This window comes from Narcine bancroftii, chromosome 5 (genome assembly GCF_036971445.1).
Source record: "Narcine bancroftii isolate sNarBan1 chromosome 5, sNarBan1.hap1, whole genome shotgun sequence".
NCBI classification, from domain to species: domain Eukaryota; kingdom Metazoa; phylum Chordata; class Chondrichthyes; order Torpediniformes; family Narcinidae; genus Narcine; species Narcine bancroftii.
The window spans coordinates 73497582-73641760 of record NC_091473.1 but is presented as its reverse complement, the minus strand read 5'-3'; the positions used below and the strand labels follow the sequence as shown (position 1 = coordinate 73641760).

Below are 144179 nucleotides of genomic sequence, written 5' to 3'. Positions count from 1 at the left end.
CCATGATACACTTCCTGGCTGCCACCATCGAAAAGTACACAAAATAAAATTGGAATTTAGTCAGTCTAAACTGCACTTCTGCAATAACCCCCCCCCCCCCCTCCAAGAGGAACAGCTCTGGGTCCTGTGGAAAATCCACTCTTGTAATTTTTTTAATATATAATATCCCCGAGGTCTTCCCAATAAGGTCTCACCTTTGAGCACAGCCAGGTAGAGTGGATGAAAGTTTTCACCTCTACACCACATTCCTAACCCTAAAACACATTTCTGAAATCTCAGGCTTTGATCTGAGTAGTTTCTGAGGTGAAAGGTACAACTGGTGCAGGAAGTTATACTGCACCATCCTGTATCTGGCGATGACGACCCCCATCACACTGTCTAGACACAGGACCTGCCACCATTCTTCAGTGATTGTTGTACCCAAGTCCAACTCCTATCATTCGTTTGACCTTTGTAGGCCGAGTTTCGGACACTCACTTTGGAATATGTAATATATCTTGGAAATAAATTTACACACATTCGCCTTTTTAATTAGAATCTCCATGTCACTACATTCAGGTAGGGTCATTGCTGGTCTCAATTTTTCCCTCAAAAATATCTTATTTGCAGATAGCAGAAGAATGTTCTGTTGGACAAATTATTCTTGTTTCTCAATTGCTCAAATTACATAAGCTGCCCACCTTCGTAACAATCCTCAATACACCTGAATCCCCTCTGACACCAGGTGTCCCAAATCTTATTACCCAGAGTCAAGGGTATTAAATTATTCTGAGTCAGGGACATTTAGGGTGATATCCGTATCCAATACCTTGTTTTACCCTTTTCCACATCTGAAGTACATGTTTTAGGATGGGGTTATTCATTTTCTTTAAGAGTAGATTTACACCTAATTTATAAATAAATTCTTTGGCTATCTCTTCACCTAACGAATGCACCCCAATCCCTATGGGGTCCCCTCTCCCTCAAATAGCAAGGTGATAAATCTAGCTTGGAATGCCAAATAATACTTTTTAAAGTCAGGTAATTTAAAACCCCACAATTTATCATCTCTGCCGCCTAATCCATGATCTTCATAAGAAGAAGCAATGAGGTCCTTGAACTCCTTGTAAAATTTGGCAGGGAAGCCATTTTCCCCTTGGGACTTGCCTGCCTGTAAAATCCCCAGAGTCCATTCCTTTTCATCCTTAGTAAATGGAACACTCAGCTCCTCTTGCTCCTCCTGTCCTAAATTTGGCGAGTCCAATGGGTGCAAGAACTCATCTATTTTGGTGGGGTCTCCCCCTAACTCAGATTTATAAAGTTCTTCATAGAATTCTTTAAATACGTCATTTATTTCTTTTGGCTTGTATGAGATTTGCCTTCCTCTGTCTAAATCATGTTGATTGTTCTGGAAGCCTCCTCTGCCCTTTCCTTCTCCCCCAGCTCATAGTACTGATGTCTAGATCTTAGAATCAACTTTTCCATCCTATATGTTTTCAGTGTATTGTACTCGAGCTTCTTATTCACCAAGTTTCTATACTTCTCTTATGTGCCCACTTTTCCATTTGTGCTATCTCCTTTCTCATATACTTTTTTTTACATTCTTGCTGTACCCAATTATCAAACCTTTTATTGTTTATCACAAGTAGTGTAGTGCTGTAATAATGGCATGAGATTGGCATCTTATTTTTAACCAGTTTCGAAGCTTGTATAGATATTTGCCATGTGTATTAAACAAATATCCACCAACACTCACTGGAGTTTAGAAGAACAAACATGATCTCATTGAGTCAAGAAGGATTCCAGGAAGGATTCACCAGATAGTGACTGAGAAATTATTTTCTCTGAATGGAGAATTAAAAGCCTTGCAAATAAATAAAACATCCTTTCCAAACTTTACCTGGAAAATAAATTGGCCTCAGCAGACTTGGTTTCAATTTTGTCTTCATGCCTCAGTCTACTAATTCCAAAATTGCATTCTAATTTTTCCTTTTTAATATTTTTATTGATTTTACATAAACATGTATAAAACATTCACGGAATGCACAATAATAATGACAAGTTACATAACTCGATAAAATATAAAAGCACATACAGTGCATCCATAAAACAACAGAACATTTTATCACGTATAGGCATGATTCTAAACCCTATCCCCAAGCCAGCATTGTATGATTAATTGTACTTTGTTCCTGAAATAAGACAGCTAAGTACTGAAATTTGAGATTACTATTATGCCGAGAGATTATGGAAATAATTCAGAAATGGTCCCCACAACATTTGAATCCTTATATTTCAATTATTAATTGAGTAACAGGTTTTTTCTAAATTTAATCAGGACATAATGTCCCTCAGCCACTGAGCATGAGTGGACGGGGCAGCATCCTTCCATCTAAACAGTATCACACATCTGGCTAAAAGAGAAGCAAAAGACAAGAGTACAACATTTGATTGGAGTTAAAATCCTCTCCAGTTGACAAAGGATTGGGCTCTAGATTGACGTTAAGGATTAAAGATAAAGTTTGAAACACATCCCTCCAGTATTTTTCAAGGCTAAGACATGTCCAGAACATATGAATTAAAAAAGCCATTCCACTCTTACATTTATCGCAACAGTTTACATCTGAATAAATATGAGATCATTTGACTTTAGATAAATGTACAAATTTAAATTGTAATGAACAATGACAGGCACAAAAGGATATAATATATCCTAATTCTTGACAAGCTGTCAGTCAATAGAATTAAGACAAGGAGAAATTTCTTGCTTTGACAGATGTAAATCTTTGGAATTCTCCATCCTTGAAGCCTGTAGCTGCTCTGTTACGAAATAAATATAAGACTGTCAGTTTTTTTGGAAAACATGGCAAGCAAATGATGTGTGGGATGAGCACATGTAGATTTAGATGCAGGTCTGCCCATGACCTTACTGAAATAAGCAAGAAAGACAGCAGATGCTGGTGAACTGGAGCAACAAAATGCTGGAGAAACTCTGTGGGAAGACAAATGACAATCAACATTTCAGGCTGAAGCCCTTCGGAACTTTGTGTGTTTCTTTATAACCTGATGGTGGAAAAAGCTCCAGGAGCTCTATGACTGACTCCTGCTTCTATTTTATTTGTTCTGAAAGACTAACGTATGATCAGAAGGAGCAGAGGCATCTGGAAATGAAAGACACTGTAAGATTCATAACAAATAAAAGCAAGAATAAGTCATTCCTCCTATTACGACTGTTCTATCTGTTCTATATCAAGGAGTGATCTTTCAAACCAATCCCTCTTTCCTGCACTAACTCCAAATCCCTTGATTCTCAAGTAAATAAAAAGCACCAATTTCTGTCTTGAAGGTACTCAGTATTAAAGGTTACAGAGAGAAGGCGGGGACGGGGTACTGAACTTTAAGATCAGCCATGATCTCGTTGAATGGCGGAGCAGGCTCGAAGGGTCGAATGACCTACTCCTGCTCCTATCTTCTATGTTTCTATGTTTCTATGACTGAACTTCCACAGACCCCATGAGTAGAGAATCCCAAAGATTTGGTACCTCTGGGTGATGCTCAAATTCAGCAATGTAAAAACACAAAAAAATGCTGGAGGACATCTCACAACATCTAGAGGAGGCAAAAATATATAACCAACAGTTTGGGCCTGAGCCCTGCATGAAAAAAAAATCTTTTTTTGATAAAAAATTAAATTCAAAAAGAAATGTTTGTGAATGTGTGTGTATGTATATATAGATAACTTTTACCTCACTGACAAAAGGCAAAGGAGGAAAAACCCAACACCTAACCCCAACCAACCAATTTTCCCCTGCAGCCGCTGCAACCGTGTCTGCCTGTCCCGCATCGGACTTGTCAGCCACAAACGAGCCTGCAGCTGACGTGGACTTTTTACCCCCTCCATAAATCTTCGTCCGCGAAGCCAAGCCAAAGAAGACCTCCAATGGACAATGCAAGATCTGCTGAGTTGCTAGAGCATTTTTATGTTTTTACGACTTCACAGTGTCTGCAGACTTTTGTATTTCATTTCTACCGTAATGTGTTTGAAATCTGTAGCTATAGTAAGCAGTTTGTAGTGTCTTCTAATTGTAGCTCTATGGCATGCTTGCAAATAGATTTGGATAAAGGAGATAGGCATATCCACACTTTCCTTTTCTCAAATAGCCTGGTTAAATTATGAAAGGGCCCAAGAGGTATACTTCCATCAAGACAATGGAATGTGTATATTTGAGGAATATCCAGCATCATATCTATACTATTAATGGCAAGTGGTGCAGAGACATCTCTGCAGTGACAAACCATGGTACTACTGCATAATTACATATTACTGATATCAGCATTTGCATAATGCTGTATAATATTTCCACAAAATATATGACTGGAATCAGCCTCAGCATATTAGTATAGCATGGTGTCAGGAATAATTAATGAATTCCATAGCTGTTCATACATTAAATAATATGCATTGGCCTGAAGGTATAGTGCTAGAGTGGACACATTCTTGAAGGTTCAGTAAGTCATGTTCCTTATGCAAATGAAGAGCTCACTCCCACCCACTCCACCAGCTCTCATGCCAACTATCTCAGTCTACCCTTCACCATCTCTCCTTTCCCTTCTCTTCACCCAGTCTTCTGAAGAGACGGTGAAAGATTTGCTGTACAGAAGTTCCCTTCTGATAATTGTTGGGTCAAAGTCCAGACAATGTGTCAGCGAGGTGTTGGCAGAAGTGCCTTTATTAACAGTACAGGCCAGTGGTCTGGAGAAATTTTAATGACTTTGCCTGTTGTGCAAAGTTGCTACTGTGACTGAATTGCTGTTTGGTGTTTTATGAGAACAAGAAGCTCCATTTCATTCATGGATATCTATATATTAACATCAGTATTTCAATTTTGCCCAGAGCTTGCAATGATCAGTCAAACATAATTACATTTAACATATCCATTTGTTTGTTGTGGTTTCAATTTTGACTGGTCATTTATTCACACAATATCCCTAAGCAAACACTTAAGAGAGGAAGGCTAGCTCTAGAACTGAAGAAACATTTTAGAAAAATATAAGAAGGAAAAGTTTGACAAAGACATAAAATATCAACATGACAGCAAAATACCAAAGAAACTGCAAGATTGTTTCAATGTTTTTCAGCCATGGAGAGAGGATCATATAACCAATTGTCCAAATCCAATTTAATAGAGTCTAGTGTTTAATATAATTCACCCTGGAGAGAAGGGAAATGCTCTGATATAAAACATCTGGGCAGATAAATCAATTTTGAGGCCATAAAAATGAAATAGAAAAGATAAACAAAGATATTACAAACATCATGAGAGTGATAATAATAAAAAAAATACTGCACAAGGAAGAAATCAAAAGAATACTGCGAGAATGGACAATTTTCTATCAATTATCTGAGCAATAATTAAAGATTTTGAAGTTATTTTCATGATTTTAGATAGCAATGCCAAACTGATATTGTGGAGATGACAGGAAACCATGTAGACCCAACAGTTTGACAATGTTTTAGGACCAATAACCTAAATTAGTCAAATGTAATATTCATTAAAAAATCATAGCTCTTGCTTTTCCTGTAAATTGTCAGTTAGTTCCATTTCTAATCAATCAAGCAAAGTCTGAAATTCTTTAGGATGAAGGACTTCATTTCATGATTGTGTAAACCCTCTATAGATATACTTGTGTTGTTCATTGATCAAACATAAACCTAACTGGTAGGAGTATCTTGTTTACTGTTAACATTATTGAATGGCATAACCGATTCCATTTAATTCCAAGGAGAGTGCAATACACTGTATCAGGTTCATATGTCAGAAGACTTCTTCACGGTTCATAACTGGATCCTGAATAAAAAGATCAATACCAACTTGTTCAATTCTATTTAATTTTTTTACGGTTATCCAACTGGCTTGCTGTTAATTTGTATAGACAATAAAGAACCTCTGAGGAAGAGATTCCAAGGTCATGACAAATGCGATTTGCTAATGCATTTAATTAAAAATAATTTACACATTCCAATTTGGAGTAAATTTTATTTTTATTCTTTGGTTTGAGAGGAAAACAGCAAACGTGAAGAAATAATTTCCCAGAAAGGATATATTAGCACAGGGTTATGATGTGTCAGGTCAGTGAATTCTAAATTTGGTGACAAGTCCATAAAATTATAAGACAGAAGAGCAGAAATAGGCTATTCAGTCTATTGAGCCTGCCCCACTTTTCTTTAGAAAGTGCCAACAAAAATGAAGCTGATCATTAAATAAGACTGTTGAGTTCTTAACCTAAGAATTCAAGAGTATCTGCAGTTTTCTTTCTTTGTCTTAGACTCTCCTTCAGGGTCAATTGTGATGTGCTTATCTCTCCAGTCTGTGGGCCCTAAGGAGATTAGTCAGGATACCATTATAAACTCAGAGAATTTGCCCAAGATGGAGCAGGAGGTATTGCAGGTCAGTGGGTAATTCAGAAGATGGATCACATCTTGTCCCAGGGTTTCCATGATCTTCCAAATAATGGACTTGAAATTCTCAGTACCGTCCTAAGTCCCATTGTTCTATTTTGACTGGGTTCGGGAGGGGCCGGCTCAGGATTATATCCCAGGCGGTTGATTGACAGCCGGCTGGGTGGAGTTAGGTCTACTCAGGTTGGCTGATTGACAGCCAGCCAGGTGTGGTCTGTCCTCCGGTGATCTTCCTGCAGATATAGAGATTGCCCCCTGCAGTAGGGTAGTGGTGTATGACCACACCTACAAATTTTCAAGGAGGCTTAAGAACATTTTTGAATTGTTTTCCATCTTTGTTTGGTATTCTTTTCCTGTCTCAGAGGTGAGAGGGGAAGGGTGGCCCTAGGCATGTGCTCACACAAATGAGTGCAATGTGGGCTTCAGTGATTTTTAGAAAGGGTCAAGAATGAAAAATTTAAGATGTACAGGTAGGGGTGGCATGTTAGTGTAGTGGTTAGTGCAAAGCTATTACAGCACCAATTACCTGGGTTTGAAACTGGCGTACTCTGTAATGTGTTTATACATTCTTTCTGTGTCCATGTGGGTTTCCTCTAGGAGATCTGATTTTCTCCCACCCTCCTAAGATTTAAAGGGTTAATAGGTTAATTGATCATATTGGTGTTATCAAGCATCATGGTCTCATGATGGAAGGCTATTACTGTGTTGTATCTCTAAATTGAAAAAATAAACTAGATGGAATTAAAATGCAGATTAACCTAAACAAACTGAACAGGGTTAAAAAAAGAGTCAAATACAGGACATGCAGAAAAAGTAAGGAGGGTGGCAGGTAGGAGATGTGTGGGTAAGAATCTTTTATACATGGAAAATGGTCATTGCCTCGAACAGGCTGCTGGGACCAGTTGTGGAAGTAGATAACACAGCAGCATGGAAGCGGCTTCTAGATAGACACCCGGAGAGTTAAGGAATAGAGGGATTGTATCAGGTGCAAGCACCAGAGTTTTAGTTTCAATTGGGCATTGTGTTTAGTGTTGATACATGGGCTGAAGTGCCTGCTCCTGTACTCAACTGTCTTGCTCTATGTTCTGTGAATGGCTGTTTAAGATCAAGTGGTTGAAGGGACTACCTCAGGTTGCAGACCTAATCCTTGTATTTTTTTTTCTTTCAACTCAGGAACAATATTCCACATTGTAGTGTGGATAGTGGAGGATCATGTGGCCTCTCCTTATGAAATTTAGTCAGAAGTCACCTCACTTGCCAATCAAGGTGGGACTTTACCCACCCATTAGTGCACACCTGATTAGTGGTCCCTTTAAATCACTCACTGATGACCATTGGCCCATCTAAATTACATACTGATTTACTGAGCCAGACTCCCCAGTTTACTGCACTTTAAAAGCACACCATGTGCTATGGGGTGCTCGCGCTGCTCCTTGGTCTTGACTGTGAATGCTGTCTATGCCAGGGTGCAAACTGTGGACATTGCTCATTGAGTCATTGGGAAGGTGTGTGATAGACTCTATCAATAACTCCAAAGCCAGAGTGAGGAACAATAGGCTTTATTATACCTTAGACTTGTAGTTGGCCTGATACAAATTGCTCAAATGTGGATAGGGAGAAGATCGACCCTTATTCCAGGGTCACAAGGGGAGGAGTTACCAGGGAGTGAGTCAGCAATGGGGGACAGGCCATCTACCCATTGGCAGTTACACATTCATCACATTCATCCCTGCTTTTAAAACAAAAACCCCTCTGCGTTAAAAGTCCTAGAGGCTCAACCGGTCGGGTGTTCTCTGTGACCGGCGCAGTTCCACCAGTGGTATAAGGGTCGGCTCCATTATCCTGAGGCTGGGGAGCCAGGGTTGGCTCCATAGGAGGTGGGGAAATTGTGGTGGTCAGAGCAGCTGGAGCAGGGTCTGGGGTATATGGCATAGTGGATAAGGGTGGGTTGCTGACCTCCATTGAGTCCCTGAGGTGGGTGGTATGGGTGTAGGTAGGACCTGGGTTGAAGGGGGTGGGGAGTGGGCAGGGGTCTCCAGCATGTCAGGACCCGGACAGGGAATGTGTTGGCCATCTGGGTACTCCACATAGGCATACTGAGGGTTGCCAAGCAGGAGTTGCACCTCTTTGACCACTGGATCGGACTTACGACCCCTCGCATGTTTCTGCAGCAGGATAAGACCCCGGGGATGAGAGCCTGTGTGGCAGTGTGGTTCCAGTCATTGACTTCCTGGAAAAGGAAAACATGTGTTCGTTTAGGGTTGCATTAGTAGCGGTGCATAGCAGAGATCAGATGGCATGGAGTGCTTCTGGCCGAACTTCCAGCCAATGGGACACTTCCAGGCCTTTTAATGTAAGAGCCAGGAGGACAGCTTTCCAAACTGTTGAGTTTTCTCTCTCTACCTGGCTGTTCCCCGGGGGTTGTAACTGGTTGTCCGACTAGTTGCAATGCCTCTAGACAACAGGTATTGCCACATTTCGTCACTCATAAGAGGACCCCCAGTCACTGGATGCAATTCGAGTACCCGAAGAAGGTAAATCTGCTGCGGAGCACCTTTATGAGAGTGGCTGAGGTCACATTGGGACAAGGGACAAAAAGGAACCTGGAGTACTCATCAATGACATTCAGAAAGTATATGTTTCTGTTGGATGAGGAGAGGGGCCCCTTGAAATCAATGTTAAGTAATTCAAAGGAGTGCGTGGGCCTTTATGAGGTGTAACTTGTCAGGCTGGAAGAACTGTGGTTTGCATTCCGCACTGACCCGACAGTTTCTGGTCAATGACCTGACATCCTCAATGGAATAGGGAAGGTACCAGGCTTCCTTGAAGTGGAACAATTTTGTGACTCCAGGGTGGCAGAAGTCATTGTGGAGGGACTGGATATGACCGATGAAAAGCACGCTGATGCACGTCCCCTGGGATAGGGCATCTGGGGGGGTCGTTGAACTTGCCTGGCCACTATAGGTTATTGTATTTGTAGGTGGAGAGCTCGATTCTCCACCTCAGGATAATGTCATTTTTGATCTTACCCCACAATTTGGTATCGAACGTGAATGAAATGACTTGTTGGTCCATTAGCAGGGTAAATCTCTTCCCGGTCAGATAATGATGCTAGTGGCCTACTGCATCAGCAATAGCCTGCACCTCCTCCTTGACAGAGGAGTATCATGTCTCAGGACTGTACAGGGGTATGGGAAATAAAGGCTACTGGCCTGCCTGCCTGGTTGAGACTGGTGACCATTGCGAAGTTGAAGGCATCACTTTCCTCCTGGAACAGGATGGATTCATCCACAGCATGCATCATGGCTTTGGTGATGTCTCCCTTGTTCTGGGTGAAGGCTGCCTGAGCTTCTGCCAATAAAGGGAAGTTTATGCATCTTACCAGGGGTAGGCTTTTTCAGCATACTTGGGCATCCTTTGGGCATAATAAGAAAAGAACCCCAGGCATCTTTTTAGTGCCTTGAGGTTGTCCAGGATCAGGAGTTCCATAAAGGGATGCATATGGTCGGGGTTGAGGGCAATGACACAGTGTGCCATGACACATCCAAGGGGGGTCAGATGAGTTGTGCTGAATGCACTCTTGTCCTCGCTGTAGGTCAGATCGAGGGATTTAGCAGTGTGGAGGAATTTGACAAGGTCTGCATAGTGGTCCTGCTGGTCATGACCACAGATGGTGACATTATCTTGGTAGGGGAACCTGGCCATCAGTTTGTGCTAGTCCACCATCTGATCCATTTCCCTCTGAAATTTGGAGACACCATTTGTGACTCTGAAGAGTACCAGGAAGAAGTGGCAGAGCCTGACATCGGCTTCGAACGTGGTATAATGGTAGTCCCCTGGGCATAGGAGGAGTTGTTGTTACGCTGACTTTAGGTCAATGGTGGAGAACACCCTGAACTGCATGATCTTGTTGACCATGTCAGCTGTCTAGGGAAGGGGTTATGCATCCAGCTGGGTGAAGTGGTTGATTGTTTGCCTATAGTTGATCTCAATATGGGGTTTACATTCGCCCCTGACAACCACAACTTGGGGTCCACACAGGCTGGAGCTGGGTGCTATGATCCCCTCCACCAGGAGTTGCTGCACCTTGGACTTTATGAATGCCCTGTCCTCAGTGCTGTAGTGTCTGCTCTTAGTCTCTATGGATTTCAGTCCTGGGTCAGATTCTCAAACAATGATGGTGGGGGTATGCGAAGGATGGAGATCACACGTGTGGGCTGGCTGTGGGGGGTCCCCTGAATGCCATCGTGACATGCTTGAACTGGCTTTGGAAGTCCAGCCGCAGAAGGATCAGTGCACAGAGCTGAGGCATTAACAGTAAATGGAAATTGTCATAACATTTACCACACACTGTTGACGACTCAATACAATACCCGTGGATCTCAGCAGATCGGTCCTTTGATATCGTGCTGTTCATTGGTCTGACGTGAAGACGGTTTGTGAGCAGTGTCCGGGTGGATGAAGCTTTTAGTGTTGAACAGGCAGTTAGTTCGTTTCCCATTTACCTCAATCTCCGTCATCAAGTGGGTGAGCGGGTGAGGGCTGTCCTGATCCAAGATGATGGACTCTAGTACTGGGTCACCATTGCTGTCAGAGGTGGAACCGGTTTGGTAAGAAGGCAGCCTCCATGTTGACCACACGGTGGCACCAGGAGAGGAGGATGAAGAAGGCAGAAGTGAAGTTGTTCACAATGGCGGTAGTGCAGTTGGGTAAGATGACAACCCCTGAGTCGCGCATACAATCGAGCTGTTCAAGGCAGAAAGAGGCGTCATCACTGTAGGAGGAAGGGAAGTCAGGTTCAATGGCTGACCCACGGAGGTTCATGCAGCACTGCTCGGTAGGGAAAGCTTCGACTTACACATTCGCTTGTAGTGTCCTTTCTTCCCATATCCCGCTTCTTTTGCTGGGCAACTTCGCCAGGGGTGCTTCTGCTGGCTGCAGAAGAAGCCCTTCAGGTACTCAGCTGTGGTGGCGGTGGGTTCAGGATCTCCCTGTCAGGAAGTGGTCTGTGACACCATGTCCCTGTAGCGTGAATAAAATCTCACACGAATGGAGGAGAACACATGCTTTTATTAATGTAACAAAGAGTAGGGTCTTCAGTAGGGCTCTGGGTTTAGGTGGGAAACCTGGCTTATATATGGATAGATGGGGACAGAGTCTGGGGGAGGAGCCAGCCATCTGCACAACCCATCACCAGTGAATCTAAAGTCTTAGCGAGCTGGAGGGCTCTCTGCAATGGTAGCCTGTCTTCCTCCAGCAGTCACTAGCGGATGTAATCTGACCTGGATCAGCTCTTCCACATACTGGTCTGCCAATACCAGGGCAGGGATATTCCCCCTGTATTCTTGCCCCAGATCGTGCCGGACATGAAAGAAATTGTCCAGAGTTTCACCGGGTTGCTGTTTTCTCGAGACCAGGAGGTACTGTGAATAGACTTCGTTTACCTGTGGTCTTTAGACGTCGTGGAGCTCGGTCGTGGCTGCGGAGTAAGTTGTGCAGTCACTGATCGCCAAGTACACACAGCATCCGACCCTCACTCACAATAACTAGAGTTTCTTCTCGTCAGAGTCCACTTGGTCCTCAGAAGCTTCCAGGAAGTCTGTGAAGCACTCGATCTACTGGTCGTACAGCTCTGGGCATCTGTGAGTTGAGGTCTAGTCTGTCGAGATGCAGCAGTTTGTCCATCCCACGTGGGAAATTTATTTAAAGTATAATAACTTGATAGACTGTATCAATAACTCCAAAGCCGTAGAGTGAGGGACAATAAACTTTATTATACTTAAATTTTTAGCTAGCCTGATTCCATGTGCTTGACTGAGAACAGGGAGAGGGAGGTCAACCTTTATTCCATGGTCACAAGGGGAGGAGTTACCAGGGAGCGAGTCACCTGTGAGGGATGGGCCAGCTACCCATCGGCAGTTACACATTCGTATCACCACAGTGTGCCCTTCACTTAGAGTGGGTCCATAGTATTGTTTGGCAGTACAGTACTTAGCATTGAGCCGCCCCTCCCCCCATCCCCCACTTAATACAAGGAACCGGGAGAGTGTGTTTAAATCAATTTCTTGTAATAGTGTATTAGTAGCCATATATTACTTAACGTTGAGCTGCATCCCATTGGTACAGAGATGGAGAGTGCCTACTGAAGTTTCTGTTTTGTAAGAGTGTGTTAATAATTATATATTACTGCATGGGTGCAACAGAGAAGACAGAGAGAGAGAGAGAGAGAGAGAGAGAGAGAGAGAGAGAGAGAGGGAGAGAGAGAGAGAGAGAGAGAGAGAGAGAGAGAGAGAGAGAGAGTATAGGCTGCCACTAGTATCAGAGATTGCTGTATCTGATGTGAATTCCTATGCGTTTTTAGTATCATGTTTTATATCTTCCCCTGTTACAATTTCCCTGGGTGTACAATAGAGTACTCCTTGCTTGTCAGCTTGTGTCTGGACTTGCTTTTCTGTGACTCCACTGAACTTGACTTAAATCTCATATAACACACCCCTGAGCATGAAGTGCTGCATTTGTCTCAGTTGTTCCAGTTATCAAAAAGAAAAGGAAAAGTGCTCAGATCCCATTATAGATTGAATCAAATTGGAAGTGTAAAGGGGCACACCTAGGTCTTCTGAAATTTGTTTGTCTTCCACTGTAAGGAGATGTCCGTGAATAAATGTTATTGATTGGCATTTTACACAGTCTGAAGAGTACATGCTTAGTGATGTGATGAAGCACAGTGCAGGTGCTGTGAAGAATCTGTGCAGTCAGACCAGAGTCTTGGGTCCTGCCACTATTGCACACAATGGGGCTGGACCATGGGAATAGCCTCTCAGAAACTTCATAGATTTATTGTTTTAGGAGGAAATATCAATGGTGTAGATGTATTGTAAGAGAATGCATTGAATTAACAGTACTTTAAATGTAGAGAAAGGCATGTTTGGATTGAATTTTCTGTACATATCACAAATAAATACATTTTTGAAATAAAATAAAATCCATTTGAAAATGCTGCTTAAAGGCAAGATTGACAATAACTGGAATGACACCATACCCAAAGTGCCTACTGATATTTATTGATATAGCTTCTACGGAGAAAGTATTCTCCTGGGTAACATTTGCCTGTACCTATGGAGCTGAATTGAACAAGACTAAACCACCAAACAAGGTATTCAAATAAAAGCAACATGAAGAACATGAAGAAATCTCGCACAGTGCAGAGAAACAAAGTACAGTGCAGCAGAAATGAATATTACTATTTAAATATCCTTCAACTTGTATGATTCTAACTTTGATTCCTCAATTCTCAGTAAAATCTTCTGAGTTGGCCAATAAATGGTTGTTTCTGCCTTTATTAATTAAACAGGAAACCTGGAGTTTCATCCCTAATAGCCATCCCTGTCTCATTGGCCCAGTCAAAATGTTACCAATTAAATTATATTTTTGATGCAAGTCATATGGAAAAAATGATCTGACCTGCCTAATTGAATTCCATCATTAAAATTGTAGTTCAGTAGAGTTCGACTTCACCTTATACTTTGCTTAGGAAACATTTCAATATGATCCAGTCTGGTGTTAAAGGCTGCAGGGTATTTGCAACTCAAATTCTCTTGTTATTAAAATACAGATGAGCAGGAGTAAGTGGATAACAGTGAAGTCTTTTAAGTATGTGTTGTTTAATTAAAGTTAATTTGCTGTTATATTTATTTCATGCATGAATGCTTCTTTCTGTCTGTAGAACACTGAATGGCACTACCACGGTTAAGAGCAAAAAGAAAATTTGGATGAAACAGAGGTAAATCAAGAGGTAATAGGATCTGTGAAACTTGAGTTTAAATGTTTATGTTTTCAGAGAAGATAGGATTTGCAGGAAGAGCATGTTCAGTCTCTGCAGATGATATAATAGAGCCATAGTGGTTTTTTCCCTCTCTCTCTTTCTCATGTTTGTTACCTGTCGTTTCTGTTTTTAAAAGAGGGGTGAATGTAATGATATGGTTGTATGTACAGGCTGGCCCACCCTCCTGATGACATCCTCTCCTAGGCTCCTCCCATGTGACCCAGGCCATAAAGGTCGAGTCCCCTCTTCCGCTCCTCATTTTCCCTAGCCATAACCTGGGCCAGCAATCTCTTGTGTAATAAAGCCTATCATTCCTCTCAGTCTTTGTCTGTGTATTATTTATTGGGGCAACTGGTAGCACCCAACATACTGCACACCAAATCTTTCTACTACACACTTTTTATACTACACACAAAATTTTTAAACAGCAAATTTTTAAATTGCACTTAAAACTGAGGAGAGAATGAGCCACTGTCAGCCTTACCTCAGGACTCCTGTAGACTGCCTCACCCAAATTGTGCATAATTTTTATCCCGGGATAAAACTTGTCCTGCTTTCACTGGGTTAATTGGGCCGTCGGCATCAGCTGATGTGGCAGGAATGTGAGTAGGGGTTGAGACCATCAATTCCCAACATGATTTATCATCCTTTGACTCTGGAGTGATGATTGATTCGCTTTTCCACTGGATCCTTAACCATAAATTGGCCATCAGTTCCTGAGACAATGTGTCAGTGGAAAAGGGGCTAATGGTTCCCAACTGTTTTGAATCGTCTCCACTTATTCGCACTTGGTAAATTCATCCCCCAACCCTCATTAATGCTTGATGACATCACAGGCTGTTTCCTTGTGGGTTTGGAGTTCTGGGGATTGCTGGAGACTTATAGCAGCCCTGTAACACGCGCAGCTAATATGCTGAGTATCATTGCATTTGTATTTAATTTCTTTGGAAACATCATCTTAATATTATTAAGTCACCATAAACATCCTGTGGTAGTTACCAAACCCTTCCTCCCAAAGGATCAATAAGCAAGTTGGAATCTTTGTGTGAGATCATGATGGCACAGGACATAGAGGAAAATGATCAGGCATTTCACACTCAGGAAAGGAGTGTGCTGATAGAAGTATACGTATATATAAATGTCAATGGGTCGCTGGCACATCCCCCTCTGGTGACTCGCTCCCTGGTAACTCCTCCCCTTGTGACCCTGGAATAAAGGTCAACCTCCCTCTCCCTGTCCTCAGACAAGCAGTTTGAATTGGGCCAGCTACATCTAAAGTGTTCCTCACTCTCTTGCTTTGGAGCCATTAATATAGCCTATCAAGGAGCCCAGCTGATATTTCTTAATTGAAACAGTGAGGCTCCCATATGAACCTCCATTATTTTTGCCATGTGTCCTCCGTATTGCGGGTGATCCAATATATTGCGGGCGAACCCAAACACTTTAGGGGCTATGAGAAGCCTTGGATTTGGCAAACAAACATGGTATTGAGCCCAATTTTTAACAAAGTAAGAATGAAAGTCAAAGATAAAAGGCAAAGAATTATTTTTCCTTGAAGCTTTGTCACACTTCTAAATGCATAATATGCTTGCTAATATTTCCTTTAAATGGGTTGGTATTGTCAGAAAAGTGCATGAGAATATATCACACATGTATTAGCAGTGTACTAAAAAAATCACACCCTTTAGAATTACCAGAAGAGCTAATAATCCCTCAGAGATGGCGATGAAAAGAAAACTTTGTTGTATTGTGAAGCATAAAGTTTTTATCATCAATTTGGTTTGCTGACAGAGAAATTGTCCTTTTCGTTCCTTCAAAATAGCTGAAAGAACTAACAATAACAACATACTTGCTCATAAATCTTTTTTCAATGAAGAATTGAAGAATTCCCTTGATGCAGATTTAAATATTAATGGTAAAGCACAGATAATGTGAGCTCAGAGTATGCGGTGGATAATAGGAAGGAAAAGATGATGGAGTGAAATGTTGGGCAAAGCCAGTAAGTGAAAGTGTTGAGAGCTAACATTAATGCATCAGCTCAGATGAAGTTAAATCACCAGGTGCCCTCATGGAGGGAAAGAAGGAATAGGCCAAATAAGTACTTTCGAAATGCACTCACTGTTATAATGTAGAGATGTTGGAAGTTTAAAAAGGTTTAGAGACACACCTGCCAGTTCTCAAACAATGAAATCCCACCAACAGCAATCAGATGACAACCAGAGGAAGCAGAGCTAAATAGAAAGCTGCATAGTCTGAAGGCACAATGGGAGTTTTCAAGTTTCTTTCAGTAAATCTAAGATTGTTGGATCACATTCAAAAATAAAGTATATTGATGAATATAAATTAATGAAAATTCATATTTTTTTCAAGAAAAGGTTGCAATTATTTTGTATCTTTTTGCAGTTTTATTTCAAAATAAAATGAACTTTAATTTATATGATCTCGGGACATCCATAGCAGCATTTTCATGTTAATGAAATATTTTAAAATTGTAGTGTTACAAGCCCAAAGAACCCCAAAACCCAGCAGCAATAGACATTCACAAAGACAAGTAGTTTTTAATACAAAAGTTGTTTTTAATCAACTTAAAATTCTGAAAGGATAATAAGATTAATAAGCAATGTCATATTGAAGTTTAATTTTATGGAGATCAAAATTATATAAATCATTTTTTGTATAAATATTATGTGATGCTTTAATGTCTCAACATGTTAACGATCAGTCTTAATTGTGCATGCAGAAACTTGGTAGAATTCATGAATAAGGCAATTGTTTAGCTGGGCATTCTAGAACATTCTGAAGGAAATGTCATTATTAACTTTTGTTTTATTGAGTACATTTCTTCATGTAGGAATACTGTAGCATTATTTTCTGTTTAACTTATCCCTTGCACAATAATTCTTTAAATCTCTCTCCAAATAGCATTATTGTCATTGAGATGTCGACTTAATAAATCCCAGCAAGTTCACATTGTAATACCAAGATCCTGCAGTTGTCTGTATAATGAAGTTTTGTCATTAATCATGCAGGGCTCTATTAAAAAAGAAAAGGTTGCAATTATTTTGTATCTTTTTGCAGTTTTATTTCAAAATAAAATGAACTTTAATTTATATGATCTCGGGACATCCATAGCAGCATTTTCATGTTAATGAAATATTTTAAAATTGTAGTGTTACAAGCCCAAAGAACCCCAAAACCCAGCAGCAATAGACATTCACAAAGACAAGTAGTTTTTAATACAAAAGTTGTTTTTAATCAACTTTAAACATGAAAATAGAATCAAACTTTAACTTATCTCTTTACTTAACTAACCCAAATTAACCCTCTTCTAATTCTAAGCGCACGTGTATATAATGTTTGTGAAAATTTCAGCATCGGACTTGTCAGCCACAAACGAGCCTGCAGCTGACGTGGACTTTTTACCCCCTCCATAAATCTTCGTCCGCGAAGCCAAGCCAAAGAAGAAAGAAGAAATTTCAGAGCCAGCTCTTCAGCGCTTGACGTCCTGCTTTGCGGAAACTGCCAAAATGTTTGGCCTGGAAGTCAGCCTGAAGAAAACTGAGGTCCTCCATCAGCCAGCTCCCCACCATGATTACCAGCCCCCCCACATCTCCATCGGGCACACAAAACTCAAAACGGTCAACCAGTTTACCTATCTCGGCTGCACCATTTCATCAGATGCAAGGATCGACAATGATATAGACAACAGACTCGCCAAGGCAAATAGCGCCTTTGGAAGACTACACAAAAGAGTCTGGAAAAACAACCAACTGAAAAACCTCACAAAGATAAGCGTATACAGAGCCGTTGTCATACCCACACTCCTGTTCGGCTCCGAATCATGGGTCCTCTACCGGCACCACCTACGGCTCCTAGAACGCTTCCACCAGCGTTGTCTCCGCTCCATCCTCAACATCCATTGGAGCGCTTACATCCCTAACGTCGAAGTATTCGAGATGGCAGAGGTCGACAGCATCGAGTCCACGCTGCTGAAGATCCAGCTGCGCTGGATGGGTCACGTCTCCAGAATGGAGGACCATCGCCTTCCCAAGATCGTGTTATATGGCGAGCTCTCCACTGGCCACCGTGACAGAGGTGCACCAAAGAAAAGGTACAAGGACTGCCTAAAGAAATCTCTTGGTGCCTGCCACATTGACCACCGCCAGTGGGCTGATAACGCCTCAAACCGTGCATCTTGGCGCCTCACAGTTTGGCGGGCAGCAACCTCCTTTGAAGAAGACCGCAGAGCCCACCTCACTGACAAAAGGCAAAGGAGGAAAAATCCAACACCCAACCCCAACCAACCAATTTTCCCCTGCAACCGCTGCAATCGTGTCTGCCTGTCCCGCATCGGACTTGTCAGCCACAAACGAGCCTGCAGCTGACGTGGACTTTTTACCCCCTCCATAAATCTTCGTCCGCGAAGCCAAGCCAAAGAGAAGAGAAAATTTAAGAAAAGTTCACTGGTCACAGTTCAATCTTACTTCTCCTTCTTCCAAGTTCTCTGGATGCAGGCAATTCTTATATTGTGTACAGAATTTAACATATATAAAGTTCACCAGGCTTTTGTGCTCGAAAAGTAAATGTTTACCGCTCAGGAAGGTTCTTGCAGGGTTTGCAGAGAGAGATTTGTTGTTTCAGGATTTCCACAACTGAGATACCACCATTAGTCACCTCAAGGCCTCGCTGATGAAACTTGACCCATCAGGGTTCTCCAGATGGTAACCTCTTTCTTTCAAGCTAACACAGAGTTCCTTTCTGTTCCGCTTATTCCAATAGAAACATCAGACAGATAGGATTTCCAGCCATCCACTGCTCTGGAGCTTTTCTTCAGGTCCATCCAGGTTCCTGGCTTGCACTGCACTGTTTAGCTGCTTTCAGTGTTTTACACACACTAGCTGAGAGAGCTTGTTTCACCTCTCTCTCTCTCTCTCTCTCTCTCTCTCTCTCTCTCCAACTGCCAACTGCGAGAAAGCCCATGTGACTCTCTCACTTGCAAAAACCCCACCTTCTTCAGAAAACCACAGAAGTTATCAGTTGAGTGGTGAAAAGGGTAAGAGGCTAGTTGTAGGTCGAGATCTCCATTGCATTGCATTCAGGATTACAGTCCCTCAAACCTTGTAATTCTTTGAAAAAAGTAATGGGATTAAGCAGAGCCAGCACAGATTTATGGAAGGAAAGGCATGTCTGACAACAAAAATACGAGAGTGCCTTGAGGAAATGACGTGGAATATATAAGGGCAAATCAGTGATGAAGTTCATTTGGATTTTCAGAAGGCATTTGAAAAGATTTTCCACAGTAAATTGATCAACAAGTTTAGAGCACATAGAATTAGGATGAGAAACTGACTTGGATTGAGAATTAGTCATAAACAAACCAGAGTAGGAATAAATGGATCATTCTCAGGTTGGTAAACAGTGACTGGTGGAGTACCCCAGGGATTGGTGGCTCCAACTTTATACAATCCTTTGCAAACAAATTGGCCAACAGTAAGGTGGGATTGTGGGTCAGGAATAAGCTTCAAAAATATCTGCACCCTCATTGTTTGCTACTATCTTTTTCCCAGCATTTTTGTCCTTCCAAGTTAGTCCATGACTTTCAAAGCTCACAATGTGGTCTATATTGGAGAAACCAAACACAGATTGCTAGAATCCTTTACACCCACCATTCTCAATAGGAGCCCTACGGCCACCTGGGGGGGCCACAGATCGTGTAAGTAAAAGCCCTGTTTTCTTTTCACTTTTTAAAAATGTTTTTTTTTAAGCATTTGGTAGGAGAGACATACAGAAGAAACCAAAACTTGACTGCTTCACAGGGATGGTGGGCTATAAACTTTGAGCAGAGTCCTAATGGAGCAATAGCGAAAAGAAAGGTTGAGAATGGGTGCTTTACAGAACACTTCCATTCAAGTTGTAATGATGATCCCAAGCTTCCATTTAACCATTAGTTTAATGATCATGCTTCTTCCCACTCTGGCCATTTGTATTTGAAATCTTACATTGTTCCAATGAAACCCAAGACAAGATCAAGGAACAATGCCCCATCTTCTGGAAAGGCATGCAGACTTTCAACCCGTATATTCACCTAAACAACCTTAGTCTTTACCCTATTGCAGATATTCCCTAAATTCGCTTGTAATTTAAAACATGATTGTTTTCTCACTTTTCCTGTTCTGAAACATTAATTCTGTTTCTCCCTCCACAGATTCTGACTAATCTGCTGAGTGTTCCCAGCAATTTCTGCTTTTAGTTCAGACTTAGATAATTTTTAACTTTGTCTACCATAAGGAAGACAGAGAGGCACCACTTTGTCCAGCACCCCTCACAAAAATGAGGCCCCAGCAAGAAAGACCTCACAACTTCTGAACTATCAGAGCCTTGCATCATTTTACAGTACCCTACCTGTGATTTATAGATTTTGAAATATATCTGCCAAACTGTGAGTGGAGAACCAGAAAATTATTAGATAAAAGTCCTGTTTTCCATAGAACCCCTTCAAGGATGATTGAAGAAATATTAAGAGAAGGATTTTTTTTACTGATTCAAGGTTACCAATTTCAAACAGATTGCAAATCAATGTTTATTGAAAACCTTCATTCCATCATCTCTGTCTATGTCTCCTGCTGTCTTGGGATAACTACCAATATATCAAAGGACCTATCCCACCCCGATCACACTCTCTTCTTCCCCCTCCATCAGAAAACAAATGACTTGAAAACACAAATGTCCAGCTTCAGTGATTTCTTTCCTGTTTCAGCTATTAAATGGACCTTATTGGTAAAAGATAATACCTTTCCACTGTTTTAAATGTAGTTTTCTCTACACTCTACATTTTGTCTTTGTAACATTGTATCCTACCCTCTTTGACTTACTATAACACAGCACTCTGTATTTTTGTTTTATTATTTCATTCCTTGCTGGGGCTTCATTTCTGTGAGGGGTGCTGGACGAAGTGGTGACTCTCTGTCTTCCTTATGGTAGACAAGGTTAAAGAATTTCATGTATGTTACATTTTAAATGAAAATAATGGCTGGAGAAACTCAGCAGGCCAAACAGTGTTGTTTATATAGTAAAGATTTCATCCTGTATTCATATCTGTGAGTTCTTAGGCACACATGGATGAAGGAAAAGGTTCTTTACAGCACCATGAGGCTGCAAGTCTCCATTACAGATCTTGCATATTGTGTCTTGCTCTGTGTCAGCCCCCTGCTGGCAGCCAAGTCTAATCAAGCAGGAACTATAATCAAGGCCTTGCTAGTGGCCATGCAAATATGATCACTATCATTACATCTTCCTTTCTTAAAACAAAAGTAGCTTAATTTTAACTACCTTTAATTTTAAATTGTATAACTTGGCAATTTTAACTTTAACATCAGGAACTTACATTTTCATTATTATTAACATTTTTTAAACTTGTTTTGTGTGTTCACATTTATATATACTAAAACTTGAAGAGCAATTAAGATAGCACTACTTCATTCAATAACAGGAGTCTTTAAATTTGCTCATTGAGTCCCTTAGGAGGATTCATGTATCTTGACAATCTCCTGATTGATTGTCGTTGAATCTGAGTTGTTGCCTCAGATGATGTCTTCTCAGATGTGCACTCAGGTTGTTCAACAGTATCTGTCTTTCCATCTACTGTGGCTGGTCCCATTTGAAGATCTCTAAGATTTCTTCACAGAACAGCACATTCATCTGTCTGAATGGTATATGAGCTTGGCTGGACTTCACTGAGGACATTTCTCTTCTGAGTCAATAAGTTTATTTTGTCTTTTAACCTTGGTCACCAGTGTAGAGTTCCAATAGGTTTTTTGTTCCTCTGTCAAAGTAATACATTTGCTTTTCTTTCTGTTGTTCTTTGAATTTCCTCACCTTCTCCCCCTCTTTTGTTTTTAGGAGTTTCTCCTGAATGGGTAAGTTTGATCTTTGCCTACATCCCATAAGGAGTTGTGCTGGTGAAAGACCACACTCGAGTGGCATTGTGCGGTATACTAACATGCTCTGGTAGAAGTCTGTTCCACTGTCTTTTACCTTGTATATCAGTCTTTTCACTGTCTGAACTTATTTTTCCACTAGACCATTGGACTGTGGAAAATGAGGACTTGATGTGGTGTATACAAAGTCCCACTCTTTGGCAAACTGTCAGAAGTTTGAATTGCAAAACTGGGGTCCATTGTCTGTGAAGATCTTGCTTGCCACTCCACGTCTGGAGAATTTGACTTTCATACCTGTTATTACAGCATCTGCAGTGGTGGCATTCAATCTACATACCTCAGGATACAGGGAGTAATAGTCTGTGTCTACAAGATATTCCTTGCCTTGACATTAGAACAGGTCAGTGCCTACCTTCTGGTAAGGTCTGTATGGTGCTGGGTGTGGCTTTAGCGGTTCTGCAGGATCACTTGCTTGATATTTCCGGCATATTGTACAGTTTGACACTTCATTTGTTATATCATTGTTGATTCTTAGCCAGTACATCACCCCTCGTGCTCTTTTCTTACACTTTTTGATTCTGAGATGTCCTCCATGGATCCTTTTTAACATCTCTTTTCTCAGACTCTTTGGGATAAGGATTTTACTTCCTTTGTAGATTATGTCTTCAACCACTGATAATTCTGCCCTGCAGTTCCAGTACTCTTTAATGTCAGGTGAGCAGTCCTGCTTCATGTTGGGCCCTCCATCGAAGATATTTTTTCTTAGTTATCTCAGTGTTTCATCTTTGTCTCTGACTTTATGAGGTCCATTATTGAATCAGATATGGGCAGTGCACTTGTGATCATGTCCACAAAGGCATTCACGCCTTCATCCATTTTAGTGTTTTTGGGCTCTCTCATGTCAAAAGCTCTAGACAACGTGTCTGCCCGGAGTATATGCCACATTCAGTGTACAGCGTTACAGCCTAATCATCGTTCTTTGTATTGTCGATGGACATTAATTTAATGGCTTTTGGAACAATGAAATCAAGGGCTTATGGTCAGTCTCTACACTGATTGCTTGTCCTGACACAAACTGATGAAATCTTTCACAGGCGTATGTGATGCTGAGCAGCTCCATTTCAATTTGAGTGTATCATGTCTCCGTGTCTGTCAGTGAGCAGGTTGCCAATCATCATATTTTTGCAGAACTGCACCGAGCCCACTATGTGATGCATCTGATGATATCTTGACAGGTCTCGCTGGGTCGTAAAACCTCAGAACTGGTTTCTCTGTGAGCAGTTTCTTTAGTTCCCTCATGACTTTTCATGCCCATGATCCCACTCCCATTCAATGTTCTTTTCTGTTAGTCTTGTCAATGGAGCCATCTTTTCTGAGAGGTTGGATGTGAATTTACCCATATAGTTGACCATTCCATTAAACCTCTGTACGACATTTTTGCATTCTGGCCTTGGCATGTTCCCAGTGGTGGACACCTTTCTGGGATCTGGTCTGAACCCCTAACTGCCAATATTATCTCCTACAAATGTTAGTTCTGTCACCTTGAGCTGGCATTTCTCTCTATTCAGCTTCAGGTTTGCTTTCCTTGTTGTTTCCATGACTTTCCTTAGTCTCCCATCATGCTCCATTATTGTGGTTCCTCATACTATGATGTCATCCATTGAGGTATCAACTCCATCCAGGTGCTCATAGACAATATTGATAGTTTTGTGATACACTTCAGGAGCTGAGATAATTCTGAATGGTAACATTAGGAATCTGTATCTGTCAAATGGACTATTGAACGTGCAGTTTTGAATTAGCTTCATCCAATTTTAACCGCCGAAATCCTGATGATGCATATAACTTGCTGAAAAACTTTGCATTTGCAAATTGTGACATGATTTCTTCACATGCCAGAAGCTTAAAATGTTCTCTCTTTATTGCTCTGTTTAGATCTCTTGGATCCAGGCAAATTCTAAGCTTTCCATTCTTTGTGTCCACAACAACACTTCATTGGCTCATTTATCTTCTGAATCATGTACAGGCTTTCCATTATGTTCAAGTCTGCCTTTAGTTACTTTTGAAGCGCAAATGGAACTTTTCTGCATGGATGTTTTATCAGTGGCACACGTTATTCCACTCTGATCGTGTTTTCTCTTGGAAGGCAGCCGAGAACCTGAAATAGGTAATTGTATTCCTTCGCTTTCCACCACGAGGACTCTTTTACCAAGTTCAGTTTCTCACAGGCTGTTAAGCCTGTACATCCTTTGGTACCACAATGAATGCTAGCATGTGCTCGCTGTCCTTGTGTTTCACTTTGACCATGCATTCTCCTTGCACTAGTATATCATTACCTAAATATCCAGTCACCTTCACTTTTGTTCCATACATCTTTGGTCTGGGTCTAATCTTCTTAAAATCAGTCTCTAATGTTACATTAATTTGTGCTCCAGTTTCCAATTTAACTGAAATGTTTATGTCATTCACTTTTAATCTGAATATCTTGTCTGTTTTCTTTCTTGTTTTCCGTCACAACCTTTTTCTTAATATTTTATTTAAAATATAGCAGCCATGATTACACCAATAATACAAATACATCCTTAAATTTAACATGGTTATATATATATATATATATATATATATATATATATAGATATATATATATATGTATACAAATTTATTTATATAAATTTAACATGGTTTATAGATATATATAGATATATATATCTATAAACCTTCTAAACACCCCCTCCTCCCATCTCTACCCCACATACCTCAATTACCCCTTAAATAAAAGAAAAATAAAAAAAGAGGAGAATACCAAAATAAAAGTAATACATAATGGAATGAAAAAACCTCACTACATCCAGATAAATATCTTCAAATTTTTCAATTTAAATAATCCAAATATGAGCTACAAATCTTTCTAAAATTATAATATTTATTCATCACATTATATTCCAATGGAATACAGGACGTTAACTCTGAATACCATCTCTGTAAACTAAGTTCTTTCTGATCTTTCAATGTACTTGCTATATATTTCCTCGCCACTGCTAATGCCAGTCTCAGAAAAGCTATTTGAAATTTATCCAATTTATATACCAAAGTCCACTTATATCACCAATTAAAAAAATGTTTGACTCTAAGTAAAGAAAATTTTCTTTTTAAAATATTCTGTAAACAATCCTTAACACAAAACCAAAAAGGTTTAACCTTATCGCAAGACCATGCTGAATGTAAAAATGTACCTTTCTGACTATTACATCGAAAACACAAATCAGAAAGAATCAAATTATATATTTTTAAATGCTCTGGAGTTAAATATAATTGATGTATAAAATTATAAATTACAAGTCTTTACTGGACATTTATAATTTTTGTTATAATATCATTACAAATAGTCCTCCAATGATCTCTTTCCAACTCAGCTCCCAAATCTTTCTTCCAACTGAATCTTGATTTATGAAATCAATTTTAGACTTTTTTCTGTTGTGGTAATTTATAAATTTCAGAAAAAAATCCTTTCTTCCCTCCACCACAAACTACCATTTCAAATTTTGACTCTTTTGGAAGAAACAAATTCTCCCCAAAGGAATCACACAACATCAATTTAATTTGGTAATAACAAAAAAAGTCTGAATTGGTATTTTATATCTTTCTTTTGTTCTTTCAAATGAAAGAAATTGACCTAATTCATAGAAGTTATTTAATATTTTAACCCCTTTCTAATCCCAAATCTTAAGAAGGTAATTATTAACCATAAAAGGAATGTGTATCTAGATATTTTACCTTGAGTACCAATTTCTTTATTTATCCCATCACAAATATCTATCAAATGAGATAAAATTAATGACATAAGAATTTAACAATTTAACATTCCATTTATAAACAAATTTAACCCTTCTATCCTCACTAATTCTATTTAATTCTATATCCACCCAAGTCAAAGGATTATTAAGATCAAACATTCTATGAATAAATTTTAACTGAGCAGCCTTATAGTAATTAAAAAAAAAAAAAGTAGTAATCCCCCTAATTCATATGTCCATGTTAACTTAGGAATAGAAAGTCTTGCCAAATTACTCTTCCATAACAATTTATTAACTACTGCATTCAAGTCTTTAAAATGTTTTAGGAATATTACAAGAAATAGTTTGAAAAAAATACTGAAGACTAGGAAATACATTCATTTTTATGCAATTCACTCTACTAACTAAAGTTAATGGCAAATCTTTCTATTTAATTAAATCCTCTTTAATTACAAAAAATAATGGCAAATAATTTGAAGCATATAAATTATTTATGTCTATCAATTTAATACCTAAATATTTAATTTGATCAATCAGTCCATTTAAAATCTGATACTCCTTTAAAAACATAATAATTTTTTTCAAACATAATAATTGGCTTCAGACAATGGTATAAGTTCACTTTTATTCCAATTCAATTTATACCCTGATAATTCTCCATATTGTATTAACTTCTCCTGTAAAACTTTCAATGACTCTTTGTGGTTGCATTAAATAAATCAACACATCTTCCACAAACAAACTAATCTTAAATTCATCCAAACTTGTTTTTAATACCTTTTATATCCCTTTCCTGCCTTATTAATTGTGCTAAAGATTTAATCACCAATGTAAATAATGCTGGTGACAGAGGGCAACCCTGTCTAATAGATCTCTCTAAATTAAAAGATTCAGATAAAAGCCCATTTGTCATAACTCTAGCTTTTGGTTGTTTATATACTGCCTTAATCCAACGTATAAACATTGGTCCAAACCAAAAATTTTCCGACACTTTAAATAAAAAACACCATTCCACCCTATCAAATGCCTTTTTGGCATCTCATGATAAGACCATTGGTAAGTTGGATGTCTCCCATGAAATATTAATTAAACTAATTAATTTAGTTACATTATCAGCAGAATATCTTCCCTTAATAAAACCCGCTTGATCAATATAAATCAACATTGGTAATAATTGCACTAGTCTATCAGCCAAAATCTTAGTCAAAAGCTTATAATCAACATTTAATAATGAAATTGGCTTATAAGACCCAGGATTCAAAAGTTATTTTGAATTTTTTTTTAAGAATTACTGTTATAATAGCTTGTGAAAAGATTCTGGTAAAGATTATGTATCTCCAGTCTGCTGTAAAACTTCAACAGACAATAGAAGTAATGATTTTTGAAATTTATTTTTAAATTCCACAGTAAAACCATCCTCTCCTGGAGATTTACCATTTGGCATTGAATTAAGAACTAACATAATCTCCTTAGAATCTGTTGGCTTCTCCAATTGTTCCTTAATGCAATCATTCAAAATAGGGAGATGAAACATTTAAAAATCCATCTATTTTACTTTGATCTTGCTGAACTTCTGAAGTATATAATTATTTTAATAAAATTCCTTAAACTGTGCATTAATATCCTGGGGTTTATAAGAAATTTTCAATTTTTTCTAATTACCTTTATTGTTCTAGATACTTGCTCAGATTTCAATTGTCATGCCAAAACTTTATGTGCCTTTTCCCCAAATTCATAATATTTTTGTTTGGATCTTTGCAATAAATGTTCAACTCTATAAGTTTTTAATGTATTATGTTTCAATTTTTTAGAATCTAATTGTACTTTTTTTCTCTTTATCAAATGGATTCCTCTGTAACTCTTTTTCTGAAATATTTATATCTTTCTCTAAAACATCAACCTCAACTAAATATTGCTTCTTAAGTTTAACTGTAAAACTAATAACATGATCTCTTAAATACACTTTTAATGCATCCCATAATACAAACTTACTATTCATAGGATTTCTATTTATACCTAAAAACTGTTGTATTTGTTCATTAATATATTTACAAAATTCTTCATTTTTTAATAATAAAGAATTAAACCTCAAATGATATGTAGAAACCATTTTTTTTCTGTTACAGTTCAAGTGAATAATCTGACAAAATTCTAGACTTGAATTCAATCAGTACTACATTATCCAATAACTGAAACAATAATTTAAAAAAAAATCAATTGTAGATTAAGTATCGTACTGAACTGAATAAAAATAAAACTCCCTCTCTTTCAGGTTTAATTTCCTCCATATATCAATCAAATTAAGTTCCTTCATCAAAAAGAATAATTTTTTAGCCATCTTTGTTCTAGGCATCACCTTACCAGATTTATCCACTAAAGGGCCCAAACAACAATTAAAATCACCCCCTATCAGAATTTGATCATGAGAATATGATAAATTAAGTAAAAAATCCTGAAAAATATCTCGTCATCCACATTTGGTGCATAAATATTAGCCAAAGTCCAAGATTCAGAATAAATTTTACAATTTACTAACAAAACTCTCCCTATTGACTCATATAATGATACCAAAATAAATGGAAAATTTTAATAAACTAAAACTGCCACCCATCTAGCTTTAGAATTAAAAGAATAGAAAACCTGACCCATCCAGTCTCTTTTTAACTTCTGATGTTCAATTACAGTTAAATGAGTTTCTTGCAAAAATGCAATATCAACTTTTAATTTCTTAATACAAGTTAACACTCTCTTAGGTTTAATAGGATTATTGAGCCCATTCACATTAAATGTAACAAATTTTAAATCAGCCATCTAATTTCATAAAGATCTCAATCTGCGCAGCACGGTCTCCAACCACATAGAAATTATAAAATTAATTGAAATCTCCTCAAAAGAAAAAAAAACATACCTAAAATTATTACTCCCCTTTGCCACTAAGTGAGTGATGGTGATGGTTGAGCTACAATGAGATTTTGCATCTCTCCCAAACAGAAATAACAAGAATATATAAACAAAACATTTCGGTACGATAAGCTTCTTCAAAGTCTCTATTCACTTGTTCATTATCAATCAAGATCTCTTCAGAATCACTAGAGTCCTCTTCCAATTGATCCTTCTGTATTTTCTTCTTTTTCTCCTTCTGAACACTTTACCATTCTTCTTAACTCCATTCGAATTTTGCACTTGAGAGGACGAAGACTGACCTTTTTAAAGATCAGAGAAAGAATTAGCAAAAATCAATGGATCACCATCATCTTGAAAAAACTGAGATTCATATTCCCCATTAAAAAAACTTTCAAAACAGCAGGAAATCTAAAAGCCAATTTGTACCCCTTCTGCCAGAGGACTGTTTTTGCTGAGTTGAATTCTTTATGTTTTTTAATAATATTTTGAGTATGATCTGCATAAAAAAGACTCTTCTGTTCTGAACCATCAACGGGCCTCCATGTTGCTGTGCATTATGAACTGCCAATCTTAAAATCAGTTCTCTATTCTGACCAGGCAGTGGTTTCCTTCTGAGTGGTCTATCCAATTCCAATCCATTCAGAAACATAGCTGAACCTACGACATCAGGTATCCATTTTTGAAAGAACTTACTAGTTCAGAGCCTTCAAAATCTTCTAGCAAACCCACTATCTTCACATTATTCCTCTGACTCTGATTCTCCAATGAATCAATTTTCTTCAATAAATCACTTTCTCCATCTTCCATCCAGTAAAAGAATCATCAAAAGTATTCAACTTTTGTTGACACTGATCAATATCACAAACACAATCCTCCAGCTTATCTTCCACCTTAACTTTCTCTTGTACTTTATCCACAACCTTTGCATATTTTACAACATCAGCTTTAACAGTTGCAATGTCCTCCATAACATTTGAAAGCTTATTATTAACAGATGTAAAACCCAAATAAATCTGCTGAGACGTTGCTTGAAATTGTTGCTCAAAATAGTGTTTACATTTAGGTAAATGCCCACCCTAAGCTGAAACAGGTTTTTCTTGCATTTCTTCTTGTTCACTGAATTGAAGTTCTTCTTATGAATTTGGTTCTTTAAATTCTTCTATTGCTTCTGCTCTCAGTTCTTCTTCCACCACCATTTCATTTTTACTTTCCCCCGCCCCCCCTTGGGTCGTAGACTGATTCTCCGCCAATCCAGACTCGCTGGGTCAGCAAGCACCAATGACCCTCCAGGGAGAAAAATGCTAGGAATAGTGCGCATGTGCACTGAAGTGCGCAAGTGCAAAGACTCTTCAACTTCTGTGGAATGTCGCTTCGAGTGGTGCCATCTTGCCTGGGACTCCGCAATGCAGGCGTCGGCGTTATCCTCAGAATAGCCGGCTGTCGTCGCTGGGACAAAGGAGGAATATTACCTGAGTCACCTGGATCCAGCTCTGAGGTAGGTCTCACCTCTTCCAAACTCAACGATTGCTTTAAAATTGTTTTTTTTTCACTGTTTGAGTCTAGTTTTTTCCATAATTATTTCAGATTGTTCCAATAATACTCTATTAAAATTTATATATTTAAAAGGGGTTTTCAAAATGGGTTTTCACAAATCCATTGGGAGAAATGATTACCCACGTTTCTCTCCCACGCCATCATGCCATGCCCCCCCCCCCCCCAGTCACAACATCTACATGGAATTCCTCTATCTCCCTTTCATCTACTGCATGAACCTTGCTTTGTTGCACTTGACTTCTACAGCAATGGGCATAATGGTTGCTTTTGTTGCACATATAGCATGTTTAAACACATGCTGGATGCTTTTTTGGTAGGCGTTGCGTACCGCATCGACGACATGGCTTTCAATCGTCCCTTTCATTTTCGTTCGCTGGCCATGTCTCACTTTCACTTTTGGAGCACTTTTTGTTAAATGGTTTATATCCGTTCTTGCTCACTGCATCTGGTTTTACTGAACAGCTCTTTTGTCTGCAATTTTACAATTTCTGTAGACCTACAGAGTGCTATGGCTTTTTCTTTTTTTAATTTTTAAAAATTTTTCACACAATAAACCATACTGACCAAAATACATACAGACATTTTTCTCTTGAATATATACAGTGTCATTTTCTCCCCTTTTTCCCCCCTCCCTTCCCTCCCTCCCTCTCCCCCATTCCCATTTATTCAAAGTTCAATCTATAAGATATCAAGGTCCAGATTTTGCTTTCTTAGAAGTTCTTTTACTTAGACTATTATCTGGAATATCAGCAAGTCAGTCAGTCCACCAAATTCACACATTTTGCTTCTGTTTCTCAATTCAATCACATATTGATCAATATTTTCTTCTGTTTTCTGTATACATGTGAAAAATCTGTGCCTCCCAAGCATCACTTTACGTTTAGGTGTGCAGTATGCCTCAAACTGTTCCATTATTTTTTCCAGTTTCATTTTGGCTCCTTCAGCAGTAAATGTGAAGTTATTATACACCTCCATGGCTTCATCACCTACAACATGTAAGAAAATTGACACTATCACTTTATCAATCTTCTCATCAGCTTCCATTGCCACTAAATAAAATCCAAAATGCTGTTTAAATCTGTTCCAATTTTCAATTACCTGTCAGTTGAAGTTTTGCCGGTGGGTGTAATCCTTCCATTTTTTCACTGTGTTAGCTTCTCTTCACTGATCAGTTGCTGACTTTAGATTTTACCTTTTAAATTATTTCCTTTTAATTTCATTCATCCCATTTCTGATACTATGTTTCATCTTGTATTCATATGTGTGAGTTCCTAGACAACACATGGATGAATGAAAAGGATCTTTACATTAAAATTGCTGTTAACAGCACCATGAGGCATGCCATGAGGCTGCAAGTCTCCATTATAGATCTAATATACTGTCCCTTGTGTCAGCCGTCTGCAGGCAGCCAAGTCTAGTCAAAGAGGAACTATAATCAAGGCCTTGCCAGTACCCATGGAAACATGATCACTATCATTACCCATAACAAATGTTTCAGGTTTGAGCCATTCATTAACATGTAAGTAAAGTATAGGCATGGCACCTGAATAAAATGGTGGGGGAAGGGGCAGGGGGCGGAGCACAGGCCCATAGGCAAGAAGTAATGGGTGGATAAGGGAGGGAGGCTGGGCACAAGAGCAAACAGGGGATGGGGGAATGGCTTTGTGAATGGAAAGGGAAGTGGGTGGTGCTGGAAGAAAGGGGATAGAGGGATTGGGAAAGGAGGGAGAAAAAGGAGTAAGCAACCAGAAGCCAATGTTAATGTCATTTGGTTGGAGAGTACCCAGATGGAATATTAGATGTTGCACCTCCAAACCAAGTCCCCACATAAATTGGAGATGCAGCACCTAATATTCCGTCTGGGCACTCTCCAACTGGATGGCATTAACATTGACTTCTCTGGGTTTCTATTAGCTTGGAAAGGTGGCACGGTAGGCGTAGCAGTTAGTACAATGCTTTTACTGCACCAGCGATCAGGACCTGAACTGGATGCAAACTCTGTTCGCAAGGAGTTGTATGTTCTCCCCAAGTCTGCATGGGTTTCCTTGGGGGGAAGGGGGCTCTGGTTTCCACCAACCCTTCAAAAACATACTGGGGTGTATGTTAATGGGGTGTAAATTGGGCAGCACAGATGTATAAGGCTGAATAGGGCTATTACAGAGATATATGTCAAATTTAAATTTAAAATTCAAAATTCTTGGGTTTCTGCAAGAGCACTCCTCATACTCCCACCCTCAATTTTTTTCCACTCAGTATTTTGTAGGATTTATTGTTTGCTAACATAAATTTCTGATATTTAGTTGTGTGTATTTAATTCTTGCACAATATTTCAAAATGTGCCCTTTCACAGATAGACCTCAGGCTAAATTTATGCCCTTAAGAACACATCTTATTCATAAAGCATAAACAAAAAAATGTATTTTTTTGGTTCAATGTTAGAGAGAAGTGCAACAGCTTGAATAAGAATGAAAAGAAAATATTTCATGGGATCATGGACTTTATGCTGACATTTATCAATCGATATCATGGATCTCTCACTCAATATTAATCTGCAAAATACAAAGATAAACTCTACTGCTGTCAATGAAGGAGCAAAGCGAAATGTCATATATTACTTAACAGATTTCAATGGCAGATCTGGATATACCCTCACAAAAGAGGAAATAAATTGAAACAAAAAGGTAAATGCAGTTTATTGACCTTTTATAAATGTCACTTTAACAAACATTCACTGCCAAAGAATTTTTAGTTTGCACTTTGGAAAAACAAAGATCAGTCTACACCATAGCCATGTAATATCTAGAATCTTGCGACTCGAAAAGCTGAAGCTGCCATTTTCTGACTCCAGTGCCATCTTCCTTGATTCCCAGGGAGGTGGCACAAGAGTTACCTGAATCTTTGTCGGGACTTGACGAATCAATCTTGGAGGAAGAGGAAGAGGAAGTAGTATCCAGGATCCATTTCCAAGTCCCAATTCCTCTGTACTTGTTTCTTTTGGAGTCGTTTTCTTCAGTGTCTGTGCCGTTTTTTTCATAATTTCTATTATAACCCATTTTAAAAAGTTTTAGCACTGTTGTTTTATAAAAAATGATAAAGATTTTAATTCTGTTCTCTTTCAGTCGCTAATGCAGAATAAATTTTAATATCTTGCTTTTAAGGTAAAGCAGATTATGACGAAGTTCTGGTATTCATGATAACTGATCCATTTAAAGAAAACAAAGTATCTTGTAATTGAATATTGTGGACTAGAATTTCAGCTGTGTCAAAATACACCTCAGGGAGAGTTAAACAGGAAAGTCTGCAGATGCCACGATTAAGTGCTGGGAAACCTCAGCAGGTCACAGGGCTCTCTGGATAAGTGTGAGAGGGTGCATTTTGGAAGGACAATCCAGAAGGCTTAGTACAGGGTTTTTTTAAATAAAAATACTTTTCTGGGCTGTGAGGGTTAAGCCCTCTCTGCAGGCAATGTCGCAACCTGTGTCCCATGCATGCACGGAGATCCGTGCTTGCACGGTTGATCTTACGACTCTAAAAGCTTAAGCTGCCATTTTCTGACTCCAGTGCCATCTTCCTTGATTCCCAGGAAGGTGGCACAGGAGTTACCTGAATCTTTGTCGGGACTTGATGAATCAATCTTGGAGGAAGAGGAAGAGGAAGTAGTTTCCAGGATCCATTTCCAAGTCCCAATTCCTCTGTACTTGTTTCTTTTGGAGTCGTTTTCTTCAGCGTCTGTGCCGTTTTTTTCATAATTTCTATTATAACCCATTTTAAAAAGTTTTAGCACTGTTGTTTTATTAAAAAAATGTAAAAAGTTGGGTTTTAAATGATTCTGTCAGAAGAGGTGTCTTTCTCGCATCTCCCACCTACACCATCATTCCATGTTCTCTGAGTACAGGGTTAATGGTCAGTTACTTAACAGTGTAGATAAACAGAGGGACCTCAGGGTCCAAATCTATACATCCCTCAAAGTTACCGCACAGATGATTGGATAATTAAGAAGGCATGTGAGATGCTGGGATTCCTTAATAGGTGGATTGAGTTAAAGAGTAGAGAGGTCATTTAACAACTCTACAAATCTCTGGTGAGACCTCACTTGGAGTATTGTGTTCAATTCTGTTCAACTCATTATAGGAAAGATGTGGAAAATGTGGAGAGGTGCAGAGGAGACTTACCAGGATGTTACCTGGTTTGGAAATTAATTCTTATGAGGTAAGGTTAGTGATAGGCTCTATCAATAACCACAGAGTCATAGGCTGCAGGAACAATAGGCTTTAATGCACACAAGACTGTGGCTGGCACTGCTGGAAAGGGGGCGGTAATGCAATCTTTATGGTAGGGCAAAAGGTGAGAAGACTTAAGGGAGGGGTGTCAAACTCAAATTCACGGAGGGCCAAAATTAAAAACTTGGACTAAGTCGTGGGCCAATCTAAATATTTATTGAAAATTTTCAACAACATCTGCATGTTTTCTCTTCTTTCAACATATGTAATGTTAAACTTTTTCTTATTAAAATAAATATTTAATAATAGTTTTGGTTAAACTCTTTCCAGAAGAAGCATTAACAAATGAGAAATAAAATATAAAATAAAGTTTGCTGTAAAACCAGACTTCTTTTCATCTCCTCCACCTTCTGGAGCTTTTGCTTCTCGTTCAGATCCTTATACCTGTCCTGGTGTTCCGTTTCATAGTGTCGTCGTATGTTATATTCTTTAACTACAGACACGCTGGCTCCACACACAAGACAAACAGGTTTGTCTTTTAAAATGATGAACATATAGTTTGCCTCCCCCCTGTCTTGAAAGGTCCTGTTTTCTGTCTTTCGTTTGGCCATTTTTCGAAAGAGGTTTATTACATGTGAGTTGGGCGACAGGTTGCAGATGCTAATGAAAGTAAAGAGAGGAGGTGGGGGCGATTAGCGGGCTGACGGGCCGGCGCCAACACACTTGCAAAGCATTCTGGGATTTGTAGTATTAGCTGTGCATGCGCTATACTGGCGTGGCAGCCAGCGGGCCAATTCTAATACATATTTGATATGATCTTGCAGGCTAAATATAATTATATCACAGGCCAAATTTGGCCCGCGGGCCTGAGTTTGACATGAGTGACTTAAGGGATGAGTCATTAGTGGGCAGGCCAGCCTCATATATACAGTAACTGGTAGGGGCTACACAATGGAGGAAAACATATCAGTACATTCAGCCTTCCTTTTAAAACAGAACCCCCCCCATAAGCACTCAATGCTAGAGGTCCAGCTATGCCGGCTTCCTCCTCCACCTGTGGGACCGGCGAAGAGCAGGGGTAGAGATGGTCTGTTGTGCTGTCAGTCATGTCCAGAGGTGGGCAGCCGTCTATATGTGTGGGGAAGGGACTGTCTATGCCGGGGTGCAGACTGAAAAAGTATGGGAAGGGGAAGGATTCAGTACCTTGACGGCAGTCGGCACAGTTGGAGTGTGTTCTAGGTAGGGTGTACTGGGCAACTCGGTCTCTAACAACAAATCCCAATGGGGTGAGATGTGAAAAATAGAGTGGTCCAGGATAGATGAGGTAGTTTATGGATCTCCGGCACATGCCAGGTCCCAGATGGGTACTGTGTCCTCATGGCCGCACGAAAGCGTATTGTAAGTTTGAATGTATGAGATGCACCTCTTCAAGCAGTGGGTCTGTTTTATAGTCCCTCACATGTTTCCGGAGCAGGACCAGTCCTGGGGTTGCCAACCAGGGGAGCATCGAGGACCCATTCACCAACTTCCTATGGAAGACAAACATACATTCATGTGGGGTGGTATTCATGGTGGTGGATAGGAGCGATTGGATGGCATGCAGAGCTTATGGCAAAACATCTTGCCAGCAGGATATTTGCAGGTTTCTGGATCTGAGGGCTAGGTCCTCAACCTTCCAAATGGTGGCATTCTCTCTCTCTCTACCTGGCCATTACCTCTGGGGTTGTAGCTGGTGGTCCTGCTGGTGGCTATGCCTCTGACCAGGACGTACTGCCACAGTTCCTCACTCATGAATGAGGACCCCCCCATCACAGAAAATGTAATTGGGGTACCCGAAAAGAGTGAAGATGCTGTGCAGCGCTTTAATAATGATCCCCGAGGTCATATCTGTGCAGGGATGGCAAAAGGGAACCTGGAGTACTCATTTATAATGTACGGAAATAGATATTCCTGTTAGACAAGGGTAGCAGGCCCTTGAAATCGACACTGAGTTGTTCGAAAGGGCGTGTGGCCTTTATGAGGTATGCCTCGCCAGGTTGGAAGGTGCAGACCCAGCAACATCTGGACATGGATCTGACATCCTCGATGGAGTATGGAAAGTTCCGAGATTTAATGAAATGGAACAATCTCGTAACTTCAGAGTGATAGAGGTCATTATGGAGGCTTGGAGGTGGTCAAGATGCACACTGGTGCACATCCCCTGGGAAAGGGCATCTGGAGGGTATTGCGCTTACCTGGCCGGTACAAGATGTCATAGTTATAGGTGGAAAGCTCAATTCTCCACCTAAGGATCTTTTCATTCTTTACTTTACCCCTCAGTGTTGTGTTGATCATGAAGGCAACGGCACATTGGTCCATCAGCAGGGTAAACCTTTTACTGGCTAGGTAGTGGTGCCTATGGTGCACTGCCTCGGCGATTGCCTGTGCCTCCTTCTCGACAGAGGAGTGTCGCTTCTCAGGGCCGTGAAGGGTGCGGAGAAAAATTGCTGCTGGCCTGCCTGCCTGGTTGAGTGCAAAGACGGAGACATCACTCTCCACCTGGAAGTGGATGGATTCATCCATGGTATTTCTCATGGCTTTTGCGATGTCTCCTCTGATGTGGTGAAAACCAGCCTGTTCTTCTGCCAATAATGGGAAGGTTGTGGACTTTATCAATGGGTGGGCTTTTCCGGCATAATTGGGCACCCATTGTGCATAATACAAAAATGGCCCCAGGCACCTCTTCAGCGTCTTCAGGGTGTTTGGGACCGGGAGCTCCATCAGGGGCCACATGCGATCTGGGTCCAGGGCAATGACACCATACACCACAATCCAAGTAGGGCCAGGTGTTACAGAGTCCAGAGGACCCCAAAAACCAGCAGCAATAGATATGCCCTACAACACAGGGTTACTTAAACAAAAGTAGTTTTTAATTATAATTGAACTAGAAAACAGTATTTAACTTTAACTTATTACTTAACCTACCTACTTAAGCTAACTACTTAATCCCCCTCAACTAATAAATGCAGGTGAATGTACTGTATATTTAAGATTAGAAAAGTTCTTTGGATCACAGTCCAATCTCACTGGTTGCAGGAAATTCTTGTATACTGCACAGAAGTTAGCATTAACAAAGTTCACCAGTCTTTGGTGCTTAACAGGCAAATAGTTACCACTCAGGAGGGTGCTTGCTGGTTTTCAGAGAGAGATTGCTTTTCCAGGACATCCGCAACTGATTCCTTCTCAATCCGTCTTGCTGATGAAACTTGCCCCCTTCAGGGTTCTCCAGATGATCCTCTTTCTTTCAGGTCACCTTTCACACCGCCAGTCTTCTCCTTCGACCAGGCAGTCTACCAAAGTTTGCCAACTTGTCCTTCTGGAACTGATTTCATTTTCCTCTCTCTCTGTTTCACACCCTCCCTCTCTGGGAACAAAACAATTCTCCCCTGCCTGCAAAGATCACATGCTCTCCCAGGAAAGTTGTTGTCGATACTTTGTTGCCTTCTGAAAAAAGCATATTCCAAAAGTCCTACAAATATTCTGTGTTTTAAAATGTGTGCATGTAAGCTGCTCAAACAATTCCTCCCCAACCACCTCTAAATACTCTTGTCACACAGGCGATTCATGTTAAAGGTACATTTGTCCTTATGATAAGTCAGATTCAGGGACTTTGCGGTATGCAAACATTTTGCGAGATTTTCATCGTGATCCTGCTGGTTATGACCGCAGATGGCGACATTATCTAAATAAGGGAATGTTGCTGCCAGGTTGTGCTATCTACCATCCGATCCATCGCTCGTTGGAATGTGGAGGCACCGTTTGTGACACCAAATGGGACCCTAAGGAAGTGGAAGAGTTTGTCTCAGCCTCGTATATATATATAATATATATATATATATATATATATATATATATGGTCTCCCGGGTGGAGGGGGAGATGGTGATATGCCAACTTGAGGTCAATGGTTGAAAAAAAAACAGTATTGTGCAATCTTATTTACCATGTCAGCTATCCTGGGGATACACATCCAACTGTGTGAATCAATTGATGGTGTGACTGTAATCTATAACCATCCAGGGCTTGTTCCCACCCCTGACCACCAAGACTGGAGCTAGGAGCGATGATCCCCTCCGACAGGAGTTGCTGAACCTCAGCCTGGATGAACACCATATCCTTGGCACTGTAGTGCCTACTTTTGGTGGCTAAGGGTCTGCAGTCCAGGGTTAGATTAATGAATAATAACGGCGGGGACGCCCAAAGGGTGGAAAGGCCACAGCCTGGTGCTGGGAAGCTGTGAGAGGAAGGGAGGTCAGTGAGTTGTGGGTTGTGGGCCCCCAAATGCCATCGTCACACTCCTGAACTGACTTTAGAAGTCGAGGCCCAGGAGGCTTGGCATGCACAGCTGGGGCATGACTAACAGGGAAAAGTTGTTATAATGTTCCTTCTCCACTGTCAGAAATGCAGCACAGTACCCACAGATGTTAATTTGATTGTCCTTAGCAGCCATTGATATGGATCCGCTTGTCGGCCAGACAGGGTGGATAAAGCTCTCGTTTCTGCCCCTGTCAAAGAGGCAGTTAATTTTGAGCCTATTTGCATCTATCTCCATCATGGAGTGTGCTATCGGATAAGGGTTGGCAGTGTTCAGCATAATCGAGGCCAGGAGTGGAGCATCGTCATTGTCATCATTGATAGAAAGGCCCGGTGTACGATATGGCAGCCTCAGTGTTTACCACATGGTAATCACTGCCAAGGCCGAAGGAAAAGATGGAAGCAGTGCCTTCCATGGTTGTGGAGTCACAGAGCCAGACGGAAGTGACGTCAGCGAGGTGGGCAGTAGCAGTGCTGTCCACACGGAGGGCAGGGTCGGCGGCAGGAAAGATGGCGCTCCTCTCGCTGAGCACGCAATCGGCACCGGAAGTGAGGGTGGGACCCACTCGTCGGTCATGCACTCTGTGCAGCTTCGTGGGGAGGTCTTGGCTTTACCAAGCCGCTGATAGTGCCCCCTCTTACCACAGCACCTTTCACGGAGTAGAGTCGTTGTGGGTGCTTCGCTTGCCCGCAGAAGTAGCACTTAGAGTGCTCGGCCGCCATGGCCACAGCGGTCAGGTTGGCAGTTCCAGGTGCCATCGCCCAAGATGGTGGTGGACCCGGTTTTTCCGGCTATCGATTCCGCGTGGCGCTGGGCCGAGTCTAGGGTTCTGGTCAACTGCACCACCCATTTCAGCGGTAGTTGTTCCTCTTTGAGGTGATGCTGCCTGATGTAATCGGACTTCACCCCGACACACAGGTGTCCCAGACCAGGTTTTTGCCACACTGGGCCATTGGCACAGGAACCACAGGGCTACCTGTAATGGAAGATTTAAACCGTTTTTTACTTTTGAAGCCTTTGCTTCTGCAAGGCTGAGAACCTGCTTGTTTTTTTTAGAATCAGCAGACATAAGCTAATTTACACTATGGGGCCCAGGGATGGATATGAATTAGTAGATATACCTAAATTCCACCATGGGGCCCAGAGATGCATATGACACATCTAAATTCCACCATGAGGCCCAGAGATGTAGTTTTCTTTTGTTGGTCGCAGACTGTCAGGAGACCCTGAAGATAATTAAATCATTTGTTCAAAGAGATAAGATATGAAGTAAACAACTTTTGGGTAATATAAGCCATGGTCCCACTGCTGAAGTTCGAGACTCTCCGAGAGGTGGCAAAATCTCTCAGCAAGAACAAGAACTTCTAGAGTCCAGCTAACGTCCCGGTCAAGGAAGGTGGAGAAGCTGCTACCAGCGCCCTGACAACCTACTATAAGTGTGCAGTCATTGCCTCGCTTCGGCAGTTGGGACCAGACCAGGCATTGATAAGTATAGTTGGGAACAGCTAGCATATTGTAGTTTGAAATCAGCTTTTGAATTTGTAATAAACATTTGTATAAACTGAACTGCTCTCGGTGTGTGTGTCTATTTTCTTTCGGTAGCTCAAACACTGTGATCAATCTAAAACGAACAAAATGAGAAGTACAAGTTTACCCAGGACACTACCCCATCAGTCTTTCCCAGCACGAACAGGGCATGAAGGGAATCTTCTACCGGCTCACTAGGGTGCTGTTTTTGGGATGCCAGGAGGTAGCGCAAGTACACCTTGTTGAGCTTCGGTTTGAAGAGGGTCTGGAGTTCGGCCATTGCTTCCATGTAAGTAGCACAGCTCTTTATGGCCTGGAAAGCTCTCTGGCCGACTCTTACTTGTAGGACCTTTAGCTTCTTCTTGTCAGAGTCCACCGATTTGGCCGCGGCCTCGAGAAAATTATCGAAGCAGCTGATCCACTGCTCTGATACTCCTCGGAGTTGGGGGTCCTCTTCCAACTGATTGGGGTCAGCAATTTCTCCATTACCAGAGAGGCGTTGTTGTGTGCATTAAATTGATAGATTCTATCAAATAACCATAGAGTCAATCAGGAACAATAGGCTTTCATGCACACAAGACTTTGGCTGGCCCGGATCCAGATACAGGACTGCCGGAAAGGGAGAGGTAACGCAACCTTTATGGTGAGGGCAAAAGGGGAGGAGACTTAAGGGATGAGTCATTGGTGGGCGGGCCAGCCTCATAACAGTAACAGTATATACAATGGAGGAAAACATTTCAGTACCGTTAGCAGAGCTGAGACTTTTTTCTTTGTAGCGTAGAAGGATGAGTAGAGACTTAACAGGAGTCTACAAGATTATGAGAGGCGTAGATATGGTGGACAACCAGCACCTGTTTCCCAGGGCAAGAATGGAAAACACCAGAGGACATATGTGCAAAATGAAAGGAGGGATGTTTAGGGAAAACATTAGGGGTAAGTTAGTTTTTATGCAGAGAGTTGTGGGTGTCTGGAATACCTTGCCAGGGACGATGGTGGAGGCTGAAACATTAGGGGCATTTAAGAAACTCTTAGGCACATGGATGGAAGAGAAATACAGGGTTACGGGGTTGGGAGGATTTAGTACTTTTTTTTATGGTATATGGGTTGGCACATATTGAGGGCTGAAGGGCCTGTACTGTGCTGTAGAGTTCTATGTTCTATCGATAGGAAGGAAAGGGATAAAACCCAAGTTTCAGGCCTGACCCTTCCACTGGCAGTAAACTAGCACCCCCTTGCTTATCATTCCTTTGTAAACAATGGCAGGTTTCAGTGGAACTGGCTGTGCCCAGGTCCTATCATATGATTTAAAAAAAAGGCCAATTGCCAATGTCATGACTGACAGAAAGTCCCAATATTTCAATTAATAAAAGACCAGCTTCACCTCAGAATTCAAGCAGTTGTTGATCTCTTTAAATGGTACACATGTAAGTCTTATCTTGACAATTTACACTTGTTTTCTTGTATACAGGTCACATTAAATATTCATTGCATAAACATAAACACACTGTGCAAATGGGTGGTTGTTGGGCATTACCTCGGCATATTCTACTCATGAACTACAAAACGAAACGTTGCACTGTCTACTATATGTATCTGTTTGGAACAAATCAAGAATAATGATTGATGTTCTGCTGCATGCAATCATGTCGCACATAAAATACATGCACTATGTAATTGAATTGGTAGGCTCATGCACTTTTAACGTTCAGTCCCAGGCCTAAAGACAATCTACAGATCAGGAAAGGTCTTTTTCCTCAAGCTATAAAGAATCATAATTAAAATCAGTTTGAGGAATTTTAGTGTAAGAGCAAATAGCTCTCTAAAATTTGTGATAACTGTAATTAATTCAGCATTATATCAACCAATGCTGCATCCCCTTTACTCGGCCGCGGCAGGAGTAAATGCATGCAGGCCGATTCCAGGGTGCACCACTCCATAACTGTGGACAGCGGTCGTAGATCTCCAGAAATGGTTCGACCTAAAAGGGAAGGCAGGCCTCTTCAGCCCAGTTAAGCAACCTGTATAGGAGAAGGTCACTCTGATATAAAACCTACAACCCAAGGACCTCGCTGCCACGTCCCAGCTTGCTTGGCCACGGCACACGAACCATGGGTGTAAAGGGTGGGGCCAGTACTGCGCACACTGCAATCCAAATGGGAGAATTGTGGGGACCATCAAAATGTTATTGGTGGATTTGAACAAAGTAGGTTGCAATGCGGCACTGATGTTTTGAGATTGCTGAACCAACAAAGAGTCTGGAGAGTATTTCTCAAAGCTTAGAATTTTTTTTATTCTCAATCAGTTGAATTAGCCTGTGAAATTGCCCATGTGGTGGTTGTCATTTTAATCCAGTGGTTGTTGATTTGCTTCCAATTTCTTAGATTAAAAATTAATTTTGTTCAAAATTCATGCAACTTTGCCATCCCTCATATTGGCTTAATGATGTACTTGGTGAGCCATTGACAGATATAAAAAAACCCCAGCCATTCTCATGGGGGCCATAGGGGGGACCACAGACTGAAATCCTTAATAAGGGGAACCAAAGGTGTATAGGAGCAGAGAATCTGAATGGATTAAATATTTTCTGCCTTTGCTGCTTGGCTTTGTTGGAGGCATTTGGAGACAGTCTAGAATGACCTAGATAAATATGGAAAATTAATAATGTTTTCAGAACATTCCTTGCTTTGACATGATTGTGCTTGACTGACATGGAACCAGCTTTAGCTATGAATTGCCTTCCAAGTAGTTTTCCTCTATCACTTTCAATTCCAGGAAATAAGCGTGCAGGCCGAAAAGTTTGCTCTATATTTATTGCGTGAGGAAGCGCCCTCATTTTTCTTCGAGTTTTTCTAACAAGTAGTGAATGTATGCCTCCTGCAAGCTTTTATTGAAGAAGGTATTATTCATTATTTTCCATAAAATTTAAGATAGCTTTTGAGCTAACCCTTATACGAAGTGCTTTAGTTTTGTGATACTGTAATTACTTTTGTTACTTTCAGAAATAATTTTACCCATGAGTTCTGCAGCAAACAAGAACTTTCATTATTATTCAGTGGAAGATTTATCATATTGGTTCATTACATCTCTGTAAGATTCTTCTCTGCCCATGTGTTTGGCTTGTTTGTATATATTCATAACATAACAATTACAGCACGGAAACAGGCCATTAGGCCCTTCTAGTCCGCACCGAACCAAACACCCCTTTCTAGTCCCACCTCCCTGCACAATGCCCATAACCCTCCATCTTCTTCTCATCCATATACCTGTCCAACCTTTTCTTAAATAATACAATTGACTCCGCCGCCACTATTTCTCCCGGAAGATCATTCCACACGGCTACCACTCTCTGAGTAAAGAAGTTCCCCCTCATGTTACCTCTAAACCACTGCCCCTTAATTCTTAACTCATGTCCTCTTGTTTTAATCTTTCCTCCTCTTAACGGAAATAGTCTATCCACATCCACTCTGTCTATCCCTTTCATAATCTTAAATACTTCTATCAAATCCCCTCTCAACCTTCTACGCTCCAAAGAATAAAGACTTAATCTGTCCAATCTCTCCCTATACTCTAGATGCTTAAACCCAGGTAACATTCTGGTAAACCTTCTCTGCACTCTCTCCACTCTGTTTATATCCTTCCTATAATTAGACGACCAGAACTGCACACAGAACTCCAAATTAGACCGCACCAACGTCTTATACAATCTCAACATCACCTCCCAACTCCTATATTCCATGCAATGATTGATAAAGGCCAGCATACTAAAAGACTTCTTCACCATCCTATTCACGTGAGTTTCTACCTTCAGGGAACGATGTACCGTTACTCCTAAATCTTTCTGCTCTTCTGTATTCATCAATGCTCTCCCATTTACCACGTATGTCCTATTCTGATTCTTCTTACCAAAATGAAGCATCTCACACTTATCAGCATTAAATTCCATCTGCCATTTTTCATCCCACTTTTCTAAGCAGCCCAAATCCCTCTGCAATCCTTGAAAACCTTCTTCATTATCCACTATTCCACCTATCTTAGTATCGTCTGCATATTTACTAATCCAATTTACCACCCCATCATCTAGATCATTAATGTATATAACGAACAACAATGGGCCCAATACAGATCCTTGAGGCACACCACTGGTCACCGGCCTCCAACCTGACAGACAATTATCCACTACCACTCTCTGGCCTCTACCTTTCAGCCAATGTTCAATCCATTTGACTATCTCAAAATTTGTACCTAAAGACTGCACCTTCCTAACTATCCTTCCATGTGGTACCTTATCGAAGGCCTTACTGAAGTCCATATAGACAACATCCACTGCGCTACCCACATCCACATTCCTAGTCACCTCTTCAAAAAATTCAATCAGATTGGTCAAACATGTTTTCCTCCCACAAATCCATGTTGAGTGCTTCTGATCAGACCCTGTCTATCCAAATGTTTATAAGTACTATCTCTAAGAATTTTCTCCATTAATTTACCTACCACAGACGTCAAACTTACAGGCTGATAGTTGCCAGGCTTCCTCCTTGAACCCTTTTTAAATAACGGAACCACATGCGCAATGCGCCAATCCTCCAGCACTATCCCCATATCTAATGACATTTTTAAATGAAAGCATGGGGCCAAATTTTTAAAACAACATTTGGAGAAAGAGAAGAAAGATAAAAAGCCCCTTTCACAATGGCACCTTGTCCTAGTAATTGATGGCAAATCTACTAGATAAAGGTCCAGTGTGAATGCTCCAGAATCAGCACACAGGCATCAGATGACGTAGGGGATGATATAGCCTACCAGGTTGTAACATCCCCGGCATCACTGAGCCGATTAACCCAGTGTGAAAGGGACATGGACTATACAGGGAAAAAGTAGTGATGCATTGATGACGTTTTTGCATGACTGCAGCAACGTGAAGGAAACAAAAGATTAAAAAGAAGGTATAAACTTTGCTGACCTATATAGATGTTTATAAATCTCTAAAGGACCATGGAAAAGTCACAGCAGGAGAGAGAGAGAGAGAGAGAGAGAGAGAGAGAGAGAGAGAGAGAGAGAGAGAGAGAGAGAGAGAGAGAGAGAGAGAACACAATGGTGGACCTCCCCTCCCAGAATTCCGAGAAAACCCTCCATGAGTGCTCTGCACAGACAGCCCTTTCTCTGCCCCATGGAATTCTGGGAGGGCAGGTTCACCATCACTCTTTCCCATGGTCTGTATAAATTGTGCACTATTGCCACTACAACTTTCCCACAGTCTTTATAAATTGTCTGCTATTGCCACTATCACTTTCCCACAATCCTTTATACATTAATAAAGGTTTATATAGGTCAGCACAACAACAGGGGCTGAAGGGCATATACTGTGCTGTTCATAACGCTTAATTATGTTATTAGTAGGCATGATTAATTTTCTTTAAATACAAGATCGTAATGCATTGATCAGGATTTAGGGCGATGTTTCACTCAGACGTCGCCAGAGACTCTCCAAATCCCAGGGATGCCTTGTGATAAATGTGAAAGGCCATAGAGAACCAGTTAGTGGTCCAGTGTGAACAGGAAAAATGGCTTCTTTAACCAATTCACTGAACAGCCAATTCACTGGTTAGTCAGTGTGAATGGACCTTAGATTACTTAAAAACCTTTGAGACAATTTCTTTTTATTTTTGAATATTTTATTTTAAAATTTTAGACCATATAGGTAGTCAAATACAAAATTAAAAATACGAATATATAAGATAAATTTATGCTGCATAATGGTTGTAACCCAAATCCTACAACCCTCTACCCACCAAAAAGACCCTGAAAAAAAGTGTGTGAGAAGAGAAAAAGAAGAAAGAAAGGTAGAGTGGAAAAATAAGAAAGGTTGCTGGAAAGTGTCATTCACTCCACAGATTTCAATTAAATTTTTAACTAATCTTCTCTTTGGACTCAAGGACTGAAAGAAACTCAACCTGGGATTTATACCTGAAATCTGTAAACATGGTCTCCATATTTTCAGAAATATGTCATACTTATTTCTTAGGTTGTAAATAATATTTTCAAGGGAAACAGAGCTATGCATTTCTGCATTCCAGCATGCCATACTTAGATGAAGGTTAGACTTCCAAGTAACTGCAATATAATTTCTAGCCACTGCCAAAGCAATTTTTACAAATTCAACTTGATATTTAGATAACTCCAATTTTGGTCTTATCCCCATTATATTTCCCAGGAAAAAGCAATTCTGGGTTTTGTGGAAATGGAATTCCAATAATCTGTTCTAAATACACCCAAAAAGGTCTCACATTGAAACATGATCAAGTCGAGTAGAAGAAAGTTCCCATCTCCTCGCCACATTTATCTGAGAAGTCTGACTTTAACTTATTTAATTTCTGTGGCATGAGATATAACTGATGCAAAAAATTATATTGTACTAATCTATACCTTACATTTGTTGTATTTTTCATACAGACCTTACATTAATCAGACCTGATTTGCTAATTAATACTTATTTAAGTCTGATTCCCATCTCTGTCTCGACATGAACCACCTGTTTAGTGGCTCCCATCTGAAGTAAGAAATACATTGCCGAAGTGAATTTCTGTTTCCCTTTTGAATCAGAGTCTCCACATCACTGCACTGTGATTAAAAACATTGTTGGCCCTAACTTTTTCCTTATATATGCTCTTAATTGAAAATAGCAGAAGATTGTGTTGTTAAGGATTCCATATTTATTTTTTAATTGATCAAGTGACATAACTTTCCACTGCTCATAGCAATCCTCAATATATCCGATCCCTTTATGAGACCAAGTCTCTAAAATGTTATTAGCCATTGTAAAAGGGATAAGCTTGTTTTGAATCAGAGGTGTTTTAGGAGATAGAGCCCATTTTGTTCCAATCTCAATTTATTTTGTGCCAAATATTAATTATATGTTTTAACAAGGGGGATTCTTTCTCACCACATATTAATTTTGCTTCCCATTTATATATAAAATTTTCTGCTATTCTCTCTCCTACTTTAGTTCTATTTTGAACCATGGAGGTTTGTCTCCTTCCTCAAAAAAAAGGAAGTAAGAAATCTTATTTGGGCTGCTCAGTAATATTTTTTTTTTAAATTTGGGAGCTGTAAATCTCCCAAGACATATTTCCATGTTAAATTTTCTTGGAGAGTATCAACATCTTATGCTTCCAAAGGAATTTTCTATATTTATTTAACTCTTGAAAAATCCTATTAGTTAATGGAATGGGTAATGTTTGAAATAGGTAATGAACTCTTGGAAATACAGTAAAACCTCATTAGAATGTGGTAGTTGGGGGTCCAAGATTTCATACCGCATTACAGCCAAGTCACAGAACTGATGCAGGGGCAGCTGCCACAGATGTCAGGACAGGGGCATCCACCATGGGATGTTGGGGTAGCGGCGGATGCCCCTGTCCCAATGTCCCACGGTGGCTGCCCCTGCCCTGACATCCCGCACCAGGGAGCACGAGGAGAGGGGAGGGGGGCTGTCAGGCACGGGGACTTGGGTCACCAGCTGATTGTCATCAGCCTGCCACTTATCAGACACCTTCGCTATTAGCAATTCTGTGGATTAACGAATTGTGACACAATTAACTATTCCAACTAATGTTATTGGTAAAGCTATCCAAGTCTTCTTCAACCTTTTTAAGCAAAGGTGAGTAATTTAATTTCTATAAATTCTTTAAATTGTTATCTGTACATATTCATAAATATTTTATCCCATTTAACGGCCACTTAAATTTTGTGTCTTTTTGGTGCTGAATATAATCTCCTTCTTTAAGTGGCATCATTTCACTCTTATCCAAATTTATTTTGTAACCTGATACTTTCCCATAATCTTCTAGCTTCAAGTACAGTTTCTGTAAAAAAAAAAGATACTGGCTCTGTCAAATACATCAATATGTCATCAGCAAATAAATTTATCATATATTCCTCCTGGTTAACCCTGAACACTTTTATGTTTGGATCTTGCCAAATTGCTTCTGCAAGTGATTCTATAGCTAGAATAAAAAGAGTCGGAGATAGTGGGCATCCTTGACTACAAGATCTTGTCAAATGGAATGATACAGAGGATTGTCCATTTGTCACTACTTTCACTTTAGGATCATCATACAGTGCCTTAATCCAATTTATAAAAATTTGCCCTGACCCAAATCTTTCCAGTACTTTAAACAGAAAGTCCCACTCCAGTCTATCCAACACTTTTTCTGCATCCAAGGCCACAGCTACACTCTTTTGTGCCAGATAAATTATACTAAGCAATCTACTTACATTAGCAGCAGGTTGCCTGTTTAGTCCATATTTATTAATTTTGGCAAAAGAATTTGCTGATCTATTTTCCAAGGCTTTGGCAATGGTCTTATAATTTGAATTTAACAGTGAAATAAGTCTATCGATGACGGTTTTAATGGATGTCTATTTTTTTGGTATTACTGTAATTATTGCCATTGAGAATGATTCTGGGAAGGTATGATCTAACACTTTCATGAAAAGAGGAATCAGCAAATCTTTAAATTATTTACAAAATTCAGAAGGGAAACTATCCTCTCCCGGAGATTTATTGATTTGCAAATAACCAGTGCCTATTTCACCTCTATATGGATAAAGGGACATTAAGTTCTACCTGTTCTTCCAGGTCTTAACTTGTAACCCTAATTTGTGAGAAAAACATCTCCTTTAGATTCTTATTGGTAGAACTTGGAGTAAAATTACCTAAAAGCCTCATTAATTTTTTGAAATTTGTAAGTGGTCATATTCACATCTGTTTTAATCACATTTTGATAATTCTCAAGACCTGTTCTGCTTTCAATTGCCGAGAAAGTACTTTATGGGCTCGTTCACCTAGTTCATAATACTTCTGTTTAGTTCTTGTTATTGCTTTTTCTATTCTATATGTTTGCAATGTGTTATATTGATTTTTTTTCTTAATAAGCTATCTACACTTCTCTTCAGAATCCCTCATTTGAAGGTCCTTTTCCAAATAAAGTATTTTTCATTCCAGTTGCTCCACCACTCTTGAATATTCCTTCTTGATCTTAGAAGTATAGCTTATAATTTGTCATCTTAAATATGCTTTCAAAGTATCCCATAAAAGAAATGTATCAGTATTTGAATTGCAGTTGGTCACACAAAACATCTGAATTTGTATCCTAATAAAATCACAAATGTCTGATCTTCTCAACAGCAAAGAATTAATCGCTATATAGAGACCGATTTTTCTTTATCTGACATCATGATAGTCAATATAAGAGGTGAGTAGTCTGATAAAATTCTTGCTTTATATTCAGTATCCATGATCCTACCCTGTAATTGGGCTGATATCAAAAATAATCTATCCTAGAATAGGAATTGTATCTATTTGAATAAAAAAGAATAATCTCTTTCTCTTGGCTGAATCCTTCTCCAGGCTTCCACTAAGTTCAACTCTATCATTATTCTCAAAGTTGCTTTAGCCACTTTTCCCCTTATCACTGCCCTTGTTGATCTATCTAGAATTGGATCCAGACAAAAGTTGAAATTTTCTCCCACTAAAATATCTTTATAGGTATCTGCCAAATTAAGAAATGTTTCATGTTTCATGGATGAATTTCTCATCATCAATATTTGTCACATATAGATTCATAAATGTCCAGGATTCAGAATATATTTTACAGTGCCCTACTGGATCTATTACTATATTCAATATGCTAAATGGAAGGTTTTTCCTCATCAAGTTCACCACTCATTTTGCTTTTGAATTGAATGAGGAGCCAAATACATGGCCAACCCTGTCCATTTTGAATTGTTAATGCTCTTTTTCAACTAATTGAGTTTCTTATCAGAATTCTAGATTAACACCCTTTTTTTTTAAATGTGCTAACATAATATGTGTTAAAACTCCCTTTCTCTTCACTGACCCATTCAAACCATCAATATTAAAACTTATAATCTTGACTGCATTATTATCTCTACAAAAGATCATTATACTCTCTTTATATTCCCCCATCCCCTCTCCCCAAGTACCTTCTCCAAAAAGTTGCTTATTCTTTTGCTTCTGTGGTGAGATGCACACCCTCCAGCAAACCAAGAAAAGAAAGAATATAGTTAAAATAAACTTAGCATAACGTATACTGTGTCCATAATAATTAAGCAAATAACACTACCCTCTCCATTTTATGGATTGCCACGCAAATATAAATGATATGACAGGGATCAGGTTCCCGTCACCCCCGACCCCCTGGAGAAAATCTCCATATGATAATTAATCTTTTTATACAAGATTAATATCTAAATAAAACAGAAAAATACAAAGTTGTCATGAATTAATCACTCAACTGGTCTAACATTCTACAATGTTTCCACAAGCTCTGCTGCAAGCCTAAAGTCTGAAAAACATTATTTCTACCACCCAGCAGAATTATTTTCAAAGTTGCTGGATGTCTTAGCATAAACTTGTAGCCTTTCTGCCAGAGAGAATTTTTTAAAAACTGGATTGAATTCTCATCTTCACTTTAACAGTGCTGTACTTATATCTTAAAGTAGAATATTCTATTTCCTTCATATTCTAACAGACAACCTCTGTCTATGCTCCTTTCATCACTACAGCCTGTATCCTTTCCCTGCCTTGATGCTTTAAGCATTTAATCAATATAGAATGTGGTTTTTCATCTGTTGCTGATTGGGGTATAAGGGATCTATGTGCCTTTCAATTTCAATATTTTGTTCTCAACATTTTGGGTCTCCATTCTTGGAAGAAATGAATAGAATCTGGACCTTCCATACTTTCTTTAAATCCAAATATTTTGATATTATTCATTCTACTAAAATGTTATGGTGTGTCCAATTTTTTCCACATTTGGTTCCTTTCAGAGACCCACACATCTGTTTCATACGCTACTTTTTCCACTTTTTTCTTTAAATCTTCCATTCCATCTTTTACAGACTTAACTCTTGCATTCAAGTTACCCATGGTAATTTGCATATTGTTCACAACCTTAAGATGCTTGTTCTTTTTTTATATTTTAAAATCTCAGTTCTCTCAATTCTCTCATTACATCTTCAAGGGTACTCTTAGTGCTCTATGAGCTTTTAGGCTGTTTGCCTTTATCAAATAGTAGGGCTTTCTTCTGTATAGCTTGTTCTCCTTCTTCCTCTGCACTGTTATCACTGACAAGTGAGTCTGTTATGACTTGCTCCTCTTCCATGTCCTGTTGCAGCAATTGGAATCTGCTTGTACTAGCAAAAGCACTAGCTGTGCCAGCAGGCTGTGGAGATGTAGCTCCAGTTGCCCCAACAGGTGAGCTACTCGCATGAGGGCCAGATTGAACTCCAGTCCCAGGCTTCTTCTGATCAGCAGGGCTCTGGTCCCAATCTCCTTCGACTGCCTCTTGGACTCCAGAAGACCCTGAAACAGGTTTTTCTTCTTTGGTGATATAATTGGTGTTTAGGTAGATTTTTTAAAAAAAATTCACTTATTCAGGACGGTTGCATTCTTGGTTTCTAACCCTGCCTCATCACGTGACCTCCCACAATTTTGAGAGTCCCGGGACGGTGGCGGTCTTGGTTTCTAACTCTGCTGCATCACGTGACCTCCCACACTTTTGAGAGAACACCAATACTCAAACAGATTATTACTGAAACATCACAGAAAGTTGAAAAGGGTCTTCTTGCATCACAAAAGATAAATGCATTGAGTGGAAATGTTCAATATCACTCTGTCATTTAATTTGCCTCCAGTGTCCATAAATAATATCTGACATCATGTACTTAGCTCCCAAATAAACTATTCAGGCAATTCCTTTGAGTAATTCCATTTTTTCTGGAAGAATTGATGAAAATCAATTAGTCATTTCATTACTACTCAAGAAATTCTCATTGCAATTAGATGAATCCATTAGATGAATCCATTCTGCAAGAGAAAAACGTTCTTCTCATGGCTTATGCCGGATTCTGGAATGATTTCCTATTTGTCTACTTGTTCTGGAATCAGAAGCCACAGTTGTCATACTCAGGATAAAAGCCTTGTGTTTTTTCCATTATGTAACAATAAATATTTTTGTTTTTATGTACCAGTAGTTGGTAGGAGAGATGCGAGGAAGAAATCATCTTAAACTTGATTGCTTCACAGGCATGTGGGGGGGGGGGGCACGATAAACGTTGAGCAGAATCCTATGGAGCCATTGCCATTGAAAATAAAAGGTAATTATTGTTTTGGGCATGAGCCCTTCATCAGGAATAAAGAAAAAACAGGTAAAAATAAATGAATAAAAATGTGGGGGGAGGGGGAAAAGGTGAGGGGAGAAGGGAGGAAGGGGAAGGGGAAGGAGCATAGGCCAAAAGGTAGGTGGGAATATGTGGATACAGATGGGAGGGTAAAAGGGAAAGGAGCTGAGACATGATGAGGGAGAGGGTTAATGCCCACCTCAGCAGTGGACCATAGCCTAGCCTACAGTTGATAAAGGTTAAAAATACCAGAGAACAGAAACAAGCCATTTTCAAGGTAACTGTTTGCTGTTGTCATTGTTTCCAGTTGTGCGTCAAACCATAGATAGATTCTTTTGAGTAAGGGATATCCAACAGTTTACAGGTTCTTGGTTCTATCAGTTCCACTTTCACCAAAGACATTCAAATTCTCTGCATCTCCATCTTCTACAGGGAGAGGCTTCTTCCCTTCTTCTTTGAAGCAGTTTGCCTTCGCAATCACCTTCCTTTGTCTGACTGGACTAATTATTATATTTCTATTTTGATGTACTTCTCTTCCTACAGTTTCTAGGTAGACTTCCTTCACTTCATTTCCTCCATGTAAAAGGTATTGATTTTGGAACTTCTGTGGAATAAGTTTAAACCTGTATCTTTATGCAACGTCCTCATATGGTATCCAACAGGAGGGCATATATCTATATCTAATCACTTTAATTCTCAATTCCACTCCCATTTTGGCCTTAGTCTCTTACATTATTGCAATAAAGCTCAGCATAATTAGAGAAATTATCTTCCAACTGGGCACATTATAACCTTTGAAACTAATTATAATCATTGAAGTCCATGAGCATTTCCAGCAGTTCAGGTCTGCCTGGGCCTCCTCTCTCATCACTTTGTTTTCTATCAGTCAATGGTTGTATCTATGTTCCTTCCTGCTTACACTTCTAGCTTTACTAAACAAAAGACATCACTACCGAGCTGCTGCAATGGGTGCACTGCTGCTGGTGTGGACCGACGGTGTGTGGGGTGCAAAGTCTCAGCGCTCCCCTGTGAGGTCCAACCACCCAGTCCAACTGTCGTTGACTCTTTACAGGCTTTAAATGGCCTGTTAAAGGAGCTGACAGTGGTTTATTTTAAAATCCCATGACCAAAGGTGGTGATGCTTAGATCGGCAGTGGCCATGAAGGGTTCCAGACCTTGGAAAAGTGGAGGACTAGTGCAAGGTACCAGAAACCAGGACTACTATGTTATTATACATGTATAATAAAGAACTACAATTCCCAGTAGACAACAAGCAGTTTGCGCTGGAACAAAATGTAGACTACAACAGAAGTCGAGTGCATTGTTGGTTCAAGCAGCTCGAAAAAAAAAGTTATTTCAGTGTTAAAACCATGCAAGGTTATTCTTCTTCAAGGAACAAACATAACATGGTGCCAGAAGTGTGTAAGTAAGTAAGAAAAAAGCAATAGTTCCCATCATGGATAAGTTAAGTCCTCCCTCACCGATGCAGTTTACCAGCAATCTACCCGATAATTGGAAATGCTTCAAACAGCAATTCAACATTTATTTAGAGGCTGGGAGAGACCAATGAAAAACAGAAAGTGTCTATATTTCTACACATGGTAGGTGAAGATGTCTTGGACATTTATAACAATTTTAAAATTGATGAGACAGCTTTCACGTTGGATACTCTGATGACCAAATTTGAGAAGGATTTTGTTCCAAGTAAAAAAAACATCACGTTTGAGAGATTCAAGTTTTTCAAGGTATGAACTTTGACCAATATTTAGCTGAGTAAGTCCTGTGAATTTGGAGATTTGAAAAACTCACTCACTAGCGACAGAATAGTTTGTGGAATCCCAAATAATGGGCTTAGGGAAAGATTGGAACATGAAAAAGATTTGACACTGGAAAAGGGTGTGAATATGTGTAGGGTAGCAGAGACCACATGAGCACCAGCTAAGAAGCTTCACAGGATCGACAGAACAGTGCAGATGGTGAAAACAGAGAAGCAGAGAGTCAGGAGTTTCCTAAAGCTACAGCCAAGCAAAGTGGTAGGCTCAAACAGCAAATACAGAAGGTGCAGAGGTAGATATATTCCAAAGATGTGTCCTGCCTATGGATAGTCCTCCAATAAATGAGGAAGAAGAATCATTTTGAAAAGCAGGGGCTACCAAGAGAAGGTGCACACAGTGGATGTAGAAATTGAGGAATTATTTGCAGATTCACTACAGACTGTACCTACTGGTAAAATGGAATGGTTCATTCCAGTGACTATGAATGCGACAGTAATTACATTTAAGCTTGACACCGGAGCCAAGGTGAATCTGTTATCTATGGATGATTATATACTCTCACTGTAAAGAGCCAGATTTATTCAGTGAAATTAAAAGTGGCAGGCTACACTGGAGAGAACATTCCAGTAAAAAGGAACTGTATGGTGGCCTTCAAACACAAAGGTATTTACAGTCACAGCTACTGATTGTAGAAAGGAGAGTACAACCAGTATTAGATCTGAGTGCATGTGAAGAGCTTGATCTGGTGAAAATAATTTTTATAGTGGCTTCACTATGAAAGATAAGCATATAACACTCATGGAAGAGTACACAAATGTCTTGGTTGTTTATGTGGCAAACACAAGATCCACGTAGATGAAACAGTGGCATGCAGGAAAATTACATTTCCACTCACAGACAAACTTAAAAGATAATTAGCACGCATGGAATGGATGAAAGTCATACAGAAAATTAAAAACCTACAGATTGGTCAGCTCACTGGTAATCGTTCAAAAGTAAAATGGAGCTGTAAGGATTAAAATGGATTTCAAGCTCGCAAGCAGTTCTGTTTATGGCTTTCTGACTGTTGTTTAACATTTTTATGGTGTCTCTAAGCAACATCTTTCAGCCATGTGAGAAAGATAAGATGCTCAGTTTCCTTCTTTTGTTCTGCAAAATGGAGGGATCAGAGAAGTTTTGACCATTTCTATTGACCATCTAATAATGTTTTAACAGTTTGTAACAATGTACAGCAACTGATAATAATGTTAATAATGTTAACAATGTTTAATATCATTTAATAAACTTTGGAAAATATGATCTAACTTTCATATGAATTTGTTTGAATGAGTCATAGACAACAACAACTTTTCTGATATCCTCCAAGCGACTATAAAGGAAAAAAGTCGCCACAATTAGATCATTAGAAAAGTTGGAAATTGTATTTGGAATTTGGATTGGATCGATTGAGCTCTGTTTAGAACATTTTGAATTGAAGGAGGCACAATCATGAACTGCATCATTAAGGCCATTGAAGAAGAGGTAAACCTTACTTAAGGATTATTTCTATATGTTTATTGCAAGTTTGAACAATGTTTGGAGAAACTACCACTTGTCCTTTGAGGACTGCTTTAGTTTTGGAGTTATTGTGGTGCAAGTTTGATGCTCGAGTATGACAGTCGATTGGATGGATAATATGGCAGCTTCCGCTGAAGCTGCTGCCCCTGAGGAGCTGTGTGTCTAGGAGATGAAAGTCAAGGAACTTGAATAAGAATTACTACATCAGGGATTAGATTCAAGTGAGGCCAAAACTGCTCTTCAAGCAAGACTGAAAGAGGCAATAGAAAGAGAGAAGGTTATGGCTGCTGGGAATACCAATCCCTCAGAATTACTGCAAAAAAACATCAATAGAATTTAAGAGCAGCCACTTGGAATTGTTTGAAAGTGTGCCACAAGATGGTGGTGTGGAGGATGGGCAATCCAGAGTGGAGACAAAGTCAGATTTTAAAGCAACATCAGAAGTAGATTATGAAATATGACCAGGTGATGGTGCATCAAATGCTGAAAGCAGCAGAAGCAAGAGGAGTTCTAGAGCAGGCACATTTAAAGGTTCAGGCTGATGCAACAATTCTTGAATGGAAAAAGGAATACTTCAAAATAAATGGGCCTTAGAGGAGCAGGAGGTAAGGATAAGAAGAAGCCGGGATCACCTACAGATGGATAAGGAACTGCGGGAGGAGCAGCTAAAATGGCAAAACGATCAACTGCAAATGGATACAAAAATTGTTGTTAATCAGGCCAAAGCAAGGATACTAGAAGCCTCAGAGGTAACTGGTGTTCAAAGTAAATTATCTAAAGCACCTAACATTTTGGAATCATGTTTTGAAGTAGGACAATAGAAAAATAAAATATTTAATACCCAAGTAGAACCAGTATTACAGTTATTAAATGTTAATGGATCCAAACAAAGCAGGTTAAGGCATGGTAGTGCCAGATCTCAAATCCCAATAATGACCCCACTGGACAGAGATGTGAGCCAAATACCATCTTATGATGCAGGATTCTCGGTCCGGCAGCAGGGATCTGGGTGAACAAACTTAGGTTTGCTCAGACATGAGCTGCATTTTTGATCCAGTTACAGTCTCTCTCTTCAGAGAGATTCAAGTTTTTAATGGTGACCCAATTCAGTTCCCGGTGTTCAAGAGAAACTTTGGATGCAGTATTGAAAGTAAAAGCCAAAACTTGGAGGATTGTCTATATTATTTGGAACAGTTCATGAGCGGACAACCACAAGAACTTCCAAGGTGTTCCCATCATATAGCCCCGAACGAAAGATTCAAAAGGGCTAAGTTTTTACTAAAGAAGCATTTTGGCAATAAGCATAATATTGCTACAGCTTATGTACAGGACATACATGACCATCAATAAAACTGGATGACACTGAAGTTCTACAAACTTATGCCCTCTTTCTAAGAGGATATTGCAATGTCATGGTAAAGATCAGCCAACTACAAGAGCTTGACATGTCTACGAATATATATCTACTAATATGCTAATAATTTTAAATAAATTACCATACCAGTTTATCACACATATACTTCAGAGGTCAGGTGAGCGAAGGTGAGCGGCCCGATGAGGTGAGGTGAGGTGAGCGGCCCGGCGAGCGGAGGTGAGTGGCCCGGCGAGGTGAGGTGAGGTGAGCGGCACAGCGAGCGGAGGTGAGCGGCTCGGCGAGCGAATGATGCAGCGAAGGAGTGGGACTTCCAGGCTTTGGCTCAACAGGCTTAGGCAAAAGCAGGCGAGGAGAAAGGTAAGTGGCATTATTTTAACTCAGTCATGCCTAGGGGGTTAGTGCTTTGTACTGGGTGTCAAATGTGAAAACTATAGATGAGTTCCACCCTCCCAAATAAACACATCTGCGTCAGGTGCACCGAGATGCAGTTCCTTAAGGACCGAGTTGGGGATCTGGAGCTGCAGCTTGAGGACCTACGGCTGGTAAGGGAGAGTGAGGAGTTAATAGATTCAACTTTTAGGGAGATAGTTACCCCGAGACCAGATGTGTCAGGTAAGTGGGTAACTGTCAGGGGAGGGAAGAAAAATGCCTGGAAAATAGAGAGCACACCTGTGACTACCCCTCTCAGCAACAGGTATATTGTGTTGGATGCTGCTGAGGGAGATGACCTGACAGAAGCTGGCCGCAATGACCAGGTCACTAGCACTGAGCCTGGCACAGTGGTACAAAAGGTAAGGAGGAATGCAGTGGTCATTGGGGACTCCATTGTAGAGGTACAGACAAGAGATTCTGTGAGCCAGATAGGTATACCCGCATGGTGTGCTGCCTCCCTGGTGCAAGGGTACGGGATATCTCAAATCGGGTCCAGAGTATTCTAAAAGGAGAGGGCAAGCAGCCTGATGTCTTGGTACATGTGGGTACCAATGACATAGATAAAAAGAGGGAGGAGGTACTGAAAGAAGATTACAGCGAGCTAGGACATAAGCTAAGAAACAGGACTGCCAGGGTGGTGATCTCTGGATTGCTACCTGTACCAAGTGCAACTGAGGACAAAAATGGAAGGTTAAGACAAATGAATGTGTGGCTGAGGGGCTGGTGTAAAAGACAGGATTTTGGCTTCTTGGACCATTGGCAGCTAGGTTTGGTACAGCCGTCGGATGTGGTTTAAACTAATTTGGCAGGGGGATGGGAACCTGTATGATAGGGCAAAGGACAGGAAAGATACAATAGGAAAAGTTAGGTTAGGCAGCGAAAGTAAAAAATCAGAAAGAGCAAGGAGGGTGAAAAAAGCAAATCTGAAGTCTTTATATCTTAATGCAAGAAGCATTCGGAACAAGGTAGATGAATTGGCTGTGGAAATTGAGACAAACAAATATGATTTGATTGGGATTACAGAAACATGGCTGCAAGGTGGGCAAGCCTGGAAACTTAACATCCCGGGGTATACAATATTTAGGAGGGATTGGCAAGAAAGAAAAGGGGGTGGGATAGTATTGATGGTGAGAGAAGGGACCGACACGATTGACAGGAAGGATATTAACTTGGAAGATGCAGAATCTATATGGGTAGAACTGAGGAATAGCAAGGAGCGGAAAATGTTAGTGGGGGTGGTATATAGGCCTCCAAATAGTAATGTAGAGATGAGAGAAGGCATAAAGAGAGAAATTAGAGAAGCGTGCAATAAGGGAACAGCTATCATCAAGGGAGACTTTAATTTACATACAGATTGGACTAGCCAAATTAGTAAAAATACTGAGGAGGAGGAATTCCTTGAATATTTACGGGACAGTTATCTAGACCAATATGTCAAGGAACCAACTCAGGAGCAGGCCATTTTAGATTGGGTATTATGCAATGAAAAGGGGCTAATCAGCAATCTTGTTGTACGAGGCCCTTTGGGTAGGAGCGATCACAATATGATCGAATTCTCACTCGACATGGAGAATGAAGAAATTGAAATCGAGGCTAAGGTCCTGAATTTAAATAAAGGGAATTATGATGGTATGAGATGGGAGTTGAGTAAGATTGATTGGGTGGTGTTTATGTGGGGGTTGACAGTGGATAGACAATGGAAAGCATTCACAGATCTAATGGAAGAATTGCAGAAATCGTTTATACCGGTTTGGCATAAAAATAAACCAAAAAAGATGACTCAACCGTGGATAACAAGGGAAATTAGAGACAGCATTAGGTCCAAAGAGAGAGCATATCAATTGGCCATAAAAAGTACCAAATCCGAAGATGGGGAACAGTTCAAGATGCAGCAAAGGAGGAGAAAGGGATTAATCAAGAGAGCAAAAATAAATTACGAAAGTAAGCTTGCGGCAAATATAAAAACTGACTGCAAAAGCTTTTATAAATATGTCAAGAGGAAAAGATTGGTGAAATCCAGAGTAGGTCCCTTACAGTCAGAATCAGCGGAATATGTAATGGGGAATAAGGAAATGGCAGACCAATTAAATTCTTACTTTAGTTCTGTTTTCACAAGAGAGGATTCAAATAACCTCCCAAGGATGTTGGGAAACATAGCGGCTAATGCAAGGGAGGAGCTCAAAGAAATCAGTATCTTTAAGGACATGGTCTTGGAGAAATTGAAGGAATTGAAGGCTGATAAATCCCAAGGGCCTGATAATCTACATCCTACGGTACTTAAGGAAACGGACATTCAGATAGCAGATGCTTTAAGAATTATTTTCCAGAACTCGATAGACTCAAGATCAGTACCCATGGATTGGAGGGTAGCTAATGTTACCCCACTATTTAAAAAGGGTGGTAGAGAAAAAGCGGGGAATGATAGGCCAGTGACCCTTACATCAGTAGTGGGAAAATGATGGAATCCATTATTAAGGATGTAATAGCACAGCATATGACTAGCAGAGAAGGGATCGGACAGAGTCAACATGGATTTACAAAAGGTAAATCATGCTTGACAAATCTATTGGAATTCTTTGAGATGGTGACAGGTAAAATAGATGGGGGAGAACCAGTGGATGTGGTGTACCTGGACTTCCAAAAGGCCTTCGATAAGGTCCCACATAAACGACTGGCATGCAAAATCAAGGCTCATGGAATTGGGGGTAAGGTATTGATGTGGATTGAGAACTGGCTGGCAGATAGAAGACAGAGAGTTGGGATAAACGGCTCGTTTTCTGAGTGGCAGGCGGTGACCAGTGGGGTGCCACAGGGATCTGTACTGGGACCCCAGCTGTTCACAATTTACATTAATGATCTAGATGAGGGGATTGGATGTAATATCTCCAAATTTGCAGACGACCCTAAGCTAGGAGGGGTTGTGTGCACTGAAGAGGGGGTCAGGAAGCTCCAGTGTGATTTGGATAAATTGGAGGACTGGGCAGATACATGGCAAATGCACTACAGTGTGGATAAATGTGAGGTTATCCACTTTGGTAATACAAACCGGAGGGCAGATTACTATTTGAATGGCAATAGATTGGGAGATGGGGAAGTGGAGAGAGACCTAGGGGTTCTTGAGCACCAGTCACTGAAGGCGAGCATGCAGGTACAGCAGGTGGTTAAAAAGGCAAAAGGTATGTTGGCCTTCATATCAAGAGGGTTTGAATAAGGGAATAAGGATACCTTACTGCAGCTGTACAGAGCCTTGGTGAGACCACACCTGGAGTATTGTGTGCAGTTTTGGTCACCTTATCTAAGGAAGGATGTTCTTGCAATGGAGGGAGTGCAGAGGCGATTCACCAGGCTGATACCTGGAATGGCAGGAATGACTTATGAGGAAAGATTGAACAATTTGGGATTGTACTCGCTGGAGTTTAGAAGATTGAGAGGGGATCTCATAGGGACATATAAAATTCTGGCAGGACTGGACAGAATGGATGCGGAAGGGATGTTTCCAATGGTGGGGGAGTCCAGAACCCGGCGCCATGGTTCGAGGATAATAGGCAAACCATTTAGAACTGAGATGAGGAGGAATTTCTTTTCCCAGAGGGTGGTGAATCTGTGGAATTCATTGCCACAGAGGGCAGTAGAGGCAGGTTCATTTAATATATTTAAGAGGGAATTAGATATATTTCTTCAGTATAAGGGAATTAGGGGTTACGGAGAGAAGGCGGGGACGGGGTACTGAACTTTAAGATCAGCCATGATCTCATTGAATGGCGGAGCAGGCTCAAAGGGTTGAATGACCTACTCCTGCTCCTATCTTCTATGTTTCTATGAGAGAACTATAGAGAAGTTCAGTTGTTGAATACCAGAAAAGATGTGATAAAATGGCTATTTTTATGGATATGGTGGAGCTCATTGATGAGCAAGAGGACATTGTCACAGATCCAGTGTATGGAAATATCAAAGGTACTCAGACAGTAAGCAAAAAAGTTGAGGTACAAATCATACCCTCAACCAAAATTGAAAAAAAAGTACATTTTCACCTCCCTGGCAGTTGCGGTTAAAGAAATTAAGCAAAAGGAAAGTTTGGCTGCTGTGAAGAAATTTTGTTCAGTAAAGAGGAGGATGTTTTGGAAAAGTGTGAATAATTGGAAAAGAAGACATAGTGAGAAAATCATTTTTCTGCAGGAAAATGGAGTATATTTTGGCTGTCTGTGTAAAGAACACAGCAGCAAAAAGTGCAAAAAGCAACTTAACTGCGACATATGCAGTCAAAAGCATCCCAAAATGCTACATATCTTCTAGGAAAAGGAGAATACGGAAAAGGAACAATCAGCAAAAAAAATGCAGATGGAAAGAGTGCTGAAGCCTCGGTAAAGACAAATGCTCTTAATGGGGCCAGTGAGAACAACTGCAAACTTTTAATAGTACCTGTGCAAGTCAAAGCCAAGAAAAGAAGTGGAATATTTCATAGTTATGCATTTCTTTTTTTTTTCTTTTTTTAAATTTTTCACACTATGAACCATACTGACCAAAATATACACAAACATTTCCCTCTTGAATATACACAGTGTCATTTTCACCCCTTTTCCACCCTCCCTTCCCTCCCTCCTTCACCTCCCCTCCCCACCCACTCAACATTCAACAATAGTTATGCATTTCTTGACCCAGGTAGCACTGCATCATTTTGCCCTTCAAGAATAAAGATCAAAAATTTTATTGAGAAGTATAGGTCAAGTTAAACACATTGATACCAATGTTGTTTTGGGCATAGAGATCACTAGACTGGATAGTAATAATTTTAATGAAATCCCAGGCATATACACTCAGAAAACTATACCCTATGCATAAAAGAAACATCCCATATCATAACAACATATATATTTATTTACACAAAAACAACTCTGAGATGGCGTTGCTGATTGGTTCAGATGTACCAAGAGCTCTGGAACCATTAGATATGAAAAGAAGTGTGGGAGATGGACCTTGGTGCTTGGTTGGATGAGTAATGGACCATTAGGAGGGAGAAATGAAGTTAAAGACCAGTAGGCTATAAGTGCCAACAAGATATCAATTAATTAACTTGATGAATTGTGGAAGCAGCATTTCAAGACTAACATTCCTGAGTGCCTCAGGGATGACCAAGAATCTTCAAGGGAAGAACAACAGTTCTTGGAATTGGTGTCAAAATCTGCCAAGCTGGTTAATGATTGCATTGTATTACCTTAAAAGAAAAGGGAAATATGCATGCCTGATAATAGAAGTATTGGCAAACAATGTACTATACACTGAATTTAAAGAGAAAGTACCAGATGAGACCATAGAATGTAGTGATGGTTAAAAAAAAGGGTACTTACCAGATCAAGGGTGTTTTGCATCTACAAAAGAAAAAGCTTTGGGTGTTGTTTGATTGTGGAGCAACCTTTCGGGGGAATTTCTCTAAATTTTGAACTCTTGCAGGATCCAGATTTGACTAGCACATTGATAGGAGTCTTAGCTAGATTCTGTAAAGAACTTGTTGTCATCACTGCAGTCAGGAGTTCAGTGCTCAATTTTTAGGTGCTGGAGCTGACAAAATGTCTGCCATTTCCTATATCCTCTCTCTATAAACATCCTAGTGCAAGGAAGTTACCCATTACATAAAATGAGGAGGTATACAAATTGGGTGTCTCACACACACACACACACACACACACACACACACACACACACACACACACACACACACACACACACACACACACACACACACACACACACACACACACGTACAGAAGTAAAATTAAGTCATTGTATTTGCTGTGTTTACTCTCTGGCAAATATGACTGTCTGTGTGGCAGGAGAAAAAATAATAATAAAGTGCTGCACATTTGTTTGCCAAGATGCCAAAGCTGTTCTCCACAATAAGCCTGAACCTGGGCAGCCTGTAGTTGAAGATTCTCGCTGCATGGGTAATCTGGTGCTTGGAGTAGGGCTTCATCATCCATGTCCTCAGGGCGAATGCATCATCACCAACCAAGAAGTAGGGGTCATCTTAATCTTCACCAGGAAAGGGTTCAAGAGGTGGCAGGTTGGCTTGACCTTCATCCAGTACCTTGAACAAACTGCAGTCCCTGAAGATGCCAGCAGGAGTCCCCATGTTGAGGTACATGAACTTATAGTCAGCATCTACCAATGCCAGCATGATGATGGAAAAGTAGCCTTTGTAGTTGTGGTAGACACTGCCTGATCCTGCAGGTTCAAGAATTCTGACATGCTTTCCATTCAGTGCACCACAGACATGATGGAAGTTCCACTTCTCAGAAAAACCCTTGGCCACTTCCTTCCACTCCTCTGGTGTAGATGGATTCTTGATGACCTCTTCATGAAACTCATCATAGATAGCTTGGCATACCTTTGGGATAATACTGACAATGGTGTTTGGAGCCACACAAAAGCCATAGGACAGGTTCTTGTAGGAGGTTCCTGTAGCAAGGAACCTCAGAGTGATGGCAACCTTCAAACCAGGGGTCAGGGCCTTCCTGAAGTTAGTGTCTTGCTTCTGGATCCTGGGAGTAAGGTGAGCTTCCTGAACTTCCTGGATCCACTCTCAGGAAATTATTGAAGGACCTCACATCCCCTTCTTCCAGATGTTTCATCAGCTTCTCGTACCAACCATGGTGTTGCCGTTGTAGAAGCCACTCACGTACCCACACTGTCTTTGCCTTCCTGACACCCTTTCTGGCCCTATCCCTAGCCCTGGCCTTTGCCTTGTTCACAGCCAGAGCTATCAGCACTCGGGCCAAGGCCTCCTTCTGCTCGTCCTCCAGGTAGGGATCCTGCTCCAACAGCATAACAGCCTCATTGCAGATGAGAGTTCTTGACTGTCTAATGTCTGAAAAGTGAATTATAGATCTAGTTATAGATCTAGGTATGTATAGAAAGGGAGAAGTCACGGCAGCATCTCCGCAACCTTGCAGAGACCCATAGCAACCTATCGGTGACTGCCGAGACGTCATGGAGACATCGCAGCAACTGCCGGAGACATCGCGGCAACATCCCCGCGACTTCCGGGCAAATTGATTGTCACCTTGTCTGCAGACATCTCGGACGTTGCCCTGGCGCAAGCCATTTTTTGGTGAGAGCGCAAGCCATTTTTTGGTCTCCCGAGTCGTGGCAACGTCTCCACCAATGAGATAGGCCCTTTACACTATTCAAGGTCTGTTGATCTATCTCCCCAGTTTCCCTTTATCCCAGCATTCTCCCTTTCTATCTCATATTTCTTTCTCCTCGGGTTCCTCACTCTGTCCTGCATCTTTCTATTCCAAGCCTCCTCTCTCACTGTTACCAATCTCCTTGATTTTTTAAATTATTTTTATTTCTTGCACTATAAGTCATATCAATAACAACATCTATAAATGATCATCATCAATATATACATAGTGATATTTTTTCTTTCCCCCTTCCTCTCTCTCCCCTACCCCACCCCTCATCAAAAATCAATAAATGATAAAGCACATAAAACAAAGAAATAACAAAAAGAAATTAAAAAAGAGAAAAGTCGTATCGTCTACTTTCACCTATTTAAATTTTATTGTGCTCATAATTATATTGTTTTAAGATATGGAGGTTTGTGGTCGGCATTCTCTGACATATTTTATGTATCATTCCCAAATTTGCTCAAATGATATACACTTGTCTTTCAAATTGTATGTAATTTTTTCAAATGGAATGCACTTGTTTTTTTCTGGATACCACTGTTGTATTTTAAGGTTTGTTTCCAGTTTCCAGGTTGTCATAATACATTTTTTTGGCTACTTCTAGTGCTAACATAATAAATCTTATTTGGGCTTTGTCTAATTTTAGTCCTAATTTTTTGTCTCTTACATTATTTAACATAATTTTTTTAGGATTTTTTGATATTTTTTTGTGATTAGGTTTAAATCTTCCCAGAAAGTTTTTACTTTAGAGCATGTCCAAATTCATGTAATGCTGTTCAAATCTCTTGTTTGCAACGAAAACATCTATATGATGCTGTTGGGTACCACTCTTTTAATTTTTGAGGAGTAATATATAGTCTGTGTAGCCAGTTATATTGAATCATACATAATCTACTATTTATCGTGTTCCTCATTGTTTCTATACATAACTTCTCTCATGTTTTGTTCTTTATCTGTGTTTAAATCTTGTTCCCAATTTTGTTTAATCTTCTTCTTTATATTTCAATTTGATGTACATGTTGGCAATAATTTTTTTAATTATCATTGTGTCTGTGATTAAATATTCATAGTTGCTACTTTCTGATAATCTCAAACTATTTCCCAAGATATCTTTTAAATAAGTTTTCAATTGGTAATATGTAAACATTGTACTTTGTGTTATTCCATATTTATCTTGTAATTGCTCAAATGTTAATAAATTATTTCCCAGAAAGCAATCTTCTATTTTCTTGATTCCTTTTCTATCCCATTCCTTGAAAAAATAAATTGTCTGTTGTAAAGAGGATGAATGGGTTTTGTGTTAATATCAATTTTGGTATTTAATAATTTATCTTTTTTTCTTCCAGATGTATTCTTTTCCATAATTTAAGTATGTGATGTAGTACTGGTGAATTTTTATATTGCACCAATTTTTCATCCCATTTGTAAAGTATGTGTTCCGGGATGTTTTCTCCCAATTTGTCTAGTTCTATCTTAGTCCAGTCCAGTTTTTCTCCTCTCTGATAAAAAATCTGGTAAGTACCTTAACTGTGCTGCCCTGTAGTAATTTTTGAAGTTTGGTAGCTGTAACCCTCCTTGTTTGTAACTCCATGTTAATTTTTCTAGTGCTATTCTTGATTTTTTAACTTAATTTTTTTTTTAATTTCCTTACTATTTTCTTAAGTTTTGCAAACAAATTCTATGTCAGGGGAATTGGTAATGTTTGGAATAGATATTGCACTCGTGGGAACACATTCATCTTAATACAGTTTACTCTTCCTATTAAAGTTAATGGTAGTTCTTTCCAATTCTCTAAATCTTGCTTTATTTTTTTAAATTAATAGTTCATAATTTAATTTGTGTAAATGTTTTAGGTTGTTATCTATTTTTATACCAAGGTAATTTATCACCTGTGATTGCCATTTATAAAGGGGTTTTTTCAAAATTCTGAATAATCAATTTTGTTCATTGGCATCACTTCGCTTTTATTGGTGTTAATCTTGTACCCTGTATCTCTCCATTTTCTTTCCATTTCATATGTAGTTTTTTTTATTGACTTATCTTGTTCTGTTAAATACACTATGATATCATCTGCAAATAGGCTGATTTTATATTTTTTCTCTTTTATTTTTATTCCTTTTATCATAGTTTCCTTCCTTATCAACTCCGCTAGTGTTTCAATAACCAAAGCAAGCAGTGAAGGGGATAATGGGCATCCCTGTCTTGTTGACCTGCTTAATTTAAAGTGATCTGATATATATCCATTTATTACTACCTTTGCTAACAGTCCATTATATAATGCTCTAATGCAGTTAATAAATTTTTCCGGCAGTTAAAATTTCTGTAAAATTTTAAACAAATAGTTCCACTCTACCCTATCGAACGCTTTCTCTGCATCTAACATAACAGCTACCATTGATGTTTTATTTATTTGTGCTGCATGAATTAAATTAATAAGTTTACAAACATTTTCAACTGCCCATCTTTTTTTAACAATCCATTTTGGTCTTGCCTTACTAGTTTTGGTACACAGTCATTCAGTCTGTTTGCTAATAATTTTGCTATTAATTTATAATCTGTATTCAATAATGATATTGATCTGTATGAAGATGGCAATAGCGGGTCTTTTCCCTCTTTTTGGATTACTGTAATTATTGCTGTTTTACATGATTCTGGTAAGTTTTGGGTCTCTTCTACTTGATTTATTACTTCTAGGAGGGGAGGGATTAATAGATCCTTAAAAACTTTATAAAACTCTATAGGGAATCCATCTTCACCCGGTGTTTTATTGTTTGGTAGTGCAACAATATTAATATTTGGGGAGAATTTATAAGATTTAGAGTAGGTCACATACATTCACACATTTTAAAACAGATCTTATTTGAAAGACTGAAGAATTCACATTGCAAGATCTCTAGAGAATGTAAGCACCTTTCACAAGTAGGTGTTAATTGAACTGATGTCATAAAATGCTTGAACATTGTCTTGCTGGAGTCATATCAGTACTCTTTCTGCAAAGTGCTCATAGAAAGGTAACTCCTGGATTTTGTTTATCTAACAACAGATGGGAGCAGAAGAAAGAACTCTTGTTGCTTTGCTGGAGAAGGTGGGGGTTTTGCAAGACATGACTCACATGCTTTCTTTGGAGTTGCAGTTGGAAAAGAGAGAGAGTTGAGCTAACAGCTCAGTCAGTCAGTCAGTTTGTCAGTGTGTGGGAGGGACACTGACAAGTAACTGAAAAGTGCAATCCAGGGAAAACTGTTTGAAACTGATGAAAGCAAGTTCCAGAGCAGTAGATGGCTGGAAGTACTATCTGTCTGATGTTTCTCTTGAAATAGAGGAAGGAATGGAACTCTATGGTAGCTTGAAGAAAGAGGTTACCATCTAGAAGACTCTGATGGGGCAAGTTTCATCAGGTGACTAGCGGTGGTACCTCAGTTGTGGAAATCCTGGAACAACAAATATCTCTCTCAGCAAACCTTACAAGAACCTTCCTGAGTGGTAAACATTTACCTTTTAAGCACCAAGCTTGATGAATTTTATACATGTTAAATTCTGTGCACAGTATGGTGATTGCCTGCAACCAGAGAACTTGGAAGAAAGAGAAGTGAGATTGAACTGTGAACCAAAGAACTTTTCTTGAATTTACACACACATTACATACACGTGTGCTTAGAATTAGAAGAGGTTTAATTTGGGTTAGTTAAGTAGAGAGTTAAGTTAATGTTTGATTCTATTTTCATGTTTAAAGTTGATTAAAAATAACTTTTGTTTTAAAAACCACTCGTCTTGGTGAATGTCTGTTGCTGCTGGGTTTTGGGGTCCTTTGGGCTCGTAACAATAGTTTTATTAATATATCGTGTATTTTTTCAGTCTTAAAAGGCTCTGTCAATTTATTTTGTTCTTCTATTTGTAGATGTGGTAGTTCAATATTAGATAAAAATTCATCAATTTTGTAATTTTTTCCTTTATTTTCAGTTTGACGTAATTATTTATAGAATCTTTTTAAATTTTCATTAATCTCCAATGGATTATATGTGATCTGGTTATCATCTTCTCTTGTCGCTAGAATGGTTCTTTTAGCTTATTCTGTTGATTGATCTTTCTCACCATCCCGGGTCTCTCTTTCTCTCCTGGGTCTCTTTATCACTCAGTTCTTTCTCTCTCAGATCTTTTTCTATCTTTCCCTCTCATTCCTGGGTCTCTCTCCCAAGTTTCTAACACCCACCCACCCACACACACACCCACCCCAAAGGGCTCTCTCAATTTCAATTCTGAATCTCTATCTCTCTATCCTGTGCTTCTATCTATCCTTTGCTTCCCTCTCTCCCCCTCTCTATCCAGTGCCTTTCTTCCCCCACCCCCTCCCCATTCCATGTCTCTCCCTTTTTCCTTGGTCTTTTCTCTCTAAACTCACTAGTACAACTTTGACTCCAGCCAAAGGCCCCTCCTCTTGGTCAACTGCTGAGAAATAGAAACTACTTGAGGGCTCATTTTGAATGGAATACTGTTACCGATTTGATCTGAATTGATAGAGGCGAATGAAATGTGGGTGAGATATCAGAGCGTCCACTGCCAGGAACTTACCAGGTGGCCCCAACCAAATGGTGTCTTCCCTTTCTGTGTAAGTATTATGTGATTTAACGGCACTGCTATGTCCTCACTCACGCACGTTGGAGTACAGGGGCAGAAGAGAGTATCTGCCAATCATTCCTTCAACTTGTTGGGAGAGGAATGTTCTTTCAAATCTACAATCACATCTCCCTCAGTCATGGAGAAGTTGATTTTTTTTCTACAGAGGTGCCAGAGCGGAGCTCATCTGACTGCAAACCAAGTGAAAAGACCAAAAGAAAACCCTGACTTGTTATGATTCCTTTGGTGGCTTGATGGAACATGGTGGAATACAGAATGATAGGGCATCTATGTGAAATAACTTCATCACAAAATTAGGGAGTGTGCTGAGGACAATTTGAAACAGCTTAGCTCTCAAGCTATAAGCACCGTCAGCAATAACTTCCATGTTAATGATTGTCTTATTTCTGTAGCTACAGAAGAAGAAGTAAGGGCTCTTTATCATGAGTTGCGAGAGATCTGTTTCAAGGGAGGCTTTCGACTTACCAAATGGATAAGTAACAGTCGTCATATGTTGGCTGCCATAAGGGCAAAAGAAATGAAAAATCTGGACTTAGACCATGACAACCTTCCTGTTGAGAGGGTATTAGGTGTTCAATGGTATGTTCAGTGTGACGTTCAAAATTATTTTGAGTGACTGACCTCTCACAAGAAGGGAGATTCTGTCAATAGTCAGTTCAATATTTGAAAATCTAGGAATATTGGTACTAGTAGTCCTGACTGCCAAGAAGATCCTTTATTTGAACAAATTTGGAAACCATACATCGAGTATACTAGAAACCATCAATTTCAGACCTTCATCTCTTAAAATGATAAGCTACAAGAACGAAAATACTTAAATATGAAATTTAGGATGACACAATTTCTTTTTTTTCTTTCTCTTTTGTATTCTTTTATTGTTTATTTTCTTCTTGCTTTATGTAATAGGGGTGGGGAGGGTGGGGGTAAAGGGGAAAAACTCACTGTATATTTTAATGATGAATGTTTGTAAATATTGTTATTGAAATGGTACACAGTGAAGTATTAAATAAAAAATATATAAAAAAGAAACCATCAGAATTATGATTATAATTAGCAAATTCTCTATGGTATTGCTTTGCAAGTATGCTGGGCATTCTTGTGAGCTGATAGCTCACAACGCTAACATATTAACATATGCCTCTTGTTTATTTTCATGACTAAGAATACCAGAGATATTGATAAGATAGATTTGCTTTCACAGATTTATTTTGGAGAGGAATATGTTAGATATAACTGATACTCTTTGCTTCTCTTTCTCTGACTGTAAGGGGAGCTGAGCAATTTCTGCTGATGGCAAATTTTTGACTCTCTCACAGCAGACTAAATGTGATTTTTTATATTACATCTGTTTTATTACATGACATTAAAAGGATCTTGAACAAGTAAAAACAAAAGAAGATCCTGCAAGATTTGTGCAGAAAAAGGATTGGTTGGGATGATGAGATACCAGAATCCACTGTATTGGAATGGACTTGTTGGATTCAGGATCTTTATAAACTGGAAGACTTCAAGATTTTCAGATGCTTCAAACCCACATTTTGGAACTGTGACATCTGTTTAATTGCACCATTTCACTGATGCTTGTGAAAACAGTAACGGAACTGTTAGTTACCTGTTACTGTTTGATAACCATTGTGGGTTTGCAATGGGAAAAGCGAGAGAGGGTGCATTAAAACCAGCCAATTTCCTTCAAATGGAGTTGATGGCTGACAACCATGGTGAGCAGAATGGACATAAAGTTGAAAAGAAAGTTGCAGATGGAACTAACAGGCTCCATATTTTAGACCGATAGCACTTCAAATACATCAACAATAAAACCACAAGGTTTCGAACACAGAATCACTGAAATTGATAAAGTCTCAGTTCCAATATAGTGGAGATATGTTAACGCAGTTACCAATCCTGGTGATCTGCCATTCCAATGTATGAAAATCAAATATTTTTTAAAGAAAAAATGTGGGTGCCGTTCCTTAATTTATTCTACAGTCTCAGAAGGAGTGGCCTCAAAATCCTGATAAATACAAAAAGATTTTTTACCAGAAGACCCTTAAATCATGAGAAAGACTGCAAATATTGTTCAGATGATGTCCGAACAAATGGATTCAGTTATCTGCTTAATCCATTACTTCTCATCCTGGAATCATTTGAAAAAAGCAACGGCATGGATGCTCAGACGTAAAAGGTTGCTTCTGAATTGTAGCAGAAGGGAAAAACAAACAAGCGATGTTCCTGCTCAATTTCAATTGGACAATATCCATCAAAGAGATCTACCACAAAAAGAGAAAGGAGATCTCAAGAAAATGGTGGTCTTACAGTTGGTTAATGCTGAGAAGGAGATATCTTGCTTTTGCCAGAGGAAGAAATTTGGGAAAGATAAGCCACATTCATAAGCTCAACTCAACCCCTTTCGATAGAATGGTGCATTAATATTTGGGGGTGGGGCGGCGTGACTTAGCAGAGCAGCAATGCCAGAAGAGATGAAACATTCTGTCATACTGGACAAGCCTCGTTACATCTCTGATTTGATTCTTCAGCATATTCATGAAGAGGTAGGCCAATGTGGGTGCAACCACATGTTATCCAATCTACACCAAAAATATTAGATTCCTGGTGCCACTGGGTCAATCAGAAAAATTATGTCACAATGTGTTGTTTGTCAGTGTTCAAATGCTACTCCTGGACAACAGCAGATGGCAGATTTTCCCCAGACAGAGTCTCTCCTGATGAACCTCCATTTACATATGTTGGGGTTGATTATTTTGAACCCAATGAAGTGTGGAAGGAGTGTGGTGAAATGCTATGGTGTTACTTTTACATGTTTAGCCATAAGAGCAACTCATATCAAAGTGGCATTATCACTTGACACAGACTCCTTCATTAATGCCCTCGGCATTTTATTGCTAGGCATGGACAGGTAGAAGTGCTATAATCTGACAATGATACTAACTTTGTGGGGGCACAACACAAATTGAAGAAAGCACTTCTGGACTGGAAACAGGATCAGATTCATGCTGAACTACTCCAGAAAGGAATCAAATGGATCTTCCATACCCTTCTGGCTCACACCATGGAGGTATATGGGAAAGATTGATTAGATCAGTGTGAATAGTTCTCAATTCCATTCTAGATGGATAAAATCTTAACAAGGGTCTTCGCATAGTTCTATGTGAAGTGGAATTTATCCTCAACAGTTGTTCAATCACTAAGACCTCTACAGATCCAAATGATCTTGTAGCACTTACCCCAAACTACCTTCTGCTTCTTTTTTGAATAATTTATTTATTAAAAAGCATGATACATAAATTAAGAAAAACAATTAATACTTATAATCCAAAAAGACATGGTGTATATAATATATATGTATATATATATATATATATATATATATATACACACACACACCCTATTCCCACCCTCCTCCCATGTAACCCCTTTCACCCACCCCCTCCCTCAATCCCAACTAACCTATCCATAATGTAATTGTTATATGGTTATATAAAAAGAAAACGAAAAGGAAAAAATAAGAGGAGATGAAGGGATCAAGTCCGAAACGTTGGTGATGTATCTTTACCTTTGCTACATAAAGGCACTGTTTGACCTGCTAAGTTCTCCAGCATTTGTGTGTTTTTTTTCACAACCATGATGTCAACAGAATCCTGTATTTTACCTACAACCCCTGGTACATTTTAGATGGTGGGAGGAAACTGGGGCCCCCAGGGGAAACCCACATGGACATGGAGAGAACATACAAACTCCTTACAGATAGCGCGAGATTCTAACCCCAGTCCCAATTGCTGGCTAAGTAACAATGTTGCACTAACCACTACTCTAACTGTGCCACCCAGTTAGCACAATGTCTTTACAGTGCCAGCAATCTGGAGCAGATCACAGTTTGAATCCAGTGCTGTCTGTAAGGAGTTTGTACATTTTCCCTGTGTCTGCGTAAGTTTCCCCCAGGGGCTCCTGTTTCCTCCCACTGTTCAAAACATACCAAGAGTGTATATTTAATTGGGTGTAAATTGGGCAGCATAGAGTTGTGGGCCGAAAGGGCCTGTTACCATGCTGTATGTTTAAAATATAAATTATAAAGCATTTTTATCTGCAGGAGGATAGAAAGTTGAATAAGAATAATGTTTGCTCACTGTCCGCCCTTCCCAACATTTGGTTGAATCCCAACATTTGGCTGAATACAATTCTTGCAAATGAATTAAGAATAGAAATTCCAGATAAAGGTGATAAGAGTATAACCTGGGGCAAAGAAATGTTCTTTAACACAGGGAAATAAATCTTTTCTATTTGCTATTATAAATCTTTAGAATATATTTTCTGTGTACTAAAATGTTTGATAAGCTCTTACCTCTCTGAGATAATTTTTTCTGGCAAATGCTCAAAAGAATCAAGTTTGATCTAATTGCCTTTTGTGACAGATAATCTGAACTATTGAGAAAGGATTGATTATGCTTAACTGTTGCAGACCTGAAAGGTAAGTCTAAATTCATTGTAAATTCTTAAAATTATACATTTAGAAATACAGCACTGTACAGGCCATCTCAGCCCATGAGTCCATGCTGTCCAATTTACACCCCATTAACTATGTTTCAAATTTGTTTTTGGGGAATCCGATCTTCCTGAATTTGGATATTAAAGGCTGTCTGTATCTCATCAAGGCCCAATACAATTGTATTAAGATTTCTTTACTCTTGAATTCAAGATCTCTTGCAATAAAGACTAACATGCCACCTGTTCTCTTAATTCCTTGGTATGTCTAGATGGTTAAATTTGCTTATTTGTCATATTTACCTCGTACAATGAGATGACTTCTTCTGTGAGCAGACTAATTAGTAATGTCCAATAATCATATAGCTGTGTAAAGAGAACAATTTACAGCATATTGGATTGCAATAAAAAGAAAGATCAACTAATACCAATCAAGGACTGCATGATAGCTCTATTGTGGGGATCATTCAGCAGTTTGACGATTATGGGGGAGAAGTGACTTTAAGCCTGTTGGCGTGTGATTTCACACTCATAGGCCTATTCTCCAAAGAGACAATGGAGAAGAGAGGATATCCGGAGTGCAGTGGGTCTTTCAGTATGTTGGCCGCCTTTCTGAGGCAGAAGGAGATGTCAAAGAAGCTCATGAAGGGGGAGAAAAGTTTGCCTTGTATTTGGAGCTGTATTCACCACCTTCTATAGCTTCTTCTGCTTTTGCATGCTATGATGCAAGTAGTCATTTGATGGTGCATCTGTAGATATTATTGAGGGATCTGGGGACATGCTGAACTTCCTTCATCTTCTAAGAAAGAAGAGGTGTTGGTGTGGTTTGATGACATTCATGTCAATGTTGTTGGCCCAAGTCAGGTCACTGGAGATATTTATTCTTAAGAACCTAAAGCTACCCACTTTTTTGACTTCAGTGCTAAATATATGGATAATAACGTTGGCCTTCTGCAATATAAGTTCATGTTCACCTAAGTCTCTCTGAACATTAATAATACCCAATTTTGCACCACTTAACAAACACTCCACTCTTCCATTACGTACACCAAGGTGAATTACCTCAGTGTTTTTCATATTATATTCTATTTGCATTGTTCTTCCCCATTTACTAAGCTTTTGAAGATCTCTTTGAAGCCTCTTTTACATTCCTTTCCTTATTCACAATCTCACCTGATATATTTTTATCCAACTCAGCATCATGACATCAGGTCCTCTCAGCAAATTATTGCTGTGGATTACATAGAAATAGAACTACCAAATCCTTCTGGTACTCCACTCATCGCAGCTTGCCAGCCTGAGGATGATCTATTTGTTCCAACTTTTTTGATTTCTGTCTATGACCAAATCTCAATCTGTGACACTATATTCTCCACAATTCAATCTACTCAAACTTTCACTCCCATATAACTTGGTGCCGGCTCTGCTTAATTCCATTATTACTTACGAGGTAAAAACACAAGAAATTCCCCTCCACCAACTGTCTAAACTTGTCCTCACCTTCAATAACTTCTACTTTGGCTCATCCCACTTTTTTCAAGTCAAAGAGGTAATCATGGGGACCTACACGGCCAAACTATGCCCAGCTTTTTGTTGGTTATGTGGAGCAACACATGCTACAAGCCTAGAGAGGTAAGATCCTCAACTGTTCCTCCATTTCATTGACGATTACATTGGTGATACCTCATGTACCCATGATGACCTCATCAACTTTATCCATTTTGCTGCTAACTTTTACTATGTGCTATAGCCTTGTCCATCCACTCCATCATGAGCCACCTCGAGAAGGCTGCTTCATATGCCAGGTTGCTGTTCATTGACTTCAGCTCGGCATTTAATACATTCATACCTCAGAGGTGGGTCCCCTTGCTAGAACTCAACATCGCTCTATGTAACAAGATTCTGGACTTCTTAATGGAAACACCACAGTTTGTCTGTGTTGGCAGCAGAACATTTGAGCACCATCACGCTGAGTACTGGCACACCTCAGGTCTGTGTGCTCAGCCCCCTCCTGTTCACACTACTGATCCACGACTGCAATTCCAGATCCAGCTGCAACAGAATCATCAAATTTGCTGATGACATGACAGCAGTTGGCCTCATTAGCATCAATGAGGAACTGGAATAAAGAGAAGAGATGGAATATCTCATGAAATGGTGCAAAAATAACAACCTAAGTCTCAACAAGATAAAGGAGATGATTGTGAACTTCAGGAGGACTAGGGATGACCATCCTTCACTACACATTAATAGCTCAGTGATGGAGAGAATAGAGAGTACTACGTTCACTTAAGTCGTGATCTAACCTGGATTCGTAGCATAACCTCACTTGTCAGGAAGGCACAACAGCGATTGCACTTCTTTTGAAGGATAAAGCAGGCAATACCACCAACCACCATTCTGTCAGATTTCTACAGGAGCTCGACTGAGAGTGTCCTGGCTGGCTACATCACATTCAGTTGCTGTAGAACAACAGATTAGAGGTTAATGCACATGACCAAGGATCACTGGGTTCTCTCTCCCACCCCTCCCATCAATGTGATTTATCAGGATCATTGTTGAAAAAGAACTTGCAAAATCAGGGAAAACACCTACCACCCCGCCCGCAGCATCCATCTTCCAGCTACTCCTGTCGGGTAAAAAATACAGAAGCATTAGAGCCAGAACCACCAGGCTAAGGAATAGTTTCTTCTCATGGACAGTGAGACTGCTGAATGACTGCGAAAACATCTCTCCATGACTACTATTAATTAATATAAATATTTTTTCTCCATCTGTGTTATGTCTGTACATGTGTTTGTACAGAGAACTGGAGAATGTTGGATCTAATGGGACAATAAGATGATAAATGATCTTGAACAACACCCTCTATTTACACCATTGCTACTAAAGTGGCACCTTGTCGTCACTCCCCACTCTGTTGTTTGAGGGCTTTCCCTCAGTTTCAGCCCCTCAATGCACAATGACAGAAGGATTACAGACTGTGGTCTTTCCCCACAGAACCCCCACATGAGCTGTGCCAAAGCTCAGTGCATCCCTCAGCATGTACTCCGACATGCCAGTCAGCAGGATTCCCTCACCAACATCTCTGTGTGCTGAAAGACCAGCAAATTTAGGGTAGACTAAAAGGGCAGTTCCAGATGTATGTCTCTGAGTGTATCCTCTGGAACAGCATGTAAATCAGAGAACCCTCTGCAGCCCCTTACACTCAAAGAGCTGACACTAAAATAAGGAGAAGCCTTTTAATATGTACTTCATTTTGACAATTCACACTGGTGAATGTTCACAAAGTCTCTTTGCTTGAAATCAACTTAATTACAGCAGCGCGGTTAATACAGCAGTTAGTGCGACACTCCTACAGTTCAAATCCATCACTGTCTTTAAGGAGTTTGTATGTTTTTGTCCTGTCTGCGTGGGTTTCCTCCAGGAGATCCAATTTCCTCCCAACCTTCAAGATGTGCGGTTAATTGGGGTATTTGGGGGGCACAGGCTTGTGGGCCAGAAGGGCCTGTTACAGTGCTGTATGTATAAATTAAATTAAACTCAAGCACATTGTTGCCAGATATCCTTAGCCTAATTGGTCAGGAGATACTCAAAATGCATAGTAACCCAATGACAGTGGGTTTAAAGACCATAGACAGATGTGTAGAACCTGGTAACCCTAATGCTAATGCAACAACCTATCTCTGCCCTCTCTATCACCACCCCCCTCCACCTAATCTGCTACAACAATCTTCACCTCCACCTTTTCCCCAAAACAACATGAATTTAAAACACAGGCTAATGATTCTGGAAAACTACAAAAAAATTACGTTTTGTTTTGCTGAGAGAAGGGAAACAAAACAAGGTCAGAATAAAATGATGAAGGATGTCTGCTTGCGTCACAGTTGGGCATGATCAATATTATTCTAAATATCAAAATAAGATAAATCGCGAACCTTCACCTGGATTGGATGCCATATAATTTCTAATTTATGCAGTCAAAATCAACAGAATTGAATCAAAGCAGAATTCCACTCTTGGTTTATGAAAGGTGAACGGATTTTCTGAGCAATGTTGAGAGCATTCTAAATTGCTTTCGACTTTTGCAATATCTAAACTTAGAACACTTGATGTTGTTCTATTTCTCCTGAAAAAAAACATGTTTGGTTCCCTAATAATATCATCAATCACTTTGATAAATATAAAAATACACTGAGAGCAACAGTGCCATTTCCAAATACCGGACATGCGCGTAAACAAAGCTAGTCAAAGAAATCCTTTTGGTAATAATTAGGTTTTAAACTTCATGGTCCAGTAAATGTAAAGATCTTTGATTCTTGTTAAAGAATTGATTGCATCTTAAAGGGAAACAAGAGAGACTGCAGATGTTGGATTGCCTCCTTGCTAGTTTATGAATTTGGAATTCTGGAGTTCTTCCAGGTGTAGAAACTGATTCCCTGACCAGGATTAGTCAACATTTTCCTCTAACCATTATCACATTGCTGTTCCTAGGGCCATGCTGTGTGGAAATAAACCTGTTGCTTTTCTTTTCACTATATCTGTGTCCTTAAACACATTTAATTTGTTGTGTTACAAAACAGACTTGCTGACTAACTTCTTTTCTCTTTACATTTTTTTATTTTACTTTCTGTTGTTTCTTTTATTCAGATTTCCTTTTTACATCGAAGGAAGCCATTCATCCCACCAAATGTAAAATGTCTCACAAAACAATCCCATTCCCCCAATAATCCTGAATCAAAACTTATTGTCATGAACATCATGAAATTCAGTGTTTTACAACAGCATCACAGGGCAAACATTCATATCGTAACCATCTTGCAACATTACTATAAAAAAATTTAAATACTAGTGCACGAAAAGTAATGCAGTGTCTTTGGTTTATTAATTATTCAGGAATCTGATAGCAGCAGGGAAGAAGCTCTGCTTGTGACAGTGAGGGCTCATCTTTAGGCTCCTGCACCTTTTCCCCAATGGTAGCAGAGTGCAAAGGGCATGGCCTGGGTGGTGGAGATCTTTGAGGATAGAGGCTGCCTTTTTTAAGACATTGCCTCATATAGGTGTCCTCGTTGGAATGAAGTCTGGTGCCTGTGATGGTGCAGGCTGAATTAACAACCCTCTGGAGTTTATTCTTGTCCTGAAAGTTGGCGCCTCCATTCCAGGCAAAGATGCAACCAGCCAGAATGCTCTCCACGGTACATGTGTAGAAGTTTACAAGAGTCTTCAGTGACATACTGAATCACCTTCTTTGTGATCGCATCAACAAGGAGGCTCTGGTACCTATCATCTGAGATGTTGACACCCAGGAATTTGAAGTTCTTGACTCTCTCCACTACTGAGCCCTTGATGAGGACTGAGTCATGTTCCCGGACTTCCTCCTGAAGTCCACAATTTCACTGTAACCTATTCTTCTTGCATTTCCATTAATATTTCCACCCACTTACACCAGGGACTATTCACAGTGGTACAGCAACCTCCTTTGAAGAAGACCGCAGAGCCCACCTCACTGACAAAAGGCAAAGGAGGAAAAACCCAACACCCAACCCCAACCAACCAATTTTCCCCTGCAGCCGCTGCAACCGTGTCTGCCTGTCCCGCATCGGACTTGTCAGCCACAAACGAGCCTGCAGCTGACGTGGACTTTTACCCCCTCCATAAATCTTCGTCCGCGAAGCCAAGCCAAAGAAAGAACATTAACTTACCAATCAGCATATCTTTTGGATATGGGAGGAAACTTGAGAACCAGAGGAAACTTATCCAGTCACAGAAAGTGACCAAACTTTGCACAGACAGCCCCGGAGATCAGGACTGAATCTGGGATACTGGAGCTAAGAAACAGTGTCTGCTTCTATGTTTTGATGCTCTTTCTCTTAATCCTTTCTTTCATTTCTTTTTTTCTTCCTTTACCATGTCATTTCTGGCATGAGAGTCAGCAATCAGAGGACATAAATTTAAAATAAATCACAAATGTATTCACTGTGTTACTGTGATATATGTCATGTATCAGATATATAACATTATATAATAATGACATTCAAAAGATTAGATAAGTGAGGATTGTAACACATTAGATCCTAAGGTAGCATGACAGTGTAAATGTTGAGGTGTTTCCATTGCTGGGCAAATCTTGAATGAGGTACAATAAATCTCAAATATAAAAAACAAGGGGGCAGTCACTTGAAATTGAGGTGCGTGCAGAAGGAGGTGATTTTCTGGAATTTTCTACTCCAATGGGTGGTGTGGGGGTATTTAAAGAAGATGTCGATTTTTTTTTTGAAAGATCAGGAAATGGAACATAACAGAAAAATGCTCAGAAGATGAGTTGGGATCTGAGATTGATCAGACATAATCATATTGAATGGTAGGGTGGGCTTGTGGAGAGGCAGATAAATAACCTAACCCTTTTCCTATGACCATCAGTTAATTTGGAAAGGAAAGCATTGGTAAGCCTCTTGAGATAGAATGTGAGGTGAATAATTCTTCGAGAGACTGAGCATAGCACCATGGACCAAAGAGCATCTTTTCCATGGCAAAATCTTGTGAGTAGGCCATCCTTCCCCTTGGTGATAATGATCCTAACCTCGCCTTCTGTGCTCACTTGGGAAAACCTGGAATTCATTGTACACTTTGTAGCAAACAATGATAAGTTTCACCACAACCAAGTGATTGATGAACAAATCTTTTCTATTTTAGCACATGAGAATTTATCAAACAAAGCCCATGGGCAGATGAAACATTGTTATGCAGTGTACCATTCCATTCTGGAACAGTTTTGCATGACAATGTTAATATCAGAAGTGTAAAATCCAAAGTGTTCCTTTTATCAGACATGCCACAGATAATAGGTATTTGGATAGATAATGTGGACATTTTCATTTGCTCTGTGAACAGCTCAAAAAATAGTCATACATTAATGTTTGAAAAGGAAAAAGTGTGTATCATGGTTAATGTGGTTTATGGTGTGAAAAAAAAACAAAAAAAAACAAATTGTTGGTAAATGGCTAATCTCTGCAGGCTTAGATTAAACAATGGTAAAACAAATTCGAGCCATCCTCAGCATTTCAATTATTATCTATGGCCAAAGTGGGTTGCTGGACCCCTATTTATGTATTCATCTATTTTTTTTTTCTTCACGAGACTCAATAACCTTGCAACGATAACATCCTGTTGAAATGCCACTGAACAGAAAGATGTCACAGCTTACTAAACAATAATTAATGTTGTTAAGAGTGATCTGCTAATAAAAGACAACCGGCTGAGCAAGATTGGCATTTGTGGTGGGGATGTTGAGGGAGGGAAGAGTTGTCAACATTTTGTGTCCAAACTCTCGTTATCAGCCGTGAAAGATTTGTGTGTGTTAAGTGAATAATTTTCCATGACTAGTCAATCTTTTACACTGAGCTGGACAAAATTTAGATTATTTCTCCTTTCCAGAAGTTTTCAAATTCAGTTCTGTAATCTGATTGTCAAGATTTCATGCTAACTGCAAAATCTTGTATTTGTTCATGTTGTTTGTTTTTGGAATATTTTATTTATATTTTTTAAAAACTCAAATACAGGACATCTACAACATGGGTAAGGGAATTAGCACTGGAATAGTCCATGACTCTTATTCCTTTCAAGTAGCTTCTTAGCTCCAGGACTCTTTCTACACATACTAATCCGTTTAGGGGCAGACGCACATCAAGGCACTATTGAACATTCGAACACCACACCCAAATGAACAGGAACAAAGAAGAAAATGGAAAAGAAATTAACTAATAAATAAGGTTGGCGGATTCACCACATCTCAGCATGGCGCCCAGGCTGTCACTTTTCCTTGGCTGTTCTCGATTATGGCATGATGGAACAACTCCCTAGTTCCCCCCAATGGAAGGGTAGATAGGTGGTGTATGGGGTAGAGACACCGTATAACTGTGCTTCAATGTAATTTAAATATGGTCGCCAAATTTTAAGGAATGCACTATAGTTTTTTTTCTCAGATTATAGGTAATTTTCTCAGGGGAACACAGGTCTGCATTTCCGTTTTCCAACAAGCAATGTCTAGATGGGAGTTGGATTTTAAGGTAACTGCTATGCATTTCCTCGCCTCTGCCAATGCAATCGTTATGAATTGTATTTGAAATTGGGTCAGCTTCATCGTGAGTCTTATATCCAGTATATTCCCCAGCAGGAACAATTCTGGGTCCTCTGGGAACTCTTTACCTATAATTCTTCCCAGGACTTGTACCAAGGGCCTCACCTTGGTACATGTCCAGTCAAATGTATAAGGATTCCCATTATTATACCGCACCTAAAACATTGGTCAGAAATTTCTGGCTTGGCTTTGTTCATTTTCTGCAACATCAAATATATCTGGTGATGGAAATTGCACTGTACCAGCCTAAATCTTGCATTTATAAGTGCTGTCATGCTGATCCAACAAAGGTTTGACCAGCACTGCTCATTAACTGTTATTCTTAAATCAGACTCCCATCTTTGCCTGAATTTATAGAGGCCTGGTTTTGAACTTTCTGTTTGGAACAGGAAATGCATTGTCAAAATAAATTTTTAAGTATTCCACTTTTGAATCAGGGCCTCTATGTCACTGAATATCGGTAAGATCATCAATGGACCTAATTTGTCCCACATGAAATATCTTATTTGAAGGTAGCAGAGGAATGTCTTATTTGATAATGTCCAATAGTGCATTTATTCCTAAATTGTTCAAATGACGTTAGTTGCACCTACTCATAACAGTCCTTGATACACCTGATCCCCTTCCAGCACCAGCTGTCCAGGATCTTGTTATCTACTGTCAATATGATTAACCTATTCGGAGTTAGGGACATTTTTGGCGACAGTCCCATTTTTATTCCTATACACTGGATAATTTTACTCCAAATAATAATGACATGTTTTAATATGGCGCTGTCTTTTTATTTTGCCAGATAACAATTTAGTAATCCATTTATAAATAAAATCCCTGCTACCTTCTCACCCACCATGTGCAGACCAATTTGAGCCCAGGAAGGTACACCTTTCTCCTCAAATAGAGAGGCAAAATACCTCGACTCTGCTGCCCAATAGTATTTTTTAAAGTCTGGTCATTTTAAACAAGTCTGACTGTAGTCCCATGTTAACTTCTCCATGGAAACCCTGGCTACCTTACCATTCCTAAGACATCTTCTTATATGTGAATGTACATTTTGAAATAATCCTTGTGACAATGCCATAGGCAGAGTCCAGAAGAAGTATTGACGTCTTGGCTACACATTCATTTTACACAATCGATCATGTCTACCAGTGTGATAGGCAAGGCCATCCATCTATTCAAGTCTTTCTCAATCTTTCTAAGCAAGGGGGTGCAATTCAACTTATATAAAATATCCAAGTTGTTTTATACTCTAACTCCTAGGTATTTTGATCCTATCTTGTTGCCACTTCAGTTGACTATTTTGTTGGTACTGTCTGTAATCCCCTTTCATTCATGGCATTATGTCAGTTTTATCCCAATTGATCTTGTGTCCAGAAACCTCCCCATAATCTTCCAGAATAGAGTATAGTTTAGACAGCAAGTTGGGTGGGTCTATCAGATATACCAACATGTAATTTGCATATAAATTGATTTTATGCTCTTCCTGATCCACCCTAAATCCCTTAATGTCTGGATCCTGCTGAATAGCCTCAGCCAATGGTTCAATAGCTAAAATGAATAGACCTGATTAAAAAGGACACCCCTGCCTACTAGATCTAAATATGGGAAAGCTGGAGAAATTTGTCCATCGGTCACAACTTTAGCCTTGCGTCCTTATCCAACTTATAAAAGTTGGACCCAGGTTCAATTTTTCTAGCATTTTGAATAAAAAGTCCCATTCTAACTTGTCAAATGTTTTCTCTGCATCTAGGGATATTGCTATACATTTGTCATCCCTTGACTGTGCCAGATGTATTATACTCAGTAGCCTACTGATTTTGTCTGAGGCTTGCCTCTTTTGGTCCATAGTCATTAGTTTCAGCAAATATTTTGTCAATCTATTTGCCAGGGCTTTGGCAAGTATCTTATAGTCTATGTTCAATAGTGAAATTGGTGGGGGGTGTGGCGTGATGCCATAGGGAGAAGACATGGAAAATACCTCCCCTTGAAAGAACTTTTTAAAACCCATATAAAAGTTTGAAAGTTACCTTAAAAACTGTTGATTGTATTGCTGAAGTATCCTACTAGCAACTATGAGAAAAATTAAGACTCAAACCGTGAAAAAAAAACAGCCATTAAACAATTGACTACAATGGAGGAATCTTGGCCTACCTTACCAATACAGCCTGCCGACTCAATTTCTCTTCAACCTCGATTGCAACACCAATCCAGCGGTAAGGTGTATACAACACCAGCGGTGACTTTGCATGCGGTCACGCAAGAGGATGCCGGTGCCAACGTCGATCAACTCCTGAGCAGGAAAATCAATTGCGCATTTGCAAAACTTTGTCCATGCGTACGTCACCCTATCTCCCTCGGCCGAGTGATTCTGGGCTGGTAGGGGAAGATATCTGAACCCGTAGTTGTGCTGAAGTGGCCTTTTTACCAACAGAGGAAGAAGAGGACATCATTGGAGTGGAGGAGGAAGAAGAACAATATCAAATGGAAGAAGAAGCAGTAATATTTCAGGGTAAGCCTATGGTGAGGCAGACTTCGAAGTTTAAGCCTAGCCCTCACCAGTCAGATTCGTCTTCAACTGCTGATCTGGCTTTGCAAATAAGTCGAGGATTTTCAATTATGAAAGATCAATTTTGCTGAAATGAAAGGGGAAATAGCTTCAATTAAAATGGATGTGGCAAAATGTTTGAAAGCTGTGGATAATGTTCAGGACAAATTTAAGAAGATTGAAGTATTTATTGACTGTAAAGATGATGTTGATCATTTCAAAGAGAAAGTGGGACAGATGGAATTTTCATTTACAGGTTGGGAAATTCAGAAGACTGATTTGTTGAAGAAAACTGATGCTCTGGAGAACCAGTCGGAGGAATAATGTTAAGATAGTTTGTCTTCCTGAAGATGTTGAAGGTCCGGACCTAGTCCAATTTTTTCAAACGTGGATTCCCGAGGTTTTGGGAATAATGCATTTTCTGAATGGTCTGGAGTTCGACAGGGCTCATCGAGCAATATGAAGGAAGCCGCTTCTTGGTCAAGCGCCACGTTCTATTTTGATCCATTGTTTGCGTTATCAGGACAGAGAATTGATTTTGAGACTTGCGGTAAAGAATGCAAGAAATAATCAGGGTCAATTGCTTGTTAAGAATAACAGGGTAATTTTAATGCTGATTTAAGTCAACCGGTAATTAAACATTGTAAAGAATTTAATTCAGCTAAAGATGTCCCATGGAAGAAGAGCTATAAATTTGCCTCTCGTTTCCCTGCTGTACTTAATTTTTTTATGGAGACTATCAGTCTCAAATTTTTGCTGATGATGCTGAAGCTCTTGTTTTTGTTCATTCTCTACTCGGGGGTCAAAATTCAGACAAGTTTCCTTAGCAGCTTTTTGTTATTCAGAAAGGGAAGAATGGTAAACAAGAGGTGGAATCTCAGCAGTTCATTGATATTGGCATTGATGATGATCAAGTTAACTGAGATTTGGAAGAGGCATTTGATACTAGAGATGATTTTCAGTGTTAATTTTGATTGTTCTGTTCGGTGGTGGGGGGGGGGTGGTTTCAACTGCTGACCCTTCCAAAGTTGTCAGCCACCTTATGGCATTTGTCACTCCCATGTAATTGAGGGAGGAACATAGGAACATAGAAAGTAGGAACAGGGGTAGGCCAAAAATGGCCCATCGAGCCTGCTCCGCCATTCAATACGATCATGGTTGATCTAATTTATGACCTAACTCCACCTACCTGCCTTCTCCCCATATCCCCTAATTCCTCTATCATGGAAAAATGTATCTAACCGAATTTTAAATATCTTTAATGAAGCAGCCTCAACCACTTCCCTGGTTAGAGAATTACAAACATTCACTACTCTCTGGGAAAAACTATTTTTCCTCATCTCTGTCCTAAATCTACTCCCCCGAATCTTGAGACTGTGTTCTCTCATTTTAGTTTCCCCGGCCAGCTCAAAAAATTTTCCTACATCTATCCTATCCATACCCTTCATAATCCTATATGTTTCTATAAGATCTCCATTGGAGATCGGATTTGGATTACTTATGATGGATACGGCCTCCAATTTAAAAATGGAGAAAATTAGGGTTAGGGTTAGGGTTAAGGGTTAAGGGTTAGGGTTAGGGTAATACTATTGAGTATTTTTTTTATGTTGGAATTTCTTATGGGGATTCCTTTTGACTTCTTTTTTTACTTGGAGGAGATCTTTAGCTTTTTTTTAATTGATGCCATGGGGAGGTGCTTCACCATTTCTGGTAGGACAGTTATAGAGATATTTTAAGGCTAATTTAAATTTTGCTACTTTTAATGTTAATAGGCTAAATAACCCGATCAAGATAAAGAGAGTATTGGCGTATTTTAAAAATTTGAAGATTGATGGGCCTTTTTGCAGGAGACCCATTTGACCGACAAAAGCATTAAAAATTAAAAAGAGATTGGGTTGGACAGGTTATAGCATCTTCTTATAACTCTAAAGCAAGGGAGTTGCTACTTTGATTAACAAGAAGATATCTTTTAAATTGGAGTCAGTTTTTGAAGTGGATAGTAGACTTTTGATTGTTAATTGAACAATTTTTTTCTGAATGTTTGACCTTAATGAATGTTTATGTCCTGAATATTGATGTTGAACAATTTATAGTGGACTCTTTTTTTTCAAATTTAAGTCAAGTTCATAAGAAAATTATGGTAGAAGGTGATTTTAATTGTTGTTGAGACAAATCTCCTAAATCGGTAATTAGAACTAAATTGGCTAAGCAGCTGATGGTGTTAATGAAAGACATGAATTTAGTAGATATATGGAGGAAATTAAATACAAAGGAAAAATATTTTTCATTTTATTCATTTCACCACAATTCTTATTCTAGAATAGATTTGTTTTTAGTATCAGCACAATTACAAGGTCAAGTTTTTAAGGCTGAATATAAGTCTAGGATTTTGTCTGATCATTCCTTGTTATTAATTACCTGTACTGCTTCAGAGAGAGTAGAGAATGTCTATCATTGGTGATTTAATTCTTTTTGTTGAAATATCTTGAATTTTGTAAATTCATAAGAGACCAAATCCAAATTTTTTTAAAAACAAATATAGGATCAGTTGATATTCATTTGTTTTGTGGGATGCTTTGAAGGCTTATTTACGAGGACAAATTATCAGTTATACTGTTAAAGTTAAAAAACAACAAATGTCTAAACTTAACAAATTGGAAAAAGAGATAGAGAGTTTGGAAAAAGATATACAACAAACATATACGGAAGATAAGAAAATACGGTTAGTTAATTTGAAATTACAGTATAACTCATTACAAACATGTAAATTTGATAAATTATTACAGAGAACCAAGCAGCAGTATTATGAATTGGGGGAAGAGAGCTCATAAAGTGTTAGCATGGCAGTTAAGAATAGAACAGGTTTCTAGAACAATAATTCTATTAGGCATCATTCGATGATTATGTATAAACCTCAAGAGATTAATGATGAGTTTTGTATGTTTTATGAGAAATTGTATACTTCTGACGTATCGCAAGATCAAGTTAAAATTGAAAATTTTCTATCCGATTTAACTTTACCTTCTTTGAAGGATAAAGAATTGATTGATGCACTTCGGTCTATACCGAGTGCTAAGTCTCCAGGAGATTATGGGTTTACTTCTGAATTTTATAAAGAATTTAAAGATTTATTAGTTCCCTTATTGATGGAGGTTTTAGATCAAGTGGAAAAGATTTGGTCCTTCCCTTTTGTTCCCTGAAAAAAATGTTAAGACAGTCCCTTCATTATTTCCTGTGGAAATTAACTCAATTCAGTGCATCTCACAACTTGAATTCAGAGTATGTCATGAAGCAGACTGAGGCTAGATTGGAGAAGGGAACAGCTCCCAAATTCATTTAGATGAATAAGCAAATCACAGTTAGCTAAGAAAATGTGAGGAGGAAAGTTCCAGAGACCTGGCAGGACCTGACATGAATCAGTATAGTTATCTCCTCTTAGAATCAAAATTCCCACACAGTGTAATGAAGTGGAAGGAAGCTATGATCTCTCAAGATATGATGGTGTGAACTGTACACCACTGTTTACATCCAGAAAGGAGATCATCTGAATTTTATACAAGGTCTGTGTTTCTAAACTGAGGTGTCGGACTTCAGGAAAAAAAAACAATGGTGCAGCAAGTTGTTAACATAATTGGAGGTTCATTCATTCATAACTTATATTCATTGCATGTGGACCTGTTAAGGGGCTTGTCTCTTTAGGTGTGTTGTTATTGATGTACGATGTTGGTTTAAATGAAACTATGTGAAGAGGATCAGTTAATTGACACTGAGAAATTTAATTTGTAAAATCCTCTTAACTTTTTTCTCTCTGTAAAGGAATTCCTGATATCCCAGACAGTCATGTCTGCCGACGCTACTCACCTGGAAGATGGGATATTGGATCCTGAGCACAGGCATCCTTTGATGACTTTTCTCCTGCTCCTCTGGCTCCTGGTGTTTTTGAGGCTCTGACTCGTTACTTGTTTGTCCACTTCTGGTGCCAGAAGCCAGTTTGCAACATGCAGCCACTGATGAAGAAGGATCCACCTCCATCCAACATACACTGTAGGCAACATGTGCTCACCTTTAACCTCTTCCACTGTCCTTCTTCTTTCATGATTCTCATTGTATCTCTGTTGATAGTAGTGAGAGGATGCTCTGGTTCAAGAACCTGAGAAAGAGAGGATAATTCTAGACTCCTAGAATCCATCTTACCAAGTAGTAATGTCTGTTGGAGATGAAGGAGGCATGGGCGCTTTTTTGGAAATATAGCATTCACTGTGAAGAAATCCAAAATGACCCTCTTGTTGAGGGAAATTGTAGCACGTCGAATGACCCAAAGGCTTTTATTAGCAAAAGGCTGGAGCGTATTACATCGAGGTTGACCAGTTCAGACTGACCTGGGTCTGGTTAAGAGCAGCCCTTTATGACCTGCCAGTAGGCGTGGCTACAACTCTCAGCCAATCACGACTACTATATGTAAATATATACAAATATATACATTGGTTATAGTATCCTGTACTATCACAGAGATTAAATCCTTCCTGCCCATGGAAAGGTTCAGGCTACTCTGGGGAATCTTTATCAGCATGCAATTCAGTCATTGGTTGCATGGTCTTGCTGACAAGCCCACAATGGCACTTACTCCTCAGCAAGATCATTGTCGACAAAGAAATGTCTTCACAAATACCAGGTCAGGTGACATCTCTGATGCAGCAATGAGCAGCAAATGCTGAGACATGGCTGTGGGTATCTGGAAAGTTCCTGTAGTAAGGAAGTTGATGGTCAATGTGATCCTGAAGACAACTGTCCAGGCACAAGAGCACAACTGAAGGAGTTCCTGCAACATCTCTCATATCTCCATGAGAGGCTTTGTCAAAAAGGTTTATATAGGAATTAGTAACTCTGAATGGACATGTCTTTACTACATGCTCTGATTTCCCTTGCCCACCCTGAGTGACCAGCAATACAGAGCTGCCAGTTGTGTTACTGCTGAAGTTTCTACAGCTAAATTCTGAATAATGCTTAGTCTGGCCTTTGGAAGGTGCTTGAATGGGTGGTAGTCATTTCTGAAGAACCCCACTCAGGCCTCCCAATGTTAGCAAAGTATCCCTTTAAGTAGCAAAATGAGCTACAAAATGTGACCTTAGTTTTGGTGTGATTATTCCAGAATGACATAGTGAAGAGCTAACTTAGGATGATGTGGTAGAAATAACAATTAATGGTCGAGAGTGCTAACATTTCATGGTAGTGCCTGATATGATTTTTATTTGATGTGGTGTCACCCGTTGTGTGTTACAATAGTAGCAGAGCCGTTGTCATACCCACACTCCTGTTCGGCTCCGAATCATGGGTCCTCTACCGGCACCACCTACGGCTCCTAGAACGCTTCCACCAGCGTTGTCTCCGCTCCATCCTCAACATCCATTGGAGCGCTTACATCCCTAACGTCGAAGTACTCGAGATGGCAGAGGTCGACAGCATCGAGTCCACGCTGCTGAGGATCCAGCTGCGCTGGATGGGTCACGTCTCCAGAATGGAGGACCATCGCCTTCCCAAGATCGTGTTATATGGCGAGCTCTCCACTGGCCACCGTGACAGAGGTGCACCAAAGAAAAGGTACAAGGACTGCCTAAAGAAATCTCTTGGTGCCTGCCACATTGACCACCGCCAGTGGGCTGATATCGCCTCAAACCGTGCATCTTGGCGCCTCACAGTTTGGCGGGCAGCAACCTCCTTTGAAGAAGACCGCAGAGCCTACCTCACTGACAAAAGGCAAAGGAGGAAAAACCCAACACCCATCCCCAACCCACCAATTTTCCCCTGCAACCGCTGCAATCGTGTCTGCCTGTCCCGCATCGGACTTGTCAGCCACAAACGAGTCTGCAGCTGACGTGGACTTTTTACCCCCTCCATAAATCTTCGTCCGCGAAGCCAAGCCAAAGAAAGAAAGAAAGAATGCAGGGGTATGTTAAATAAGGTAAATATGATGCAATAGAGTCATTATGCTCAATACACAGGCAAAAGTAGTAACATGAACGTGAAGGGTTTACAAGTAACACTACAAGATGTAGTTGGTAGTATGACAAATGATGCAGTGCAATTTATTCTGGATAAAATTGAAATTAGACTGAGTGTCCCAAAGCCAGGAGATAGGTGATACATTTTCCCAACTTCATGTACTTACTGAAACATTCATATTCTTTATAGACAATTCAATTTTTGCTTTGAAAGGTTACATTTGTTTATCTTTAAAAGGGTATAGATTATAAATTACAAAGAAAATAGAATAAACAAAATAATTAGGAATGCCTGTCAATACACATTTCCAACAGAAGAGTGTTTTGTGATCAGCCATTGAGGATGTCATTTGGCCCACCAAATTCAGGAAATATTAATCAAATGCATCAGGTGCATCGCCTTCCCAAGATCGTGTTATATGGCGAGCTCTCCACTGGCCACTGAGACAGAGGTGCACCAAAGAAAAGGTACAAGGACTGCTTAAAGAAATCTCTTGGTGCCTGCTACATTGACCACCACCAGTGGGCTGATATCGCCTCCAACCGTGCATCATGGCGCCTCACAGTTTGGCGGGCAGCAACCTCCTTTGAAGAAGACTGCAGAGCTCATCTCACTGACAAAAGACAAAGGAGGAAAAACCCAACACCCAACCCCAACCAACCAATTTTCCCTTGCAACCGTGCCTGCCTGTCCCGCATTGGATTTGTCAGTCACCAACGAGCCTGCAGCAGACGTGGACATACCCCTCCATAAATCTTCGTCCGCGAAGCCAAGCCAAAGAAAGAAGAAGAATGTAATTGAGGCATTGTATTCAGTGCAGACATGTGAGTCAAATAGCCTGTTACTGTGCTGGCATGATTCTACATTCAATTTCTATGCTGAATCTCAGAACAATCTATTCAGTCCCCTTAACGTATTCTGTCTCACTCATCCATAATCTCCGTCCATCTTTCCTGCTATTCTCCTAGAGCAGTGCTTCTCAACCTTTTTCTTTCCACTCATGTACCACTTTAAGTATTCCCTATGCCCTTGGTGCTCAGTGATTACTCAGGGATTGCTTAAGGTGGTACGTGAGAGGAAAGAACAAGTTTGAAAACCACTGATTTAATCATACCTAATTGACTCATTATGTCAATGACAATTTTTATCAAGCAAAATAAAACATTAGGTCCAGACCAGTGATTCTCAACTTTCCCTTTCCACTCACATACCAACTTAAACAATCCCTTATTAATCTCAGAGCACCAATGGCATAGGGATTGCTTAAAGTGATATGTGTGGAAAGAAAAAGGTTAAGAACCATGGTTCTAGGAAAAGGGTAATTTACTGTTGACAATTAATCTACTAATCCGCAAGTCTTTCGAGAGTGAGAGGAAATGGGAGCATCTGGCAGAAACCCCATGGTCACAGAGGAAAACTTGAAATATCCACCTGTGGCTAGGATTGAAATCAGGTTGCAGAATGTAAAGGCAGTATCATTAACTGCTGTGAAAGTGTGCTGCTTTTGAATGCATACTTTTAAAATTATTTTCCATTGTACATTTCAAATTATTCTAGAATATTCAGTCAGATTTGGTGATATTGTACATTAATGACTGATGTATGAGGCAAGGTTTTGAATCTAGTCTGCTCAACTTGAGTTTAAATTGGAATAAATGGTTGCTTGTCAGTATTCAAAGTAAAGCAAATCATTTGCTAGATATTCCATCCATTATCTTTCAGATGATATCATGGGAAAAAGGTTGATTTTTATTTACAATTACTCTGATCTTATTGTGGTCGTGACCTGTTGCTAATTTGAAAATATATGATGATCCTCTCATTGAGCATTGTGAAAGAATGAGATAAAGCATGCAATTCACAGGAATGATGGAGAAACTCAACAGTTCACAATGCATCCATAGGAAGAAAAAGGCAATCAATGTTTTGGACCTGCACCCTTTGTCAGGAATGTGGTAAAACAGGTAGGAACCTAAAAGAAGGTGGGAGAGGGTGAAGGAGGAGTGGAGAGAGGAAGGTAAAGGGGGAGGAAAATAGGCTGATAGATAAGAAATAATAGGTGGATACAGGTGGGAGGGTAGAAGAGAAAAAATACTGAGAAGTGAAAGAGGGAGAGGGCAAAGGGCTAAGAAGGGTAGTTTTCTGATTAGAGAAGGAAAGGAAGGCAGTGGGGAGCTGGAGGAAAGGAGATAGAGGGGTAGGGAAAGAGAAGGGGGGTCTGTTAACAGAAATTGGAGGTCAATATTCATGCTGCCTGCTTGGAGATTGCTAAGAAGGGACAGAACATGTTGTTGTTTCTCCAATTTGAGGGTGGCCTCGCTTTAGCTGAACATGAAGCCATGGACAGACATGTCAATGTGGAAATGGTGTGTGGAATTCAGATGGTTGGCCACTGGGTGATCCTTTCTGTAGTAATGAATAGATCAATACTGCTCAATGAAGTGATCTCCCAGTTTCTGTTGAGTCTCCCTGATATAGAAGACGCCACATCAGGAGCATTGAATGCAGTAGGTGATCCCTGTAGATTCACAAATGAAGTGTTACTTCACTTGGAAGAACTGCTTGGGTCCTCGAGTAGTGGTGAGGAAGGAGGTGTGAGTGGAAGTGTGAGGGGTAGGTCTCAAGGTGTAGCGGTGCTACGGCGGCACTACAACTCCCAGAAGGCATTGAACTAGCTATGTGACGTCAGTACGTGATGACAACAGCACATGTCGGGTGCGTGATTCGGACTTTTAAAAGGTTGCGCGATTCTCTTAAAAAACACCTTGCATGGTTGTTTCATCATGTCTACTGTGATTCCAGTGGCTACAACTGGTGACCCTGCCAAGTCCAAAAACATATTTTTGGACAAACATTGACTCTGCAGCCATTGCTGTGAAGCTGCCAACTTTCTGGACAGCACAGTTTCACCTTCGCAAAGTTGAGTTGGAAACCACTCGTTGTTGCCATCTTGTCAATGCCCTGGACCAGGCCGTCGCTAAGAGGGTCAGCGACTTCCTACTGGATCCACCACGTACCAGCAAGTATGATGCTTTAAAAGCACTTTTATTACAGGAATATGGTATGTCCCATAGGGAAAGGGCAGCCAAACCAATACATCTCGATGGTTTGGGAGACTGTGCCACTTCAGAACTAATGGATGAAATGCTGTTCCTGGCATTTGGCGAAAGTCTCAATATACTATTCGAACAGCTCTTTTTAGAGCGAATGCCAGATGATATTAGGCTCTTGTTATCCAAGTGTTCATTTGAAGACCCAAAGGATGTAGCGGCAGAGGCAGACATTTTGTGGCTGGCTATAAAGCACAGCAAGGAAAGACAAATCTGCGTAACTAATCCCTCCACTCTTGACCCCATGTCACACTCAAGTGCTCTTAGCACATCACTCCCTACAAACAAACAATGCCCCAAGACAAGCAAGAAGCCTATAGACACCTTGTCTTGCAGTTATTATCACAGGCATTGGTAAGTAAATGCCCACAAGTGCCTTCCATTCTGCTTATTTGCAGGAAATACCCAGGCCGGCCACCAGTCAGGTCTGCAGCATTTGGCAAGAAACCTGCAAGCCTGCTGTATGTATGGGACCTGTTGTCCCAGCAAAAATTGCTGGTGGAAATGGGTTCCGAAGTTAGTCTATTTCCACCCACTGGCTTTGACACATGCCATCCTATCCTGGACCTGCAACTATGAGCAGTTAACAGTTCCAACATTCCACCTTTGGCATCAGGAAGATGAATGTGAAGTTTGAGAATCATCTTTACACTTGGCCATTCGTTATTGTAGCAGTATCCCAACCTTTGCTTGGTGCAGATTTTCTTTGGGCTCATTGATTCCTCGTTGACTTAAAAGGGTGTCAGCTAAAAGATAGAACTGCTTTTCAGACCATTCCTTTGGCAACTGCCTATATCCCTGCTCTGTGCCTCCAAACATTAAGTAAACCAGTAAATGAGTTCTCCAAGCTGTTGGAAGATATTCCTGAGATTACTACTATACAATTTTCTGCCTCCACTGCAAGGCACAGAGTAACTCACCACATTTGTACTAAAGGCCCTCTAAAGCATGTTGCTTACCTCCAGAGAAGCTGTGATTAGCTAAGGAAGAGTTTGCCAAGATGGAGGAACTAGGAATAATTCGTAGGTCCAACAGTCCCTGGGCATCTCAATTACAAATTGTTCTGAAGCACAATGGAGATTGGCGACCATGTGGAGATTACAGGCGGCTTAACAATGCCAGCATCCCGGATCGTTATCCGATACATCATACTCAGGATTTATTGGCTAATTTACATGGAGCGAAGATCTTCTCCAAAATAGACTTGCTGCATGTCTATCACCAGGTACTGGTAGAGCCAGGAGACATTCCAAAAACAGCAATAATTACCCCATTTAGGTTATTCAAATTTTTACAATTGCCATTCATATTAAACAATGCTGCTGAATCATTTTAACAGGTGATGATGCTTTAGAATGTAGTATGACCAATGTCTTAGTTTACCTCAATTACATTTTAGTGGCCAGCGGGACTAAGGAAGAACATTTGGAACATTTTCATATACTTTTTATTAGTCTTCAAGAATTTGGTCTGACCATCAATCCAGATAAATGTGTTTTTGGATAAAAAGCAATTGATTTCTTGGGGCATAGGGTTACTCTGGAAGGCGTGACCCCGCTGCCATCCAAAGTTGAGGCCATTACCAAATACTCAAAACCTGCTATGGTTAAAAGCCTATAAAAATTCTTGTAAATGGTAAATTCATATCATGAAGCCTCTTTTCGATTTACTGTCCGGAAACACAAGAACCATCCATTGGCCTGAAGGGAAAACAACGCCTTCTTAAAGATGAAAGATTTGCTGACTCATGCCACGATGCTCAGCTACCCAGTTTTAAAAGCAGCCACCACCCTTTCTACAGATAGTTCCAGTATGGCCGTTGGAGGTGCACTTCATCAATATGTCAATGGGCAATGGAAACCATTAGCACTCTTCACCCGCCATCTTCATGAAGCAGAGAAGAAATACAGTGCTTTTGATAAGGAGCTTTTTGGCCATTTACTTGTCTATTTGACATTTCCATTATTTTTTGTAGGGCAGAGATTTTACTACATACACTGGCCACAAGCCCTTAACATTTGCATTTTCCAAGATCTCAGAGCCCTGGTCAGTGCAACAATAATGGTAATTATCATTCATTTCAGAATTTTCCACAAAAAATACTACATATTTCCAGAAAAGGCAATGTAGTAGCTAATGCACTATCCCATTCTGCCTGTAGATCAAGGTATTGACTATGTAACTTTGGCCGCAGCCCAAGAACATGACTTATCGGACTGCAATCACGAACCTGCAATTAAAAGATGTCTAGTTTGAAGTTGATGGCAAACTACTCCTCTGTGATATATCAATGGGACACCCACGGCCAGTAGTTCCGGCATCGTTGAAACATCGAGTATTTGCCTCTGTGCATGGTCTCTCACATCCATCGACTAGATCGACTGCTCATATGGTTTTGGAGAGGTTTGTGTGGCACGGTCTTAAAAAAAAGACTTCACACAAATGGTGAGGTACTGTATTGTCTGCTAGAAAGCAAAGGTTCAGCAGCATACTAAGGCACCCCTGCAGTCCTTCCCTGCAGTTACTCGGTGTTTTGCTCATGTCCATGTGGACATTGTCAGTCCGCTTCTTGTTTCAAGAGGATACCGCTATCTTTTTACAGTAATAGACAGGTTTATGCAATGGCCCGAGGCTGTACCTACGGTAAATGCTACTACAGACACTTGTGCTCGGGCATTCCTCAGATCATGGGTGTCTTGTTTTGGTTTACCGGCGCATCTTACTTTAGAAAGAGGACCACAAATTACTTGCTCACTGTGGATGGTCTTGTCTCGCTTTCTCGGTACAACAATTCATCATATGAATGCCTATCATCCCTAGGCTACTGGAATGGAGGAAAATCTTCATTGACATTTCAAGTTAGCCTTGATGGCTTGGTTAGAGGGCCCAAAATGGGGTGATGAGCTGTCCTGGGTATTGCTGGGCATTAGAATAACTCCAAAGGAAGACCTCCATAGTTCATCTGCAGAGCTCGTGTATGGCGCACTGTTGGTGGTCCCAGGGGAGTTTGTCCCCTACTATTCCAACTCCACTGTTGACCAGGCTAAGGGAGACTGTAGGAAAATTGACCCCTTTACCACCATCTTTGCATGGAGAACATTCTTCGTTTGTACCCGAAGACCTCAAAAACTGTGAAAATGTCTTCGTCCGTAGGAGAACACTTGGTCAACCTTTGCAGACGTCTTACAAAGGACCTTATAGGATACTCAGACAAACTAGGTTGACCTGTATTTTGGACATTGGAGGGAAGCCACAGTCTTTCACTATTGACAGGCTTAAACCAGCCAACAGTCCATCTCAGAGGTTGACCACCTAAAAGACAAACAAACCTTTTCACTGATTCGGGGGGGGGGGGGGGGGGGAGGGTGGTGGTGCTATGGCACCACTACAACTCCCAGAAGTCATTGAACCGGATATGTGACATCAGTGCGTGATGACATCTGTGCGTGTCAGGCGCACAATTCGGGCTGTTAAAAGATTGCACAAGTTATGAAGAAATCATTCATTTGATTCACTCAAAAACACCTTGCTTTGTTATTTCATCATGTCCACTGTGGTTCCAGTGGCCACGAAGGGATGATATGCAAGTGCATAAGGTAGTCACAGAATGAGCAATCCTTATGGAAAGGGGAGGGGAGGATGCTGGAGGATCCTATTGTAAGTGGCAGAAATTGTGGAAAATTATATGTTGGATGCAGAGGTTTGTGGGGAGATAAAGCCTGATATAGTTGCACTTTACATATTTTTGTGAACTGATCTTTGTTTCTTTTGACTTGTTAGTTATTGGTGACTCCTTCAAATGCTACTTCTGCCTCCTACTGAAATTACCAAATATCACACTCATGAAATATTTATGTATAAAAATGAAGTTAGAACATGAATGTCAATATTTGACGTAAAGATCCAATTTGCAGGGCTACTCCTCACAGATATTATCTGATGGCATACACACATCATGTTGTTGAACATCTCTTAATAATTTTGACATTGTTGTTGCTATTTAACTTTATTTCACAGAACTGATACTGTGGAAGAAAATTATAATGTTTAATTACATTGCAAGACATTCACCTGAAAAAAATGTATTCAATTGAAAAGTTGTGAACTAAACAAGTGTAGATGAGCCTTTATTTTAAAATGCTGAAAATTTGCAATAAGTTGAAGACACTGCAAAATATCTATTGATCACAAAAAGACTATCTTTTTAGACATTGTTAGTTTCATGCTTCTATTTGTTTTGGATATAAAAGTGGATGACATATAACAAAAAAAGCACTATTGCTTTTATGGAAAAAAGACTGAAAGATTTATTGACAATCTAATGTAGAATCTACAGATACATTAGTCTAATGAAGGACAAACTGTAAAATATTACAGAAGACAAAGAGCACTTGGCGACTTTATACATGTGAAAGTACTTCTTATCCAAAACTTTTTGAGTGCCAAGATGATGCCAAAAGTGAAAAATTCCACACCTGACCTCTGTTGCCCATGTGGGACCCTGACGCTCTGTTGGTGCCAGTTTGTTACCAACCATCGTCACCGCCAGACCTACATGCATTCCTCACTGTGTTTTTTGCTTGTTCTCTGCTTTGTGATACAAAGATATTATTGAAAATGACTAAGGATAAATAGCTAAAATGATTCTGAATCAAGGTAAATGCAAAACATTATTTTCATGTGAAATCTGAAATTCATCTCCAACTAATATGTCATGTTTGAGTGTGATGTAACCAGCAACATTACTGTGTTGAAAAAAGAATACAGTGTACTGTCATGTTTTGATCAAAGCACAGTATCGTAGGTGGAAACTGAAAGTCTGCCATTGTTTGTTGTTGTATTCTGCCGATGCTACCCTCTGCTGCCTAATTAACCCTAAACACATTATTCCAAAATTCCTAAAGAAATCTAAAATCTGAAACACTTCTGGTCCTGTGCATTTCAGATAAGCGGTTCTCAACCTGCATCATGCATTCAGTTCATTTCTACTCAGCTTATCGTGCAGTTTTGAAAAGTCAATAATATATTGTGATAGTAGCATTACCAGTTCTGATGTCCTATAATACTGCTTAGATTCTATTCACTTAAGTATTATTCAACATTCAACAAAACATTAGAGCACATAGTTCAATGAATTAAACAGGAGATAAAAATGCGCTTTTTGCAGCATTGAGGTGAAGTATCATTTTAACATTTTCTGCAGTGTATACAATATTGTTCAAGGTCAGTATTGCAAATAAATTAATAAATAGGATGCATGTCAGCTCAATAATTTTAGAAATTAAAAAAAAACACGAATCACACTTGACTGAGGATCCCTTGACACTAAACTAATTCCATTATGATGAACAAAATTTCTAGCAAGTAGATTTCACTGAATGTTGATACTTCTGGCAGTTCTATCCTTTCTAACTTATTGCTTTGGACAAATGAATCATATTTTTCAGCAGATTCATTCGTTATATAAATGAATTGACAATCACACTTGAAAGCTAATGAATCTAATAATGCCAGAGCACACATTGAGGGCACAAATCAGTTCAATAATTCTGCGGCATATTAAAAAATAGCTTTTCCACTCGTACTTACATTGCCTTTAAACATTTGCAGACAATTGCACATGGTTGTCTGTGGAATAATGAAATGGCAAAGGCTTACAGATTCAATCACCTGGCACATAGGTTTTATGACATGTAATTAGATTGTGGCGGAGCATGGATTTTGTATAACATGATTCTCAGTTGTAGAATTCAGTGCTGATGACACGCATGTGCCGAAGTACACAATATGCAGAGATGATGTCATCACTCATTCAACACTCAGTTAATGACTGTTGTAAAACTGATTTGCACTAATGCAATTAGGACTAAGTGTGGATTATCCTCATTGCATTTATGAAATTCAGTGGGAAAGCAGGGACACACGGCCTTTTTCATTCATTCAAGGGATTTGGACTTCTTGGGCTGAGCCATCTTTTAATAGTTCATCCTTAGTTGCTCTTGAGATAATGAAGATGAGCTGCCTTCTTGAACCACTGGAGTCTTTGAGATGTGGATATGTCCACAATGTTATAAAGGAAGCCTTTCCTGGATTTATTGCAACTAATTTCCAAGTCAGGATGCCGTGTGGCTTGGAGGAAAACTTCCAGATGCTGCTATTCCCATTCATTTGCCTCCCCACCCCATTTAGCTGGTAGCACATTAGCCCCTCTGCTTCCTCAGGAGTATGTGGAAACCATGATATTGGAAACCATGGCAAATTTCTACAGATATGTGCTGGAAAGTGTGCTGACTGGTTGCATTACAGTCTGGAATGGGGACACCAATATCTGTTCTCTCCACTGCCATCAGGAAAGAGGTAATAGGAGCCATAAGACGTGCATCACCAGATTCAGCAACAACTGCCACCCCTCCACCATCAGACTCGTCAACAAAAAACTCAATCAGAGACTCATTTAAGGACTCGTACTTTTGCACTTTGTGGTTTTTTTTCCTCTCTGTATGGATTAGTCTCTTTGTTTACATTTTTTACTTGTTTAAATATGTATGTTATATACAGTTTTGCACTACCAATACCTGATAATTCTGTTTCTCCCACAGGAAAAAGAATCTCACGGAATGTGATATCATGTATGTACTCTGACGAACCTGAAATTTGAATTTGAAATCTGAAATCTGCTATCTATGCAACTTGATGGGATCATCAATTATGGACAGGCATTTAAAGCAAGTGTCTGCGCTACTTTGAATTCAACAAGATGTCCAGCTTCAGAGAATAACCCACTGCACAGTTGTTAACACCCCCTCCCCCCCCCCCAACAAGACATCATTTAGAATAAAACATTGAAGTCAGACAGACAGAACCTTGATAAATTTGGATTTGTGAACACTGCATAGTCAAAGACACTTGGAAAAAATGAATGATTTCACTGAGCCTGCTGTTCAAGAAAAAAATCAGGGTCAAAGAAGTCAAAAAGGTAAGTAGGCCAGTGAAAGACGAAGAGAAGAGCCCTCATCAGGTGGGTCATTTTTCAGAGAATCTGCTGGGAACCACACACCAACTTCCACAAGGTGTAATGTGTCGACTGGTGATGATTTCCTGAGTTCGAGTTTCTTAAGATCCAGACCCTCTGTGTAGCCTTGGTTCTTGGCAGCAAACTTGCTCTATTATCATCGAGACCTCTGAATCATTATCAGTGCTGTGGAACATATGAAACAGCAAGGATACATTCCCTTTCAGCTGAACAAATTTGCCTCCTTTTGTGTGAATAGGGAGCTATAAGCATTACAGACCCATGAACATACTGATTATGCAAGGCCATCAGCAAAATTTCCTCTGGTCAAATCCGTTTACTTAGAAGTGTTCATAATGCATTCTTCCTCAGGCAGTCTGCTGTGCCAACCATATTTCACCAGTACCATTGGGAAACTCTTGATTATTTTTAACAATAGCATAGACCATTACAGCACAGTACAGGCACTTCTTGCATGATCTTGTACCAACCTATGTAAACCTAATCCACAAAACAGTTAGCTAGCATGATTGGCGCAGTGGTTAGAGCAAAACCTTTACAGCACCAGCGATCAGGACTGGGGTTTAAATCCCACGCTGTCTGTAAGGAGTTTGTATGTTCTCCCCATATCTGTGTGGGTTTTCCCCGGGAGCTCCAGTTTCCTCCCACCATTCAAAACATACCTGGGCCGCAAGTTAATTGGGTGTAAATTGGGCGGCACGGACTCATGGGCCAAAATGGCCTCTTACCATGCTGTATGTCTAAATTTAATTTAATAATGAAAGAGAAAACCACAAACAACTCTCCCAAGACCTGACATTTAGTGTTGTGATGTTGCATTGAAGGGGATAGCCCCTATTCACTCAGTAACATATGTGAGGTCTGTCATTTTGGCCAGAATTTTGCACTGTTATGATCATGAAATTTCTTTCTTTGCCATGTCTGGCTAATAATAACATGGAATTCTGCAAATATCAAGAGGTTGCTGTCAAGGGGTGGGGGGTAGGTCAGCCACAATACAGTGGACTATAATCTGATGCTGGACATCTGTAATGTGGATTGTGGAGGGTCCTGTGGTGCCTCTGTCTGGAATCTGGACCAAATGTGGATTACAGAGGGTCTCATGACCTCTCTGGCTGAAGCCTATTTGAGGTGAATTCACCTCACCTGCCAGTCAAGTGTCAGATCTCCCACCTGTAAGGCTGATGCATGATTGACCCTGGCAGCTGATGTGTGATTGGTCCTCCAGGTGCCAATCAATGGTTAGATCTCCCCACGTCAGGCTGATACACGTCACGTGGATGGTGCCTGGATTGAAAAACAGCACGTGCTGGTTGTCTGACTCTCTCTCTTTGTTCTTGCTGCTGCATGGAGACCATCACTGAACTCCAGGCTGCAGGTCACAGTCAGCTCCAGATGATCAGTCTCAGATCCTGAGCCGTGGTCAATTCTTGAAACCAGGTTTACATGTATGTACTTGTTTATTTGTCACATTTTACACTTTGCCTATGAGTAGTGGGTGCTGAAGAAGTTAAACCATCATTTCTTAGTAGACTGTGCCGGTGGGTGGTGGGTGCTGAAGAAGTTAAACCCTTGCTTTTCGGTATACCGTATCTCTGTTCTGTGAATGTTAGTCTGTCAGTGTGTGTGCTTTATGTGACCACTGTTTGTTCATAACACATATCGAGCCCTGATTTTCTTTTAAACCATCAATGCTATTTTGAACACATGATTTTGCACTGATATAACTGTAAATAAGATAACTATATCTTTTCTCTTTATAGGAATGAAGGTTGAGTGGTGGTTTAATAGATGTATTGAAGATTATGTAAAGCTTAGATAGGGTGGACATGCAGCATCTTTTTTCCAGGACGGCAATAGCAAATACCTATTCAAGATAAAAAATTTAAGATAAGTGGAGGAAAGTTATGGGGAGATGTTAATTTCTTTTGTATAAAGAGAGTGATGGGTGCCTGGAAAGCATTGCTGGGGTGATGGTAGAGGCTAGTATAATAGGAACATTTATAATTCTCTTGGATAGACACATGGATGTAAAAAAGTAGAGAGTTATGGGTGTGAGATGGAGGAGGATTAGATGGTTAAGGAGAAGGCTTTCATAGATCAACACAAAGTTAGTGGCCAAAGGGTCTGCACTGTGTTGTAATGCTCAATGAAAGCAATGAATCTATCCATTAATTAATTGTGAATTCAATTAAAACCATTCCACAACCACATGGATAGGATTCCTTGGAAATTGAATGTGACTGCTAAAAGCCTTATGAATTGACAAGAGAAAGGATTGCTCAAGGGCCAGAACAACAAAGTCCAGTGGCAGGAGAGGGAAGAAAAACCCAGGATTGGAAGGGGCAGGTTTTAAGATGGTATGAGGTTGGCAATCAGTATTTGGAGGAGGTCAAGGATCAGAACCAATGGCAGGCATTGGCTCTTGGAGGAGGGTGGATCAGAATCAGAATTTATTGTCATGAACAAGTCACAAAATTTGGTGTTTTTAGCATTTTGAGGAATCAGAAACGAGGAGGTTTCATGGGTTGGTAATTGGAAAGAGCCAGAGATCATAAAAGGGTTATGAGATCATCAGTGATCAGAGTGCTCGGGATCAATAGTCTTGAGAATCAGCAAGTGGACCCAGTCAGGGATCAGAAGGGAGTCCATGAATGGTTAGTTGGAAGGGATTAGGAATCAGAAGGGGCAATATTCAAGTTAAGTAGGCTTTCACGCAATGTTTTTGACTGATTAATGGGGAAGTAAGCTCACAAATACGGTGATGATTGAAGTCTTCAGGAGTGACACCACATATGTATACAATGTAAAAATACAAATTTGTGATACATGATATTGGTGCCTCTGCACACATTTGGGATCAGGCATATGACTATCCCTGAAATGAGTTCATGCTGAAGAGGTCAAAAGTCTAACATCTCCAATAACAAGACAGTTACCTTTTTGAGGCTCAAAATATGATAACATGGAAAATTAAAAACTGGAAAATTGAGGCTTCGGAAGTTATTGCTATCACTGATTTCCAGGAAAAATACAGTACCTACATTTAGATTTTTAAAATTTTAAGTATTTATTTTACATCCACCCGTCTACTTTTAGTGATCCATTCAGGTTACATTAAGGAGTACATGAAGATGTCTCTTCCTGATACTAAATGGATGACTAACAACAAAGTCATTTTCATTTAATATTTAAATTTTAGCATATGTCATTTATTGAATGAATTACACAATTGTAAAATGTCCCACTCACTATTTCATGCTTTTACAAATATACATCATTATTCCTCACATTTTCTGATGTGACAGGAGCCCATTGGCATTCAGCTTGGAAGCATGGTTTATAAGGATGATAAATTCTGTTGACAAACCACAATAAACAACGGAAGGTATAAACAGTTTGTAACCACAGCTTGAAACCAGGTTTATAGGAATGTACTCGTTTATTTGTCACATGGTATACTGTGCCTGTGGGTGGTGGGTGCTGAAGAACTTAAACCCTCGTTTTTTGCTGTGCTCTGTGTCTGTCAGTGTGTACCATTTTTGTGAATTCCCCTGTGTGACAATAAAGACCACTTGTTTGTTCATAACACATGACGAGCCCTGATTCTCTGTTGTACCTATTTTGAACACATCATTTGGCACCGTGAGCAGGTTTCAAGGAGTTTCAACTGGAATCATGTGGTTGCGATTTTTTTTTCCACAATACTAACACGGAGAGAGCGAGTTTTCTTCATTCACAGGATGGGTGCTGGAAGAAGTGATGGTGGCACTGAGCGGTGGTTGGATGCATGGCTGATGAAAATGCCATCAGAGCCAATAATTTGAATGCTACCGAAAGACTGCCAAGAACAGCATAAAGAGAGATAACTACTGCCACCATTACTCTGGAGTGAGTCATGCTGCAGCAGGTGATGATTTTGAAGAGATCTGCTGGGATTCTGCCGCTCTGAGGTAAGTGTGCATTTATGCAGACCCACCATAGGACTAGGGTGAGCTAAATGACAGATGCTGGTAGGTTGTTAATGTATTGTGATCCTGGTGTCTTTGTGGAGTCCAAGGATGAAGTCCAAACATATTTGGATTTCCAGCATTACTTTTTGAATTTGCGTCTGCAATCTTACACTAGCCATTTGCAGGATCAAAATGTACTTACATTATTTTGTCTGCTTTTGTATGCTTTGATAATGTCTTATTAATAGAATAAGTTTTAATTTATTTCATTTTAAAATATATTTTATTACTTACAGCAGTTGTAATTGAATTGCCCCAGCATATTGGGGCCTTTTTAAAAACTAATAAAATTGTAATGTGATTGATAGTACTCAGAGACAAATTCTCCAATACATACAATCAGAACTTACAAAATTACCCACCTTTTACAGTTAAGTGTACTGTACAATACCCCTGGATAGTCAAATATGATTGTGAAGCTAGATAAATATGATAGTCCATTGGGTAAACCTTTAAGTTGTACTGCCAAGCAGATGCAGAGTTTATAAAGCTTTCAGTTGAGCCAGTGCCTATTAAGCAATCCGTCAGATGACCGTTTACCCTCACCTCCATCATCGAGTTGTTCAGCTGGTGGGGTTTTGCCTGGACGAGGATGTCTGATGGCAGCACTCAAGGCTGCATTGCTCTCCCTGTCGACGTTGTCTTGGTCCAGGGGTTGGAAAGATGGCATCAACAATGAGGAGCATCAAGATGGCCACTATTCCCTCACTTCTGGATTTCCTCAATGCTTCATTTCTGGTAGTGGTTCTAGCCACGAGGTGCAGCAAGATGGCGGCAATGAGCAGCATGGAGAGACAGGAACCTTCTGGGCTTGAGCATGGGGTGTACGACAGTTTGGGGGGGTCACACATGCGGTCGCCTTCGTGGGGTTCCGCTTGGCCCAACAGAATTTCACCCAATGTCCCCGCTTAGCACATCCTGAACACACGGAATCCTTTGGTTGATGCTGCTCGCCTTTAGGGTGAATTTCTTAAAAGTTCCATGAAGGTGGCGATAGAGATAGATTGGGTGGTGAAGAGTGGATTTGACACTTGTCTTCAATTAGAACACTTAAGTACAGGAGCAGGGACATTATGTCACAACTGTTTAAGATGTTGGTGAGAATATTGTGCTCAGAGTATTGTGCCCAGTTCTGGTCACCCAGCTACAGGAAAGAGATAATTAAGTGAGAAAAGGGCACAGAAAAGATCCACAAGAATGTTACCAGAAATTGCAGGTTTGAATTAGTAGGAGAGGATGGATAGGCTGTGTGGTATAAAAAATGCTGCAGGAATTTGGCAGGTTATGCAGCATCTATGTAAAGTGATAGGTAGTTTGCATTTCAGGCCTAACTAAGTCCTTCGTGGGCTGTGACTTTTGTCCCCAGAGCAGCAGAGGCTCAGAACAGACCTTTTAGATTTTTATAAAATTATGAGTATAGACAAGATAAATAGTCATGTACTTTTTCCCATTCGTAGGGGAATATAAAACTTGAAAGCATAAATTAAGGTGAAAGGGAAAGATTTAGGAGGGGCCTGAGAAGCATCTTATTCACAAAAAGGGGGCAGGGTGTGTAAATGAGCTGCTAGAGGAAATGGTAGAAGTAGGGACAACTGTCATGTTGAAAAGACATTTGGACAGGTACATAAAATGGAAAGTTTAGAGGGTATGGGCTGAACACAGGAAAATTAGATGTTTGGGTAGACAACAAGATGATATGAAGGGTCACTTTCTGTGCAGTGAAACTCTAATACTCCACAAAGCTTGTAAAATAGATGTGATCAAAGCTGCATTTTTGGCAAATCTCTTTTTTCAATTCAAATACGACTTATTTACTTCAGTAATGGAACACAAGTGAAAATTGTTCTTAAATAAACTCCAATCAGAATATTATTATCAGTCATCATAACATACTGTACATTCAAGATGCCTAACAGCAATTTTTTTTACCTGCTTTGCTTTCTTGAGGAACAGCTATGAATAAAAGATCCATTTCACATCATTGTCCTTAAGGCTATATTTCTATCAACAAATATGGACTGAAGGGAGCATTGAATGTGGGCAATCATTTTATTATGACCAGGTTTAAATCAAGAACAAAGTGGTCAATTATGATTCATATATTTAATGAGTTTGACTATGTTAACATAATTTTCAATGGATTCACATCTCTTAACTGCCAATAACGCAACTAAAATTTAAATAAATTTAAGAATCACCATTAAAATTGAATAAATAATGCAAAAGTTCAAAAATAGTAATATAGAAGTGATTCATTTATCAAAACTTTCAATACTCTAAACTAACTTGAGAAATGCACTGAATTGTATTCATGGATATCTTCAATATCTCACTCCTGCAGGACATGGTACCCACCTGTTTCAAACACTTGTCAATCATACGGGTCTGAAGAAAACTATAGTAACATGCCTTAATGACTATCAACAATGAAGTGTTATGAAAGGCTGGTGTTGAAGCATTTCAGCTCCTGTCTGAGCAGTGACATGGATACGTTCCAGTTCACCTATCGCAGCAACAGGTCTACAGTAGATGCCATCTCACTGGCTCTACACAAATCCCTGGAAAACCTGGACAGTAAAGATGTATTGATCAGGATGCTCTTTATCGACTATGTTTGGCATTAACACCATGATCTTCTCAAAATTGATCAACAAATGCCAAGACCAGGGACTCCAACCCCAACTGTGTAATTGGATCATGGATTTCCTCACCTTCAAATCACAATCAGTGAGGATTGGAAAGAATACCTCCTCCACAATCTCCATCAATACCAGAGTACCACAGGGCTGCATTCTTAGCACCCTGCTCTACTCACATTACAGCTACAACTGTGTGGCTCGATATGACAATAGCACCACCTACAAATTTGGCAACAATATCATGTAGTGGGTTGTATTAAGAAAGGTGATGAGTCAGCATACAGGAGGAGATTGAAAATTTGGCTGAATGGTGAACCAGCGGTGACCTTGCACTCAATGTCACCAAAACTATGGAGCTGATTGTTGACTTCAGGAAGGAAAGGCTAGAGGTTCTACAATCCAATGATCATTGGGGAATCAGAGGTGGAGAGAATGAGCAAATGTAAGTTCTTGGGAGACAGGATTGAAGATACAATAGCCAGAAAAGGTACTGTTACTCCAAGTCAAAGGAGAATACAGAATAAATGGCTTTTGGAGGAAGACCACTTCTGACTGTCTCTTTCAGGTAAAGATAGAAACCTTGTAGTGTCCATGGAAATGGTCACTTTTGATTATGAAAAAAATTGATCTTGCATTCGAAACATAACCATTTTTAGATGGTCATCATCAAAGAAGAAAATAGCCAGTTCGCTGTCTGTTTGGAAAAGAGGACAGATTCATTGTGTAAAACACAGATTTCAAAATCTCCATGCAAGAGAGAGAACATTATTCATATGAAGAAACATTGCTCTGAAAACAATTCTACAAAATAAATTTGTGAATTGTAAAGAGATCTGATAATTTGATGTTTCAAAGACCTTCATTATTGCTTTTGAGCAACAATTTAAAGAAATTTGATGCCTCACACTTACTTCATAATTGCTTTTGAACAGCAGTAAAGACTTTCAACATAAAATATTTCTGAAATGAACTTTAAAATCATCTCTTCAGAATTAAGCCTGAACTATAAAGGTTTTGGTTTTATCAGACACACACAGATGCATGCACACAGTGGGGTTAAGTTTAGAGTTAAATAAGAAGTGTTATGGAATTAATAATTAATAATAACAATTGTTTTACCATTGTGGTAAATTCCTATTGCTGCAGCTTTACCACGTAACATACTGAATGAATATTGATTGAAATATTAACTGTTTTTCTATCTCTACAAGATAGCCCAACCTGTGAAATATTTCTGGCATTTTCTGTTTCTATATCAGGTTTGTTCCTGTATTTCCAGTCCCACTTATCGTGGCCTATGCCAGTGCCACCTTTGTTTACGTCAATGATATCAGTGCAACTAGAATTAATATTTTACCTAAATGTTTGTAAATGTTCCAATCATTACCAATTTTTGTTCCTAAAACCTATTTTGACTCATTAGATTTCACTATTCTTTCTAATATATGGCAGGATGAACAGCCTCGTAAAAACAAAACTTAACTTCAAAGAAATAAAATATATGGGGGCCTTGTCTTTCCCAAACTTTAGATATTATTATTGGGCAGTTAATACATGAAATTTATTATTGTTATTAAATTTTGATACTTTAGGTGGAAATGGAATTGAACTTTTTATAAAAGTTAGCTATTTTAGCAGCTTTTGGGTCTTCCTTACCTTTATCATTTTCAAAATTAACAGATAATCCGATTATGAGACATCGGCACAATTTAGAAGATTTTTTTGTTCATCTTAATATTTCCATATCCAGCCCTATGAATAAAATTATTTTTTTTCAGCCTTCTATATTGGATGCAGGATTGGATATTAAGAATCTTAGGGATTTATATATCTGAGGCAACTTTGCATAATTTGAACAGTTAACAGTTAACTTTAATAGGTATTTTTTTTAAATTATTTACAAATTAGGCATTTTGCTCAATCTAAACTTTGATTTTCCCAAGGATCCCAAAACCAATGTTCTGGATTTACTTTTTGCTATAAAATTTCATCATGGTGGCTTGATAGCTTCCATTTATGAAAATCTGATGGATCTAAAAATGCAATTAGGAGGGAATGGGAAAGAGATTTGAATATTTCAGATAAAGATTGGGATAATACTCTAGACTTGATTAACAATACCTCATTTTGTGCACGACATTGTCTATTGCAATTCAGAGTGGTATATCAAATGCATTGATCTAAGGTTAAATTTTCCCATTTTTATACTGACATGGATCCAATGTGACAAATATAGAATTCATGGGACATCACTGGTTCATATGTTTTGGAGTGTCCAAAACTGAGAGAGTTTTGGGGATGATTTTTTTTTTCCAGACTGTTTCAAAGATTCTTAGGATCAAGATTGATCCTTGTCTTTGTATTGCTTTGTTTGCTATTCCCAACAGGAAAATATTTCCTTGAACCTAATTCTAAGAAGTGTTGTAGCTTTTACTTTCATTGATAGACAGACGAGCTATTTTAATTAAATGGAAAGATAGTCTATCACCAACACACAAGCATTGGATAGAAGATATTGTTTTGTTTGAGCTTGGAAAATCAGATTAACTATTAAAGAAACTATAATTGAATTAGATAAATGACAGGGTCCATTCATGGATTATTATCGTAATTTGATTATATAGGCATGAGTGCTCTGGGTGCAGTTTGCTTGATATGTGGAGGCCAAAACTAGTTTCCTAGCTTATTTTTTCTTTTCTTTTAAATCTTTGCTGTTGACAGAATTTAGAAGGAGGGGTAGGATTATTACGGGGGTGGTGGGGTGGGGGGCGGTTCTTTGTCCCTTTTTCTTTTTCATTCTTGTTTTTCCATTTTTTTCTATTTTTTCTCTTTTTCTTAATACATAGAAGAGATAATAAGGAAAAAATGGCGAGCACTGTGATGCTTATGCACTCCAAACATCGAGTGACTTTTACTTAAGTAATCATTCGATGGACTGCTAAGATTTTGATACAAGGACATGAGTAAGTTTCACAATATGGATACTTTCCCACCTGGCTATGATGGAAAATACATCTCTAACTTTTGACTTGACATTTTACCTCACACTCATAGTTTTGATTCGTGATGGCCCCTTTACTGAACATTTGTATAATCTTTCTATTTATGTTGCTTTATCAGGTTTTATGTACATGCTCCTAGAACCTGAATGTACACTAGGCTGTAGAACCGAGAATTCTTAATTAATGTGGCTCAATGTTTATTATATTTTTCTGTAACTGTTGAGAACCCTTGTATATTTAGATAGAGTTTTAATTTAAGGGGGCGTTAATAGGTGAGTCTCATATAGGAATATGATTATGGTTCTGTTTCTTAATTATTTTCACTCTCATAGTCCACGTTCTATCTTTGTGCTCTGAGGTATCTATTATTTTTCATTTTCTTTAAGATATGATTAGTCAATTTAAAATAATCTCTTTGAATGTAAGAGGGATTAATTCTCCAATTAAGAGGAAAATAACCATTAAATATTTGAAGAGACATTCCACTGATATAGCATTCATTCAAGAAAGAGACTAACCTCTAATACAGAACAAATAAAGTTAAAAAGGGATTGGATGGACTTGTTTACTATTCTTAATTTACCTCAAAAAATAAGGGGAGTAGCTATACTTGTTTAAACTAATATCAACAGAAAAAGACAAGAACGTCCGATTTCTTTTGAACTGAATATGAACCTGGTCACAGTGATTCATTTATATAGGCCCCAACCACGACGATCCCGCTTTCTTTAATGATTTGGTATTAAAATTTATGACAGGTTTGGACCACTGTCTGGTAAGTGGTGACTTCAATCTGGTCCTAGACCCAGCAATGGATTGATGCACACCAGGAGCTTTTAATCATTCAAAGCAGTGTCGGTCCTGGATTAGGGCAAAATGGATTTGAGGTTATGCCATATTTGGTGTCAACTTCATCTAAAGGTAAAGGACTTTTCCTTCTTTTCAAATGTCCACAGCTCTTATTCTAGAATTGACATTTTTCCGATATCCCAAAATATGGATCCTATCTATCAGCCATACTTTCTGACCATAATCCAATAAAAATGGCTTGGAAGATAGCTATTGCAGAATCTCCTAGTTGGAGATTTAAAACATATATGCTTAAGGATCCTGAATTTCTTAGATTTATGAAAAGCCACTTTGAAATCAATTCAAATTCTCTTCTCATGCTAACATATGGGAGGCTTTAAAAGCATATGAGAGGATATCCTTTTATAAAGGATACACAGGTAAAAGAAAAAAAGAAAACTTGTATCTGTAGAGGAAGAGATTAGAAATAATGAACATGAATAGGTTTTTACAAAAGGTGAAGAAATACTTAACATACTGGCTTTTAAACTGATCCATTATAATAATTTACATACAAGTAAAAGTGAGGCAGACATGACCAGGATCAACCATCATTAGCCAGGCAAATAAAAAAAAGAGATTGCTACTAGATTCATCCAATCTATTGTTATGGATGATGGCAGAGATCCCTCATTAATTTACAAGTCATTAATCAAGAATTTTTAGAAAGTTTTATGAAACACTATATAAAACAGATCATGATATAGAAAACACCAAAGCAACACATTTCATGAACTCATTAACTCTGCTAAGTTAAATCCTAAGGACAAAGATCATCTTGATGTTGATATATCTGAAGAAGAGATTCTTGGCTCTATGAGGTCTCTGGAAAACAATAAAGCTCTAGGTCCAGATGGCTTTAAAGTCTTTTCAGATAAGTTTTTAATCCTTTTAACAAAAATGTTTAAGGAAGCACTGAGTTAATAAAACTCTGCCTAGCTCTCTGGAATTGGCTACTATAATATTACTGCCAAAACCTGACAAGGACCATCAAAAATGTACTTCTTATTGGCCGCTTAGTCTTTCGAATGCATATTACAACATTTTATCAAAATTAATTCCATTAAAAACAGATGACATTATCCCTAAAATTCTTACTGCTGACCAGATAGGCTTTGTCAAAAATTGATATGGATCTGACAACATAAGGAGACTTTTTCACATAATGGAAGCAGCTCATATGCAAAAAGATTCCATGCTGATAATGTCAATGGATGCAGAGAAGGTGTTTGACAGGATTGAACCTAGCTTCCTTTTACAAATACTTAAAGCAATGAATTTTGGATAGAGATTTATTCGATATATTGAATTTTTTTTTTGCTGGCCCGAAACCTAAAATTCTAACTAATGGAGTCTTGCCAAGGTTCCACAAGTGCTCCGCTGCTGTTCTCAATAGCCATTCAACTATTGGCCATTGCTGTTTGTCATAATCCCACCATTACCAGCATTAAATGGAGCTCAAATGAACACCAACAATCTTTTAGTTTTCCTGTCTCATCCATCAAAATCATTATCCTCCCTTCTACAATGTTTTGAACAATATAGAGCTGCTTCTGGATGTAAATTAAACTTTTAAAAAAGTGACTCATGCCTTTTAATATACACGATAATAACATCAAGAACCTAGTCAAACCCTTGGAGTGGTGTAGAATTAATTTAAATAATTAGACATAGAAATAAGAGATCCACATAAAATTCTGAAAGACAATCATATCAAATTATTGGATCGGGTTAGTTAGATCTACAGAAATGGATGGAACTGCCATCATCTTTAATTGGTAGAGTGAACTCAGTTAAATGAATATACTCCCCAAATTTCTATATTTATTCCAATGTGTCCCAATTAAAATTCCCACAAATTTATTTAATGAACTAAATAAATCTATGTCCAGCTTAGAACATAAGAAATAGGAGCAGGAGTAAGCCATCTGGCCCATCGAGCCTGCTCCGCCATTCAATAAGATCATGGCTGATCATTGACTCAACTCCACCTACCTGCATTACCCCATATCCCTTAATTCCTTTTTTTATGTAAAAATCTATCTAACTGAAACTTGTATATGTCTAAGCTTCTTATGGAAAGGTAAAGCCCCTAGAGTCAAACTCTCAAACCTTCAGGCCCCTTATGCCAAGGGAAAATTCAGTCTTCCGAATTTTAAATATTACTACCTTGCAGCTTAATTCTGTCCAATATGATGTTGGTTGCATTCTGAAGACAATGAGGCTAGATGACTTCCTATTGAACAACATCAATTAAAGAATGTTCCTTTAAAAGTTCTTCCTTTCTTAACCTCTAAGAAAGCACTGTAAAATATCATTAAGAACCCTATAATTCTAAACTCTTTTGCAATATGGCAAGAAGCTCATGCAGTTCTTGGTATAAATACCTCATTATTCTGGGTTAAGCCCAATATCCCTCTCCCAACGACAGACAGAATACTAAAAAAATTTGGCTGGTTAATAGTGGCATAAAAACAGATGAAGATTTATACAGCCAAGGTAAATTCATCAATTTTCAACAATTGACTGGAAAATTCAAACTACTAAATCATAATTTATTTAAATATTTTCAGATTAGACACTGGATCCTTAACAGTTATACAGATGTTCCACAAATTCCAACAGAATCCCTATTTGAAAAGCACTTGTTTCGTGAATCCCTATACATTACAAAAGGTCTGACATAATCTATTTATAGTAACTTAAATCAAATTTTCAATCTCTACTGAGAGTGAAACAAAAAAATGGGAATCAGATCTTGAAATTAGACTCATGACCTTCCCTTCACAAAGCCATGTTGACTATCCTTGAGTAGACTGTACTTCTCCAATACTCAGATCCTATCTTAGGAATCCTCTTCTTTAGTTAACACACCACTGACATATGACTCACCAGTCTATAATTCCCAGGATTCTCCCTATTACCTTTTTGAATAGGGAACTGTATTTGCCATTCTCAAATATCTAGCAACTCTCTTGCAGCCAAAGAGAATTCAAAGATCATAGCTACTGAGGAAGTTGGCTAAACTCTAGGTAGAGCTAGGGGCTAGTATAATGTAGTCGGGCTTTGCAACATAATGGGAAAACAGCAGAAGAAATAAATTAGCAAAAAGCTGACACAAAGTACGTCAGAGCAATGAAGGTCGCAGCAGCATCTGAGAGAACAATAGAGCATTTGTTGATGTGCACTTGCACTGATTAGCACCCTGAGATCTTATGATTGGTGAAATATTACACAGCAAGTGTACTAACTAAGAGATACTTCATATATGTGAGGAACTAACTATTGGATATTAAAAGATGAGGTCTTGTATGATTGGTGTAACATTATTCAGTATGCTACGGATCAGGATAAAAAACAACGTATTGTAGCTGTTCGTGGGACTTTTGTCACTGACTCCTGAAAGGCATTTCAGTAGTAGCGGTGAATGAAAGTAACCCAATCTGCAGATTAAAGAATGATCCAACCAAAACTGTTGTTGAAGTCAGTCATTTTGTGCGAGCACCCTGTGAGCCCAAAATCCACATTACTGCCTCAATTATCTTTTCTCTACCAAAATCACACCCAAAATATTTGTCACAACTTTATATATCCTAGAACTGTCAAAACAAACCATGATGCAGAGTTGTTTCTCTTTTGTTATATCGATACTTTTGTCAACGATAAGTAAGTATGCTGTGTCATTTAAATCCTGCAATAAATCTTCCGGAATCGATGGACTGAGAACATGTTTAATTAAAGAAGTGCATTTGTACGATGGACTGCCAAGTCTTTCCCAGATATACTTCGAACTAATTCCCCAGGTGATCCACTGTTGATATACTTGAATGGCAAGCAATATGTGCAACTAAATTCAGTTCCGACATTTTAATGCTATTAGCAACTATTTTTTGATGACAACCCATATCAAACAGATTTCTCACACTGGAAAACAGTGTTGCATTGTGGTGACACTTTTCAGTTGAGCTGTGCGATACCAAGTCACCCTTATGGACACAAATTTGGCTTCAGCAGTATTCGCTGGTGCTTTTGTAGCATTGCCTGACACTTTCTGGATCCATTCCTTAAAAACAAATTCTCTTTCCCAGGCTTCACAACAACACCTCCCACATTTTGCCCACTAACCCACGGTAGGGGGAGGGGGGGTTCATCCTGATAAAGGAATAAATAGTTATGGTTAACTAACAAGACTGGATAGATTAATTTGACTAAATAATGGCAAAAGAGGACAGGGTGTATTACTACATTTTGAACAGAAATTTTTGAAGTTACTATGGTAAGACTTTATCCTTACTTTCCATTTCTATTGAATTCCAATTTCCAATGTTTATCCGGAGTATGTGGTTGTGATATGTGGCACACCACTCACTCATGATTTTGGTCGATGATGAAGGTCCTCCGACTCGGAGTCTGCCGCTGTGCCACTCCCCTGATCCTTTGAGTCCACTGCGGGAGCTCTCTGCCCAGTCCACTTAGCACCACTTTGGCCGAGCCACCTTTACTGCAACAATTGTTCCGCTGTTCCTCCCTTTCACTTCATATAAACCTTCAGTGAGAGAACTGGCCAAAAATCAGCAAAACTTCTTAAAAGGGGCCCAAAAACTTTCAAATTTCCCCTCAGCCAATCTCCAAAAGAAGCCCAATTAGATGTGAAAACCACCCATCTACCAACACTAAGCAGCAGTAAAAAGGGGAATAAAGAGACTCCACGCATGGCTTTTCAATGTAGGGCCCAATCACATGACATGCTCAGATTAATCATGCATCAGCCTCATCTGTCAGCAGATCTAACAACTGATTGATACCCAGAGGACCAATCACATATCATCTGAAAGAACCAATCACACATCAGCCTCACAGGTGGGCAGATTTAACTCTTGATTGACAATCTCAGGCTCACTGGAGAGGTCACATGACTCTCCATAATCCACATTACAATTGAAAACAGGGCACAGTATCTACTTTTCATAAACTCTTGTATTTTTTTCTATAGTATTGATTTAGAGGGGAAAAGACAACATTGTAAATCAAATATATATCAAGCAATGTTCTCCCACTTACTCTGAAGGAGAGCCCTTAAGATTCAGGGTTTAAAGTTAATGAGGACAGGAGATGAAAATTAGGTTTGAAGACAAGATTAAATAGATCTTTACAAAATAGGGTAATTAAGGGATATGAGGGAAAATCCAGGTAGGTGGAGATGACCCTATCATCAGATCAACCATGATCTCATTGAGTGGCAGAGCAGGTTTAATGGATGATATGGCCTACTCCTATTTCTTATGAATGTCAAATTTACAGTTTGTATAACATCATTTTGCAACATCTTTAAAATTTAGGAGGATAATAACCAAGGGGAACACCCATTGTTTCCCAATGACAGGTTGGCATCCAATCGCCATTTTGTTAAAGAGCTTCCAGATTTTGTTTCAAATGTTTCTGAATTTCTGTGTTTGTTGCATCTATTTTTGACACTATTCAGTTGCGAACAAGGGATATGGAGCGAAGGCTAGTGTATGGAGTTAGGACACAGATAACCCAAAGCAATAAAGAATGACAGAATACATTCGAGAGACTAAAGATCTTATGTTCCAGTAATCCTGTGTTTCAAATTACACAGATAATTCAGATTTCCTCTTCAAAGATTGAAATGAAGTAGTATTCTGCGAAAGAAAATCTTGCAATTTATATTCAGTTTCAGTCTGCTGGTGAAAGAAGTATTTCTTTTATCAGAGAATATTTTGCATGTTTTATTCACCTTATCCACAGTTCCTTTGCCTGAAGGCAGATATACTTGAAAGGGAAGGAAGTACAATGCAGTGTTAGTACCCTTATTTGCAGTACAAAAAAAAGTTCCTCAGATTACAGAAAGCTGATATGAACCCAAAGAAACTTCCACACCCATGTTTTCTATTCTCTGGTCAGAATCTATGGCCCCAAGGTGCTGAAGCTGTTTAGTTAGCAGCTTGCTGGGTTAACAATTCTCTTTCAGAGTTTAGTGGGCTTCTTCAAAGTGCAGAACATCTTTGTAGTTTTCATGCTTCAAGCTGGAGGTTTGAAATTTTTCTTTCTTTGGCTTGGCTTCGCGGACGAAGATTAATGGAGGGGTAAAGTCGACATCAGCTGCAGCCTCGTTTGTGGCTGACAAGTCCGATGCGGGACAGGCAGACACGGATGCAGCGCTTGCAAGGGAAAATTGGTTGGTTGGGGTTGGGTGTTTGGTTTTTCCTCCTTTGTCTTTTGTCAGTGAGGTGGGCTCTGCGGTCTTCTTCAAAGGAGGTTGCTGCCCGCCGAACTGTGAGGCGCCAAGATGCACAGTTTGAGGCGAGATCAGCCCACTGGCGGTGGTCAATATGGCAGGCACCAAGAGATTTCTTTAGGCAGTCCTTGTACCTCTTCTTTGGTGCACCTTTGTCTCGGTGGCCAGTGGAGAGCTTGCCATATAACATGATCTTGGAAAGGCGATGGTCCTCCATTCTGGAGACGTGACCTACCCAGCGCAGTTGGATCTTCAGCAGCGTAGATTCGATCCTGTCGGCCTCTGCCATCTCGAGTACTTCGATGTTGGTGATGAAGTCGCGCCAATGGATGTTGAGGATGGAGCGGAGACAACGCTGGTGGAAGCGTTCTAGGAGCCGTAGGTGATGCCGGTAGAGGACCCATGATTCGGAGCCGAACAGGAGTGTGGGTATGACAACGGCTCTGTATACGCTAATCTTTATGAGGTTTTTCAGTTGGTTGTTTTTCCAGACTCTTGTATAGTCTTCCAAAGGCGCTATTTGCCTTGGCGAGTCTGTTGTCTATCTCGTTGTCGATCCTTGCATCCGATGAAATGGTGCAGCCGAGATAGGTAAACTGGTTGACTGTTTTGAGTTTTGTGTGCCCGATGGAGATGTGGGGGGATTGGTAGTCATGGTGGGGAGCTGGCTGATGGAGGACCTCAGTTTTCTTTAGGCTGACTTCCAGACCAAACATTTTGGCAGTTTCCGCAAAACAGGACATCAAGCGCTGAAGAGCTGGCTCTGAATGGGCAACTAAAGCAGCATCGTCTGCAAAAAGTAGTTCACGGACAAGTTGCTCTTGTGTCTTGGTGTGAGCTTGCAGGTGCCTCAGATTGAAGAGACTGCCATCCGTGCGGTACCGGATGTAAACAGCGTCTTCATTGTTGAGGTCTTTCATGGCTTGTTTCAGCATCATGCTGAAGAAGATTGAAAAGAGGTTTGGTGTGAGAACGCAGCCTTGCTTCACGCCATTGTTAATGGAGAAGGGTTCAGAGAGCTCATTGCTCTATCTGACCCGACCTTGTTGGTTTTCGTGAAGTTGGATAACCATGTTGAGGAAATTTGGGGGGCATCCGAGGCGCTCTAGTATTTGCCAAAGCCCTTTCCTACTCACGGTGTCGAAGGCTTTGGTGAGGTCAACAAAGGTGATGTAGAGTCCTTTCTTTTGTTCTCTGCACTTTTCTTGGAGCTGTCTGAGGGCAAAGACCATGTCAGTCGTTCCTCTGTTTGCGCGAAAGCTGCACTGTGAGACTGGGAGAACATTTTCGGTGACACTAGGTATTAGTCTATTTAGGAGGATCCTAGCGAAGATTTTGCCTGCAATTGAGGGCAGCGTGATTCCCCTGTAGTTTGAGCAGTCTGATTTCTCACCTTTTTTTTTGTACAGGGTGATGATGATGGCATCACGAAGGTCCCGAGGCAGCTTTCCTTGGTCCCAGCAGAGCTTGAAAAACTCATGCAGTTTGGCATGCAGAGTTTTGCTGCCAGCCTTCCAGACCTCTGAGGGGATTCCATCCATACCTGCTGCTTTGCTACTTTTCAGTTGTTCAATTGCCTTATATGTCTTTTCACAGGTGAGGACCTCATCCTGCTCTAGCCTTAAGGGCTGTTGAGGGAGCTGGAGCAGGGTGGATTCTTGGACTGAGCAGTTCGCACTGAAAAGAGATTGGAAGTGTTCTGACCATCGGTTGAGGATGGAGATCTTGTCGCTGAGGAGGACTTTGCCATCTGAGCTGCGCAGCGGGCTTTGGACTTGGGGTGAGGGGCCGTACACAGCCTTTAGAGCCTCGTAAAAACCCATGAAGTCGCCAATGTCCGTGCTGAGCTGGGTTCGTTTGGCGAGGCTAGTCCACCACTCATTTTGGATCTCCCGGAGTTTGCGCTGAAGATGGCTGCATGCGCGACGGAAGGCTCGTTTCTTCTCTGGCCATGACGGCTTTGCAAGGTGAGCTTGGTGGGCAGCTCGCTTCTTTGCCAGCAGCTCCTGGATTTCCTGGTTGTTTTCGTCGAACCAGTCCTTGTTTTTCCTGGAGGAGAAGCCCAGTACCTCTTCAGTGGATTGATAACACAAAATAGATGCAGCTTGCATCTTCTTTCCAATATCCAAACACACTTGATTGAACAACGGCTCCAATATTTACTGGGCCATGCATTTAAACTGGGACGTGGATGGAGCTGGTTTATTGGTGCAGAGAATGGCATATAGTGTTATGGATTACGAATGTATAAGTACCGATTTTCCAAATGTCCTAGAGATGTTTAAATTATGTCTCCTGCTTCTTAGCAGGAAAATTGATTGACATTCTGATGCTGATTGCATTGGAAAATGAAGAGGACAATCTAGGGATCAGTGGTGGGGAAAAATAGTGATGATTAAGTAGTCAGGGATAAAATTTATAGGAGGGAGGATACAACAATAGGGGATGTTGTGATTTGTTGATGTGTCTCGAGAAAATCCTCTTGCTCCTAGAAATATGCTTAAGCTATGAACATGGGCTCTCTTGTCCCCTGATTGGTCACATCTACCGCCTGTCTCCATTCACACCTGAAATGGGTGCATCAAAACAACATCCACCTGGATCTTTATTTCTTGACATTACTCAAAATATTATTATCAATGAAGAAAACTGTTTGTTCCAAGAGTGTTCTGGAATGATAAAATTAAACTGAAGATGCTGGAAATACTCAACAGGTCAGGCTTCATCTGTGGGCAGAGAAACAGAGCAAATATTTCAGGTTGAACACCCTTCAATCAGAGTTCCAACTGTTCCCTTTCGTCTACATCACCAACCATTGCTGCATCTAATTGTTAAATGACCCCTGGGCTTTGTCACTTGTCTTTTAATGGAAACCTTATAGTTTTGTTAATAAGCAGTTCTCATTCACATAACTAGATCTCTGCATATGGTATTCAGAGATTTAAGTTTAGCTTAGCTTGTTTATTTAGGTTTAGCTTAGTTTGGGAAAGGATTCCTCAGAAATGAATGGAAGGTCTAATGTTACTCTCTGACAAATTCAATGGAGACCAAAATCTAATTGGATTTAAAGTCAAATGGATGGTTGAAGTTAAAATGGTCTTCTCATGTCCTGTCACAAAGAATAAAACTGATGGATTGAGGAATAAGGTTCATCTTCATCAGCACATAAACCAAAAATAGTATTTATATCCTTGAGAATGCTGAATTTACTTTGTTGGACCTGATCCCAGAGAGTAAAATAATCAGATTTAGACTTATTAAGGTTGATGATCAATTATTATCTTGTACACAGAAGTTCAGAAACGAGCTTTCTTTGGTGTGCGGAGCAAAGGCTGGCAGTGTCACCACACTCTGATGCCTACCTTGCAAAAAAAAAGCTAAGTGTTTAAAAATAAAAGGAAAGAAAAGAAATAAAGAGCCATCAGAGACACCAAGTGGGCTGGGATCACGTCATCTTCTCTGATGTCATCAGCTTCTTGCTGTTTCTACATATTGTCCACTGGCAGGCAATCTCCATTGCAAAACTGTTCTCAAAGTGGAAATGACTGACACTTGTTAACTTACTCCATTTTTAATGATGAGGGGAAAGCTGGCCAGGAGTGCTCAGAATGAGCTGAGGTGGGATGAGGGATGCAAATAAGGTGGAAGTAGAATATCTTTATGATATTGTGGCAACCCATGGCTTTGCTGTGACGATCCGGCCCTACTAGTTACACGCGCGGTCAGCAGGGCAGTCGCAGTGAAGATTGCGGCACGCACCCTTCTCTTCTGCCCCAAAGCAGAAGTTGGCGTGCGCATTTGCTTTGGCATGACGTAAACAGCGGGGCGGCCGTGCAGTCCAACTGCCAAGCTGTTAAGCGAGTGCGCAAAGTTTAAACACTCTGCTGTGAAATTCGAGCCAACAGCCTGTGTCTCCAGTCTGTTCACCTGCTCTCTTGCAGCATTCTACAGTGGTGACCCTGATGAGTTTCCATGGCCTACAACAATCAGCGGCATTGCGCTGAAGCTACCGATGTTGTGGACCAACTGGCCCCACACTTGGTTTGGCCAAACGGAGGCCCAGTTCCAAATCAAGCAAATAAATTCCAACTCCATGAGTTACTTCTACATCATTAGTTCGCTCAGCCAGGACACCTCTGCTTGTGTGGATGACTTCATTCAAGTTCCACCTGAGGAAGGTAAATACGCAGCCTTGAAAACCCTCCTTATAGTGCATATGGGCTATCCTGATGCGATAGGGCCACCAGACTGCTACACTTTAGACGGTCTTGGAGACAGAATGCCGTCCGCATTAATGGATGAGATGCTTTCACTGGTGGAATGTCACAAATCCTGCCTCATGTTTGAACAGGTCTTCCTAGAGCAAGTGCCTTTAAGACATCAGGCTCCTGCTCGCTGATGCCGACTTCATCAAAAGTCGACATCCTTTACTGCACCAAGCGTGAAAGCCCGAAAATAGTTCATCGGGTGGCCAAACCACAGAATGAACCGGCATGAAAGCTCAGCCGTCTGACAGAGCACCATCCCAACCACCCACCACAGACTCTCATGGACCAGTGCCTGTGTTTTTACCATCAATGTTGGGGTGCCGGGGTGAGGAAATGCTGCCAACTCTATTTGTTTCAGGGAAATGAGCAGACCAGCAGCCAAAGGTGGCCACGGCGGCTGGTCAGCGCAACAGCCTGTTCCATGTACTAGACACCATCTTGGGCCACAGATTCCTGGTCAACACAGGTCCCAAGATAAGCGTCATTCCACCCACTCCCCTGGAGGCAAGCACAGCACCACAGAACCCCACCCTGCAAGCAGCTAATAATTCCACTATCGCAACATTTGGTCCCAAACAAGTACCCCTGAATTTCAGGGATACAGACTTCAACTAGCAATTCACCTTACCCGCTGTAGACAAACCTCTGCTAGGTGCAGACTTACTCTGGGCACATTCATTGCTGGTCAACCTGCAAGGCAAACACCTAGTCCACGCACAAACACTTGAGACAGTGGCTCTAGGCACGACCAATGAACTGGCCACACAACTGGCCACAGTGCAGACCAGTGACAACCACTATGCCCACCTGCTTAAGGATCTCCCGGCCATTCTTCACCCCTAGTTCTCCTCCATGCAGCCACCACACATTGTTCAACACCACATCCAGACCACTGGTGCCCCCTCATTCACTCGCGATCCCATAGGCTGGCCAAGGAGGAGTTCACCCACATGGACGAGTTGGGTATCATCTGCAGGTCCGATAGCCCATGGTCCTCACCCCTTCACATTGTGTTGAAATGATGCTTAATGAAGCTACAGTCCCAGACTGCTATCCAGTACCCCATATCCAGGAGTTCACGGCAAATTTTAATGGCGCAAACTATTCTCCAATGTCAACCTGATTTGGGACTACCATCAAATTTTGGTTCATCCAGACGATGTACTGAAAACAGCCATAATCACCCCTTTTGGCCTTTTGAGTTCCTCTGAATGCCTTTCGGACTCAAGAATGCAGCGCAGACATTTCAGCGACTGATGGACACAGTAAGGCAGGACCTCCCCTTCTTATTCATTTAACTAGATGACATATTGCTCGTGAGCAGCCCACCAGAGGAAGACAAGGTCCACCTTCGATGCCTTTTTGATCATGTAGCCCATTTTGGCCTTATGATTAACCTGGCTAAATGCCAGTTCGGCTGCAAGCTGATCGATTTCCTAAGACACTGCATCACCGCACAAAGGGCAATATCTCTACCCAACAAGGTAGATGCCATCCGCCATTTCTCCAAGCCTGACACACTCAAAGGCCTACAGAAGATTGTGGGGATGGTCAACTTTTACAAAAGGTTCGTCCTCAACGCTGCCACAATCATACGCCCTCTTTTCAATCTGATGTTCATTCATTAAAGACCTTAACTGGACCAATGACTCAGCCTCTGCTTATGACGCCACCAAGGAGGCCCATACCTTGGCTGCCATGCTCATGCATGAACTCACCCACAGCTCTCAGAGTGGACGCATCTAGCAAAGCGGTGGGCGCGGTCCTTCAACAATGGGTCGACGACTCATGGAGGCCCTTAGCCTTCTTCTTTGCTCACCAGAATGCAAATACAGTGCTTTCATCAGGGAGCTCCTCACCCTGCACCTTGCTGTCTGCCACTTTCTGGAAGGCAAGGATTTCACAGTCTACACCAACCACAAGTCACTGACTTTTGCCTTCAGCAAGGTCTCCGATTCATGGTCTGCCTAGCTCACTATCAAATTCACTAGCTCGATCTGCCACCTTTCAGGAAAATACACATTGTTGCTGAACCCCTTTCCAGACTGGCCATGAGCTCCCTTTTGCAGGCCATCGAGTACCTTGAATTGGCCCAAGCACAACAGTCTGACCCGGATATAGACTATTTCTGCATCGCTGTCACAGGCCTCCACCTCCAGGACATCCCTTTACACCCCGGCTCAGACACGATCCTCTGTGACATCCCAACTGGCTCCCCTCACCCAGTGGTAATGGCGAGATGGCAGAAGGCAATATTCAACTCATACGTGGTTTGTCACTCCCCTCCATCCGCGCAATGGTCCAGATGGTCTTATCCCATTTCGTTTGGCATGGCCTCCACAAGCAGGTCACTCAGTGGGAATGCACCTGCCCAGACTGCCAGCTGGCAAAGGTCCAAACCCACAACTATCCATCCCCTCAACAGTTCCAACTGCCCTTGCACCGTCTCCAGCATGTCCATGTTGACACTGTTGGCCCACTGCCCATCTCACAGGGCAACTGCTACCTCTTCACCATGGTCACCAGGTACACTTGCTGGCCTGAGGCTGCCCCCTCCCCCCCGATATTGCCACAGTGACCTGTGCACGAGCTTTCTTGGCCACCTGGGTAGCCTGTTTTGGCGTCCCCTCTGACATCACCACCAATTGTGGCACACAATTCACATCCTCATTGTGGACTGAATTGTCTAAACTCCTGTGGGGTGCAACTCTACCACATGACTGCCTATCACCGGCACTCCAACGGCCTGGTGGAGCATTTCCATCGGCATCTCAAGGCCACCCTCACGGTGTGCCTCAAGGGACTGGGCTGGTCAGATGAGTTGCCCAGGGTCCTGCTAGAGATCCGCACTGCCCCAAAGGAGGACTTGCACGCCTCCTCTGTAGAGCTCCTGAATGGACAGGCGCTTACTGTCCCAGGACAGTTACTTCCCCCACACAGTAGTCCAGCACAAGACACGGAGGCTACACTTGTCCACGTCTTGGAGAAGCTGGGATCTCTCACCCCACCCTCACCCATGTACCACAGTACACCTGCCTCCCATATTCCCCATGATTTAATGTCTTGTCATTATGTCTTCGTCCGCAGGGGCGGACACAAGGCACCACTCTAGCGACCTTAGAAGGGGCCCTACAGAGTTCTCCACTGGAAGAACTCAATTTTCACACTCGCCATTAGAGACAGGGAGGAGTGTTTCACGTTCGACCGCCTGAAGCAGGCTCACTTGGAAGAGACACAGCCGGTCCAGATGCAGAAGCCAGTGCGCAGGGCAGGCCTCTGAAGTGCCAGAGCGACACCGGTGTCTGTTCTGGAGAGGGGTGGTTGTGTGGTGACCTGCGACTTTGCTATGACGAACTGCCCCTCCGGTTACGCACGGTCAGTGGGGCAGTTGTAGCGAAGATGGTGGTGCATCCCTTTTCTTCTGCCCCCAAAGCAGAAGTTGACGTGCGTGCTTATGTTGGTGTGATGCAAAGCGTGGGGCAGACGCGCGGTCTGACCGCCAAGCTTTTAAGCAAGCACGCAAAGTTTAAATAACACTCTGCTGTGAAACTCATACCAACAGCCTGTGTCCTCCAGTCTGTTCACCCGCTCTCGCGCAGCACACTACAATATCATATTTCCATAGATTGACATCAAATTGAGGTCAATTATGTTTGAGGTGTGTTCACAAAGTGGACATGGAGAAGATGTTTCCTTTTTTGGGAAAATCAAGAAGTTGAAGAAGATTGTTTAAAAATAAGGATTAATAGATGGACATTTATTTTCTTTCCTACAGTTGTGAATCTTTGGAACTCTCTTGTTCAAAGCATAAAATGGGCTTGAGGGACTGTACTGACTTGTTATTAATTCATATGTCATCAGGATAATGAATGATCTGGTTTAATTCATACAGTTTTCAGGGAGAGTAATATGGTTGGTGGCTCAAGAATGGGGTTTGTAAGCTTCCCTCTTCCTAATAATTCATCACCTTAATCAGCTTAAGTGCCATCATATTCAATCAGTGAGCATTATATGCCTGTTGAAGTAACACTAGAATAATTTTGCAATGTTTTCCAGTATAAAAATAATGACCTATTTTTAACAAGTTCCCAGCCTAAATTGTCACAACTTGTTAGAGATGTTCAGTGGGAAAGGAACAAAAAATATACGCAGTTAGATCTCCTGAGCTGCATATCCAGTTTCTGATGCTCTGCCCAAGAGGAAGCACAGATGACCTTTAGTACCAAAGCCTGGCTGGAGATGTGTAGTGAAGAAGTGCCTCACTTACCTGCCTGGAGAACTTACTCTGAGGAAACAACCAGACCACCTGGCTAGAGATGGATATCGGAGAAAAGACATTATAATCTCAGACATCACTGGAAGGTGGGAAGAAGCTTTCACATAGAGTCAAAGGTGGAAATTGAAATTCATCAAGTAGCTATCCCAAATAATTCCTATGACTCTATTCATATACCCCCACCCCAGCCCCCACCAAGGCTTGGAGAGTCTAAAACTGGACAGCATCAATTAAATTTGAGAGGGGAAAGGTTAAAAAGGGAACTGAGGAGCATCTTTTCCACACAGCGTGGTAAGTGGAGCAAATGGCAAGAGGTGGGTACATTTGGTCAGGTACAGGTATCCAATTTGGAATGGTGCAGAGGGACATGAATCAAACACAGGCAAATAGAATGAGTTTAGGGAGACATCTTGATAGACCTAGATAACTTAGGCCAAGTTAAATTTTCTAACCCTCTTGACCAACTTGTAAATCTTCCCTTGCATAACTAAATCACAGCTGGATATCTTATTCCAGCTGCTATGGACTACCTGGAAGCATCTATTTCTTTTTGACTCTTGGAATGTGGGCATTATTGTTGAGACTGCATTTATTATGTAGCTTGAGAATATTAGTGATATACAGCAACTGACAGCAAATAAGAGCCAACTACATTGGAAAGGCAGTGCAAGCTGAATATATTGATGAACTGTGCAATTTATAGGGTGAGAAGTTAAAATCCATCACATGGCTTGGCAAGTGTTTATATGTTTCCTTGTACATTTATCTCATTAATATCTATCTACCTGCTTGTAGAACATTGCGTGACCCTCTGACCAGAACCACAGTAGATTTTCCTCATTTTAGATTCTCAATACTGGATATGAAGACTAAAAATCTTAATAGAATTTGAGCTGTTACACAGGCTCAATATTTATACAGAAAAATCCCTATTATCTGAATTGAAGCAACTGGCAGCCTTAAGCAACCAGCAAAAAATAGCAGAAAATATGTATGGTAAAAAATACGAAAGTTTAAAATTAACGCCCCTAGCAGTTAGTTCACCAACCATCTCAAGCAACCATAAAATTCACTTATCCAGCATCTAGTAATCCCCATAGATGCCGGATACTGGGGGTTTTGTTGTACTTTCTTTACCTCAATATTTTGCCTATTTTTAGAACTTAAGGATGGTGGAAGCGGAGTGTTTGAATATTTTTAAAGCAGATAAGACCAGAAGGCAAACTTTCTTGATACATTACAGCACAAAATTACATTGTCACAGTTACATAAATTTCTTCTGGGTACTTTTTAGTTCAGATTTGAAAATATTGGCACTGTTAGGATAGCAGTTAGTACAACTCTATTACAGTGCCAGCCACCCAGGTTTGAATCTGATGCTGTCTGAAAGGAGATGGCATGTTCTCTCCATGACCTTTTGGGTTTCCCCTGAATGATCTGGTTTCCTGCCACCATGCAAAAGCATACATGGTTTGTAAGTTAAATGGTGTATTAGGGCGCTGTGCATGGGCCAGAAGGGCTGGTCAGCATGCTGTTTCCCTGAAGTAGCAATATAGATATGCCATGTGGTCACAGGCCCCAGTGACGCTGACTGGGATGCTATGGTCCACCTGCAATAAATTCTGGCATAAGTGCAACCAACCCATGAAATATAGTGGGAAGATTATGGTAGGAAATTTGACAGCAAAAATGCATAAGTGTACATCAAGATGTTCTTTATCGACTACAGTTCGGCATTTAACACCATCATCCCTCAAACTCCAAGTCCTGGCAGTTAACATCCACTGTGTAATTGGATCATGGATTTTCTCACCTCTAGACCACAATCAGTGAGGATTGGTAAGAATTTCTCCTCCACAATCTCCATCAGTACCAAAGCACCATGGGGCTATGTGCTTAGCCCTTGACTCTACTCAATTTACACCTACGACTATGTGGCTCGGTACGACAATAACACCATCTACATATTTGCCAATGATGCCACAGTAGTGGGTTGTATAAAGGAATGGGATGAGTCAGCCGACAGGATGGAGATTGAAAACTTGGCTGAATGGTGCACCAACAACAACCTTGCATTCAATGTCACCAAAACTAAGGAGCTGATTGTTGACTTCAGGAAAAGAAATCCAGAGGCATATAATCCAGTGATTATTGGGGATCAGAGGTGAAGAGGATGAGCAAATTTAAGTTCTTGGGAGTCACTATCTCACAAGATCTATCCTGGACCCAACACACCAATGGCATCATGAAGAAAGCACGTCAGCGCCTCTACTGTCTTGGGAGTCTTTGGAGGTTTGGTATGACACCAGAAACCCTGGTAAATTTCTACAGAACTGTGGTGGAAAGTGACCATCATCATCTGGTATGCGAACACCAATACTCCTGAGCGTAAAGCCCTCCAAAAGTAGTGGATGCAGTCCAGGACATCACAGGTAAAACCTTCCCCACTATTGAGTACAGCTACAGGGAACGCTGCCATTGGAGAGCAGCAGCAATCATCAAAGACCCTCATCACCCATTGCACGCTCTGTTCTCGCTGTTGCCATCAGGAAAGGGGTATAGGTGCCACAAGACTCACACCACCAGGTTCATGAACAGCTGCTCTCCCTCCACCATCAGACACCTCAATGACAAAATCAATCAGAACTTCATTTAAGGACTCTTACTTGTGCACTTTATTGATTTTCTTTTAGTTCTCTCTATACTGCACAGTCAGTTTGTTTACATTTGTTATCTGTTTGCAGTTCTTTGTTTGTCTACATGTTTTACGCTGTGTACTGTTTATTTTTTGCACTGCCAATTAGTGGTAATTTTGTTGCACCTGCAGGATAAAAAAAATCTCAGAGTTGTATGTGATGTTATGTATGTACTCTGACAATAAATGTGAAATCTGAAAATCTGAAATCTGAATGACAAGAGTACATCCATATTAGCACTGGGTGAAAGTAGGTGAGGAGGATGAATCTGTGTATCTCACACTCTTCTGAACAGCTGAGCTCTGGGATTCAGACATGACATTAAAAACAATGCTTTGAAGAAAGCTATTTTATCAGCACTATTTTCTGGAATCATTACAGAATGCGTCAAGCACATTGTCATGGACAGATTCACCACAGGAAGTGGCTCTCAATTGGTGCTCCGAGTCAATGACTACCATCAGCAGCTATTTTTTTACATTAATCTACCCTAATCCATTTCATTCTCCCTACATTCCAAACAACTCCAACTGCAGCACCTAATAGCCTGAATACGTCTGGGATTGTCTGATCTTGGATGCTAAGTAGGCACAGGACTTGTCAGTACGTGGAGGGGAGACCACCTAAGAACCCCGGGGTGCTGTTGGTTTCTGGGAGGGGCGCTGTATAAAGCAGCGACTCTCTGTCTGCCTTATGGTAGACAAAAGTTAAAGAATTTCATGTATGTTGCATTCTAAATAAAGTATTATGTGACAATAATAGAACCTTTACTTTAACCTAATAGCCTGAATGCGCCTGGAATTGTCTGATCTCAGAAGCTAAGCAGGCTCAGAAGTGGTCAGTACTTGGAGGGGAGACTGCCCAGGAACACCAGTTCCAGTTGGTTTCTGTGAAGAGTGCAGGACAAAGTGGAAATTCTCTATCTGCCTTATGGTAGACAAAAGTTAAAGTATTTCATGTATGGTACATTCTAAATGTAGTATTACATGACAATAATGGAACCTTTATCTTTACCTTTTACCCCAGCCCACCCCCTTCAAAATCCTAAACTTGCACATCTTTGGGACATGGGTGGAAACCAGAACACCCAGAGGAAAAATGGATAGTCACAATGAGGTCATGCAAACTCCACACAGACAGCAGCAGAAGTGAAGACATGGAGCTGTGAAACAGGAGCTTTATCAGCTGTGCCATTGAGTCACTCTGATACAAATATACAGGAATCTGTTTTTCATTAATAGATAGTCCCATATGGCCACTTATCAAAGCTGCAGTCTTGCAATAAAAACAAAATCAATTAAAATAGTGCTTTAACATTGGGAAATATGGAATATGTGGCAATATCACTGGCATCTGCATCAATGACAAATGTCCCAGAGTGAGTTGCACACCACTACTCACACAGCTGTGATCCAGAATTTTGTTTCTAGCTCACACATGCTCTATTCTTACTTCCATTACACCAGGGGTCCAGTTGACAGAATTCTGAAGCGTTGCTTCAGTGATCTCATTACAGCTTAAAGCTGTGCACCTGTGCGAAGCACTGACCGCCACATAGTCAGGACTGGAGTAGGGATAGGAACACTGCTGCCTTCATTGGATGCTGGACAACTTAAAATGCAACTAACATTGAGGGTGTCTGAGAGAGAGCAGAAGGGTGACACTTGGGCTTCAAACTGTTATTTTAAATGGGCTGCATCAGGCCATCCAGTTTACTCACATTCTTACAAGAAGGAATCATGTCATCCTGGCCATTAATTTATTTGACCTGCCTTTCTACCCTCCTGTTCTCCCCACTGGAATGTTGTTATATAAAAAAAAGGTAAAACAGGAATAACTCATTATCTAGAAATCAAAACAGGAGAAATATTACAAGAATTAACGTAATTTAAACAATCAAAATCACAACTTTTACAATTAAAACAAACTTCTTGCTGAACTCATCTCTATGGAGAATCAAATGGCTCAATTGTGTGCAATTAAAGTAGGTTGCTCATTTGAAATGGACCTTCTCCCAGCTTCGAAAAGTATAAGAGGTCAGACATGGGAGGGGTTTGCCCAGGATTGACCTCTTCATCATCTCCTCACTCTGACATTGTTAGGTAAGTCTATTCTTTGATTTCTTAGCCACCAATAAATGTCCATTGTAGAATGTGCAAACTAATACATGGAAGGTTTGTCCGTTTTCTCCAAAGGTTTTGATCAGACTGCCACTGCACATCAAATCAACGGTATATTTACTTTACCTTGTTTACTTTATCAAAAACAAGCATAAATGAATTAAGCGTATGGTAAACTTAAAAAAAATTAACCAGCTCACAGGTTTTTGCATTCTCTCTGATTTTCACAGTAGTTGGCTCTATTTGAACAATTGTCAGTATTATTTCTGAACTTCTTCAATGTTACAGTCTCTACCTTTATCTTCCTGGGTACTATGCATCAGAATCTGTTTGTTTTCAGATTTCAGATTTATTGTCAGAGAACATACATCATATACAACCCTGAGATTCTTTTTCCTGTGGGCCAGGCAGAATTACCATTTATTTGTCGTGCAAACAAAAAAACTGTACACAATGTACATACGTAAACAAATAAAGAAATATGCGATATAGAGAGGAAAAAAACAAACAATGAAGTGCAAAAGGAAGAGTCCTTAAATGAATCTCTGATTGAGTTTGTTGTTGAGGAGTCTGATGGTGAAGGAATAGCACCTGTTCCTGAACCTGGTGGTGTGTGTCTTGAGGTACTTATACCTCTTTCCTGGTAGAAGCGAGTGCTGGATGGTGTGGATCCTTGATAATATCAGTGTTCCCCATAGAAGTTCTCGATGGTGGGGAGGATTTTGCCTGTGATGTCCTGGGCCATGCCCACTACCTTTTGGAGGGCTTTATGCACGGCCCATATCAGACCTTGATACAGCTGATCAGCATACTTTCCACCACATATGTGTAGAAATTTGCCAGGGTTTCCAATGTTATACCAATGTCAAGTGACTTACATCAAATTTCTCTCCAAAACATGTGAGATAATGCTTAGAATCATATTACCCTGAACCATATGCCATTAAAAGCCAGTACTTCTCTGATATCACTCTTCTCATCTCCAACCAGTTTTCAGTGCATGAATATTGACTTTTCTTTCTTTGCTGCTTGCAATTGGATATCTACTTAAATTCATTTTGCATTCCCCCAATTTTCATTTCATTTTTTCATTTTCATATTTCCTAAGTCTTCTGCCCATCAGTATTTTGTGTGTACATAACCAGTTACGAGGTATATTATTATTCCAACTTAAAATAAATGCTCCTCATGATGATGTTCAATCAACCTTTCATTGACATGTTCGAGGTTGAATGATAATGAGAAGTGATATGATTCTTTATTTAATTGTTTTTCCAAATTGCACAAAATAATTGGTGGACCATTGTTGAATACAACTTCTTCCAGAAGACAATGAAGGGCAAAGGTAAATCGCAGGATGTTGTGATATTTGACTCTGCGTACTTTGAGATACTTTTAATGGCAGCTGATTAATACTCAAAGAAATTCCACACCTTCCCACCATGATCCATATAGACCTGCTGGTGTTGTCTTGTTGGCCATTTCCACACTTGAGTGAAACTGCACAAAAATCTGAGGAATGAGTAATTGTATAGTCTGGAATGTGGAGCATAAAACTATCAGCTGTAGGAACACAGTGGATTAAGCAGTAATGGAATGATTAGATTTCATCTACATCTTTTCCATACCAGGCTAAAAGACAAGTCCTTTCTTCACGACCTACACCATATCAACTGAAAAACCACACAAAGATTAGCGTATACAGAGCCGTTGTCATACCCACACTCCTGTTTGGCTCCGAATCATGGGTCCTCTACCGGCATCACCTACGGCTCCTAGAACGCTTCCACCAGCATTGTCTCCGCTCCATCCTCAACATTCATTGGAGCGACTTCATCTCCAACATCGAAATACTCAAGATGGCAGAGGCCGACAGCATCGAATCCACGCTGCTGAAGATCAAACTGCGCTGAGTAGGTCACGTCTCCAGAATGGAGGACCATCGCCTTCCCAAGATCGTGTTATATGGCGGGCTCTCCACTGGCCACCGAGACAGAGGTGCACCAAAGAAGAGGTACAAGGACTGCCTAAAGAAATCTCTTGGTGCCTGCCACATTGACCACTGCCAGTGGGCTGATCTCGCCTCAAACTGTGCATCTTGGCGCCTCACAGTTCGGTGGGCAGCAACCTCCTTTGAAGAAGACTGCAAAGCCCACCTCACTGACAAAAGGCAAAGGAGGAAAAACCCAACATCCAACCCTAACCCAGCAATTTTCCCTTGCAACCGTTGCAACCGTGTCTGCCTGTCCCGCATCGGACTTGTCAGCCACAAATGAGCCTGCAGCTGACGTGGACATTACCCCTCCATAAATCTTCATCCACGAAGCCAAGCCAAAGAAGAAACACCATACCACAGGAGGTTAGGTAAAAAGGTGGAGGCATTAGGTATAAATAAGGAGGTAGTGAAATGGATTCAACAATGGTTGGATGGGAGATGTCAGAGAGTAGTGGTTGAAAATTGTTTGTCAAATTGGAGGCCGGTGACTAGTGGAGTTCCTCAGGGATCGGTCTTGGGTCCACTATTGTTTGTTATTATATATTAAAGATCTGGAAGAAGGGGTGGTGAATTGGATAAGTAAGTTTGCAGATGATATAAAGATTGGTGGTATTGTGGTCAGTGAGGAAGATTACCGTAGCTTAAAAAGAGATATAGGAAAGCTAGAGGAGTGGGCTGAGAAATGGCTGATGGAATTTAATACGGATAAGGGTGAAGTGTTGCATTTTGGAAAGGCAAATCTAAATAGGTCATATACATTGAATGGTAGACAACTGATGAGTGCAGAGCCACAAAGGAATTTAGGAGTTATGGTAAATAGTATCCTCAAAGTTGGTACTCAGGTAGATAGAGTGGTGAAGAAGGCTTTTGGAATGTTGGCCTTCATAAATCGGAGTATTGAATTCAAGAGTTGGGATGTTATGATGAAATTATACAAAGCATTAGTGAGGCCAAATTTGGAGTACTGTGTACAGTTTTGGTCACCAAATTATAGGAAGGATATAAGCAAAATAGGGAGAGTGCAGAGAAGGTTCACGAGAATGTTGACAGGATGTCAGGGTTTGCAATTAAGAGTGGGGAATATTCAAACCAGAGGCTATGGTTTGAGATTGAAGGGGGAAAATTATAAGGGGAACATGAGGGGAAATTTCTTCACACAAAGGGTGGTTGGGATGCGGAGGTGGTTGAAGCAGGAACGTTATTTACATTTAAGGAAAGACTGGATAATTACATGGAGGGGAGAGGATTGGTGGGGTATGGACTAGGTGCTGGTCAGTGGGACTAGGAGGGTGGGGATTTGTTCCGGCATAGACTAATAGGGACAAACTGGCCTGTTCTGTGCTGTATATGGTTATACCCAAGTGTTTTGCATTCTATAATCACTATCTTGTGTCTCTATTTTATTTTCACTGGTGTAAGAAGGAAGTCACTTTCTACAACCTGCAGGGCATCAATTTATTTTTCCATGTTTGTTGTACTTTTACCAAAAACACAATCCTGGAGGAACTTAGCGAGTCAACCAGCATCAGTGGGAGTAAATGAATTGTCAATGTTTTGGGCTGGAACTTCATCAAATCTTCCAGCAGATTGTGTTCTGATCTAGATCCCAGCATCGGCAGCCTCCCGTGTGTGGTAAGGTGCTTTGACATAGTAGCACTTTCAACAGATCCCATCATCAGTCACATCTTCTCCTCTCCTCCCCTCTCTGCCTTCTGTAGGGACCACTCCCTCCATGACTCCCTCATGCACCTATCCCTCCACACCAATCTCCACCACTGCACCCCCCCCCCCCTCGGCACCCTCCCCTGTTGCCGCAGGAGGTGCAACACCTGCACCCATATCTACCCCCTCACCACAGTCGGGGGTCCCAGAAAGGCCTTTCAAGTAAAGCAACACTTCACTTGTATATCCATAGGACTGACTTACTGCATCCAGTACTCCCTTTGTGGCTTCTCTATATCAGAGATTCTGGGCGCAGATTGGGAGATCACTTTGCTGAGCACCTTCACTCTGTCCACTACAGTGGCAGAGACCTCCTAGTAGCCAACCATTGTCACTTTCCAATGACAAGACTAACCTTTGCCCCAAACCCATAACTGGAAATAAGGCATGCATGCTTTAGCAATTGATTGGTGTCATAGCATCCCTGAAAGGACTCACCAATTATTTATTTTATTGATCACTTAGAGAGTGGTGGGGGTGTGGAATGAGCTGCCATCTGACGTGGTTAATGCAGGCTCACTTTTAAATTTAAAGAATAAATTGGATAGATACATGGATGGGAGTGATCTGAAGGATTATGGACTGGGTGCAGGTCAATAGGACTAGCAGAATAATATTTGGTACAGACTAGAAGGGCTGAATAGCCTATTTTCTGTGATGCAGTGTTGTATGATAGTTTCACTATTGTTAAGATTCACCTGACCTTACTCTTTGATGTTTCCCTTCCATTGGGACATAATTTAATTATGACTTCTTTGCTATACTCTGCTTAGTTCTGCACACAGAGGCTACGTGTCCTTTATTTTCTATCAATCAATCTTCTTGCTGTTTTGACATAAATATATTCAACAATTTCAATTCACTTGCTTCTTCTGCACTGGCCAGTCTGTTATAAACATGCATTTTCCTTATTTTTATCCTTCTGTTACACAACCTGATCTGCTGGTATCTTCAACAGTTCTGCATGCTCCTCTCTGCAATTACCCACAGTAATCTGTCAACCAGATTTCTTCATTAACAGTTTGTCAAAGATATTCCCTTTGTACTGTCTATCCCTCGACCATCCTCTCCTCAACTCAAAACTAGCCTGTTTACTAATTTGACCAGTTCTGCTGGAAAATGTATGATCTGAAAAGTTCACTCAACTTTTCTTTCCACTGATACTGAATACTTCCAGCATGTTCTGATTGTTTTTTAATCTCCAGTTTCCAGTAGCCAATTAACCAAGTAATCTGCACATGGTGATGTGGATATGGCTAAAAGTAACAGCTCCTTGAGGAAACCCTTGAGTCACCAAGAGGAGCATGCAACCTTCATGTGTACAGTACTGGACATTATGATTGAACTTGGGTCACTGGAACTGTGGGACAGTTGCTCTATTAACTGTTCGACAGCTCTGCCAACTTAACACTGAAAATCAATGCATTTTTGAAAAATGATTGTGTAGAAAGCTGTGTGCAGGATTCAATTTGAATGTTCTCAGATATTGAAGAAAGAGAAAGAAAGGAAAGAAACAAATGTGTAGTTATTGATATTCTCTAAGGTACTGCAAAACAGGACTTCTGTTTCTCTGATTTGTTATTACAAATTAATAACTTTACACTTTAAACCTACAACTGTGTAGCTCGGTACAACAGTAACACCATCTACAAATTTGCTGACGATACCACAGTAGTGGGCTGTATAAAAGGAGGAGAATGAGTCAGCCTACAGGATGGAGATTGAAAACTTGGTTGAATGGTGCACCATCAATAACCTTGCACTCAGTGTCACCAAAACTAAGGATCTGATTGTTGACTTCAGGAAAGGAAAGCCAGAGGTATACGATACAGTGATCATTGGGGGATCAGAGGTGGAGCGAATGAGCAAATTTAAGTTCTTGGGAGTCACTATCTCTGAGGATTTTTCCTGGACCCAACACACCAATGGCATTGTGAAGAATGCACGTCAGCGCCTCTACTTCCTCAGGAGTTTGCAGAGGTTTGGTATAACGCCAGAAACCCTGGCAAATTTCTACAGAGGTGCGGTGGAAAGTGTGTTAAGGCATCACAGTCTGGTATGGGAACACCAATACCCCTGAGAGTAAAGCCCTCCAAAAAATAGTGGACACAGCCCTGGACATCACAGGTAAAACCCTCCCCACTATTGAGTACATCTACAGGGAGCACTGCCATCAGAGGGCACCAGCAGTAATCAAAGACCCACACCAGTCACCACATATTCTGTCCTCACTGCTGCCATCAAGAAAGAGGTATAGGTTCCACAAGACTTGTGCCACAGGTTCAGGAACAGTTGCTACCCCTCTACCATCGGACTCCTCAACAACAAACTCAAACAGAGACTCATTTAGGAACACTTACTTGTGCATTTTATTTATTTTCTTTGATCTTTCTGTATTGCACTGTCAGTTTGTTTGCATTCTTTTATTTCTTTACTTGTTTACACTGTGTACAGTTTATTTTTTGCACTACCAAGTGGTGGTAATTCTGCAACACGGTTGCATGTGATGTCATGTATACACTCTGACAATAAATCTGAAATCTGATTAATTCTGTTGGAAGATTAGACTGAAATAGAAGCTGAATTAGTAATGCTTAAAGCCAGTTATAATAAGCAATGAGATGCTTCAGTTATTCCATATCAGCTAGAAAAATCAAGGTTACATCTCAGATTGCCAATTGCAGGCTTCACAGGCAGCTGAGTGTTCAGTTCATCATTCATCCTCTGAGCAATAATTGTGTTTTCAAACATTAGTTTCATGACTGAAAGTATTTCTTGAACCAATTAATTTATTCAATGAGCCTTCTACACCAAGGAAAATATTTATTGTCCATTCTTAATAACTATTGGGATGGTATTGACAGCTGCCATCCTGAACCCCTGCAGCTTGGAGAATAAAGGAATCATACTGCACTATTAGATAAGGTGTAGAATTGTGATCCAGTGGCTAGGAATGGATGATGATGTACTTTCAAGTCAATGCGGTATGCGACTTGGAGGAAAACTTTCATGTGGAGCCCAGGGAGAGCATAAAGGCAAGGAAGGAGGCAACACCACACACACACACACACACACACACACACACACACACACACACACACACACACACACACACACACACACACACACACACACACACACAAGTTTGCTTATCTTCCAGTTGGCCTCCTATCTATCAGGCTGTGTCTCTGCTGTGATCCAATGGATCTCTCCAGAGCTGGAGTCAGTTAGTGCCCCCAAATATTTTTGACAGTGGGAGGCATGCTGGTTGTCAGCTGTAGGCTGTCCTGAGGATTCTGGGCTCAAACTCAAACTGCCCTCAGAGACTTATTCTGTGGTGGAGTTTTGGCATCACTGATGTCACCAACTCTGAATGAGATCACAAAGTGCCCACTGGCCAAGTGATCCTGGAATCTGTGCTTTTATTCCTGATGCTGGTTTGGAGAAAAAAATAAATATGCAATTCAAAGGGTAGTGGAAACATCCCCAGTGAAACAATGTTCACTAGTTTTTAATAACATTAAAACAAACTAGAAATTGGTGAGTTACGAATAAATGCTACTGGGAAACTAATGTTTGGGTTAGTGTTAATAAACCTACACCTCAGGGAGCTCTCAAATGATTCTGTCCACATCTTTCCCTCACTGACTTTTCGGGTTTTGTTTTAAGGAACTAGAACTACCAGATATCCTCATCAGTTTAAATGCTTGATACCACTTCTATGGCTGTGAGTTTAGAGCAGAGCCTCACTGGTTATCAAGATCTCTCAGGGCAGAGGTGACTTCTTACAGTTGTAAAGGCCTTGATCTAAACAGGGCTTCAGCAACTAGCTGGGAGTTGGCCTCCCCTTGGAAGATGCCATTCAATTGCAAGCACTAAGAAATAGTGTGCTTCTACTGGTTGAATGAATGGTGAGTGTGGTTAACTCACATCATCACAAGTTCTGGGGGAATGATCTAACTTGATCAGGAAAGGAGAGAAGGTTAGTAAGTTTGCTAAGACGCTAACCCTGTCATCCTGCTTCCTGTTACACTGAAATCCTCTCATCAAGTTACCCGACATAGGAGGTGTGGCAAGATGGCATAAGGAACAGACGTGCCTTCCAGTCCTCTCCTGACTCTAACTTATTGTTTTGTCTTTAAGTGCCCGTTAAAACTTTTTTAAAAAGTTTATAAATAGTATGAGGTGTTGAATTAATACCTAATGGTACATTTGTTAAAAAAAAGTAAAAGGAAACATCAACAGATTGTTAAAAAATTATATTTTCTGAAATTATCTGAGCCTGCTTGTTTACAAAAAGCCACGACTCAGCGTGAAATGGATCCAGGAAAACAAGCGAAGAATTCGGCCTTGGAGCTCCGTTCTGATTCCATAAGTCTTTCTGAAGGTCGTTTTCAGCTGCCTTTAGAACAAAGGGCTGGCCGGATGCCAGTATTTCAAACAACGTCTACTGAGACTTTGATTCCACAAGAACAGCAGAATCCCACCATGTCTGGATCTACTGATGTTGATATACTTTTCAAGAGTCTTGAACATAAGATATTTTCTTCAATGATGCATTTAGGTGATTCTATGAATAATCTTACTTCTAACATTAATGCATTGGTGGATGTCAATACTCAACAGATGGCTGATTATGGAGCTTTTAAAGTTGAAACTATTGAAAGACTTGAGATGTGTGATCAAGGATTATCTGATGTACAAGATCAATTGCAAGATGTGAATAAAACAATTGAAACATTACAGATTCAGAATAAAAATTTAGCAAAAAAGGTTGATTATTTGGAGAACCAATCCAGACGGAATAATGTGAAAATTGTCAGCTTGCCAGAAGGCATAGATGGGCCAGATCCAAGAAAATTTTTCACTGAATGGATTCCACAAGTGTTGGGACAAGATAAGTTTTCTGAAGGTTTAATATTGGAACGGGCTCATAGAGCTTTGAGAAGGAGACCTTTTTCAGGACAGAATCCAAGACCTGTTCTGGTTCGCTGTTTAAATTACTGTGATAGAGAGACTATTTTATGTATGGCTATTAGAAATGCACAGCAAAACAAATCTCCTTTGATGGTTCAGAGTAATCGTGTTTTCTTCTATCTGGATTTGAGTCAGGAAATTATATTTCAACGACATGAATTTAATTCTGTGAAAGAATTATTGTGGAAAAAAGGATATAAGGCAACATTTAGATACCCTGCGATACTGAAGATTTTTCAGGATGGATATCAACCAAAGTTCTTTGATAATCCTAAAGAAGCTATGGATTTTGCTCAGTCTTTACCAATTATGCAATTCCAGGAACGACGTAGTCCTCCATGGTCTCCAAAGAGGGCAGAGCTGCAAGAAGGGAATTTGATTTCTGGAAGAAATGGAAGAAACGGTGGTCGCAATGGCAAAGGAAACTCATTTAATAGATAAGGAACATTTGAAACTCAAACGTGAATGGGTTGGGCACGTTTTTTATTCTTCATTTAATTCTAAGGCAAAAGGTGTGGCAATTTTGGTACATGAAAATCTACCATTTTAGTTACAGAGTGAAGAGAAAAATGGTGGAAGATTATTAAAATTAAATTGTACAATCTTTAATGAGGCATGGACTTTGTTTGATGTTTATGCTCCTAATGTTGAGGATACAGCTTTTGTTGTGGATATGTCTTTATTACTTGGACAATCGAACTCTAATGTGATGTTGGGGGAGATTTGAATGTGGTGTTGGAGCCTTTATTGGATAAGTACTCAAGAGTAATTAAGAAGTCTAAGATGGCAATCCAAGTGATTAATATGATGGCAGATTTGAATTTAATTGATATATGTCGAAGAGTTAATCCTACAGAGAAAGATTTTTCTTTTTATTCCTCGCGACATAATTCTTTTTTCTAGAATTGATTATTTTTTAATATCAGCACATTTGCAGGATAGGGTTACATCTGTGGAGTATAAGGCTAGATTGGTTTCGGATCATTCATTATTATTATTAGAATATTTGAGTTCACAAGATGTTCAGAAAGCTTCAAGATGGAGATTTAATACTATGCTATTATGAAGCGAATTTAATTCTGTGAAAGAACGGTTGTGGAAAAAAAGACATAGGGCAACATTCAGGTATTCTGCGATACTGAAGATTTTTTAGGATGGAAATTAGCCAAAATTCTTTGACAATCCTAAAGAGGTTATGGACTTTGCTTAGTCTCTACCAATCATGCAGTTTCAGGAACGATGTAGTCCTTCAAGGTCTCCAAAGAGAGTAGAGATGTAAGGTGGGATCCAGATTTTTAAAAGAAATGGAAGCAATGGTGATCGAAGTGGTAACGTTGATTTAAAAAAATAAATCTTTCATCTTTTTTTTGAAAAGAGTTTAAATAGTTTAAATAATGATGATAGTTTAATGAAATGGGAGTTGGGAGAGGAAACTGGGTGGGCACTAGTTTCCAGAAGTCATCAGCTACCTGTGAGTTATCTCACACCCAATATTTTGGGGGAGTTACCGCTTTGGGCGGTTTAAACAGGAGGAGGTAGTTGTGACCTTCAACCTGTTTTTTTTTCTTTTTAATTTTTGGGTTAAGAAGTGAAGGTTTTTTTTATTATTTTTTTTAAATAAATATATTTTTTTAACTCTTTGTTTTCTGATTGTAATTGAGAGGGAATTAGGAGGTTTTTTTCTCTCCTTTTTTTCTCTTTTTTGGGGGGTTCTCTTTTTTTCTTTCTTTTTTAAGAGGATGATGTCACAGAAGATAATAAGTCAAAAATTGAGGATGTTGAAATAGATGAAGAGGAAGATGAGGGGAAAGGTGATAAGAAGAGAAAGAAGAAAATTAAGTACAAATACATTGAGGGAGAAGAGTTTAATAAAATTAAGTTAATTTCGATAGAGAATTTTGAAGATGTTATAAATGAAGAATATGGAGAATTTTATAAGAGTTTGAACTTTTTTTCTTTTTTTTCTTTTTTTATATAAGGGGAGGGGAAGGGAATAAAAAGTTTATCTGATTGTTTTTCTAAGGGATGTTTTTGTTCTCTCGATGAATTATAAAGGAAACTTGGTATTAATGGAAATTCTTTATTTATGTATTATTAATTATGATTTTTTGTATAACAGATATGTGGTTGATATATGATTTTAATATTTGAACTTAGTTTTAAAGTGGATTTCATTTGTTAAATACATGTATTATGTTTGATTTAAATATATGTTTAAGGGTATTATTTTAGTATTGATATTTTTTTGTTGTTAGTAATTTTTTTTGTTGTTAAGTTTTATCTTTTTTTTGTAAGTGGGTTTTTTTTATTTTATTTACAACATTGTTAATTAATTCTTCACTCTTTATTTTGGGGGGAGGGTTGGACTAATTTTAAATTAGATGATTAATGTTGTGTTATAATTATTGGGGGGGGTTAATTTGTGTAGTTTAATGATGTAGTATTCTAATTTTTATTATCTTATTTTTTATTATTTCTTTAAATGTAATTTTTATTTTATTCATGTCATAAAATTTTAAATAAAGTTTTAAAAAAAAGTTACCCGACATCATCCCTCTCCTGTTTGTTCATTCAACATTAAAAATAAATTATTTGTAGGCAATATACACATCTCTCTCATTATCACACTAAATAAGTCCATCTTCCACCAGTACATAAAGCCCCTTTCTGGAGCACACAGCACCTCAGTAGTGGCAAGGAACCAGTTACTGAGCAGACATAAAGCAACCACAATTGCAGAGACAGGGATACTAGAAATCAGTGCAATTTTGGAATGACTACCCATCAGAGATGGGGCTCTAGCAGCTTTATAGATCAGATAGTGCAGGCAAACACCATTCATTCCAGAGACAATGTCAACAACAAGTGAAATATGATTGTGTGCCTAATGTTATGTACTCAGACAGCAGCAATAGAAATTTGCCAAGACAGTATTATATTTAAAATAATATTTTTATTATTAATTACTTATAACACCTTATCTACCTTATCTAATCTTGTCTAAACTGATCTAAACCTTACATCAACTATGAGCGAATGTGTGTGTGTGTGTGTGTGTGTGTGTGTGTGTGTGTGTGTGTGTGTGTGTGTGTGTGTGTGTGTGTGTGTGTGCGCGCGCATTTCTGTGTCGGTGGTGGGGGGGGGGGCAAACCCCAAAACATTAAAGATCAGGCACAATTCTGGAACATCAGTTCAAATTTCAGTCGCAGAAATATAGTGTTGACGTGCAGGCTTTAAAATGATGCAAAGAAGTAATCATGGAGTAGGAGGGAGAGACATGGTGACCTGGCTCTTGCAAACTCACAAAATCCTTGTCAAGTTGCTTTCAGATGAGTGGTAATCAAAACTTCCCTTATCTTTTCATAAGTGACATGAAAAGAGTGATTTTCACAAAGCTTCCAGAACCCTTTCGTGGGTCAGCCAAAATGACTGTCACAATGGTCACGATTCAAATGCAGTATTTCCCATGCTTCCAGAAACTCAAATACAGATCAGTTCAAAGTGACCTTTCCTTTGACCACAGAGGGTATCAACATCCCCTTCAAAAGTGGCCTTTCCTTTGGCCTCAAGAAGCCACTTCAATACAGTATTCCTCAATGAACTGCTGCTCCTGTGCTGCTTCCTTAAAATGGCCCCTGATCAAAGAGTGTATTGTTTCTTTAATCTGTTGGTCACATGGTCTCTGCACCTGTGTTTCAGGGACACTTCCTCTCTATTCAGAAGTAGTGAAAATAAGTACATGCTATACCATCCTGTCAGCCCACAGTCAATCTCCAAAGCTTGCAGGGTTTGCAACTTGATTTGTTCTCTTGAAGTGACAGTCCTACTCAAGTGAAAATAAACTGGGAGCACCTAATACTGATGATAACATAAACAGCTCCAACCTTAACCATCCTATGATTTCTGTGTTCTGCTAGAGATGTGAAAACTGCCTTCTGACAACAAGACAGTGAAGCTCATTCAAGGGCTTCAATTCAGAAAGAAAAGGGAACTAAGAACTACCATCATACTATTAATTAATTTAATTGTATATAATATATTTCATTATTCAATAATAGTTTCAAGCATTTTGGCTGCTTTTTTTATTTTTTAAGTTATGCAATTAATATGAATGTTTTAATGATTAACTTAACTATTAATTTATAAATATTTCTGTATGTGATAAATATGAAGTGGCATTTATAAACATGACAGGTTTGACTGCGCAAGGTGGACAGGAGGTTGCCAGCTAACACAGCTTTCAGTGGTATTTTGGCAGACATTGTGAAACATTGCTACCACTTTGACCACACTGTTGAGTCCAAGATGTCTTGAAGTGAAAAAGTATCC

General features: G+C 39.9%; 1 long non-coding RNA gene across 1 annotated transcript; it reads right to left on the bottom strand.

Moving 5' to 3' along the window:
- Positions 1-48230: 48230 nt before the first annotated feature.
- LOC138762723 (uncharacterized) lies at positions 48231-89234 on the bottom strand. The gene is made up of 7 exons (XR_011357094.1): positions 88752-89234; positions 84497-84635; positions 76804-76837; positions 76515-76670; positions 74512-74574; positions 50555-50604; positions 48231-48411 (listed from the first exon to the last, which is right to left on the bottom strand). It is a non-coding gene; the product is annotated as an uncharacterized lncRNA (long non-coding RNA).
- Positions 89235-144179: the final 54945 nt, after the last annotated feature.